At 43.9% G+C, this 144,179-nt stretch overlaps 3 protein-coding genes and 1 long non-coding RNA gene across 6 annotated transcripts in view; 3 read left to right on the forward strand and 1 right to left on the reverse strand.

Annotated features, from left to right (window-relative positions):
* Positions 1–6,741, forward strand: part of SLC9A2 (solute carrier family 9 member A2) — a 42,680-nt gene extending 35,939 nt beyond the window's left edge. The window contains exons 8-10 of the mRNA XM_045162413.1: positions 1,152–1,283; positions 3,074–3,164; positions 4,373–6,741. Coding sequence (XP_045018348.1) covers positions 1,152–1,283; positions 3,074–3,164; positions 4,373–4,743 — 594 coding nt within the window. The 3' untranslated portion in view covers positions 4,744–6,741. The remainder of the gene's footprint in view (positions 1–1,151; positions 1,284–3,073; positions 3,165–4,372) is intronic.
* A 3,637-nt stretch (positions 6,742–10,378) lies between these two features.
* On the reverse strand, positions 10,379–23,210 carry MFSD9 (major facilitator superfamily domain containing 9). The gene is made up of 6 exons (XM_006065908.4): positions 22,965–23,210; positions 21,849–21,936; positions 20,685–20,728; positions 16,905–17,034; positions 14,962–15,171; positions 10,379–13,382 (listed from the first exon to the last, which is right to left on the reverse strand). Exons 1-6 carry the CDS (start codon positions 23,136–23,138, stop codon positions 12,571–12,573), a joined length of 1,458 nt encoding a protein of 485 aa, XP_006065970.3. The 5' UTR covers positions 23,139–23,210; the 3' UTR covers positions 10,379–12,570.
* A 119-nt stretch (positions 23,211–23,329) lies between these two features.
* On the forward strand, positions 23,330–25,144 carry LOC123328401. The gene is made up of 2 exons (XR_006543200.2): positions 23,330–24,048; positions 24,940–25,144. It is a non-coding gene; the product is annotated as an uncharacterized LOC123328401 (long non-coding RNA).
* An 18,259-nt stretch (positions 25,145–43,403) lies between these two features.
* Positions 43,404–109,377, forward strand: TMEM182 (transmembrane protein 182). Of its 3 annotated transcripts, none has more exons than XM_044925722.2 (5): positions 43,404–43,776; positions 44,014–44,113; positions 45,721–45,819; positions 73,343–73,480; positions 108,999–109,377. In XM_044925722.2, exons 1-5 carry the CDS (start codon positions 43,645–43,647, stop codon positions 109,142–109,144), a joined length of 615 nt encoding a protein of 204 aa, XP_044781657.2. In that variant the 5' UTR covers positions 43,404–43,644; the 3' UTR covers positions 109,145–109,377. The 3 variants fall into 3 exon arrangements, with proteins under 3 accessions (XP_044781657.2, XP_044781658.1, XP_025116562.1); XM_025260777.3 differs by lacking the exon at positions 108,999–109,377 and adding an exon at positions 89,886–92,789 and having other exon boundaries at positions 43,421–43,776; XM_044925723.2 differs by lacking the exons at positions 73,343–73,480; positions 108,999–109,377 and adding an exon at positions 89,886–92,789 and having other exon boundaries at positions 43,413–43,776.
* The last annotated feature ends 34,802 nt before the right edge of the window (positions 109,378–144,179 follow it).

Consider the following 144,179-nt stretch of genomic DNA (forward strand, 5'->3'; position numbering starts at 1 on the left):
ACTGGAAAAGACCCTGATGCTGAGAAAGATTGAAGGCAGGAGGAGAAGGGGACAACAGAGGATGAGATGGTTGGATGGCATCACCTACTCAGTGTACATGAGTTTGAGTAAACTCCGGGAGTTGCTGATGGACAGGGAGGCCTGGCGTGCTGCGGTCCATGGGGTCGCAAAGAGTCAGACACGACTGAGCGACTGAACTGACTGATAGCTTATAGAACTAAAAATGTATACCCTGGACAGCCCTACTTTATGTTGTGTGGCTTCAAATATTAGGATATGATTATTGCTGGTGGAGACAGCCACTTTTCTCAATTTGAAGAGAAACGCTCTTAAGTTAATTAGAGGGTCATAGCACCACCAAGTGGCCCAAAGTGGTTGGTTTTCCTACCAGTCTTTACTATCAGTAGAGAATGTATGAATTTTTTTTTTTTCCCCAGTTGCTACTGATGAGTAAATACGTATAAGATACTTCAAAGAAGTCAAGGATGCTTGTTGAATTCAATCATTTTCCGATTTATAAAGATCATACTTTTCAATGAAAAGTATGCGCTGACTTTTACTAAAACATGAGTTTTTTTCCCCCCATAAGTAGAGAATTTTATTTGGTTCAATCAAACACAGTTATTGAATATATGTGGGGCTTCCTAGGTGATGCAGTAGTAAAGAATCCACCTGCCAATGTAGGAGACATGAAAGACATGAGTTTGATCCCTGGGTTGGGAAGATCCCCTGGAGAAGGAAATGGCAACCAGCTCCAGTAGTCTTGCCTGGACAATCCCCATGGACAGAGGAGCCTGGTGGGCCTCAGTCCAGAGGGTCACAAACAGTTGGACAATGACTGAGCGAGTAACAACACATAACAACACAACCTGAAATTACTACCGTTGTTACCCAAATTTGTTACCAAATTTGAGATTTGATAGACCATGAATTCTTTCAAAATTCATGAATATTAATCACCTTTGAATGTTAACAAAATTTGAAAGAGTGTTAACTTCTATTCCACACCCCCCCTCCTCCCCGCCCACCCTCTGTACATTCATCGTTAAATATCTCTTCAAGGTGCAAAGCCAAAGAAATGTAGTGAAGCGCTGGAACTTCCGCGCAGTGATCAGCATTTTAGTAAAATGTCACTGGCGTCTTCATTTCAGACCTTGTCCTACAACCGACACAATCTGACGGCGGACACAAGTGAGAGGCAGGCCAAGGAGATCCTGATCCGCCGGCGGCACAGCCTCCGCGAGAGCATTCGGAAGGACAGCAGCTTGAACCGGGAGCACAGGGTAAGGGGCTTCACGCCCCTGGGACGCGGCTGGCTCCATCGGCAGAGCCCGCAGCCATCCCGGGGGAGCTGGTGACAGGACGGGGCTGTGCGGGGCTGGCCCGCAGGAATCCTGGGAGGGAGCCCATGGTAACTCCTTTCCAGATGTTTCTGAAACACCTGTCCTGTTTCAGACGTTGTCCGGGCACTTGGAATACGTTGGTGAACAAAACTACAAAGCTCCCTTCCCTGGTGGAATTCACGTTCTAGTGGGGAGAAGCCCACCAGGAACGGACCAAATAAGGAAATTGTTGGGTTAGAGGCGATACGTGCTGTGGACACAATAAGCCAGAAAGGGCTGAGGAGGGAGGTTTGGGAAGGCAGGGAAGGCTCAGGCAGTGTGCAGCGTTAAACTGACTGGAGGGGTCAGACTTCATTTGGCGAGTCACGGTTGTTCTATCCACGGAGAGGTTACAGCCTGAAGGTGAGCCAGTCAGTGTGAGTAGAAACTTCCAGAAGGCCCTGTGTCTGTGTCGGGAGAGTTTCAGATGCTGTGTGCTCAGCACTCCACTTGGTCCAGGGCCCTGTCCTAGATAAGGAAGCTACTTTCAAAGGCTATTCTGGGACTTCCCTGGTGGCACAATGGATAAGAATCCACCTACTGATGCAGGGGACACAGGTTCGATCCCTGGTCTGGGAAGATTCCACGTGCCACGGAGCAGCTAAGCCCATGAGCCACAGCTACTGAGCCTGAGTACTCTAGAGCCTGTACTCAGAACCAAGAGAAGCCCATGCACTGCAGCAGAGTAGTCCTTGCTCTCTGCAGCTAGAGAAACCCCACAAGCAGCAACGAAGACCCAGAATAGCCAAAAGTAAATGATTTTTTAAAAACTATATTGTAATTAATATAGCATGCACTGCATCTCATTGTTAATAATGATCTGTATTGCATTGTTAGAGATCAAAATGGTTATGTCTGAACAGTATTACATTTTATGTGTGAAATGTGGCAGCAAAAGTTAAAAGCTAAAGAAACTAGAGGGAAGGATATCTAAAGAAGAGGGGATGTATGTATACATATGACCTTGTTGTACACTTTGTTGTACAGAAGAAACCAACAACATTGTAAAGCAACTAAACTCCAATAGAAATTAATAGAAAACAAAAGAAAAAAATTTAAAGACACTAGAGACTGTGGAGAAGGAAATGTCAACCCACTCCAGTGTTCTTGCCTGGAGAATCCCAGGGATGGGGGAGCCTGCTGGGCTGCCGCCTATGGGGTCGCACAGAGTCGGACACGATTGAAGCGACTTAGCAGCAGCAGCAGCAGCAGAGGCTGTGGCATTGGAAATGCCAGCAAGTTAGCTATAGTGATATTTTTAATTCTGTCATTTTCAAGATTTATTAAAGTGAATACAACTTAAACATGCTACATTTTTCATATATCTTCCTCCCTATATATGTAGGTCCTAAGTCTTTTTTTAGTAATGCTCTTATAAGTGGATGTTTCTGTAGCTTTTCTTTAAGAAAAGCCAGAGGTTTTCATATCCTGTTCCAAGGGTCCCAGTTTATTTGTTTTCCTTAATAGTACTGATTTCTGTGATATTTTAAAAGAGGCTTTCCTCATTTTAAGTCAAATGATTATCACTTGGAACTTTATTCCCCATCCTTAGAGTTCCTCACCCAGTAGTTTTGGAATCAAGACCTAAGATTTTAATTTTTAACACCAAGATTTGCTGTAGAATTGTAAACTTCTAACATACAATAAATGGCGTGACACCTAAATAAGGTTTTCTATTATTTTTTTGACAGGCTTCCACTTCAACCTCCCGATATTTATCCTTACCCAAAAATACAAAGCTTCCAGAAAAGCTACAGAAGAAAAAGAATGTTTCTAATGCAGGTAATGAAGGAAGTTGGAGCAAAAAGACTTTAAACTTATTTATCGATGTTTATAAAATAGAAAACTTTTCCATGTTTTCTTCTTTATTAAAGACAATGAGTTCGGTCATTTGCAAACATAATGACATGGTGACCTTTATTAGTGTTGCATCCTTTTGGAATAGAGTTGGGTGCACGCTGTACATAATTTAGTTTTATCCCATAATGATTCTGTCTGACATAGCAAAAGGAAATATTGTCACCGTGTGATTGGTGAACAGTAAATAGAAAGTTGTCCATCTTCAAAGGTTTACATTGAATTCTGTAATTCTTACTATATTTCTAATTTAAATGTTCATAATTTTAATATATTTTCATAAAGGCAACCACATAATTGACTTCCAGCTCTCTTTATTAAAGCTTTGACATGAAGGCTAATATCTCTTTATTTGATGGTAATCTATATGTAGACTTCAAGCCATACTGGTGTTTTGACCATTTTATGAAAATATAAAGGAAATAAACCTGCGCATGAGATTGTAGATCAGGACAAGAATCTGCATCATAGCAGCTAATTATTGATCTGTCTACTGTGTGCCAGACACTGAGCTGAGCAGTCCAGGACAGTTTGGATGGGGCAAGTGGGCAGGCAACTGCTGCCAAATTGTCTGTTTGGCATTCAGCAGGAGGCTCAGTGGTAAAAAAAAAATCCACCTGCCAAAGTAGAAGACACGGGTTCGAACCCTGGGTTGGGAAGATCCCCTGGAGAAGGAAATGGCAACCCACTCCAGTATTCTTGCCTGGAGAATCCCATGGACAAAGGAGCCTGCTTGGCAGGCTACAGTCCATGGGGTCACAAAGAGTCGAACACGACTTAGTGCACACGCATGCTCATTCACCCCTTACTAACATCTCTTGAACCTTAGTTACTTCATCTGTAAAGCAGGTGATCGTGAGGATTCCATAGGTTAATGCATTTGAAAGTGCTCAGTACAGCGGCTGGTACATCAGAAGCTCTTTAGAACTAGTAAGTGTGCACAGTTGTGGACATAGATGTTCACAGAGCTTATGCACAGGCCAAGGACTCAGATGGAGTCAGGGCGAGTCCTCTGGCCTTCCTGCGTGACACCCAGAGCCCCACGGAGGGCCAAGAAAGTGCCAGACCAGTTGCTTGTACCGTCTTCTCCCTAAAATGCCTGCCTACGCTGTCTTTCTTTTGCTCCCTGGCAGGTGGCAACAGCAGCGACTCCGACCTGGAGGCGGGGACCACGGTGCTCAACCTGCAGCCTCGGGCCAGACGCTTCTTGCCAGAACAGTTCTCAAAGAAAGCCCCCCAGGCCTATAGAATGGAGTGGAAGAACGAGGTGGACATGGATTCCAGGCAGGATCAACCCCGCAGCTCCCCAGCTGCCCACAGTAAAGAGGGGTGCCCCCAGACCCAGGGTGTGCTCTGCCAGCCCCTCCTTTCCAAAGGCCACTTTGGCTCCGTGCGGGGTGACCGTGTCCATGAAGGCATCCGACCCAAGCCGCCCCCCAGGCTGGTCCGAAGGGCCTCGGAACCTGGAAACCGGAAGGGTCGATTTGGGAGCGAGAAGCCTTAATGGAAATGGCCAAAGCAGACCTGGGGGGACCGGCCCCGCCCAGCTGTGGCGTGTTACCTAGCAACCTGACACAGCAATGGAATCCACTTAAACCCTCTATGCATTTAAATACTGTCCTTGGGTAGAAATCATGCCAGTGGCCAGTGATCCATGGGGCAAATGGTCACCCCAGGAAGAAGAAAATCAAAGAAAACTCCCCTATGGTGTCTTTGATGACTTGCTGGCAGTTGTGTTCTTTGCAAGCCTAAAGAAAGAGAGAGGAAAAACAAAACAAAACAAAAAACACTTGTGCCTTTATTGAACTTGAAGGACAGAACTTGAAATTTTTAACACACCCTTGTTGGTGAAAGTTTTAATATATACATATATGCCTCAGATTTTATTTATGAAAACATATGTATATCTGTAATTAGTTTTTCAGTGAATGGCACTAAAAATACTCAGAACACCTTTCCACGGCATCCAGGCCAGCTTCCATAGGATAGGGGGTAGGTCATCAGCTCCGGATTGGTGGTGGGGGGGTGGGTGTTTCCTGATGATTCTGAGCTGATGGCTGTTGGTTAAGAAAGATCACAGCATGGAGCAGAGATTCCTGAGGACGCCAACAGCTAGAAGACCTGGGCGGACGAGGCCTGGCTGCCAGACTGTAGGTCCTCTGAAGTTGTGAGAGTCGGCTGGTTTTTAATGTGTTCCTCATTCTACTGTGTTTGTGGGCGATGTACAGATTCCATCTCCCCGTCGTGTTTAAATGGTACCAAGAGAAAGGTGGAAGGTGTGGGTGGACCAGCTTACGCTGTATGACAGACTCAGGGCCAGCGTGGGACAGAGCTTGGCCTCACGTGCTGGGTGAGGGGTGACAGGACAGTGCCTGCTTGCAGCTGGCTGGCAGGTTTTGTGCAATACTGGGGGGATGGTGCAGGAGATCCCCTGTCACGCCCATCTGCGACCACCTGCTTTAGGATTTTTCTGTAGAACATTCTAGAACTTTGAATCCAGGACAGAGGCTCCAAGCGGACAAGGATAAAGGTTGAGATAAATGATATTCTGACCCTTAACAAACTGGTGGGGATTCTGGTTTTGAATTTCATACAGGAAGCACTTTGGAGAATGTGGGAGTTCTATTTTTTTTTTTTTTTTTTTTGCACTAGTCTAATTTGTTACCTCTCCCCTGTCAAGAAAGTAGTAGCTCAAATTCTTCATATAAAAATGAGTTCTACTCATCTGAGTACTTTTTAAAAGTACAGCAGAAAGACCAGAAATGGAACATAACCATTAAAGATTAATATTGGAATCACTCAGACTGTAGATTTTATTGGCCTGTCATTTTTCCCTGAAAAACCTTTCTATAAAAATTGACAAGACTTGGAATTTCTGGGGTTTAGATATGAAATGAAGCCACTCTCGATGGACTCGCATTGGAGAGACAGTTGCTATGTCTCTCCCTTGGAGACATAGCAAAGGATACAAGTGACCACATATAATCGCTGGAAAAACAAGAATAAACTAAACAAAAATATCCGGTACTTAGAAATTCTCAGGCTTAGATCTCGTCCCTTTTTCTACCCTCACTGATGTGGAGAAGTAAATCTTCTACCCTTTTTTCTCATGTTCTAAAATCTTGAATGCTGCTGGATTGTCAAGCACTAGGTGGAGGGAAGGGTGAACACACAAGGTACACGTGTAAGAAGAGCACGATTCCTTCCCCAAACTCTCCCAGGTTGATCGGTGGAAAGCAAAGGAGACACAATTTGAAGACTACACGCTTAGGACTCTGTGCCAAAATTCTTAATTTTAAATGGAAATATATTTATATAAAAAGTATATATTTCATCTGCTGGAAATAAATTAAAGCTGAATTTTAATGTAGAATCTTTATTATAGGACTATGATTCATCAAGAGATGTGATGTATATTTTTGAGAATTTGAAGAGTAAGTTACAGTTAATGAAATCTGAAATGGAAAGTTGAAATGTAAAATAATAACCTTAAAATAAATGTCCTGATTTTTCCTGGTGTCCTAGATTAATCAATATCACAAGGAATCTAATGTTCTGGAACTGAAGGAGAAAACGTAAAAATGTTTATTAGATACTTCTTGTTAAGTACATAGACCAAATTCAGCTTTCACTAATTAAAAGATTAAAAAAAACTCGGGTATTGTGTCAATTTCTAAAAAAAATGAACACATGTCATTTTATCTATAATATCATTTTTCCTTATTTGTGGAATGGTAAAATTAATGAAAAATAAATTTGACTTTATTTAACTTTTCTCTATACTTTTTATGTAATTCTAGACATTATGGGAGCATATATGGAGTTGAAACCCTTTAAATATAACAATCTAAATTTCTGTGGTACAGAAACATCCCTACCCTTATGAATAATTCCCGTTTCAAATAGCACTTGATACAATCAAGTTCCAATGTGACCGTGGAATTTTGCTGTGTCTTTGGTGTTTGCTGTAACAAATTTGAACTATTTACAAATGCAAAGTCAGGGCTTATTTCTTTTTTTTTTTTTTTTTAGGTTTGGGAACATTTTTAACTTGATTTATTATTATAATATAAATATATAAAATATATACTATATTGTTTATATATAAAATAATATTATTTATATATTAACTTTAAACTAATTTAATTTATATTTTGACTGCACCACACAGCATGTGAGATCTTAGTTCCCTGATTAGGGATGGAACCCATGGCCCCTGCATTGGAAGCTCCAAGTCTTAACCACAGGAGCACCTAGCTGATTTCTTTGTATATTATGCTAAGGCTGGCTGTTGGGAGCTGGGAGCAGTTATGTCAGTTAGCAGACAGTTAGAAGTGGGTCCCACCGTTTGGCACTTCTTAAAAACATGTGTTTGCTGTATATGCCCCAAACATCTGGAATGAAATTCCCTTGGGCTCTTGCTAAGCTTTGGAGTGGGGGCATACCATTTTACCTGGGCGGGGGCGGGGGGGGGGGGACATGTTTGTTTATATAAAAAGAGAGAAGCACGGTTATTACATGTTCAGTATGTTTTGCATTTGGTACATCACAAAAATCATGTTTATGTTAAAACTGGCATTTCACAAGCAAGCATGAGAACTGTAGTGTTTTATTAGTTCCTTGTGCATACTTGACTTTACTCTTCCAAGAGTGATAGAAGGGTTTCTTTGTCCAGTTGAAGTAGCTGTGATATTATCTCTTGAGGTCTGAACACTCAATATTGATTTCTTTCATCAACCTGAACAGGTCAGGCTCATGAGCCTGACTGGTATTCTGGGGTTTTCCATTTTTGTTTTCCCCACTTTTAGAGCAAAATGTGTAGCTTGCTGGTACTTTATTTTTTAAATTATTTTTTCAAGTCATCTTTAAAGCAATTTTTTTTTAAATTTTTTAATTTTTGTGGCCATAACTGGCAGCGTGAGTCCCAACCTCTGAATATCCAGAATAAATATGGATAAATGGGCTTCCCAGGTGTCTCAGTGGTAAAGAATCTGCCTGAAAACGCATGAGACACAGGAGGAGACTTTGGTTCAACCTCTGGGTTGGGAAGATCCCCTGGAGGAGGGCGTGGCAACCCATTCCAGTATTCTTGCCTGGAGAATCCCATGGACAGAGAAGTGTGGTAGGCTACAGTCCACAGGGTCACACCGAGTTGGACACGACTAAGCGACTGAACAACAATCAAAATACAAATCTTTTTTCTAACAAGATCTTTACAGTCCACTTTTATACTGTTCATTACTAATAGTTAACAATCTCTAATGTTCATAATTATCTTTTCCCCTGGAAGAACACAAAACTATCTGAGAGTATCCACTGGCACACTTACAATGGATTGAATCAAGAACATAGTAGAAATTTTGTTAGTTTTCTTTTCAGTTATCTGTAAAATGGTGAGTTTAGATACTTGAGGAAAACAGATCTAAAGTAAAAATAATGTTTTTAATTAAGTTGGGCTTCCCTGATAGCTCACCTGGTAAAGAATCCACCTTCAATGCGGAAGACCTGAGTTTGATCCCTGGGTTGGGAAGATCCCATGGAGAAGGGAATGGCCACCCACTCCAGTATTGTGGCCTGGAGAATTCCATGGACTGTGCAGTCCATGGGATTGCAAAGAGTTGGACATGACTGAGCAACTTTCACTTTCAAGTAAGTTAGTATTTTTACATCAAATTAGAAATAAATTCTACTGTGATGACCTGAAAACAATCAACTCACCATCAGTATAGAATACATTTCAGATTATGTATATACTGGATATGATACAGTTGACAAGCCAAGGGCTTGTTGTTTTTACTATCAAGATGTATTTTAGAATGTTGTTGTTTAGTCATTAAGTCGTGTCTGTTTTGCAACTCCATGGTCTGTAGCCCGCCAGGCTCCTCTGCCTATGGGATTCTCCAGGCAAGAATACTGGAGTGGGTTGCCATTTCCTCCTCCAGGGGATCTTTCTGACCCAGGGATTGAACCTGGGTCTCCCTCAGCTCCTGCACTGCAGGCAGATTCTTTACCACTGCACCACCTGGGAAGTTCAGGTTGGCTTTTACTGTGGATTCTAAATGATAAGCTCTTCTCGTCCAGATGCCTAAAATTTCGCCAAGTGGGTTGCCTCTCACCCGGACAGATTGCTCCATATTTCACACATGTCCTCAGGAAAAGACGCCTTCTCAGTGTTCTGAATGTTCCATAAATGTTCCCTGCCAGGTAACACAGGAAGGGCACACTGTACTGGACACTTGGGAGGAGCCTCTCAAAGCTGGTAGAGCTCTGCCAGACCAGACACCTGGGTGGCACCACAGCTCCTCCCAGGTCTCCCTGAAGCCTCTGGGACTCTTCCCTCCCTCGGTCTCCCTCCAGCCTCATGCCCCCCTCTCCCCGGGATGCTTAGCCCAGACCACTCCTTCCCCTGCTTCCAGCTGGTCCTCCTCCCTGCAGCCAGAGGGGGAATATGAAGGCCCCTGGAACACCATTCAACATGAATGCTTAGGGCTCCCAGTTGTGTTAGCACACAAGGTTACCCTGAGCCTGGCGGGTAAGCCCTTGGTGATTTAGCCCTGCGCTGCTCAGCTCTGGGTGTGCGCTGAGCACCTGGGGCTGCCCTGAGGTGCAGGGCAGGCTCTGGGCATCAGGTGACTCGAACATGGAGCCAGGGCAAAGGAGCCCCCCCACTCCAGCCTCCTGCTTCCGTGCTCCAGGTATAACCCTCCACACCTCAGGATCCAGGAGGGCCACAGGTCCCTGGGTGTGGAGCCGGGTACATGTCTGCTAGCCAGGCACACTCCACTCCCTCCCTGCTCATCTCTCTGAACATGTGAACAGGTGGACATGCACACAGGCGCACCTTCCTCTTTGGAAAAGGCCAAGTCTTTTGGACGCCCAAGCCCCATCCTGTTTCACAGAATATACCAGCTCTGCTAACACAGTGCTGGACAGGGGGCCATTTCCTTTACAAACTTCTTGGGCACATTCAATGTCTCTGAAGTGAGATTTCATCATATCATCGTAACAGTTAATTTAAGTTGAACCAGATGTAAACTTCAGATATTTTTGACATATAAAAACTGCAATTTCATGTGGCTTGACCTAACGCATTACAAAAGATGACAGAAGATACTCAAAATTAAAAAAAACAAAACACAAACTTTGAGCAGATTTAATTTCCCTGAGGCCATATTATAAACAGAGTGTCCATCAGACTGGTGGTGGTTTTCAAACTTCACTGTGCAAACAAAGCAGCTGGGTGTCTTGTGCAAATGACTCCCGCAAGCGTGGGGTGGGCCAGCGTCTGCATGTCCGAAGAGCTCCCAGGACGGGAAGTGGCTGGTCCCCGGCCCACACTTCGAGTAGCAACATGTTAGACTATTTAATATAAACATCTGAAAAAATCATGGGAACAAAACACTATAATTTGTAGTAGTAGAGAACAACAAAAGTGTGTGTCTGCTCTCCATACTGAGATCAATTTTTAGGATTCTCAGTATTTCTGTCTCTAGTTCGTTATAAAACCTCATTAAGTGCACAGGCTTTAACTTCAAAAGTAAAGTGCTACAGTTTAAAAAAATAAACACATGGCTAGATTTAAGAGCTTCTCAGAAAATGAGAGCAAAGAAAAGACAATCTTTGGAGAAATTCTTTTGAAATTCTCCTTCATCACATAAACCCTTGATTATATATTGTTCCTTTGAGTCTAATCTCTGTGACAACTTGGTACACTTACTCAGAGCGGGGCCATTTTATATCATATTTTGGTTTCCTCAAAAGCACTTGTACGAAAGTTCGCACTTAATAAGAAGCTGACGTTTTTCTTATAGCTAAACAGGAACAAGGACAATCTTCAAACCTGCAGTTAATTCTTCATCATAAATATTTGAATTTACTCAATATACAATGTCTGCAGCTGCAGAACAATTTTTTTCTGCTCTTCAAGTATTAAAGTTGTAACAAATTAGTGTATTAAAGCATCATTTATAATTACACACATCAGGTGGAAGACTGGAATCCAACCCTAGCAGACTGATTAAAAGGACTGAAAGGAATGTGAGCTCTGGAGGTCTGTGTGGAGAGAGGAGGCCCCTAAACCGTTTGTACCAGTAACTGACGTCACCTTGGAGAGTCAGTGAGTGCTTGCAGCATCCCGGGCATCTGTGCTCAGCCTGCTCGAGGCCCCTGGAGGTGCCCAGAACGTTTCCCTGTAGGTCAACACAGCGCTTCTGTTCTCAGGGGTGATGTCAACATGAAAGTGAGGAAATGATTTTCAACAAAGACACTGTAGCACCCATGACAGGGCCTGAGGCCAGTCTCTCTCTTATCCTGAAGAAGACGTTCATCTGAAAAGCATTTAAGTGGTTTGGTTTCTCCACCAGGTTCTTTCCCCTTTCAGGAGCAGATAGATCATCATGCCCGGTCTCCGGGAGATGTAGCTGCAGGAGCAGATAGATCATCACGCCCGGTCTCCGGGAGATGTAGCTGTAGGCAGGTTCGGGCCTCTGCAGGGCAGGGGCCTCGGGGACCCTGGGCACAGGGGACGGGCCCCTAGGACTGGGTTCCCCTGGTATACAGTGTGACTGCCGAGAGCCGGGGGACGTGGAACCCATTGTATGTGATCACATGATTTTAACAGACAATCCAAACGCGTTAACTATTAATAACCACCGAGTCTCTTTTACTTTAATCCAAACCAGCAGGTCTCGGAATAAGCCTTTCTCTACCTTCAGGAGAAACTGGAAAGAGGATTCACTAAACACACCAGATTCCAGGGCCTCGCCTGGGTCCACGGGCTCAGATGGGCATCTCTGGTTTTGAGCCAGCTCCCCAGATGGAACGCTGTGAGGCCCTGAAGAAGGGACGACTGGTTTCAGTAGAGCAGCTTCTTCGATCTCTGGCATTTTGGTGGCAGAAAAGCCTCCTTGGAGCTTATGGAACTTCACCTGACATCCACATCCAGCTGACCAGCATTTCATTTATGTTTCCTTATTTTTGTTCAGCAGGGAAATCCCTGTGGTCTCTCCCCTCCTGGCACGTGTCCTGCTCTGTGAGCCCACCACCATTTCCCCTTGAAAACCCCGGGCTCACTGGCCAGATGAAGAGCAGACTCTTAGGGGAACGCTGATTACCTTCCCCTCCAGCCAAGCTCAGCTCCCGTCTTCATGTGTCTATGTACTGCTTTGATTCTACCTGTCCTGCAGGCCTGACGGGACACCCACGACCAGAGCTTCTTTTTGGAGAGAAGTCATTTCTATTCACCATCGATCCTTTCCATAGCACCCATCTTGGGGCCTCTGCCCACATCCACACACCTCTGGTATTGTTTCTTCCTGCTGTCTAAATCCACCTACTCGCTTTTTAATTGATCACCCCCTTGGCCACCGGAGTGAGGTCTGTTTCGTGACATGATGACAACAGCCACGAAGCCTAAGGCCGCCCCCAGGCCGGGAGGGCCGCAGGGGCTCACCTCCTGGGCCACCCCCGAGAGGATGGGGGCGAGGACCCGGCCCACGGCCGTCACCGACTGCCCCATGCCCAGGAGGCTGCCGCCGGCCCGCACCCCACCCACGGTCAGCTGGAGGTCGGTGATGCAGGTCCTGCCGATGGCGGTGGAGAAGGACAGGAGCACGGAGCAGGCGACCGCGACGTCCAGGCTGCGGGCCGAGGCGAAAAGCAGCAGCAGCATTGACGTGAGCATGCTGGAGTGCAGCAGGAGCCGGTAAGACTGGTGGCCGTACAGCCGCAGGAGGGGCCCCAGGGCGAAGCCGGCCAGGACGCCCAGGGCGCTGCCGCAGCTGGTGACATAGCCGGCCACCCTGGGCCCCATGCCGAAGCGCTCCTCCAGGGCCAGGACGAAGTTACTGTAGTACAGCATGACAGCCACGGCCATCAGCAGGCGCACCACGAACACGACCCACAGGGCGGAGAGCACCAGGCTCCTCAGGCCCCACAGGGTGGCCAGCACCTCCGCCCAGAGCAGTCTGGCTGGCCCCTTGTTCACTGGGGTCCCCTGGGGGCTGGCTGGGGTCCCATGGGCACTGGCTGCCCTCTGCACGGCAGAGTCTGTCTTTTCCCAAAGCGCCTGGTTCCTGCCCCGTGGCAAGTCATCCTCTGGACCGCTGAGTTTTACTTTACTCCATGGAAACAGCCAAACGAGACCTGTCAACACAGCACAAGATCTGTTAGAGCCTCAGAGAATCCATGCAGGGCCTCCTCGGGAGGAGCCACTACTCTGTTTTCCTGTATCAGTCCACTTACTAGGTGGATTTTTGAAACCTATTTTTAACCATTCCCACAGCTACTTAGGCTCCATTTTGATATCAGAATTCTGCTATTCACCTTAAGAAAGAAAATCAACTGTGAATATTCACTGGAAGGACTGATGCTGAAACTGAAGTTCCAATACTTTGGCCACCTGATGTGAAGAACTGACTCACTGGAAAAGACCCTGATGCTGGAAAAGACAGAAGGCAGGAGGAGAAGGGGACACAGGATGAGATGGTTGGAAGGCATCACCGACTCAATGGATTTGAGTTTGAGTAAGCTCTGGGAGTCGGTGATGGACAGGGAAGACTGGAGTGCTGCAGTCCACGGGGTCACAACGAGTTGGACACGACTGAGCAAATGACCCTTTCTTTCACACTCAAACCTGCCCTTCTTGGACATCTTTCTGAATTCATCCCCGTGGTTTTCAGCCCTTCATCACTTCAGCACCATGTGGACCGGTGCTGCTCAGACCTGCCTGGGGCTGTTCTCACCAACAACACTGATGCCCGTGGTTCCTCGAAACACAGTGTAAGTGGGCTGGGGGCTGAGGGACAACTGACTCATGCAGAAAACAGCCCCAGAGAACGTGGGCCTGTGAGGGCTTTTCATCTGTCCTCATCCTTGACAAAGGGGCCTTGGACGTTTCACAGAATCTTGATACAAGTGCAAAAGGACTCTTGTTGATGAACCAAGAGGAAGAGTATAATTTAAATGATGAGAAACGATCACAATCACAGCAACGAATCCTGACTGAATGCCCCTATCCTTGTGGATTTTATTTTCTAACTGTGTACGTACTGGGGGAACGGAACATAAGAAAATAAATTGCTGATTTCAGAAGTGCTACCAAAAAATTGAGTTATTTTAGACAAGGATCAGGGAGGGCCAGTCTAAGGAAGCAAACATCTGAAAATTGAATGATCAGCCAAGAAACAGTCAGTATAGATATGTGAAAAGAATACTGTAGGTGGAGGAAAGACTGGATTAGAGTCCTCCTGCGAGAAGAAGCCGACATTCGCGGGGGAGGCAGAGGGTGGCCGGCCCACACCAAGCGGGCGTGAGACAGACAGACCCACAGCCACACACATGACAGGAGCCACTGTGCGGCCCCCAGCAGGGCCGATGTGACCTGACTGTCCTCTGTGAGTAATGAGTCTGACTATCCTAAGAAAGGGCTTCCCTTATGGCTTACTAGGTAAAGAATCCTGCAATGCAGGAGACACAGGAGATGCAGGTTTGATTCCTGGGTCAGGAAGAGCCCCTGGAGAAGGAACGGCAACCTACTCAATATTCTTGCCTGGGAAATTCCATGGACAGAGGAGCCTGGTCCATGGAGTTGCAAAGAGTTAGATACAACTGAGCACGAACACAATACATTCTAAGGAAGTCACTGTAATGAGAGAAAGTGGGTAAGACTGGTTGGGATAATCACATCAAGCAAACCACCTCCTCATGATTGATGTCAACTTACCAGCATTGAGAACAAAGACAGAAGAGCAGACGAAGGCTGTGAGATAAAACCCACCATCCAGCTCAGCCAGATACCCGCCGACCACTGGGCCCAAGATGAAGCCCATGCTGGACGCCGTGTTGAACTGTCCCAGCACCACTGGCCGTTCCTCCTCTGTGACCAGATCAGCGAGTAGGGCCCTTGAGATGGAGAGTGTGTGCTTAAAGATACCTGCAAGGCGACAAGAAACACGTCTGTGCATTTTCCAACCAAAAGCATCTCACTTGGGATCCTGAGTTTCATCTCATCCCTGATGCAGTTCTGCTCTCAGTTTTTCGTGACCCTCTAAGGTATTGGTCTCCACCCTCCATGATCTAATGCCTAATGGTCTAAGGTGCAGTTGATGTAATAACAATAGAAATAAAGTGCATTAGAAATGTGATGTGTTTAAATCACCCCGAAATCATCTTGTACCCCTAATGGAAAAGCTATCTTCCTGTCCCTGATGTCAGAAAGGCTGGGGACCTCTGTTGTAAGGCCTGTAGGTCCCATCCCACTGTGGCTGGACTCCTGGCCTGGCCCCAGACCCGAGTGGGCCACCTGCATCTGAACCAAGCCCCTGGAGCCCTCAGCTTGTCCACCTCCCACTAGGACATTCCAGGGTCTCCAGCCATGTCTGCGGTCCAAGTGCAGTTCATGGTGGTTTCTATGCAGAGACTGACCACTCTTTATTTGCTCCGTAAATGAACAATTCCCACATGCCTTCTGAAAGCCTAGCACTCACCGTGACCCTGAGGATAACGGAAAGAACAGAGGGCAAGAAACCAAAATAAAACACACTCATCCTTGTCCTCACAGAGGCTACATATCATTTTACACACACACACACACACACACACAGACACGGGAGGGTGTTAAGTGCTATAAAGAGAAACAGAGCAGGGGTATGAAAGACTGAGAGCGACTAAAAGTATAAAAACACTACGATATGGTCATCTAACCAATGCCAACTTTCTACCACAAGCAGCTTGGGAGTTTGTTGCCAAACTGAAAGCTGTGACCTGCCTTATTGAGAGATGACAATGTATGTAACAACTTTACATCCCTCAAGCTTGTGTTGATGTAACAGATGTGTGTGTGTCTCCATCTGCTGAACACCCACACACACTCACACGTGGATGGATGCTAAAGCCACAGGCTGTCCACTGTCCTGACCAACATATGGGGTCCTGACTGCTGCTGCTGTCTCAATTTGAGGTCAGGAAGCCCAATTTCAAAACTATAAGCCCGTCGAGGGAGAGAACTGCAACTGTGCTGCTGGCCGAAGACATGTAGGGAATTCCTACTGAGCAGATGCAGAGAGAGGTGGACCGCAGCAGTCAGGTCCTATGACTGAGGCATGTGTGTTCATGCGGAGGGGCGAGGAGGGCTCCAAGCTCTGTGAGTGCAAGGTCTGTAATCCCGGAGCAGTCAGAAGAGCCTGGCGGTGCCGAGTGCTTGATCGACAGCAGCTGCCGGTGTTACAGTCCTAACTGCTATCATCCTGATAGGCTCTGCACATAAAGCCTAACCAGGGACTTCCCTGATGGTCCAGCGGTTAAGAATCCGCCTTGCAGTACAGGAGAGATGGGTTCGATCACTGGTCTGGGAAGACCCCACATGCTGTAGAGCAATTAAGTCCTAGAGCCACAACTACTGAAGCCCACGCACTCTCGAGTCCATGCTCTGCCACAAGAGAAGCCACTGAGATCAGAAACCTGCACACCCCAGCCAGAGAAGAGCCCCCACTCTCTGCAACTAGAGAGAGCCCGTGCAGAGAAAAAAGACGCTGTGCAGCTAAAAATAAATAAATATTAAAAAATAAAGTCTGATCAAAGAGGCGCTGCTAGGCAGGAACAGGCTCTCTCAATGCAGATGCATAAACTGTTTCTGGACGGACACCCAGCCACAGGGTGAGAACTCACCCGCAGGGACTCTAGCCAGGGTGAACAGGAACACGTTGGTAGATGCTCCGAGCAGAAGGTAACCCAGGGCGCTGCACAGGATGCACACCAGTAAGGAAGACCGTCTTCCAACGACGTCGCTCCAGCAGCCCTGAGGAACGGGGGACAGGGGAAAGCCTCTGACTCCTCGTAAAACAACCTGGCCACCCCGGAAACGCCCCAACATGTGACCCCGTGGAAATCACGGGGGAACCGGGTTTAAGATCCATAGATCAATTCTGTTACGCCCCTTGCCACGTAAGTTATGTTCTCCGGCCTTTCCCATGTGGAATGGGAAAATACAATACAGTTTTGTTTTTTCAACAGCCTAAGATACCAAAGGAAGCATCTATGATGACCTAATGACAAAGAATGGCTGTGGAGATGGTGAAGGATAATTTCTAAAGCCTCGTTTTGTCTTCATTCTCAATACTTTATGCAACTTAACTTCTTAGCAACTATATTCATGGTTTAGAAATTTAGAAAACACTGAAAAACAAAATGAATATAAAACCTCGTAAACCTGAATCTACATTTTTTTTTAACAGTCCCTTGAGACCTGATCATTTCTTCCCTTTATACTTTTTAAAAAACATTTATACATATACTTTTGGCTGGGCCGGGTCTTTGTTGCCGCATGGACTTTTCTCCAGGTGCAGAGAGCAGGGGCTGCTCTCCAGTTGTGGCGTACGGGTTTCATACTGTGGTATCATCTCTTGTTGCAGAGCACGGGCCTGAGGGTATGGGCTTCAGTAGCTGCAGTACAAGGCCCACGATCTGTGGCTCACAGGTCCCAAGTACAGGCTCCACAGTTGCGGTGCACGGGCTTAGCTGCTCTGCGGCATGTGGGATCTTCCCAGAACAGGGCTTGAACCTGTGTCTCCGGCATTGGCTGGTGGATTCTTCACCACTGAGCCACCAGAGAAGCCCCCTATGTTTTTAACAAAACGACCATCCAATGCATTCCATTTTGGAACATGCTTTTCCACTTAACAGTACATCTTGAACATCATTTCATATTGTGAAAAAGTTGCTTTTATTGTTCCTCACTTTTCATTTCAATGGATTTTTAGAAATTCTCTCCTCTTTCAACGTGGGAGAGGTCACTGGCCTCCCGTGTTCATAAAGCATGATGTAATCTGGCAGTTAACACCGTGGGCGAGGCTGTCCGGGTTCAGATCCCAACTCTCGTCATTCCACATACGGCCCAAGCATCAGTCAATGTAATTACACACACAGGCGTATCTCTGAGGTCGGTTTCTCCACCATAAAGTTGGAGTAATCATATCTGCCTCAGCCACTCCTCTTCCCCATTGACACCTGCTACATGCTCTGAGTTAAAATGAATCATTAAAAACCCACAACTCCCAGACTGGTGGTTGAGACTCGTTATTATGAAGATTAAATGTAATAACATGCTGAGGGTAGAGCCTGATGTATCACAGATAATAAATGCTGGTCATTTTTATTAAAATACACATATGAAAAAAACATTAAACCTCACATGATTTAGCAAACCTTTTCTTCAAAAATATTTATTTTTAAAATTAAAATGTTTTTATAAAACTTTTAATTAAAATATGTACTTACAAAAGTAGTGGTTAAAGAGGACACTTTAAGTAGGTATTGCTGTAACTGAAGGATGTCTAAGGAAGCTAAGCTAAGTCACTTCAGTCATGTCCGACTCTGTGCGACCCCATAGACGGCAGCCCACCAGGCTTTGCCGTCCCTGGGATTCTCCAGGCAGAACACTGGAGTGGGTTGCCATTTCCTTCTCCAATGTATGAAAGTGAAAAGTGAAAGTGAAGTCGCCTCAGTCGTGTCCAACTCTTAGCGACCCCATGGACTGCAGCCTACCAGGCTCCTCCGTCCATGGGATTTTCCAGGCAAGAGTACTGGAGTGGGGTGCCATTGCCTTCTCCAGTCTAAGGAAGGGTCTCATTAAATGACAGCTGAGATCTATGAAATGTGCTTTGTAAGCACTACTAATCATAAAGCAAAGGATCAATCTGAGAAACAGGATTGGGCTGTGCCTGGCAATAAAAACTCATAAAGCGCTGCTGCGTTCCAGGTTCTCTGATAAAGGCTGCTGATAAACACATGTGAACAAATCAAGCCTGGTCTGTATTCTCAAGGAGGTCAGAGTCCAGTAGGAGAAAGGCATTTAACTGGTCTAGTATATACATGCATGTGAATGCTCAGTTGTGTACGACTCTTTGCCACCCCATGGACTGTAGCCCGCCAGGCTCCTCTGTCCATGGGATTCTCCAGGCAAGAATACTGGAGTGGGTTGCCATGTCCTCCTCCAAAGGATCTTCCTGACCTAGGGATCAAAACTGCGTATCCTACATTGGCAGGCGGATTCTTTACCACTGAACCACCTGGGAAGCCAATATACACACACATATAAAATATTTTGGTATGGAGTTCCCAAAGACAACAGAAAAGATATTTACTAAGATGTAGCCCAGACTGTTCTCTCATGAGAAAGAATATGAAATATGACATGCTGCCCTACAAGTAAATGCACTGGTTTCCTATACAGTTTGATACTTGTTATCTATTTACTTTTTTAGATCATTAAGACAGTGGCAGATGGCATGGAGAGAAAAAGCACTGAAGAGTTTAGATGTTGAGATTAGATAACCTTGTCAAATGACTTAAACTTTTTAAGTTTTAATTTCCTCCTCAATAAAAGGTAGACTACTACTTTCCTGGGTCATTTTAATGATTAAATGAGAATATGACTATTACTGCTATGCCAATTTAAAGCATGAAACACTGTAACTAAGATAAATCAGGGAGTAGCTGTTTAGTTATCTGAGATTCATAATGGAATCTCACAGGATTGTTCTTTGATGTTAAAATAGATTTCGCACATGAGCCACTCTTGGGAAGCACAGTGCTGTACACCTGGTGCTCACTCGAGGTGAGACCAGTTATTTAGACCAAGGTCACAGCTGATCAGTCCCTGACTTCTCTGTTTGAACTGCATGAACCTCTGGAGGCCGAGGCCCCAGGACCAGTGTTATGTAGAGGGCAGACAGAATCAGTGAAGGATTCTGAATTTCAAGCCACTGCACGGTCAGAAGCGGGTGTGGTGGGGACTGCCGTGGAGGCCCAGTGGTTAAGACTCCGAGCTTCCAACACAGGGGGCACCAGTTTGATCTCTGGTCGGGAAACTAGGACCCCACACGCCCAAACAGCATGGCCAATAATAAAAGAAGAAGTGGGTGGGGTCGGCGAGATCAGCTCTGGGTCTTTCTACTTTCTGTGGTCAATGTCCAACCCATCACTGCCAGTGGCTCCTCTGTCTATACACTTAAGTTTTATAACTGATAAGCCATGTTATTCAAAAGGCACAACTTCACATAGAATCCTAGGATCTGAATGGATTTGATGACTGTCAGTTACTTGAAACAAACAAGACTGGTCATAACATCTGTTTGCATCCTCTTCTCCTAGTGAAAAAGGAGTCCTGGGAAGAACATGTTATGATTTAAGAAGCAGGCGCTCACTCTGACTCAACCAGGTCCTTTCAGATCCAGCCATCCAACCCCTTCAGGCCTATGTCTTCTCAGAGGTTGACTAAGGGAGAGAGATGACCAACACGTTTTTCTTGATCTAAGGACACTTAGGTCCTCGCCATCCACACACTTTCTTTTGGGTAAACCTCAATCCATGATTTTTCTACAGCATGATGGATGGCCCTCAGAGGCATGGGGGCTTTTGGGATGTGCTGCCAGATGGAAGAGAACTTACCACTAACGTGCTGGAAAAGAGTTGCAAAATGCCATATGACGAGCCTGCAAAAAACAAGTGACATCTGTAAAATAAGCTAGATTTGCCAAGAAGGTGGGTAAAATTAATAGAAAACATTAGAAGAAAAAGACCATTTTAAAAAGGAAATGACCCCATACTTTTTTCAGATGGAAGAGTCAGGTCATACAATGTTTAGCACAGGTCTTCAAAGTAAAATTGAGGGAAAGCAGAAAAGAGACTGAAGGCCGAAGTCACCCTTAGGGATCTTGAGACAGTGCTTCTTACCCTGCAGGAGGCATGTACACAGGAATAGAAATCTGAATCCCACAAAGTTTCGACCAAGTCTTAAAATGTTAACATTACTTCCTATGTCTCTAGCATTTCAGTTTTATAAAATGCTTGCTTTGTAAAGAACTTACAAAGTTTTATGGAGCACTTTCAGCTCCATCCTATCACAGAATACATTCCTTCTGCTCTTCAAAGACCCCTTCCCTCTGCTGGGTGGGCCAGTATAACTCAACATAAACTTTTCCAGGGAAATGCAAGCCATAGCATGGCTCAGGAGTTTCCAAATATTACGTACAAAACTCCCCCAACACATCTGCTCTTCTCATTTGTGAATGATCAAAGGCTATGAGTTTTTATCAATTTCTCACTAATTAGCAGAATCCTACCCCCACTATTCCCTGGCTAAACCAACAACTTCTGAATGAAGATTCCATGCTGCACAGAGAGAGAAGCTCTCTAAGGTGTTCTGGTGGTGGTGAAGGAAGCCTGTAAGCAATCTGTTCCTTGTGGTGTGATGTCTCTCTGGTCTCCCATTAGGTTACACGTCCCTGTAGGCAGGTGGCAATACCTAACACTTATTAACAGGCATGACGAGAACCCCTGGAGAGACTCAGTAAGTTACCTGTGACGGCACTGGTGGAGCAGGGCATGGGGGTGAACTGTACTGGGAAACCTCTCTGAATATATGTAGTTCAGGAAAAGATGAATCACATTTGCTCCAGGGTCAGACTTTGAAATATTCTGAAAATTCATCTTATACCCTTTTCATTTTACCTTTGGACATTACTTAGCTAAAAGACTGATTTGTTTCCAGGTACTCAGTTCAGGGGGCTCAAAATTCAGTGCTCTGAAAAGGTGCAGGATTAACCTACTCACCTACTATCCCAGCAACCGTTGGACTTGCTCCAAGAGACTTGACGTGAACGCTCAGTAAAGGGACGACCATGCTCACACCAAACAAATCCTAAACAACAAATTGCTGCTTAATGCAAATTGGAAACAGAGGCCTGGGTATTTTTAAAGTGGAATCCTGATTATAAACTGATTTTTTTTTAAGGACAATATCTAAATTTTTGAGCAAACAAGAACTCATAATTGCATTCTACAGTAAGATACACTCATCTGGTTAAAGGTATGGAGAAATCCATATACAGTGTGTTACAACCATTGCCATGACTCTCCAGTCTGGTGCCTGACTAAGGTTAGGGTGCTGAGCTCTCTTGAGCCAGGAGAGAAACAGGAAGACATTCTCCTCCCCCAACCTCAATGCAAGGTGTTCAACAGTCTGTAAAGTTTAATGCATGCTTCTTAGCACAGTTGTATCTGACTCTTTGCGACCCCATGAAGCATAACCCTACAACGTCCTTTGTCCATGGAATTTTTCAGGCAAAAACGCTGGAATGGGCTGCCATTTCCTTCTCCAAGGGATCTTCCCCACCCAGGGATCAAACTCTAGCCTTTCAGGAATCCAAGGCGCATCTCCTGCATAGGCAGGCGGATTGTTTACCACTAGCGCCACCTGGAAAGCTCTAAAATGTACCTAATTCTGCCCAAGCGGGGTTATCAACAGCGACTTTCCTACATGGCCTAGTAAAAAGGGCCTGTGTGCTCCTACCACACCTGTAGCCACCGCATTGCTGGGCGACGCACCTGTCACAGCATCAACCACCCGGGGTCACCCTTGTGAGTGGCTCGATCACCGAGTCACACCTGAGCCTGGTGCTGGAGAGTCTTAAATCGCGGGGCTGGGGTGAGGGTGGGGGCGAACTGGACCCCGCGTGGGCGAGAGGGGCAAGCCTCATCTGTGGCCAGGTGCAGCGTGAAGGGGGAGTGTGAGGCAAGAAGGGACCTCAGAGGTAGGGAGGTATCACCAGGCGTATCGCACGTTTCCAGTCCTCGAAGAGCCTGGCGACCACCCCGGATGTGCAAGGAAAAGCACCTTGGTCGGGTTCCAGGTCGCCGACGCAGCCAGCTAGCCCCGCAGTTACTCACCAGGAAGCCTACCAGGTAGAGGCAGAGCAGGAAGCGGCGGGCTCGAACAGCCCCGGGGCCAGGAGCCCCTTCCTGGGTCCCTGTCCCGGGCTCCTGCCGCGGTCTCCGTGTTGCTGATACCAAGCCTCGGTCCGGGGCCATGCCGCTGGTCTGGTCCCCCGGCTCCATGCGCATGCGCGCGGGGGGCTGCGCGCGGGGGGCCCGCCCTCGGCACGCCAGCCTCGCCCCCGGCGGAAGCGAGCGGCTGCGCCTGCGCAGAGCCGCGCGCCCTGCTCACCTTCTTTCAGGGGGTGGTGTTTCCGACGCAGGCGCAGTGAGGTGGGCTCCGTGTGGCCCCGCGGGTTCGCGCCCCACCCAGAGAGTGGGTGTGCGTGCTGGACGCGCCAGTTTTGTGATGGTGATGATGATGCTCTGCGCACCCTGGAGATAAAGAGCCCGCTTCCCCCTCCCATTGCCTGGCTGGAGGGGATTGCGAGGATGAGCTTTTTAGCTCAGAAGTGACGGGGTGTCCGACGAGATCGTTCTTTGGTGGGAAGAAACTCAGACTGGGCGTGTCTAGTAGTCAGTGACTGACCTGGAGAAAGACCCTTGGCCCCTCCCAGCTTCGTTATTCCCACTTGAAACACAGGAGGACCCAGTGTGGACCAGCCTCCTGGAGGGTGAGGCGTCTATATATTAATACAAACACCGCCCCAGCGCTTTTTCTGGGACCTGAGAGGGCGGCTCACTTGTAGAACATTCACTGCCGTCTGTTTTGGCAACTTGGACCCTCCTTGTTTGGAGGTTTTTTATCCCAGGAGGGCTGACCTTCCACGAGGGGTGGAGCAGAAGTTCTGCTATGTTGGGCCGTGAGACCATCACCTGGATAGTTGGGCTTCCCGAAGCCACCAAACCGTCAGGAAGCCTAAAGGGACCTTCTCCCGGCTGAAGTGATGGAGCCGGAGTACCGAGGGCAAGTTGGGTGATCGTTGTCCAGTGGAGTGAGGAAGGACTGTGTGGAACGTTCCAAAAACAAGGAAACGAAGATAGAACTGTGGAAGAATCAATTCCTGGACTCCTGAAGAAAAACTCATCCTTGCGTGAGGTAAAGACCCCCTGATCAGCTGATGTTTAGGCTGAGGGCAAGGGAAAGAAGAAATAGGCAGAAAAAAGCAAAAAAAAATCTCATTTATGAAATCAGTGTCTCTTGTTATTCCTGTAATAGGTGTTTTCAGCAATAAGATGATTAAAGGACGCTTAGTTGCAGACTTCTTTTAAAGACATGAAGAGTTTATATGTTAATTCTCATGCTGTCCTCAGTTTGAATTAGGTCATTAATGTTACTACTATTTCTGAAATAAATCTCTAGAAAAGTTTCCTCTTTTAGATAAAGAACCTTAGCCTTAAAAAGAAAAAAGAAAGAAGTAGGTAGTAAAATAAAGACAAGCCACAGATCCCAGCTGTGACTTTGGGGCTACTTCCAGGGTGAGAACTGTTGAAGTTTTGCGTATTTTCTGTTGTACATGTGGGTGTTGGCACTTGCTCACTATTTTCTTCTGTCTTCTTCCAAGTATAACTTTACAAGTCCTTAAAGTTTAATTTTAGTAAGGTTAGCTTAATTTAGTCTTTAGGTAACAGGAAATTCAGTAAGACTGAATTTGAGGAGTAATGTATAGAGCCAGAATGGGTACAGTGACTGTCGCGACGCTTTCCCTTCATGGAGCTGCTTTATGAAAATTGAAATGTGAACAGAAGGATGCACTTGGAAGCCAAGTAGCCAAAGAACGGACTGTGCCGGTGATCAGTTTATTGGTATCAGCTCCAAATACATGCATCGTTGCTCTGTTGTGTGATCCTGGTGCTGGATTCTGTAGACACATCTCCTTTGCTAGCTGGCACAATGTGAAACTCTGTCTGTAGATGATGCTGAGGGACACTGTATGGGGAAGGAGCTTCTCTAACACTAAAGTGCTTTTCTCTCTTCTTGTTCCTGCAGTGTGTGGCTGACTTGTTAGACATCTAGTGGTCCCTAGCCCCTAGCAAGGTTCAGTGATATGCAGCACATTCCCTGGGCATCCCAGCTGGTTTCCAGGAGAACCTCCCAGGTGCCCCAGCTAGTAATTTCCTGGCCATTTCCACAGGCACTGCTCCGGTAGCCTCCCAGTGATTTTCATCAGTTTCCCAGCTGAATGCAGTAGGTAAGCACAAGATATAAGAGACATCTGTATTTGGTAGAAAGATATAAAACTGTATTCATAAACCACATGGTCATCTATGTAGAAAATACTAAGGAAGCTACAAAAAATTTTACTAGAACTCATAAAGTAAGGTTAATGAGGTTGCAGAATACAAGATCAATATACAGATTATAATTTTGTTCCCATATGCCACAAAGGAGAATGAAATGGCAAGCCACTCCAGTATTCTTGTCTGGGAATTGCCAGGGACAGAGGTGCCTGGTGGGTGCAGAGTCGGACATGACTTAGAGACTAAACAATAGCAACAAATGCTACAAAAAGGAATTAGAAACTGGAGTTTAAAAATCCTTTTGAAAACATGACATGTGAAATGGGGATACATTTGACCAACAAATGTGCAAAGAGACATTCCTCGTTCTTTGGACCAATTGATGCCTGTCCTTCTTAGGGGTATGCCAAGAAACCTGTAACCGTTTCTATTTATGCCATAGCTTTGAAAGATGTTCATATCCCCACTGGTTAAAGATAAAGCTTACTTACAGATTATAAAATGATAGGTACTCTAAGCCCAGTGTTCTCACTTGAAATGAAAATCCACTAGATGTGCAGCTGGACATCACTCTCATGGGATGTGGAGGCAAGAGAAGCAGACACAAACATGCTAATGTTTATGCTGCTCACTGTATTATGAGTAATAAAGTCTTTTGTTTCTGATGCAGGCGTCTCGTGTCTTCTGCTGGCACCTATGAAACTGTAGTAAGCTAACTTAATTTTTAAATGGGATAAGATTAAAGAACAAAAACCTGTACACTGAAACTGCAAAACATTGCTGAGAGATATGAAAAAGTACATAACTAAATGGAGAGATGTATACCATGATCATGAACTGGAAGACTGAATATTATTAAGATTAGCATTCTCATTTATAGTATGCTGCATTGGGATACAACTGTTTGTTATTTGAATATCTACAGATGAAAAGAATATACCAAGATTTGGTGGCATATGGAACAATAATGGGAATGTGTGATGCCACAACCAATTTGGAAAAGAGATTGAAAATATCTTAAAAAGTTAAATATACACCTACCAGATGACCCAGCATATGAGATATTTACCGAAGAGATAAAGGAGCATATAGCCAAACAAGATTTTGTACACAACTATTGATACAAGCTTTATTTGCAATAGCCCTAGACTGAACACAACCCAAATATCTGTCAAGTGAATTAGTGAACAAGTTGTGGTATTAATACTTAGCAATAAAAATGAACTATGAATTCATGCTACATATGGAAGAATCTCAAAATAGTTATGCTGACTAAGGAAGCCAAATGAAGAGGATATGCTATATAATTCCATTCATATAAAGATTTTAGAGAACTCTGGTTTCAGTTCCATTGTGTAAAGAGCTTGGCAGTTGCAGCTCCCACACTTAAAATGAAAAAAAAAAAAGATGACAGAGTGAAAACCAGTAACTTTTTAAGTCCAGAGTAGTGTGTGCTCAGTCATGTCTGACTCTGCGACCCCATGGACTGTGGCCCTCCAGGCTCCTCTGTCCATGGGATTCTCCAGGCAGGAATACTGGGGTGGGTTGCCATGCCCTCCTCCAGGGATCAAATCTGGGTCTCCTGCATTGCAGGCCGAGCTTTTACTGTCTGAGCCACCAGGCACCTGGGAAAAGGATAATTAGATCACTCAAGCACCTTGCCTGTCTTTTGGTCTCACGTAGTGGGAAGCAGGGAGAAAGCTAAGAAATGCTTCTGGAAGTCACCATCCAAGGACTCAAGCTCACTGAAACACAGAGATTTAATCATAAGGTTATAAAAGTCCCCCCACCTTAGGAAACTATAAACAGGGCTTTGCTATAGTAACAGTAAACTACAGCTGAGAAAGATGTAAGACAGAGACCCTATTTTAGAACAAGTTTCTAGGGAAGTTCAAAGGCAACAGGGAAGGGGGAAAAAAAGGGAACAAGAGGAAACTGAAGTCTCTGGCACCTACAGTTATGAAAATATTAAACACCTAGCTCCAATGCATGTTCACATAAAGCCTTATGCTAAAAGCCCAAGCACCTGAGTTTTTAGTACCTAATACATACGTTCAACTTTCAGGAAAACAATTACAATTTCATTAGAAGAAAAATAGTTTTAAGAGACAAAGCAGGCATCAGAACCAGACTCAGGTATGACAAAAATCTTGTAATTATCAAACAGGGAATTCAAAATAACTATGATTACTGTTAAGAACTCTCATGGAAAGTAGATAAGATATGAGGACAGGTGGGTAATATAAGCAGATACAAAATATCTGAGAATGAGTCAGAAGGAAATGATAGAAAGCAAGACCATTGTGATGGAAGTTAAGATTGCTTTTGATGGGCTCATCAGTGGACTGGACTCAGACAAGGAAAAAATCATGGAGATTGAGATAAGTCAATAGAAGATTCCCATACTGCAAAGCAAAGACAAAAAAAAAGAAAAAATTAATCAGAATGTTGAAGAACTGTCAGTCAATTTCAAAACATATGTACAAAATTGGAATACTAAGGCAGGAGGCAGATGGACGCCCCCACCAACCCAGGGTAAAACAACTTGAGATTCATTCTCTATTGACCAAAACTCCAAGACAGGAATAGCAGGGCAATTAAGGGAGGAGGCTGAACCCTGCACAGATGGCATATTTCTTGTTCCCAAAGTCAGGAGACCTTCCCAGCCATACACACACAGAAAAGGCTTCTTGGAGGCCAAAGGGGAGTCATGTCAAGTGATGTTTTACCCATAGGCCTTTTCAGTAGGATCCATCTTGGCTGAGAGATGTGTGTGCACACATGGAAGGATTCTGCTGCTGCTGCTGCTGCTGCTGCTGCGTCACTTCAGTCGTGTCCGACTCTGTGCAACCCCATAGACAGCAGCCCACCAGGCTCCCCCGTCCCTGGGATTCTCCAGGCAAGAACACTGGAGTGGGTTGCCATTTCCTTCTCTAGTGCATGAAAGTGAAAAGTGAAAGTGAAGCCGCTCAGTCGTGCCCTACTCTTAGCACCCCATGGACTGCAGCCTACCAGGCTCCTCCACCCATGGGATATTCCAGGCAAGAGTACTGGAGCGGGGTGCCATTGCCTTCTCCATGGAAGGATTCTAAGATATATCAAATATGGACTGTGATGGTGGTTTAGTCACTCAGTCTTGTCCGACTCTTGGTGACGCCATGGACTGTAACCTGCCACGCTTCTCTGTCCATGGGATTTTCTAGGCAAGAACACTGGAGTGGGTTGCCATTTCCTTCTCCAGGGGATCTTCCACACCCAGGGATCAAACCTGGGTCTCCTACATTGTAGACAGATTCTTTCCAACTGAGCTACCGGGGAAGCACAATATGAACTGTGAACCAGGCAAATCAGAATGATTGGCCAAAGGAAACTGGAAGAAATGCCCCATAAAATTAATTCAAACTACCATGAGGGCACAGCTCAGGAACTCTCCCTCTGAGTGTGCCCGTGTGTCTGTCCACATGAACTGTTCTCCTTTTCCTCCTAATCAATACTTTACTCACTTCACTACTTTCCGTCTTTATGGAGATTCTTTTCTGCAAAGCTGAAGCGCCAGAGACCTTGGCACCGACTGCTGGTCTAGTGGCTAGAATCTGATGCTTTCACTGCCCCGACACAACCTCAATCTCTGGCTGAGAACCCAGGCCCCACTCCAAGCTATTGTAGGTCTAGGCCACCTGAGATCATATCCAGGAGAAGGGAGAGAAAACAATTATTTAAAGTAAAAATAGCCTCACATTTTCCAAGGGTAATGACAGGCAACTGTACACACAGGCACATCAAACTCAGAACAGCAAGCAGGATAAATACCACCCCCCGCCAACATAAGATACATCATATTCACAAAGGCAGAAAACCAAAGAACAGCGTCAGCATTCCACTGGATCTAGAATTCAGCTAGATCAGCAGGATACCGTTCATATCAAGATCACACTGACCGCAGTCTGGGCCATAAAATAGGCATTAACGATCTCAAAAAAAGAATATAAAGTATGCTCTATACCCCCAATGGAATTAAACTAAAACTTGATAACGGAAAGTAGCTGGAACACTCAGGAATATCTTGAGATGAACAGCACAGTTCTAAATAACACATGGTCACAGTTGAAGTCTCAAGATAAAGAAGCATTTTCAACTAAATGAAAATGAAAATACAACTTGTCCAAGTTGTCAGATGCAACAAACATGCACTTAGAGGGAAATTTACAGCTTTGAGTGCACGCATCAGAAACAAGAAAGATCTAAATTAGTAATAAGTGCTTCCACTGTAGGAAACCAGAGTTAGAGCAATTTTATTTTCTTTGTTTAGAACCAACTCCCTGATCTGTATAACATTCCTTCTTCCTGAAGCCTTTAACATTTCTTATCTTCTGTGCTGGCAATGAATTCTCCCTGTTTTTATAGTATGGCTAGGCTTGATTTTCCCCTCACTTTTAAAGGATGTAGAATCTGAGATGAAATGTGGCTTTTTACTTCATTCAGTCCTTAAAAGATGTCACTCTGTTGTCTTCATATTTGTATATTACCTGATGATGTGTCTGCTGTGTTCTGTGTCTTTTTCTTCTCTAGGCTGTGCTTAGTTGCTCAGTCATGTCCGACTCTTTGCAACCCCATAGACTAGGCTGCCAGTCTCCTCTGTCCATGGCATTCTCCAGGCCAGAATACTGGAGTGGGTTGCCATTCCCTCCTCCAGGGGATCTTCCCAACCCAGGATTGAACCCAGGTCTCTCTCATTGCAGGTGTGTTCTTTACCAGCTGAATCACCAGGGAAGCCCAAGAATACTGGAATGGGTAGCCTATCCCTTCTCCAGGGGAACTTCCTGATCCAGGAATTGAACCGGGGTCTCCTGCATAGCAGTGGATCCTTTACTAGCTGAGCTAGCAGGGAAGCCCACTTCTTCTTCTCTGGCAGCCTCTAAAGATTTTATCTTTTTCTTTGATACCCAGCAGTTTGAATATGATCGGCCTACTTGTATGTTTTTTCTTTCTTGGTTTTAATCCTGCTTTATTTGCACTGAGTTTCTTTGATCTGTTCTTAGATGTGTCTCTAGTTTAGGAACACTTTCAGCCATTATTTCTTCAAATATTTCTTCTGCCCCATTTTCTGTCTTGTACTTCCGGGATTTCAGTGATACGATAACATGATCTAATGCTATTGCCCATTAGACCTTGAATGATGTGTTCTGTTTATTTTTTTCTTTCACCTTTTTTCTTTTTTGCATTTTAGCTAGGATGATTTCTGTTGATTTGTCTTCAAGTTCACTGGTTTGTCCCTTGGCTGTCTTTAGCCTGCTGGTGAAATTGTCAAAGACATTCTCCACCTCTGTTACTATGTTTTGATGTCTAGAATTTGCATTTGATATTTTACTTATAGTTTACATCTCTGCTAAAGATGCCTATCTTATCTTACACATTGTCTATCTTTTCCAGTATAATTTTTAACATATTTATCAAAATTATTTTAATTCCATTGTGGTATAGTTTCAGCATCTCTGTTAAATCTGGGTTTAATTGTGATGATTGCTTTGTCTCTCCAGCCTGCATTTTTTCTTTTTTTCCAAAACAATATCGTTGTTTAGTGGCTTAGTCGTGTCTGGACTGTAGCCCACCAGGCTCCTTCTGTCCATGGGATTTATTATTAAGATATAATTTGCATGCTACCAAATTGGTAGTTTTGATGGACATTTGGGTTGTTCCCAGTATTTGGATATTATGACTTATTCTGCTATGGACATTTGTGTACAGGTTTTGTATAAATACATGTTTTCTTTTCAAAGTGGGGCTTCTGGATCATTTGGTAACTCTATGTTTAAACACTAGAGGAACTGTCAAACTATTTTCTAGAGTGCCTGCACCATTTTATATTCCTGCTGGCAGTATATGCTGCTGCCGCTGCTAAGTCGCTTCAGTCGTGTCCAACTCTGTGCGACCCCATAGACAAAAGCCCACCAGGCTCCCCCGTCCCTCGGAGTATATGCTGCTGCTGCTGTTGCTAAGTCGCTTCAGTTGTGTCCGACTCTGTGCGACCCCATAGACGGCAGCCCACCAGGCTCCCCCGTCCCTCGGATTCTCCAGGCAAGAACACTGGAGTGGGTTGCCATTTCCTTCTCCAATGCATGAAAGTGAAAAGTGAAAGTGAAGTCGCTTAGTCGTGTCTGACTCCTAGCGACCCCATGGACTGCAGCCCACCAGGCCCCTCTGTCCATGGGATTTTCCAGGCAAGAGTACTGGAGTGGGTTGCCCACATCTTCTTCAACACTTATTTTCCAATGATGGTGGATTTACATTTCCTTGACAGGAAGAGTGTAGGATTTTGTGTGGCATTTTGTGATCATCTTTTCATGTGCTTATGGGTTATTTGCATATCTTCTCTGAAGAAATGTCTGTTCAGACACTTTGCCCATTTCTAAACTGGTTGTTTATCTTTTTATTATTGAGTTGTTAGAGTGCTTTGTATAGTCTAGATACAAGTGCTTTATCAGATATATACAGGTGGCTTGTCAAGGTTTCCTGGTTAGGGAAGCTTGTGTCGGTGTTCTGGTGGGTGGAGCTGTATTTCTTCTCTCTGGAGTGCAATGAAGTGTCCAGTAATGAGTTATGAGATGTCTATGGTTTTGGGGTGACTTTGGGCAGCCTGTATCTTGAAGCTCAGGGCTATGTTCCTTTGTTGCTGGAGAATTGCTTGGTATGTCTTGCCCTGGAACTTGTTGGCCCTTGTGTGGTGCTTGGTTTCAGTGTCAGTATGGAGGCGTTTGATGAGCTCCTGTCAATTAATGTTCCTTGGAGTCAGGAGTTCCCTGGAGTCAGGGTTTGGACTTAAGCCTCCTGCTTCCAGTTATTGGTCTTATTTTTACAGTAGTTTCAAAACTTCTCCTTCTATACAGCACCATTGATAAAACATCTACATTAAAGATGAAAAGTTTCTCTACTGTGAGGGTCACTCAGAGAGGTTCACAGCGTTACATGGAGAAGAGAAGAGGGAGGAGGGAGTTAGAGGTGACCCAAATGAGATGAGGTGGAATCAATAGTGGAGAGAGTGGGCTAGCCAGTAATCACTTCCTTATGTGCACTCCACAACTGGACCGCTCAGAGATGTTCACGGAGTTATACAGAGAAGAGAAGGAGGAGGAAGGAGACAGAGGTGGCCAGAAGGATAAAAGGGGGGAATGAAAAGGAGGGAGACAGATCCAGCCAGTAATCAGTTCCCTAAGTGTTCTCCACCGTCTGGAACACACAGAAATTCACAGAGTTGGGTAGAGTAGAGAGGGGTTAGGGAGGAGATACAGGCGACCTGGTGGAGAAAATGGAGAGTCCAAAGGGAGAGAGAGCAGTCAAGCCAGTAATCTCCCTCCCTAGTGAAAAATGGGTACTGAAGATTGGGTTCTTAAAGGTACAAAATTGGTAACAAATACATAAAAGCAAAAATTAAAAATCTAGAGTAGAGTTTGGAATTTCAAAAATACAATGTTAAAGAAAAGAAGAAGGAAAAGAAAGAGAAAAAACGAACAAACAAAAACAAACAAGGTCGCGAAAATTATAAAGAAAATATAGGTACAAAATTGATAACTAATACCAAAAAGCAAAAGTTAAAAATCTAGAGTAGAGTTTGGAATTTCAAAAATACAATGTTAAAAAAAGAAGAAGAAAAATAGAGAAAACAAACAAACAAAAACAAACAATGTCGCAAAAATTATAAAGAAAATACAGGTACAAAATTGATATCAAATACCAAAAAGCATAAATTAAAAATCTAGAGTAGAGTTTGGAATTTCAGATATACAATGTTATATAAAAGAAGAAGAGAAAGAAACAGAGAAGAAAAAAAAAAGTCACAGAAATTATAAAAAAAACTATAGGTACAAAATTGATAACATATACCAAAAAGCTAAAATTAAAAATCCAGAGTTAGAGTTTGGAATTTCAAAAATACAATGTTAAAGAAAAGAAGAAAAAAAAAAACAAGGTCAAAAAATTATAAAAAATATATATATGAAGTTTGCTGAAGAAGAAAAAAATAGGGTCTTTTTTTTTTTTTGCAAAGTAATAGGTTATAAAAGTGAAAATTAAAGGAACAATAGAGTACTTAAAATTTTTCTAAAAAATTTTAAAAAAGGAAAAAAAAAAAGAATGATCGTAAAAATAGTAAAAATATATCTAGGTCTTTCTCTGGTTTTGTTGTGAGTATTGTGGGTTCAGTTCATTTTTGGCTGGTTCCTTGGTCCGACTTATATTTCTCAAGATCTATAGGCCCCTTCCTATGTAGTCCGTAGTAACCACAGGGTTTTAATCTATGGCCTGTAGCTTCCAAGGTGTTTCGCTCTGTTATAGCTTCTTCTGTTTGCTGGTCTCTTCAGTGTCTGGTTTCCGCCCTGACACAAAGGGGACGGTGGAGGACACTTTTTTTTTTTTTTTTTAGGCTCACTTGTTCAGCCGCGCTGTGGGGAGGGAGGGAGGGATGCTGCAAACAGATAACACTGGCGTGCGCTCGCAGTGCCTCAGCCACACTGGGTCTGCCCCCGCTCACGGCGCGTGTAGCCTCCCTGCCCACACTGCTCGGGATCTAGGTTGTTCCGCCGGGAACCATTCGAGGCTGGCCCTGGGCTGCATGCACCTCCCAGGTCCAAGCCGCTCAGGTTCAGGCACTCGGGTAGTCCTCAGAGGCGCAGACTCGGTTAGGCCTGCGTTTTGTGCTCTTCCCAGGTCCGAGCAGCTCAGGTGATGAGGTGTTTGGCGGGCACCAATGCTGCGACTTATCGCCTCCCCGCCACTCGGTTATCTGGGTGTAAAACCGGCGCACCTTCTCAGGCAGCTGTTGACCGTCCAGACCCCCAAGAAGTTTTAGTTAGCAAAGAAGCCTGCTTACAGTTTTATAGATAATGTCTCTCTGGGGCTGCGATTGCCCCCTTCTGGCTTTGGCTGCCTGTCACCGGAGGGGGAAGGTCTGCAGCCGGCTATCTCTGTTCAGTCCTTTGTTCCGTGCGCAGGCCTGGCGGTATCTTAGGTTAGGGCTGGCTTTTCGCGTGGTAGATATCCCACAGTCTGGTTTGCTAGCCCAAATTATTTCGCTCAGATAGCGCTCAGGGTATTCAGGCCAGGTTCTTACTCTAAGCGATGCAGCCCACGCCGCGCCTCCCTGCCCAGCCCCCGCTTGCTAATGGCGTGTGCAGGCGTCTGCGCTGCTTCTCCACTGGGGGAGTTACCGTAGGGCTCGCAATCTGCGAGTTTTAATTGTTTATTTATTTTTTCTCCCTGTTATGTTGCCCTCTGTGCTTCCAAAGCTCGGCACAGATTCGGCAGTGAGAAGGTTTCCTGGTGTTTGGAGACTTCTCTCTTTTTAAGACTCCCTTCCCTGGACGGAACTCTGTCCCTCCCTCTTTTGTCTCTTTTTTTGTCTTTTACATTTTTTCCTACCTCCTTTCGAAGAGTTGGGTTGCTTTTCTGGGTGCCTGATGTCCTCTGCCGGCATTCAGAAGTTGTTTTGTGGAGTTTACTCGACGTTTAAATGCTCTTTTGATGAATTTGTGGGGGAGAAAGTGTTCTCCCCGTCCTACTCCTCCGCCATCTTGGCTCCTCCCTCTCCTTTATCAGATATATAATTTGCAAATATTTCTCCCACCCTGCAGGTTACCTTTTCACTTACTTGGTAGTTTCCACTGATGAACAAAAGTTCATTTCATTATTGTCCAGTTTATCTAATTTTTGTATTGCTTGTGCTTTTCCTGGGTTATATAAAAAAATCATTGCCTAAATCATGGTCGTGAATATTTATACCCATGTTTACTTCTAAGCGTTACATGGTTTTAATTCTTACATTTAGGCCAGTAGTCTGTTGTGAATTATTATTTTTCTGTATTTTGTGAAATAAGGAGAGAGTGGGTCATGGCTAAAGTGTCAAGGACACTTGGTGTGCTTATAAAAATCTAAGTAGTCTTTTTTTTGATTAATGTTCTATTTGCCTTTAAGACAATTTCCTTAGACTTTAAATGTTCAGATGTTTGAAATAGATTTCACGAGTTACACAAGTTTCACTGGGGAATGGATCCGTGGAGCTGCCCAAGCTACCCTTCTGGAAATAGAGCTCAAGCTGGTTTTTCTTGCTTTTACATGTCCCGTGATATTTTGTTGAAAGTTTGGCATGCTGTATAGGATAGTAGGTAGTGAAGTTATGCTATTAATACTACGCACACCCACACACTTTTCCTTCGGCTAGTCATTCAATGTGAGGTTATGTGTTAACCGGGTCCAGGGTAGTGTGAGGGTGGTTTGTTGTTGCCATGGTTACCCCACTGCACCATAGGACCGACGTTTCTCTAGCTCAGTGCTTCTCACCTGAGGGTGACTTTGCCTCCGAGGGATATTTGGCACTGCCTGGGGCATGTTGGAATTCGGGGTGTGCTACTGACATCTAGTGATTGGAGACTACAGGTGCTGCTGAATATCCTGCGACTCACAGGGCAGCAACCCAACTTCCACAACAGAGTCACCCCGTGTCTGACGTCCGTGGTGCTGCAGGTGGGAAGCACTGCCCTAGTGCTACCTTATGCTTAAGGTGCGGGCCAGTTTGCTTCACCTTTTACTTGCAGGAAAGGTGGCAGAATGCTCTTTCCAGCTTTCTAAATTTCAAGATGGAAATGGAAGTCTTACTGATTTTGTCACATTATGTTATTTATTTGTCAACTGATACTGAGCTGAGATATGCCCAGAGCATCTCACTCCTGACTTTGTTTCCCTGTTCTGGGGTGATACATTAGGACCCCTTCCTTATGACTTCATTTAACCTTAATTACCTCTTCCACAAGTCCTAAGTCCGTGGAGGTGAATGGATCAATAAGCCCAAGGCTCCTAGAATAGTGCCTAGGACACAGTGAGTGCTCTGTGTGTGCCCGGGGTGTTACTGTTTTGTTGCTGTTGTCATTGTTGTTATTTAGCTTTTGTGCTATTTGAGTATCCTGGTGGGTTCTAACTTTATCCCTTTTGCGTGCATGCCAGTTGCTCAGTCATGTCTAACTCAGTCTATGGTGACCCCATGGACTGTAATCTGCCAGGCTCCTCTGTCCATGGGATTCTCCAGGCAAGAATACTGGAGTGGGTTGTTGTTTCCTCTTCCAGGGGATCTTCCTGACCCAAGGATCGAACCTGGTGTCTCCTGCATTGATAGGCAGATAGATACTTTTACCACTGGGCCACATGGGAAGCCAGCTTTATCCCTTAGCACATGTATGGTGAAATTAAACAGGGACTTGGCTGAGCAGGACATGAAGAGAAGGCTGAAGTACCTGCAGCAGTTCTGACTGTGTTCACATCAATGCAACACCAGCTGTTTCCCCAACAGAGACCTGGGGACACTAAGGTTACAGGGATGTGTTTCCCTGCCCTCCCACCCTTTCCTGAACTGGATTGTCTTTCCTCTGCGGGTCGACTTGAACTGGCTCACAGAGCCTGGATTCATCTGAGCCTATTATAAGTCCCTTCTTGGAAAAGTCTTTGGAATGGAAATTTTAAAAGTCCATGTTCATTTTGATAGGTAAAGAATGACCCAGTGACAAAGGTTTTTAAGGGGAAGGCAACATACCCCAGAGGCAAGGATAAATAAAAATGTCTTTCTCTAAGTTAAGACTCAAATTGTGTATGCAAGATTCATGCAAAGCGCTTTCACAGCCTACGGTCCAGAGAGGAGAATCTTCTCATTCACAAGGCTTCTGGTATAGGGAGTATAATGTATTCCTTCAGAAAGAAATACAAGGAAACAAAGGGATGAGTAAGTTAAAATCAAAATTGCCATCATTAAATCTGTATTTGTTTATATAATACATGCATTCCTATAAGTTACATTTTTTTTCATTTCTGCTTTCATATATCAAAAAATTTCTCCTTTAGTCCCCAGTTTAGTTTCTGAAGTGGTGTGTGTGTGTGTTGATTTTAGTCAAAAGCAGGTTTAAAAAAAAATAAGTTCCAAGTTTTTTTCCCCTTTCAAGAGTTAATGCGCTTCAGCACACTAATGGAGTTCTTTGGGGAACTGAACTTGGAGCTGGGCATCAGACCCCTTTTCAATGTGGAAGATAGTTGTGTAATATAACTCCCTTTGTGTGAGTTCCTTGTGTAAGAAGCTCTCAATTCAGTGGAGTGTAAACTGCCCACATGAATGAGTGAATGAGCCTGTGGATGGATCCTGATTCGCTTACATTCAACGTAAGCCATTTATCAGAGCCTTAGTACTTGGATGACACCGTCTTAGTTAAGGCTGTCAGCATCAAACTCTAAAAACAGCAAATCCTTGCACTGCAGTATTTGTGTGATAAAAATCCCAATGGACCTTGTGTATCGTGGAATGCAAACTTTACCTGTGGCCAGCAGATGGCACTGTTCAACCCAATTTAATTCAACTCAATCAGATGAATATTTGGTCAGCCAAGTTTTTACTGGGAAAGTGAAAGTTGCTCAGTCCTGTCCGACTCTTTGGGATCCCATAGACTATATATACAGTCCATGGAATTCTCCAGGCCAGAATACTGGAGTGGGTAGCCATTCCCTTCTCCAGAGGATCTTCCCAACCCAGGGATTGAACCCAAGTATCCCGCATTGCGGTCGGATTCTTTACCAGCTGAGCTACCAGGGAAGCCCAAGAATACTGGAGTGGGTAGCCTATCCCTTCTCCAACGAATCTTCCTGACCCAGGAATCGAACCAGGGTCTGCTGCATTGCAGGCAGATTCTTTACCAGCTGAGCTACCTACCGAGAACCTACGTAAAGCATTGTGCTAGGGTTAGGGATGTAGTAGTAAACAAAGACAGAACCTCTATCACCCCCGCAGAGTGTATTTGTTGTTCCTATACTATGTTCAGGATGAGAAGGCTTGTAAAAATAATCTCATGAAATTACAGACCGTGGTCCTGTTGCCATAGTGTTGGATGGGGGACGGAGCAGGGAGGACGACATACAAGACCCAAGAACCACAACACAAAACAGACTTAAAGAGGCCATTAGAGCCACAGAGACCTGCAGTGACGGTTCATGGGCAGTAAAAATCTGTCTCAGTAGTGATCAAAGGGGAACAATTGATTTTAGGGTCATCACTCAGTCTATTGTCTGTGTCTAGGACTTGGGACCACAAACCGTTATATATAACCTTTAGGGCCAGGTGTGTTTAGAACTCAGAATTTGGGGGATTTTGGAAAAGTAGCAATATGTGTGTACTGTACATTACCTGACACCCCCACCACCACACCCCCGTGGAGCCTGGTGAGCACTGGAACCAAACGCGCTTGTGCTTGTGCACTCAAATGTATAAGAATTCACAATATAGTTTATTTGCATCCTCTTGCCAATCAGGGTTGGTTTGCTAAAAGCTTTTGGTTTTCAGAAATTTTGAATGTTGGAATGGCAGATAAAGATTGTCGATCTATAACATAGTATTCCAAGACAAAAATGAATTTTCCCTCAAATCTCCGCAGAACCACTTTGGTTTCTGAAAGTTTGATTTCTTTCTTTATTTACACATTTGTTCAGCACTTTTGGATGTTGAGCATTGTCATTCCTGTATTTTTTAAGAATAAAGTAAACCAGAATTAATTTTTTTTTTGTAGAATGTTTAGATAGCTTCAGTAGATATGTTGAAACAATTAAGACTATTGCAATATCAAGATTGGAAATTATGACCTTAGAAAAAATGTTTTGCTCCTTATCACTCACAAACTAAACATGACTTGGGATTTCTGCTAACTTATAGTGTGTTTACTGGTTTTAAAAAAAAACACAGTTAAGTAAATAAAAAGACACTGAATAAAAACAGGCAAAGTCTTCCATTGTTTATGGCCATCTATCCTTTGGTTGTCAAGTTTTATTTAATTTGTAAAAAACAAGGGAGGAATTTACCACACTACCTTGGAATGCTCATGATATTTGTATCCTCAAGATTTTAAAAGATGGATTAAAAAACCATTTTAGATTGAGAAATTAATTTAAAAATAGTTTTTGCCGTAATTTCTCTCAGAGACAGGAGACTCTCAGTGGGATATTATTTCCAGGAAGTCAGGAGGACCCCATGCAAAGCTTCCCTTGCTTACCTCTGGCCTTCTGTATTGCCACCAGGAAGGTCTTTAACTCCCACCCAGAAGATCTTTAGATGCTGAGATTCCTGCCCAGGAAACGGATTATTTCGTATTCTACCAACGGGAGGCTTATTTGTACTCAAGGCATCTAATATGCTTAGGATGGTGTCTGCCACAGAGCAGATGCTCATTAATGTCAGTTACTATTCACTTCCGTTTACATCTCTGACAGTCAAGGTCTCCCAAGGGATTGAACCTGAAACGCCGTGCTTGTGCCTTTGCAGGTTCACTGTGATCACCGTGTCAATGTGAAATAGGTTCAGTGTTCACCAAAGGCACAGCACACCGTGGTGATGGCGCTGTCCCACTATAGGACTGCTGTGAGCTGAGGTCAACGCTGAGGTCTGTCTGTCTCCCCGCATCTCCCGGTCTTTCACCAGAAAAGAGATGCAAAGGGAGAAGATCCAGTGTCTGCATTTGTGAAGACATCACGGGAACACAGCAGCTGTTTAACAGTTACGTGGGCGCTTAGACAACGTTTTAAGCTGCTGAGAGACCTCAAGGAAGATAACTGAATGATCGTTGGGAATATTTTAGGAATGATGGTAAATTAGGTGTTTCAAATGAAAGGCAAATAGTCTAATTTTCTAAAATGGAAACTTTTTGACCCCTGGATGGTAAATTATTATTTTATTTCTAAAGAAGAATCGACGGTGGATTTTTTTAAAAGATGGTTTGTGATTATCTGCAGAGGAAACACAGACCCTGCTAAAATCCTTCTCTACAGGTTTCACAAAGAACAGGCAAGATGAGTGCTATTTCTTCCTGATGCATCACCAGTTAAATAGCTCAGGCTGTGTACTTACATCACAGCCAAGAGTCATAATACAAGTGATTTTTATTTTACTTTAGTGCTCCATGTATGTCAAGCACCATGATAAACACTGAGGATAACGATAAGTGAGCTAAAGGAGTTTTATGAAATCAGAACTAGTCTCTAGTATTTTTCTCAAATAGTTGCCCATGAATGAATGATTGAAAACAATTAGATTGGTTAATTAGAAGCTGCTTTGATATACATGTACACACACAAACGTGTGTGTGTGTGTCTGTGTGTGTGTGTGTGTGTATATATATATATATATATATATACACATTTTTATAATGATGCTTATTCACTTTTGGATAAACCAAAAATGGTGAAAAAAAAATATTAGTTGATGAACCTCTTCCAGAAAGGTGATATGTTGTGTGTGACAGAGATCAAAATTGAGGTGAATTGTAGCAATAACAAAACCCTACACTCTTTTCTACTTATTTGAAAAATCTGTTGCTGCTGCTGCTGCTAAGTCGCATCAGTCGTGTCCGACTCTGTGCGACCCCATAGACGGCAGCCCACCAGGCTCCGCCGTCCCTGGGGTTCTCCAGGCAAGAACACTGGAGTGGGTTGCCATTTCCTTCTCCAGTGCATGAAAGTGAAAAGTGAAAGGGAAGTCGCTCCAGTCGTGTTCGACTCTTAGCGACCCCATGGACTGCAGCCTACCAGGCTCCTCCGTCCGTGGGATTTTTCGGGCAAGAGTATTGGAGTGGGGTGCCAATCTAGTTGTTTGTATATATGTGTGTGTTTGTGAATGCATATGCTAAAGATTTGGTATTAATGCATAGGTTTTTATCATAAGCCATTACGATACAAATAAAGTAAAATTTTCCTATAAAGATTCCTTTTCCTTTCCAAATAAGAACATTGTCACCTACAATAAAACTGCATGACCACAACTACTGTTATCTTGGGAGGGGGTTAGGGGTGACCAGAAGCTTATTACTACAGCCTCTATATACCTCATTCCAATGAATCATTTTTTCCCCACTAGCTCATGAACTCCTCATGGTCAGGGCCTGTGTATCTAATAAAATGCCTGGAGAGTCGCAAGCTCCCAATAAGCACTTCTTGAAGATGCATTCTTCCCACCCATCCCCCAAGAAAAACCCCTTAATTTGATCTTATATTGCATTAACTATAGAACAGCATCTTTAATAGTTTGCTACTGCTGCCATAAAAACGTAGCAATACAAAGTTAGTGGCTTAAAACAATACAGATTTCCTTTTCTGCAGTTGCAGAGGTCAGAAATCCCCAAAGTCAAGGTGTTGGTAGGCAGCATTCCTTCCTGAAGGCTCTTGGGGAGAATCTGGCTTTTTTTTTTGGTTTGTTTTTTGTTTTTACCTCTTCCATGCTCTACAGGCTGCCCACATTCCTTGGCTTGTAGCCCCTCTCCTCTGTCTTTAAACTGGCAAGTCTCTGACTGTTTCTGGAGTCACATTTCTTTCTCTGACCACTGTCAGGAAGGATTCTCTATTTTTCTTTTAAGGGTTCATGTGTGTAGATTGGGCCAACCTGTATAATCTAGGGCATTGCTATGTAAAGTAACGTATTCATAGATTATGTGGTCATGTTTAGTATTAGGGTGTGGACATCTTTGGGAACCCATTATTCTGCCTATCCGGGGCTTCCAAGGTGGCTCAGTGGTAAAGAATCCACCTGCCAATGTAGGAGACACAGGAGACGCAGGTTTGATCCCTGGGCCAGGAAGATGACTAGAGGAGGAAATGGCTACCTGTTCCAATATTCATGCCTGAAAAATTCCATGGACAAAGGAGCCTGGTGGGCTATAGTCCATGGAATCGCAAAGAGTCAGACACAACTGAGTGACTGAACGTGCACATGAACACACACACATGCAGACACACACTCACACAATTTCGTTTCTAAGGATCCATCCCAGGTCAAACAGAAGTGGTGAAGGAAGCTGATAGAGGTCAGATGCCTCTTAAAGAAGATGCAGAGACCCATGTTACCACTGAATACAAAAGACAGTAATCATTAGAGACAGTGAAAGTTTTCAAATATTGCACAAATACTTAAAAAATTCTCTCTGGCATATTTAGACATGGAGTGAAAACAAAGAAATGAGCTAGAGATGCTAGACATGAAGAATGTGTAGGTAAATTGCTATTTGGTGACTTGTATGGGTGTCAAGTAAGACTCCCTATTTTAAGGAGGTTGAATACTTGAAAGAAAAGAAAACGTGGGCTGTATTCTCATTTTAATCTAGAAAATAATTACATTTGAGACTTTTTTCATGAGTCTACTTTGGGGATGATCATTTGGAATACCTTGTACAGCATCTGGGAACTGCAATTTATGTCATAGGATGTGCTACGTAAAAGTATTTTGTTCTACTTTAACGGTTTATGTTACCATATTCTTGATCTTTTAAATATACTTATGAATTTCTAGGTTATGAACCTGAACTGTACTTGGTGTTATGTTAGATCAGTTGACCCACTACTTTATATTCCAAGGATATCCAAAAAGAAACTGATTTCGCTCTTCAGAGGACCTCACCAGGCTCCTCTGTCCATGGGATTCTCCAGGCAAGAATACTGGAGTGGGTTGCCATTTCCTTCTCCAGATCTTCCAGAGCCAGGGATCGAACCTAGGTCCTGTGCTGCTGTCAGTCTCCTGCACTGCAGGTGGATTCTTTACTGATTGAACTGCTGCTGCTGCTGCTGCTGCTGCTAAGTCACTTTAGTTGTGTCCGACTCTGTGCGACCACATAGATGGCAGCCCACCAGGCTCCCCCGTCCCTGGGATTTTCCAGGCAAGAACACTGGAGTGGGTTGCCATTTCCTTCTCCAATGCATGAAAGTGAAAAGTGAAAGTGAAGTCACTCAGTCGTGTCCAACTGTTGGCAACCCCATGGACTGCAGCCTACCAGGCTCCTCCGTCCGTGGGATTCTCCAGGCAAGAGTACTGGAGTGGGGTGCCATTGCCTTCTCCACTGATTGAACTACTCACACCTTTCTTCCAGTTATATCCAAGAGAGTCTTTGTGGTTCTTTACACATGTGATTTATCTACCCTTGTAGAGGGTCTTCAGTGTCTTCAGGGTTGTCATGGTCATTCTGGATCAAGAGGAGCCTGTTCACTTAAGACTTTGGGCCAGTGTGGCAGTGAACTCACACCATTCTGTCATCTTCCCGCTTCTCTGGATTACCCCACAGCAATAAGGATGATTCTGGCCAGTTCCTGATACTACCCCCTCCACCGTCAGGGGAAGGTCAGCTATTTTTTGATCCCCTGGGGAGAGAGGCAACTCCTCAGTCAGTGTCCTAAAATAGCCTGCCATTCTCAGCTGCCGGACTGGAGGCCCTCCAGGGGAACTCAAAAGCAACACGAATCCACTGCCCGTGTGAGTGGGACTCCACTGAAACACCAACTAAGAGCCGCTTCTCAAGAAGATCCTGCCTGCTCAGAAGCCTTTCTTCTTTTTTTTTAAACTGAGGATCTGGGTGTCCGCTTTCATTTATTTTCTTATTTTATTTCAACAGAAACCAGTGAACTGAAAATGAGACTAAATATTGCCATCTTCTTTGGGGCTCTCTTTGGTGCTCTGGGGGTTTTACTCTTTCTGGTGGCTTTTGGATCAGATTACTGGCTTCTCGTGACTGAAGTGGCAAAGTGTTCAGGTGAACAAAATGTGCGTTTCTTCTTCAAAATACTGTCCTACTTGGTGGTAATGAGGATAGCCTTATGTATCTTCTGAGAATCCAAAAATAGCAGTGGAATGTCTGTTTCTTCTCAGAAGAGACATGTAGAAAGCTAATGATCATCATTATTTGGGAAACAATATGTTGCTTAAAAAATTTCCCAGATGTAATTATTCAGATTGTGTTCTTTGTGTTGATACCAAGTATTTTATTTGTGTTCTGTGCAGATAGAAAACGTCACTTTCCACCATGAAGGATTCTTCTGGAGATGTTGGTTTAATGGGATTGTGGGAGAGAATGATTCCAATATCTGGCAGTTCTGGTACAGTAAGTACAATTCAGCTTTGTTTTCCCCCCACCCCAACCCCTGGCTTGTCAATAAAAAAGAACAGTTTCTTATTTTGGTACACGTCACTTACAAAACAGGATTGGATTCTTAGCTGTGGAATCTCAATGGGGTATCTTTGAAAGGTTCCTGATTCCTTTTCAGTAAACAGAATTGGCTATAGAAATAACTATTTCATTTTCTAACATAAAATTGGAGTCAGTATTTATGGCAGAATTGGACAATCCACTGTTTCCTTGCTCACATTTAAAATACATCATCCTTAACAAACAACAAATATTATCTATAGTGTGTTTTTGAAGTGTCTATTATTGCTATGTTGCAAATAAATGTTTTTATTTGGGGGGCTATAAATCCTTGAAATCACAAATTTAAAAATTCAGAATTAGAGATGTTTTATTTTATAGTAACAGCTTCAAATTTTTAAAAAAATATCTTTGTTTATAACGAAACAATTATGAGCAGTGACAGATGAAAGCTTGCTCTATTAAGGCTTAAACCAAGTTTGTGGGCAATATCAAGAAATGCTTTGCTTTTGATGTTTCCATTCTCTCACGGAAACTTTTAAGTTGTTTTTTGAAATAGAATAAAATAGAGTTGCATTCTTTCATGTATTTGCTATATTTTTGTTAATCTTTGAAAATCAATTCACTGAAAATAGCTAGCCTTTATCTTATTTCATCCAACAATGAAAGAACTGTTTATTACCTTCTGACTTACTGTGGGTTGAAGTTATTAGTCTTCTTATCAAAACTACTCCTGTGATAAATCAAAGTATGGCACTTAAACAAGTCAAGATTATGGAGTGTATCATAAAAATTTGAGATCACAGAAGACAGGCCACTAGTAAATTGGTATATGTTAAAGGAACAAAGTTATGATGAAATGGCATTTTGAGAGAAATATTTCATAGAGTTTCTGATTGTCATTTGTGGGAGGAGAATAAGCATGCAATCTGCCGATGAAAATGATCTAGGCTTTGGTAAAGTAAAGTAAGTCAGACTTTGCAAGAGGAAGAGTTTGCCAAGACTTAGAGAAGGAAAAAATATTTTACTCCTTAAAGGGTATATGATGAAATCATCAAGATTTCAAACAACATTAAAGTTCTTTCTTGTGGTTTCTTCAAATGCTAAAAATAAACTTTAATTATTAACTTGTATGGTCTATCATCTACATCTTTCCCCTGTTAGAACCAATCATAGTTAGATCTAAATTTATTAAATTTTTAAACAACAACTTTTTTGTGTGTGTGCCGGGCATTATGTTAGGAACTGGAGAATACTGTTGTGAAAATTAATGAAATCTGGTGATTTCAATTGTAGGTGGTATTAAGGGCATCTCTCCACTGGTTTGGGATGGAGACATGAACCTGATGATTTGGATGAATCCACTTTCCAGGTCTCCAGTGCTATTATTCCATATGAGACTTTTAAGGAAGTTCCTCCCTATTCAGTAATTCTCTGAGTTTGTTGATCTGTAGTTTTATTTTGCTTGTGTACCCCCCACAGCCTGTATTTCTCTTCTACTGGGAACAAGTCTTCAGGCAGCCTCTCAATAACAAATACCTCTGTCTTGCCTTCCTTCCCAGCGAATCAGCCCCTGTGGAAGAACTGCACCCACGCTTACCTGTCGCCATACCCCTTCCTGAGAGGCGAGCACAACTCCACCTCCTACGACTCTGCAGTCAGTAAGTACTCAGTCCTCAGGGCGCCTCCAGAAGGGTGGTCTTTCTGAAACACTGCCCCCACAGCAGCTTTGTGGGCAGTCAAAAGATAATTTATAATTTCAGTGTGTGTTTTTTTTATATCAGTCATGTATAAAATAATAAATAAGATGTCATTTTTATTTATTTATTTATCTTTGATGTGGACTTTTGTTTGTTTGTTTTACAAGCTTTATTGAATTTGTTGCATTAGTGCTTCTGTTGTATGTTTGTTTGGCCATGGGGGCGTGTGTGATCTTAGTTCCCCGACCAGGGATTGAACCCACACCCCCTGCATTGAAAGGTGAAGTATTCTCCACTGCCAGGGAATTCCCAAGACGTCATTTTTAAAATACCATTTATAATCTTAATAACATGCAACTGTGGTCCAAAATCAAAGCCCATTTGCTTGTTGCTTATCATGATAATTTTTTACAAGTGTGTTTGTTTTCTGATATGAAAATAATGGTTTTCATCAGGAGGATGGGCTTCCCGGGTAGCTCAAATGGTAAAGAATCTGCCTGCAATGCAGGAGACCCAGGTTCAATCCCTGGGTTGGGGAGAACCCCTGGAGAAGGGCATGGCAATCCACTTCAGTATTCTTGCCTGCAGGCTACAATCCATGGGGTCGCAAAGAGTCGGACACAATTGAGACACATGCATCAGGAAGAACTGCTCCGTAAGAGAGTTTAACTGAAATAAAACTAGTCCTACAATGGAAACCACTGTAATATACACCCTGATTTTAAAACATTTTTGCCATTGTCATACATAAGAATATGATTGCATGCTAAGTCATTTCAGTCATGTCCGACTTTGTGACCCTATAGACTGTGGCCCGCCAGGCTCCTCTGTCCATGGGGATTCTCCAGGCAAGAACACTGGAGTGGGTTGCCATGCCCTGCTCCAGGGGCTCTTCTGACCCAGGGATTGAACCCACGTCGCTTATGTCTCCTGCACTGGCAGGCGGGGTCTTGACCACTAGTGCTGCTGTTATGTTACTGTCTTTCTACCAAATGATGAAACTGTGTGATATTCCGCACAAGAAGGAGAGTCCTGTGCTGTTAACTGGGAATCATGATTGCCCAGCTTCTTTCATGTTTTCATACTACTTTTTCTATAGAAAGTATATAAACTTAATTTCTGTAGAAAGTACACAATATTTAGCACATAAATCTAATTTTTAAAAGTACATAACCTCAGTATGTCAACTTTATTCTCAGCTGGTTTCATGAAGTTTTTCATAAGAGAGTGCTTATCCTAAGCTTAAAACTAAGGGTTGGTACAGAATTTAGTGGTATCATTAACAGGGCCAAAAAAAAAAAATCTGTTTTTCAAAGAGAATACTTAACATTTAAAATTCTGGATAAATGTGTAGTAGTCAGGATTCTCCAGAGAATCAATAGGAATTGTGTGTGTGTGTGTGTGTGTGTGTGTGTGTGTGTGTATATATACAGAGAGAGAGACTGAGGTTAATTGATTGATTGAGGGAGAGATTTTAAGGAATTGGCTCATGCTGTTGTTTGAAAGGCTGTTAAGTTTGAAATCTGTGGGGCAAGGCTGCAGCTGGAGATTCAGATAACAGCTGATGTTGAGGTCTTGACTCTGCGTGCTGGAGACTTGGGTAGAATTTCTATGGTGCAGTCCAGGGGAGGGTGCTTTCTTCTTCAGGAAACCCTTTTTTTGTTCTTTAAGTCCTTCAGCTGATTGCACGAGGCCCACCCCCTCATACCGTGGGATCATCTACCTTACTCATAGTCTGCTGATTGTAAACACTGACACATCAAAATGCCTCTATAGCTGTTTTTAGGCTACTGTTTGATCAAGCAGCTGGGCACCATCGTCTAACTAAGCTGACACATAAAATTAACAATCACAGAACTCAATAAACTTTTACATCCGTCATCCATTTTTTCATCTTTATGTAAAATATGAATTTCCATACATTTTAATTTTGTTTTGAGATTGTCAGAGGGTATAGCATCTGCTTATATCACACTATTAACATGACGTGTTATGGAGCAGGTGTGGATCGGGTAGGAAAAGGGTTCACCTTTTCACACCTGCTGCTGTGCTTGTCCAGCAGACTTGCCTGTGCTTAGAGGGACTGTGGCTGGTGGTCTTGATAATGAGTGTGGTGCAGATGATCTTTCCCGTAAAAAGCTGCTTGGCTGCAACCCAAACTAGATAAGTACAGTTCCCCCATCTTTTCATAATTGTTTTAAAAAACAGTCATCTCAGTCACACTTGCCAAACCTTCTCTTACATCATTTACGATGTGGACCTTCTCACTGACGACAGAGGGCATGGCGTGGGAAAAAGGCAGATACACTGCTTTATGTTATAAAAAGTTACATTACAGAGAGTTACGGAAACGCTATCCCTTGCTTGTCGTTCTTTCTAGGACATTAGCTATTTGCATAAATATTTGCATATTGCTGTTGCTGATACTCGTGTGTTGAGGTCCTGTGATAAGACGGGTGCAGTAGGCTCCATATACTTAAAACTGAATCTTCATATTTGAAAAATTTGCACCTCGAAGAGATAGTGTGTGTGTGCTAAGTCGCTTCAGTTGTGTTGGACTCGATGCGAGCCCATGGACTGTAGCCCGCCAGGCTCCTCTGTCCATGGGATTTCCCAGGCAAGAATACTGCAGTGGGTTGCCATTTCCTCCTCCAGGGGATCTTCCCAACCCAGGGATCGAACCCAGGTCTCTTAGTCTTCTGCATTGACAGGTGGATTCTTTACCATTAGTGCCCTAATGGTAAAGCCTACCTTGGGAAGCCCTAAGGAGATGGTGGCGAACTTGCAGAACAAGGTAACGCTGTCCGTGCATAATGATGATGGGGAGGGTGGTGAGTGCATGTCAGCGAAAGTGCACTGCAGTCATGTTTAGAATTGTGCTGCGTTACGTATAATTACTATGTCACTTTTTGGATCAAGTGACAAAACTGTGTTTCATTTTTTTAAGTTGTTACACTCCTCTTTGGCATACATATTGCAACTCCTTACTTCACTTTAAGCAAAAACACTAAGGAAAAATGACTGAGGTGAGAAGAGGTATGTCCTACAACAGAAATAGTATATGCAAGTTCCATTTATCTTCCTACTACTGGTACAATGATACCTGACATTATATCTGGGTGATTATTTTATTGTTTCTTTTATCCAAGAGAAAGATACAGACTTCATCAAAAAGATTCAACCTGGTTGAAAGTGTGTGTTTCCTAGTTGATAAAGCCACGAGATTTCACTAGACTCCAGAACTACTTGTCAACTTCATAGCTTCATAATTATCAGGCATTATACATTTGGTGGGCTTTCCTGCTGGCTCAGATGCTAAAGAAGCCACCTGCCGATGCAGGAGTCACAGGTTTGATACCTGGGTTGAGAAGATCCCCTGGAGAAGGAAATAGCTCTTCCCTGGGACACCCCATGGACAGAGGAGCCTGGTGGGCTACAGTCCATGGGGTTGCCAAGAGTGGGACATGACTTAGAAACTAAACAACAACAACAGTACATTTGTCAACTTACCCTGGGACAATTCAAAGTATTGTTTGTGAAATCTGATGTATTGTGGCCAGGCAAATTATTGGCAAAATTGCCATTAGCTAGCTACAGTTAGCTAATACTGAAATCAGTGAAAATGATACAGTGGTGGATAGTTTTCTGGAAAGACTCTTTTAGAATTATTGGACATTACTGATGAAATTATTGTATTTAATGATAAGGGGGCTGAGACTCAGAGAAACCGTGTGATTTCTGTCTTCACACAGTTGATCACTGGCAGAACTAACCTAAGGTCCAAGCCTCTGGGTTTTGTTTATTGATGATCTTATCAACTACAGTGGATGAAAAGGCTGATTTTAGTTCTTACTATTAAATTTTTTAAAGTAAAGTCTTTTAGTTGGATCTCAATAAAAGAACAAAGTAAACTTATGTTGGCTTTTTTTACCTTTCTGTTTGATCCTGACTTGTATGTACAGTCTGGTCTAATTCACTGTTTCCTTTATTTTTGTTTTAATCCCAAACGCATATTCTAAAATCCAGTTATGTTCAAATCTTGTTATTTGGATGGTTGCCCAAGCTTAGAGGGGTTGATCTAATTCTCAGGATTGTTTTCTGAAGTAGGACTGTGTACTTCGAAGTCCATTAAACAATTTCATTACCTCTCGATATCTGTCAGAATTCAGATTTTCTGGTTTGTTTCATGCTTAAATTTAGTCATAGTCCATTAATTTGCTAACATCGGGTGATGATGTACTGAACGTAGATTAATTTTCAAGGTAACCCAACCCTTGAGTGAGTCAGTCATTTCTCTATGGCGTCCCCTTGGCCTTTAACCACACCCACCAAGGTGCTCCTTGTACCTAACTGCAACTGTTCATAATACTCGGTTTCTTCATTGTTTATTGCAGTTCCCCAAAGGCACAGACTGTGACCTACTCATATTGGTATCACCAGCCCTTAGCATAGTGCCGGATACTTAGAAGATCCTTCAGTGTTTGTATGACATGACAATGCCAAATTGCAGTTTGTATTTTCAGCGATAAACTATTTTAACTTTATTACTTCCAAGTGGAAAAGGCTTCCTTATGAAGTAGAGTATATTGAACATAATTTCTGTTTTCTTCCTGGTGAGTTGGAACAAACATGCGGCCAATGGCCTTCTTTGAGTTGCTCAGAAGTAGCACTTGTGCTCTCACTGCAGGCCCAAGGGTGTCCACCCTTCTCCCTAGGTGCTCCTCGCTCCTCCCACGCCCTCCTCCCCGTTTCCTTGATGAAACAGCATCACCCACCGAGCCAGTTCAGACTTCAGTTCCTACGGAAGACTTCCTTGCTGCCCTTGTCCCCTCTAACATGGAGGCTAGACCAGGCTCTCCTTTATAAAACTCATGCTTTCATTTGATAATTTTTAGCACAGATTTTAAATATTTACTGCAGAATTATTTTGTTCATATACCCCTTCCCAATTTAACTCTAGGCTCCACAACTGTAATGTGTTTTATGTTTGACTCACCGTTGTTTCCACTCTTGACTGAATATTTTTGTAGAATTAGTATTTCTTGAGAGTCTGCACTAACTAGACTGGACTGTGGTCCTGACACTGAGGCCTTGAATAACCACTGATGTGTGTAGGAATTTTTAAATCTTTACTCAGTGGACCTCGTTTACTCTTAAAATGGTTTTTTAATACTTCTGGTTAATTTTTTTAGGTCTACCACATTGTTTTCATGTGTCAGCTCTCTTTCACCTTTATTGCCAATATTTATTTACTATTCTTTTCTGGTCTGCTCATTCTTCAGTCTTATTAAAAAAGGTAGGGTGATGTGAATGATATAAGACTAGAAGCAGGAAGGCAACTAAGCAAGGTGTTAGTCAGCAGCTCATGAAGCTGGAAGTAGCCAAAAACAAGTAGCAACTGGAGAATGAGGGTTCCTTTTGTCCCACAGTAAGACGTTCAGAAGCAGCCGCTGCCATGATGCTGTCAGGGACCCTGGCCTTTCAAAGCCTTTTCTTCCACATCCTGGGCAGGTGGACAGGCCCTGTCATCTTCTCCCATCTTCAGGACAACAGGCGTGTCCCTGGAATTCTCCAGTAGATTTCTGCCAGTGCTTCCCTTGTCACAACCATGTGACATGGCCTTGCTGGGCTAAGGCTTGGAGTTGCTTGCTTTTCAGGCTCTGTGGCAGGAGACGAGAGGAAGGGGTGGGGGGGAGGGGGAAGAAGAGTTCCAAGGGTTGATGGACCAACCTACAGGATCCTCCTCAAGGACCAGCATCTTGGTCCTCCCTGGATTTTATCAGGGCAGGACAAGGGACGGGGCAACAAAGGACAGAGGGACTGGTGGGCATAAAGAATATTAAAGAGTTAACATGTAAATTAAAGAGTTAACATGTAAATTTCAGAGCCAAACAGAAGAAATCTAGGGGCATATAAGCTGATAAAGAAACTGCTCTCTGAATAAGATGTAATTCAGTTTATATAACATCAGTTCAGTTCAGTCCCTCAGTCATGTTTGACTCTTTGTGACGTCATGGACTGCAGCACACCAGGCCTCCCTGTCCATCACCAACTCCCAGAGTTTACTCAAACTCATGCCCATTGAGTTGGTGATGCCATCCAACCATCTCATCCTCTGTCATCCCCTTCTCCTCCCACCTTCAATCTTTCCCAGCATCAGGGTCTTTTCCAATGAGTCAGTTCTTCCCATCAGGTGGCTAAAGTATTGGAGTTTCAGTTTCAGCATCTGTCCTTCCAAAGAATATTCAGGGCTAATTGCCTTTAGGATGGACTGGTTGGATCTCCTTGCAGTTCAAGGGACTCTCAAGAGTCTTCTCCAACACCACAGTTCAAAAGCATCAGTTCTGTGCTCAGCTTTCTTTATAGTCCAACTCTCACATCCATACATGACTACTGGGAAAACCATAGCTTTGACTAGACGGACCTTTGTTGGCAAAGTGATGTCTCTGCTTTTTAATATGCTGTTTAGGTTGGTCATAACTTTTCTTCCAATGAGCAAGTGTCTTTTAATTTCATGGCTGCAGTCACCATCTGCAGTGATTTTGGAGTCCAAGAAAATAAAATCTGTCACTGTTTCCACTGTTTCCTCATCTATTTGCATGAAGTGATGGGACCAGATGCCATGATGTTAGTTTTCTGAATGTTAAGTTTTAAGCCAACTTTTTCAACCTCCTCTTTCACTTTTACTAAGAGGCTCTTCAGTTCCTCTTCACTTTCTGCCATAAGGGTGGTGTCATCTGCATATCTGAGATTATTGACATTTCTCCCAGCAATCTTGATTCCAGCCTGTGCTTCATCCAGTCCAGCATTTCTCATGATGTACCCTGCATATAAGTTAAATAAGCAGGGTGACAATATACAGCCTTGATGTACTCCTTTCCCGATTTGGAACCAGTCTATTGTTCCATGTCTGGTTCTATCTGTTGCTTCTTGACCTGCATACAGATTTCTCAGGAAGCAGGTCAGGTGGTCTGGTATTCCTATTTCTTGAAGAATTTTCCATAGTTTGTTGTGATCCATACAGTCAAAGGCTTTGGCATAGTCAATAAAGCAGAAATAGATGTTTTTCTGGAACTCTCTTGCTTTTTCAATGATTCAGCAGATGTTGGCAATTGATCTCTGGCTCCAGTGCCTTTTCTAAATCCTGTTTGAATATCTGGAAGTTCGCGGTTCACGTACTGTTGAAGCCTAGCTTGGAGAATTTTGAGAATTACTTTGCGAGCATGTGAGATGAGTGCAATTGTGTGGTAGTTTGAGCATTTTTTTGGCATTGCCTTTCTTTGGGATTTTTGGGATGAAAATTGACCTTTTCCAGTTCTGTGGCCACTGCTGAGTTTTCCAAATTTGCTGGCATATTGAGTGTAGCACTTTCACAACATCATCTTTTAGGATTTGACATAGGTTAGCTGGAATTCCATCACATCCACTAGCTTTGTTCATAAAGATGCTTCCTAAGGCCCATTTGACTTTGCATTCCAGGATGTCTGGCTCTAGGTGAGTGATCACACTATCATGATTATCTGGGTTATAAAGATCTTTTTTTGTGCAGTTCTTCTGTGTATTCTTGCCACCTCTTCTTAATATCTTCTGCTTCTGTTAGGTCCACACCATTTCCGTCCTTTATTGAGCCCATCTTTGCATGAAATGTTCCCTTGGTATCTCTAATTTTCTTGAAGAGATCTCTAGTCTTTCCCATTCTATTGTTTTCCTCTATTTCTTTGCATTGATCATGAGAAGGCTTTCTTATCTCTCCTTTCTCTTCTTTGGAACTCTGCATTCAAATGGATATATCTTTCCTTTTCTCCTTCGCCTTTTGCTTTTCTTCCTTTCATAGCTATTTGTAAGACCTCCTCAGACAACCATTTTGCCTTTTTTCATTTTTTTTCCCCTTGGAGATGGTCTTGATCACTGCCTCCTCTACAGTGTCACAAACCTCTGTCCATAGTTCTTCAGGCACTCAGTCTATCAGATCTAATCCATTGAATCTATTTCTCACTTCCACTGTATAATCATAAGGGATTTGATTTAGGTCATACCTGAATGGTCTAGTGGTTTTCCCCACTTTATTCAATTTCAATCTGAATTTGGCGACAAGGAATTCATTATCTGAGCCACAGTAAGCTCCCAGTCTTGATTTTGCTGATTGTATAGAATTTCTCCATCTTTGGCTGCAAAGAATATAACCAGTCTGATTTCGATGTTGACCATCTGGTGATGTCCATGTATAGAGTCCTCTCTTGTGTTGTTGGAAGAGGGTGTTTGCTATGACCAGTGCGTTCTCTTGGCAAAACTCTGTTAGCCTTTGCCCTATTTCATTTTGTACTCCCAAGTCCAAGTTTGCTTGTTACTCCAGGTATTTCCTGACTTCCTACTTTTGAATTCCAGTCCCCTATAATGAAAAGGACATCTTTTTTGGGTGTCAGTTCTAGAAAGTCTTGTAGGTCTTCATAGAGCCATTCAAGTTCAGCTTCTTCAGCATTACTTCTTGAGGAATAGACTTGGATTACTCTGATATTGAATGGTTTGCTTTGGAAACAAACAGAGATCATTCTGTCATTTTTGAGATTCCCTCCAAGTACTGCATTTAGGACTCTTTTGTTGACTATGATGGCTACTCCATTTCTTCTAAGGGATTCTTGCCCACAGTAGTAGATATAATTACTAAATAACATACAGTCAAGGTAAAATGGTCACTTTCCTCCAGACAATAAATATTATTTTAGTGTATTTCTTTCCATCCCTTTTTACATGCATATTGTACACTGTTTTGATCATTATAAACACAAACATATATCTCACTTTTTAATTTTTAAGTTAGCTAATATTTCTCCATGTTTGTGCCTAATAGTTTCTCAGATTTTAAATGTTAGTTGCCACCTCCACATTAAAAATAATTTTATGTGTGTAACATTTGTTATAATTTGTGTTATTTCTTTGGATTATATTTACATAAATGTGAATCAAAAGATAGGAATAAAATTGCATTTTTATTATTTTACCAAGGTGCCAAATTGCTTGCCAACCAGTACTGTACTGTGAAATGTTTCAACTAAGAAAATGTGGTAGGAAGACTGAAATATGAGAATCAGGAGGAGAGGGCCTGTTTTGAAGTGAAGACTGGGGATTTAGTTTGGATTTAGACACATTTAAGTTTGGGTTGATAGTGGAATACCAGTTTGAAATAATTCAGCAACTAGCTTGATGTGCAGGACTGATTTAAAAGACTTCAATTAGCATGACAGATACCAAGAATTGCAGAGATGGTTTTTGATACAATATGATCTTTAAGAGAGGTCATAGTAAAGAAGGTGGTAAAATATCAGTTATACTTAGGAGAAGGAAAGAAGCAAAGACAGTCCAGGAAGGAGAAAGAGAGAGAAGCAGGGAGAGTCGAGGCAATGGCTGGCTGGTGTGCTGTCAGAGGGGTCTGCACAGGCACCAGTCTTGGGAAGGACGAGGCTGACCTCAGTGCAGGCGTGGAGTGGATGAGGATGAGAAGAGCAAGAGGGTTGGCAATACCCCAATGGTGCAGAGGTTCTGCTGAGCCCTGGTAGCTCCCTCGCCACCAAGGGGAGGCCCGTGAAGCCAGCTTCTTTGAAATCTAGACCCGCAGGTGCTTCTGGCTTGGCCTGAGACCCCAGCCCTTCTGCTCTGTGTCCCCCTTTCTGTGCACGGGCCATTTCCTGGGGCTGAGCCCAGGGCCCAGCTCTCTCTCCCTGGCAGTGCTTTTTCTCCGTCATTTTCCTGCACATTCTGACATCGGATCCTCCTGGGAGCCAAGCCCTGCCCCAGGCTTCTCCTCCTCTTCTCCCGAGAGAGGTCAGAAGGCAGTGATCCCCCTCAAGGGGCAGGGCAGCAGAAGGACAGCACGTGAAACCTCACACCGGGTGTCCAGGGAGCTGGGCAGCGAGGAAGTGGAGACCTTTGCCGTTAGCCAGCCCTGGGCCTTGGGAGAGCAACTCAAAGAGCACAGCCTTTTAGAAAGCTGCAGGTCCCCACAAAACAGCCCCACGCTTTACTCTGCAGGGCAAACTAAACCATAAAAATGCATGCCCTTGTACTGGACAGCATGAAGCAGTGAACAACTGAATTAAGATTTGAGTCTAGGGTTAATATAAATGCTTAAACAGTTGAGGAGGACAGACCAACATGTCATAGGAAATTAATCTCATTGGAATGTCTCCGCCCACACCCCCGCATTCTACTTGCAATTCCAGTGTGCTAGTATAGCGTATCTTATTTGCCAATTCTTTTGTTTGTATACTATGATTCTGGACATTGTCATAAATTTACAAGATAGTTTTAAATACTTCTGCTCTGTGTTAGTTGTGTAGGGAAAAATAAAGCATGCTCTGCAAAGTTTAATAGAAAATACAATTCAGTCTTTCTTTTTTTTCTTTTCTGGTCACAAATGTCAAGTACCTAGTTATTTGGAAATACCTTCTGTGCTCAGTTGCTCAGTTGTGTCTGACTCTCTGCAACCCCATGGACTGTAGCCTGCCAGGCTCCTCTGTCCACGGGATTCTCCAGGCAAGAATACTGGAGTGGGTTGCCATGCCCTCCTCCAGGGGATCTTCCCACCCCAGGGATCAAACCCAGGAATAGAATCCGCATCTCCTGCATCAGCAGGTGCGTTCTTCACCACTGTGCCATGTGGGAAGCCCCTATAAACAGGACTGTTTGGTCATTTACATCAGTGTACCTTGGCTTCCCTTCCCAGAGGACAGGCTGCATGCAACCTGGACAGAGGGTGTCGGTAATATCTGTGACGCTGTCAGCTACACACGCAAGTAGAAACCCCCTCTAATGAAAGGACACCTCCTGGCACCGTCGACCAGGGTTTCTCAGCCTTGGCACGTGGACACTGGGGCCAGATGACTGTGGTGGGAGGACGGTCCTGTGCGTTGTAGGACATTTAGCAGCATCTCTGGTCTGTACCCACTAGATGTCAGAGGTACCTCTTGGTGTGACCATCAAAAACATCTCCAACCATTGCCAAATGTTCTGGGGTATCTAGATGGGCACAGAACCCCCTCAGTGAGAACTTCTGGGACACTCTAGACATTCATCCCCAAGACTTCTGACCCAGGTCCCAAGCTCCTCTTCAGAATTATACCTATATTATCCAAATTCTGTGTCCAATTCCAAGTTTGGACCTCAAATAATGCTTAGTTTCCTCTGTCTTCTTTTACACTGGATATTTAAACCAGAAAGGAGCAAGAAGACCATCTTGGCCTCGATTTTATCTTTAACTAGCATCGCTTCTGCCTCAGGCTTCAGACCTTTTTTGAGAAAACAGTATTAACTAGATTTGATGAAAAAAAAAATTGTTGAGTGTTTGCTGTATGTTGGGCACTGTTCTGGGTGCTCTAGAACCAGCCCTAAGTTCTTGCCCTCATGGGGCTTTCATTGCAGTGGGAGGCAAAAAATAAACCAGTCACATACTTGGAGAGAAATAAAAGGAGAAAGAGTGTGTGTGGAGGGGACCTCAGCATTAACTGCGGTGAGATGGAGTCTGCACAGAAAAGGTGATGTCTGTTTCGAGTTGACAGCTCTGAGTTGAATGGGGCTGCCACCAGCTAAACTGTCACAGTTTCCTGACCCCTCTTTTGGGAACTAGGTAAATGCTGTTCAGAGTCCTCAGCACAGGGACTGGCTCTTGGTACAGGTTCTGTGGGCATTACAAGCTGGGCTTTCGGTCAGCATTGTCTGCGTCCACTGTCTGGAGCTGTGACTTCCTGTCTCTGGTCTCCCCCAGATTCACCTCACTTGTCTGTGAAAGGAAGATAAGCTTAATATCAACCTCATACAGTGGTTAAAATAGAAAGAGAGAATAGTACAAATGCTTAACATAGTGGTTGCCATGTCTTTGGTATTCAATAAATGTCAGTCATTCTTAATATGCTGTACTAACTTACAACACCCTAAAGAAGTCATCCCCAAGGCATGTCACTTCATCCTAGCTTCTCCCTAGTGGAATGCTCTCTGCTCTCTGAGTGTGTTTGTGTGTCTGTGTGTGTATGACCACATCAAGCATTTGGTACAGTTTCTGGTCAAGAATAAGGACTTCATAAATAAAGCTCATTATTAATGTCATGATCCCCATCATCCTAGTACATGAGAGTTAATATTACCACATGTACTGGCCAAGATTGGCTACTATTTATGTGACAATGTTGATGAAAATGGACTCAACAAACACTGTGTGTATTCAGTGTTCTAAGTTCTGGGAAACAACAGTGAACAAAAGAGTTGGAAATCCCTGCTCATGGGGTTGCCGTTCTAGTGAGGGGAAGCAGAAAAAGTGACATAAAGGGAACCAATTTTATAGTACGTTGGAAGAGGACAGGTATCCAGAGAAACGTAAGATAGGGAAAGGATCTGGAGACTAAGGGGCCTGGGGGTGCGGAGGTGGAGGAGATATGAGCTTTGTTATGTGAGGTGTCTATCAAGGTCTTTGGACCATTTTTTTTAAGGTGTTTGTTTTCTTATTGTTGAGTTTTAACAGTCCATTATGTACTTCAGATCAGTGTTTTTATCAGTTGTCTTGTGCAAATATTTTATTCCAAGCTGTAGCTTGTCTTTTCATTCTCTTGCCATTGTCTTTTACAGAGCAGATGCTTTTAATTCTAGTGAAGTCCAGCTTATCAATTATTTTTTTCATGGATTGTTTCTTTGGTGTTGAATCTAAAAAGTCACCACTATACCCAAGGACATCTAAAAAGTCATCACCATACCCAAGGTTTTCCCTGTAATAGCTTTTAAAGATTTTATAGTTTTACATTTTACTTTTAGGTCTATGATCCAGTTTTAGTTAATTATTGTGAAGAGTGTAAAGTCTGATTCTAGATTCCTTTTTTCCTGCATGTAGATGTCCACTTGTTTCAGCAGCATTTTCTCTGCTCCATTTTATTATCTTTGCTCCTTTGTCGGATGTCAGTTGATTATACTTCTGGGGGTCTATTCCTAGGTTCTCTGTTCTGTGTCATTGATCTGGGTATGTCTGTTCCTTTGCCAGTACCACGCTATCTTGATTACTCTAGCTTCATGGTAAATCTTGAAGCCGGGTAGTGTCAGTCCTCCCACGGTGATTTTCTTCTTCAGTGTTTTATTATTCTAGGTCTTTTGCTTCTCCGTATAAATTTTAGAATCAATTGTCTGTATCTACAAAATAACCTGCTGGAATTTTGATTGGAGTTGTACTGAATGTCTGCTGCTGCTGCTAAGTTGCTTCAGTCGTGTCCGACTCTGTGCGACCCCATAGACAGCAGCCCACCAGGCTCCCCCGTCCCTGGGATTCTCCAGGCAAGAACACTGGAGTGGGTTGCCATTTCCTTCTCAGTGAAGTCGCTCAGTCGTGTCCGACTCTTAGCGACCTCATGGACTGCAGCCTACCAGGCCCCTCCGTCCATGGGATTTTCCAGGCAAGAGTACTGGAGTGGGGTGCCTGAATGTCTAGATCAAGTTAAAAAGAACTGACAGCCTGATAATGTTATCTTACTCCTCTAGACATGGAACATCTCTCCATTTATTTAATTCTTTTCTTTTGTTCATCAGATTTATAGTTTTGTTCATATAAATCTGATATATATTTTGTTAGATTTAAACCTAAATATTTATTTTGGAGGGCTCTAATTTAAATTATAAGTTTTTGATTTCAAGTTCCACTTGTGTATTGCTGGAATGAAAAAAAATTTTTTTTGTATGTTAACCTTGTATCCTGCAACCTTGTTATAATCACTCCAGCAATTTTTTTTTATGGATTCTTTCAGATTTTCTTCATAGACAATCATATCATCTACAAAGACAGCTTTATTTTTTCCTTCTCCATATGTTTACCTTTTGTTTCCTTTTCTTATCTAATAGCATAATTAGGATTTCCAGGGCAGTTGAAATGAGTGGTGAGAGGAGACATCCTTGTCTTATTTCTGAAGTTAGTGGAAAACTTTCCAGTTTCTCACCATTAAGAATGATATTAGCTGTCTGTGTGTGCTTATAGGGTTTCCTAAATATATATTATAAACTTGAGGAATTTCCCCCTCGTTCCTAGTTTACTTAGAGTTTTTATCATGAACTGGTGTTGGATTTTGTCAAATATTTTTTCTACATCTACTGATACAATCATGTGATTCTTCTTTTTTAGCCTTGTTGATGTGGTGATGTGATGGGTTATATTAACTAATTTCTGTATGTTGAAGGTGCCTTGAATACCTGGGATAAAGTCTACCTGATCATCATGTATAATTACGCATTGTTGGATTCAGTTAGCTAATATTTTGTTGATGATTTCTGCATCTATGTTCATGAGAGATACTGAGTGTAGTTTTCTTTCCCTATAAATGTCTGGTTTTGATATTAGGATAACACTGGCCTCATAGAATGAGTTAGAAAGTATGACATCTGCTTCTTTCCCTCTGGGATATTGTAGAGAGAGAACTGGTATAATTTCTTCTTTAAATATTTGGTAGAATTTAACAGTAAAGCCATATGGATTGAATCCATGGATGTGGACCTGATGGATTAGGAGGGACAACTGCATATTTATTGAAAAATTCCACATATCAGTGGACCCATGCAGTTCCAACCCATGTTGTTCCAGGGTTTCAACTGTGTAGCCAGTTGATTGATGACCTTGTTGAGCCTGGCTGTGTCCTTTCTGATTTTCTGCCAGATGGATCTGTCCATTCTGATAGAGAGGTGTTTAAGTCTCCCAACTTAACAGTGTATCCTCCTTATCCTCTTCTCTTTAAAGTTCTATCAGTTTTTGCCCCACATAGTTTAATACTCTGTTGCTATGTACATACACATTAAGGCAAAGTCTACACTTACAGTGTATGGGGCTTCCTTGGTGGCTCAGATGGTAAAGAATCTGCCTGCAACTTAGGAGACCTGGGTTTGATCCCTGGATCGGAAAGTTCCACTAGAGAAGGGAATGGCAACCCACTCCAGTATCCTTGCTTGGGGAATTCTATGAACAGAGGAGCCTGGCAGGCTAGTCCATGGGGCTGCAAGAGTTAGAATGACTGAGCGACTAACACTTCTACTGTTTTTCATACTATTTATACTTAACGTTCTTACTGATCTTAACCCTGCTGTTTTAATTTTCATTTTCTGTTTGTTCTCTCTGTTTTTCTTTTTTTTCCTCTGTTTTTCATTTCTCTTTTCTTTACTTTGCCTTTCTAAGGGTTACTTGGATTTTTAAAAATTTCATTCCATTAGAATTATCTGAAGTTTTTTAGAGTATAGCTCTTCTCTGTGCCATTTGACTGTCTGGATCATCCACTGCATTTTTATTTGGGGCTACTATATTTTTCATTTCTAAATTTTCCTTTTGGTTCTTTTTTATATCTTTCATTTATTTGCCAGGAACTTTTGTTTTCTCTTCAATTTGGGTCAAGCATGTACATGTTTACTCTTTGAGACACTTTTATCATGACTCGCTCAAAGTCCTTCTTAGATAATTCTAACATCTCTGTCTTCATTGCCATCTACTGAGTGATCTTTTCCATTGAAGTTGAGATTTTTCTGGTTCTTGGTAGGACCTCATTTAAAAGTGAAGCCAGATCTTTGACTTAGCCATTGAAAACCTCAATAAAGTTAGAATACTGAAAAAACACAGAGGGTGATTGCAGAGAAGAAAGCATTCAAATGAGAGATTAACATCAAAGATACTTAAAAAAAAATCCCATGTATTTGGAAATTAAATGTCTGTTGCACCTGGTCTTAAGTCTCTGGATATATTCCAGTGTCTCCTAGTTTAAAGTCTATGGGAACTTGAATAGAATTTGTATCCTACTGTTGTGTGAAAATTGTATAAATCTTAATTATGTCAAATTGGTTCATAATGCTCTTCAGGTATACTATATTCTTCTACTTCTCTGTACATTCATTCAGTTAACTTCTGAGAGTTTGATATTGAAACTCCAACTAAGAAATCTTAATTTATCTACTTAAAACAATTGTAATATATAGTGAAACTCTATGTAACTTTGTTCTGTATTTTCCAAATCTCCTGTAAATGTGTCATTGTATTTTCACAATTTAAAAAATAAAAAAGAATGGTGAAAAAAAAATGAAGCCAGGGATTTGGACATATTATGTTAGTAAACTCGAGATCGTCTGGTTTTTTTGGCTTTTTTTGACACTGCTCCTGCAGGGGAGGGGTGGGCATTGCCTCAATAAAATCGGATGGGATGGAATTCCAGGTTCCCCATTTAGACTGTGTTGACATAAGGAGGAGCCCTCCTTGGTACTTCTGGGGCATAGTGAAAGTTCTGGCTTCCCACTATGCTTCCGTTGATGCCATCCTGACCAGGAGGGGCAGGACTGAATCATTACAACTTTAACCATGATTTCCACTTACATGATAGGTTTGCAAAGGAGGCCTCATTACTATGGTTGGTGGGGAAAGTCCTAAATCTCCACTGGCCTCTCTCATATCGCCCCAGGGGGAGGGATATCTAATTTCCACATTGCAGGGGTCCCCACATGGTCTCCACTTTGACTGTGAATGGTGGCCCCGTTTACTCTACGGAAATCAAAGTCTTGACCCCACATTCAGCTTTGTCTTCTACATCCTTGCATGTGAGTGGAGGGGGGAGGGCACCTTACTACAGCTTCTTGGGAGTCAAAAACTAGGCTCCCCTCTGGGTTTTGCTGATCAGAGTAGGGTTGGGGCCAACATTTTATTCTGTGTTTTTTTTAAAAGAAATTATTTTATTTTTGACTGCACTGGATCTTCATTGCTGCGCTTGGGCTTTCTCTAGTTGCCTCAAGCGGACTGCTATTTTCTAGTTGTGATGTGTAGGCTTCTCACTGTGGTGGCTTCTCTTATTGCAGAGCACGGGCTTTAGGGCATGTGGGCTTTAATAGTTGTAGCACATGGGGTCAGTACTTGTGGCTTGTGGGTTCTGGGGTGCAGACTCAGTAGTTGTGGTAAACGGGCGCCATGTGGAATCTTCCTGGACCAGGGATTGAACCCATGTCCCCTGCATTGGCAGGAGGATTCTTAACCACTGAACCATCAGAGAAGTCCTCTGTGGTGTTTGACTTGTGTCAAGTGGTTATTTTCCAAAAGTTTCTTGCTTTGATAGGCAGTCCCTTACCTGGTTCTTTGGTGGTGGTGGTGGTTTAGTTGCTTAGCGTGTCCCACTCTTTTGTGACCCCATGGATTGTAGCCCACCAGGCTCCTCTGTCCATGGGATTTCCCAGGCAAGAATACTGGAGTGGATTGCCATTTCCTTCTTCAGGGGATCTTCCTGACCCAGGGATCAAAGCAAACTATTTTTGTTGGAAAGTTTTTTGACTGTGATTGTTGGCATTTCTGGGTTGCTTGCTTTTCCACATGCGGTGAATGTTTCTGCCTGGTGGTGATAAAAGCCTCGCCTCCCTTCCTTCTTTGCCACGACCCCAGCAGAGGGCTGGTCTGCTGCTGTGGCCCTTGCTGTTTCCCAGTTGCTGGCTCCCTGTGCTCTAAGTACTGGATGAATGAGCAAAAAGAAAACCTGAACTCACCATCACATCATTCCTTGGACTCCAGGTTTCCCTGTCAGCCTTCTTCTTCTCTCCTGTCTTTCTGCCTCTTCTGTTTGTTTCATAGATGATCACCAGGGATTTTCGTTGTGACTAAAAGAAGCAATAGGGGAAGGTATGTGTGCTTCATCTTCCTGGAAGCAGAAGTTCACTTTATCTAGTTACATTCCGAAGGCACAGCTGACCGGATTCACTGATGGCCTGGTGTGAGGTGTGAGGTTTGAGGGAAAGAGCAGAGTGAATGAGGACACTTTCTTAGCAACTGGAGGGATGAAGCTGTTATTTTTAGTGATGGGGAAGGCTGAGATAGATTGCTAAGAGGAAGCTTGGGTAGTTTTCGGACATGTTGAATTCAGGACACCTAGTGGAGATATTATGTAGGCTTTGGGTTTCCAGAGTTTGGAGTTAAAAGTGGCCCTTTGGGCAGAAAGTGTGCATTTGGGAGACATTGCTTGGGGGTGTATTTAAACCGTGAAGAAAAATAAGACCATTTGGAGAGTGAGATAGAGAGAAAGGAGGTTGGTCCAAAGTCAGAGCCCTAAGATGAGCTGTTGTTCAGAAGTCAGGAAGAAGAGGAGAGACCCACAGAGGAGACTGGGGATGGGCAGCAAGGGAAGAGGGAAGAAAACCAGGAGAGCGTGGTGTTCTGCAAACCAGAAAGGGAGCTTTCTAAGAGAAGGGAGTGATACGCTTGGCCAAGTGCTGCCTGGAAGTAGAGTGAGGTGTGGATGGAGGTCTGACCCTTGAATTGAGCAGGCTGTCCACAACAACTTGACCTCGTGTTTTGCAATCTAGATTTATTTCTTCTCAGGCTCACGACCCCTATATCCCCTTTAACACATACATCACATTTTGTGTAATCTCTCTTTTCTTTCTTTTACCTTTAAATGAAAGTATATGAATGATACATGTAAGTCTTGCTTGATAAATTTCAGTGCTGACATGAGGGATTAATTAGATCCAGTGAGTTTATCAATTATTGCAGCTGTTAATTGCTCAAAGACACCATTATCATTGCTTCAAAGTTGTTCGCTGATATCCATATTTCTTGTTTCTGCGTATTAAAACCTACTAATCTACTGACAAATGTATAAGAAGAAAAATATTATAAAAATCTTTAATATCACAACAAAATGACTTGTTCCATTTCCTGTGACAAGCTCCTATTATGTTCAGTCATTGAACAAACCCACCTACTTTATTTTACAAATACTGCCTTCCTGGATCTTGAGACCATATTGTCAAGTAGAATTCATTGCTGCCTTTTCAAAGCCAAGGAAACCTAGAGCATTTGGGTTTCTCAACTCAGAGTTCAGCTCTGCAGTGAGCTGCCTCCATTTCCATAGTCGCCTTCTTGATAACATTGTAAGGGAAATTATGCCTTATTTTTCTAACAAGCAATATATAGTTTAAAACAAAATCTATTTGTTATTTAGGAGAGAATTGGTGAGTTCTTCTATATTTAGTTTTGGTATGGTGACTCAATGTGAGTTTCTTTTCTTTTCTTTTTTACTCTTTATTGCTCTTTACAAACAAGTTTGGGGTTATAGAAATAAAACAAGTGATTTTTTAAATGTAGTTATTTTAAAGCATGACTGATTTTTATAAAGTGCTTTGTCTAGGACTCGGATTCATTGCTCCAAGACTGCATGTGGCCATGATAGAGCATTGGTGTGGTGCTGTTAAGGGAAGTGACACGTCTTGTGGAAAGCAAAGTGTTCACTTGTTCCCGAAGCAACAGCTGTTGCGACACAATGTGAACGGCATTTGCTCTCATCGCTTGCTGCCTTGAGCTCCGAAGATGTATCTTATCACTGAAAATAAATAAGTAAAACCATATCCCCCACTACACCATGTACAAAGTAGCTATGGGAATGCTGTGTTTGATCTTTTCAATGGTTTTCTGCCTAAAATGTGCAGTTTCGGAAGGCTGGTCTTCTCTAGTGGAGAGTTGGAAGTTCAGTCTATGCAGTTCATTATCAAAGGGAAATATTGACTATTCACTTGTTGAAACTTTAACCAGGGAAGTTGGAAGTGACTCCTGAGACTGCTGGTCGTCCTTTTTTTATCATCAGGAAACAAACAGAAAACCAGGGAGGCTGGATAGTGATCACTTCTCAGAGCACGTAGCAAATAGGATGATAAGTCGGAGAAGACTCAGGGGAGCCAATAGGCATCTCTGCCCCGTTCCTTCAGACTGAGCCCTAGAAGAGGCCTAGTCAGTGAGAGATGGGGAGAGGGGTTTAGATCCTTAGTGAATGCTGACTTTGAAAGCAAAGACCAGTGGAGAAATTGTGACTCTCAGTCTGTTGGTGAATAAGCAAAGTGTGAGAGTTTGTTTTGGAGTGAATGAGGCAGGCTTGCCCTGCCAGGGACACAAGCCATCTTGTCTGTCCCCAGGAGACAGTCATTTCACACCCGCGAGCTAGCACTCCTCCCTTGCGGGTTCACATCCCAAACCATGCAGGTCTGGGTTCCAAGCTGGCCAGCTACTCTTCCAAGGTGTTCACTGACAGACCGGCCTCTGCTTGCCTGCAGGGCCCTCCCACCGCAGTAGCCAACGGGCAGCTCTCAACTCTATTCCTTTATTTTCTTCCTAGAAACTTTTAAACTCCCTTTTGTTATTACAAGTGCTTGATAAGGGCTCTCGCCATTACATTTTACTCATAAGACAGGCTAGTTTCCATGAAGTATTGTTAGATCTTTTGGGGGGCCTTAATCTCTAAGTATTTTACCCTTTTAAAAAAATCAAGAAAATGTAAATGTATAAAATAAAGAGAAGGGAGTTTGTGTTTTACTGCCTTTGTTTTTCTTTCTCTCTGAACAACGCTCCCCCCTCCCAAAACCAGACCGCAAACCTTTTGCCAATGGTGTGATTATTGATAGATTAAAGCTCTATGTGGATAAAACACCTGTTTTAATTTAAGTTTGTCAATGATTTGTTGTATTGTTTGTAGGGAAAGTTTCATGTAATGTGGGCGGAAGTATTCTCCTGGTGAACAACTGTGTTCTACAAGGACCCTTGTGACCTCCCTCCTGCCTTTTCTCTCTCTCACCACTTCCCCAGCACCTTCCCTCTCTATGCTCTCACACTAAGCTCCCTGCACACAGCCCTTTCTTCCTTGATTTTTGCTCATGCTTTCTGCTCTCTGCCTCCATTTCTTGTATTCCTGCTCTCCCGTTTAAGAGGCACTTCCTCCAAGGAACCTTCTGTCATATGCCGAGACTGGGTCACGTGCCCTTGTTTACTCCTGGGCGGTGTACCACGGGATCCTGCCTTGCACTTGGCACAGCTGCGGTCATCTGACTGTGGCTTTCACTCCCAGGAGACTGCTTGGTAGCACATGTTGGACATTTTTCATGGCACACCACCAGTATGTACTTATCTAGCACAGTGCCTGGTACACAGTAGATTTCTTAGTCCGTGTTTGAGCGTGGGTGAAGGAAAAAGTGGAACTTAATTCAATTGTTAATCGCTTCTTTTGTTGGTATTTTATGATAAAAATAGAGGAGAAATATCAAATCATTTTAGTGCTGTGCAATTCCTAAACTAACTTTTCTGAGAAAGAAGTAGAGAAACTACTTTTGAGTCAACTCCCTTAGAGAAAGATTCCTGGATGTAAAGTTGTGACAAAAGCCCATAAAATTCCTCAGAGAAATGTGTGTCTAGGGTATTACAGATTTTTGGAGGCAAATCATCTGAAAGATATGGGCTCAGGGGTCCTAAGAAACTTACAACAGAATATTCACCATCAAGTAAGCAAGGATTTGCTATACTTATTTTCAATTGTCTGCCCAAAGCTTCGGGTAAACAGGTTCATATTTAATGTTTTAAAAGTATTGTGAATAAAGGGATCCTAAGATTGTTCCTTTTCTGGCTCAATATGAAGGACGGCAGGTCTTCTCAGGAGTAGACCTGACTTTTTAAGAGGGAATCCATTAATGAGGAAATCTGTCTCTCTGCTGGCAGTGTTAGAGTTCGGCAGGGTCACCTACAGAAGTTCCCAGTGTTCTTGATCATTTCTGTGCCCTGGGTGTTGGGGAGTGTAGGAAGGACAGTGACACAGTCCTTGGTGCTCCTAGCATCTAGGTGTTCACATCTCCCCACTTGATTGCTCAGCTCTTCTCTTCCTGTGCCTGCTTCTCCCTAGCAGTGATTCCAGTGATAATGGCCCCCTCCAGTCATCGTGATCAGAGGCCAAGACCATCGAGTGGTTGCCATTGTGAATGCGTGTGCTTCATTCTTTCCCATGGTCATTAAATATCTCGCCAACCTTGACTGTATATATTGAGATTTCAATGGGGCCTGAGTGATAAGTTAGCAATCATCCACCTATTCGCATTTTGTTGAGCATCCATTGCATGTCAGGTATAAAGCTTTCCCTAGAGTAGGAAAGATGGGCCAGACTGAGTCTTTGCCCTGCAGGAGGGCCCTGGTCAGCAGTGGATGTGGGACTGTAAAGAAGGACAGTGCAGAGTGCTGTCCAGTGATGGGCAGGCTTCGGGAACTCTGACAGAGTGTGAGGCCAGGCTCCTCTCCACGCTGACCTGCATTAGCTCTTTCAGTCTTCTTAAGGGCGTGGTGGGATGGCTGTCAGTGTTATCGCATTATAGAGACAGAAAAGACAGATTGACAGAGGAAAGCTTGACGATTATGTGTGCTCACCGAGGCCTTCATAGAAAGGCGAGACCTGAAGAAGCTGATAGGCCTGGGAACTTACATATCTTTTTAGCAGAGTGATGAACGTGGAGATGTGACAAGACAAAGGAAAAAGTAATTTGAGCCTGGGTTGTAAACTGTGGGAAAGTGACCAGGAGAAATATATGAGAGAAACTAACAGAAGAGATGGGTTGTTTTGGTAGGTTTGTCTGAAGACCCATCGTTATGCTGACTTGCATGTCTTCTTCATGGCCGTAAAATGCCTCCTCTGGAGGTCCTCATTTCTCTGAAGTTTCTCCTTCCTTCGGTCAGAGAAGGAAAATTCCTGCAAGTGTGTGTTGATTCTGTGTGCATTGGCTCCCACTTGACCCCAGCTCACAGTAACCCTGGTACCAGCCTGGCATGTGTGGGGGTGGCTTGTTCTAATGTCCTTCACCTGGCTTTTGAGAACCTTGGCTTCCTCCCTACCACCACCTTGAGGATGCCAGAAGGGCACCCCAGACAGTGACTAGCGACTGTGGGTGTGCCCCAGCTCTCCTGGTGAGAGAAGCCACGCTCCTCGCGTAGGTGTCGGGGCCTTTCCCAAGGTCACAGCCGCCGCAGGCGGGGTGGCAGGGGCCCCGCCCCCCGAGGCACCTTCTGCCTCTCAGCTATTCCTTCGCAGCCAGGTTTACAAGAGGAAAGGAAATAAACTGTCGGGCCTCTCAGTGTTCTCTTTGTCCTGAAAGTCCACGGCCTGGGCAGAGCACGTGACTTGGCACATCCTCCGCTGTGGCGCTCAGACGGCCGCGCCGGGCAGCCTGTTTTTCCGCTCCGGTGCCGGCGTCTCTGTATTTTTAGACCCGCCCGACGTCGCCAAGGCAAGTGGTGTGTGGAGATGCAGGGCCGGCTTGCTGGCCTGAGCAGCAGAAGCGGCTTGCCCGAAGCTACCGCAGCATATGCCGCGGGCCCTCATTTGCCGACGAGGATGGGGAGGGGGTGGCAGTGCTTTTTTTTGGCTTCATTTTAGAACGGCTTACAGCACTTCACACTGTCTGTGCTCCAGGATGTGTCGAAACACAGGACTGGCTTTCTGAACTAGCTTCGTGAGGTGTCTGAGGCAAGACCGCAAGCTTTGGAAAATGAACACCACTGAAGTTTATCTTGAAACTGCAAAGACAATATTTACGTTTTTATAGACACAACAGAATAATTAATCAAAACACTACAGATTTGGAATCCTGATCATTTGGATTGACTTTCCCCTCTCTGCGCTGTGTATGAAAGAGGGTTTGTTGTGTAAATTAAAATATTACAAAACCCAGTCGAGGTGTCTTGGTACCTTAACCGAACAGTCTGTGTGGAGTACAGACCACAGCCCTGAAGACAGCCTTTGTCCTGCTGGACTCTCACCACCCCAACAGCAGAATCACTAAAGCTCAGGGTACCTCTGCCGCCCTCCCCTCTCCCCACCCAGCCGCAGCCCCCACCTGGAGGCTGTAGTAACTGCTTCACTTGTTTGCCTTGGTCTGTCCTTTCTCCTGCCAGTTCATTCTCTGTCCATCTACAGGAATGATGTGAGTGTGTTAAGTTGCTCAGTCGTGTCCGACTCTCTGCGGCACAATGGACAGTAGCCCGCCAGGCTCCTCTGTCCCTGGGATTCTCCAGGCAAGAATACTGTAGTGGGTTGCCATTTCCTTCTCCAGGGGATCTTCCCGACCCAGGGATTAAACCTGAGTCTCCTGCACTAGCAAGTGGATTCTTTACCATCTGAACCGCCAGGGAAGCCCGTGAAAGTAATACTGTAAGGGTGAAAGTTTAATTGATTTAGGAAAATAAACTGAGTACTTCAGGAGAACCATTTCTATAACCTCTGTTGTTAGTTATTTAACGACAATGTCTGTTGTTAATTATTCATCCTTCTCCTCATTACAACACCCAACCAAGGACCACTTTGTTAGGTTAGTTCACCAATTCATTTAGAATTAACAGAACTTCATTTCTTTGAAAACAGTAGTTAATTCTGGCCTCTCACAAATTGATTCGGATGAAGCTTTCCTTTAATTAATCCCAATTGTGATGATGTAGATTACATGTAAATCTATGCATATTGTGTATCTTGCTTCATGTTCTAAGGAATTAATAGAAATTCAATATCATTTAAGTTTAGCTTTGAATTGTATTTAATAGTAGAAATGGATTTTTAGAGGTGTTTTCACTTGGCACAGTTCAGAGCTTTCAGAGACAGAACTTGCAGTTTTTAGGGGCTCATATTAAGAACAAGGAAACAGATTGAGTATTCTCAGAGATACATTCAAGATCTAGGAGTCTTAAACCAGAGAAGGCAATGGCACCCCACTCCAGTACTCTTGCCTGGAAAATCCCATGGATGGAGGAGCGTGGTGGGCTGCAGTCCATGGGGTCGCGAAGAGTCAGACACGACTAAAGCGACTTAGCAGCAGCAGCAGGAGTCTTAAACAGTATATAAATCACTAACCAAACAAGAACATTCTTTAAACTTTTTAGTGTCTATGTACTAGAACAGAAAGCTTGCCCTATCCTAGATCCATGAGGTTAATAGATATCTTTTAAATACTAACTACATTGTTGACAAGAGCATTTTATTACAAAGCATGTAAAAATAATAGTAGGAACAAATATTTTTGATTCTTTACTGCATGTAACTACTTTTCATGTATGTTTTCAATCCTTCCTGTAAACTTATTTGAAGGATAGTGCTTTCTGGTTTAGAAAACTGTGTTCTATCAGAGTCACACAGCTAGTAATCGCTCAAAACACATGCAGCGTAATTCACTTCATGTTGAAAATTCTCAGATCGCCTCAGTTTTACTTCAGACAGTGAAGGAACTACCTAATTCTGAGACGATTCTTCATTACAACCAAACATTTCCATTCTGGAATCGCAGTGTGCCACATATGCAAACTAGGTAATATAATTAGCTAAGAAACAGGAAGTTCCAAGAAATTTTGAAATAGGCTGAGAGTTGCGCACTTTGGAACACTGAAGCACGGGCAGAAATAAAGGCTGTGGTGATTGCCGTAAGGAAGTTCACTTGGAAGCTGTGTCTGTATGGTCACAACTCTCCAGGCAGCCACGACCCCCTCCAAGAAGTACCAGTCTGTTGCTCCTGCGTTTTCCCAGGGACTGAGAATCCAAAGTCAGACGGTTGGTTGTGCTAGAGCAAACCAGGGCAGGAAGTAGCAGGTATCAGGGTGAGCAGTTCTTGGGGGCGTTTGCCCCCCATTTCCCTCTGGCTCTCTTTTGCTCTCACCCTCACCAGATGCTTTCTCTCTCTTGCAGTTCCTCTGATATCGTTAGGAGTCATTTTAGGGGCTCCAAAGAGCTCCAGTACCCAGAGCTCTCAGTCTCAGTGCAGAAAAGAGTTCAGCAAGAGGCAAAGTGACAGATAAGAAGTGATTTCTTAGAACAGGTTAGTTGTGAGCTTTATAAGCAGACAAGTGAGAAATGCAGTACCCTGGAACTTACTGGGCTACAGTTTCATAATCAAAGGAGAAGTGGGGAGGGGGAGAAGAGCTTCTTTGTTTTTCTTGAATAGATGTCATGCTTCCATCAGCAGTTCCTCGTCAAGGTTGAGCAGGCGAGTATTCTTGTCTCTGCATGGTAAAGCTAGGTCCACAAATTATTGTTTTTGTGTGTGTACAGAACGTGTCCTATGGGTCACTAACTTCCTGAACTCACTGGACAGAATGTGGGGTGACTAACACCTAAGTTTAAGTAACTGTCAGTGGTGAATACTCGGGTCACTCTGATTCCAAAAGCTGTGTTTCTCTACTGTACTATGCTTTATAATTTGCCATGCTCCACTTTCCCCGGACCACCGCTTATTGACATTTATACCCCGCTTGCCACCGAACCACCTCCTAATAGTGCAGTAAAGGAGGTGCATGAAGGTGTAAGCTGTGAGGCTCCTCTGTTACCTAGTAACTCTGGTCGGACAGGGAAGGCAAAGGTTTGTCTCAAAGCCTTCCGTCTTACTTCCCACAGTCAAGTCGACCAGTACTTTCCTGCTCTGTGCCCCGAGGAGCTGGAGTACAACCACAGAGTGCCTCCTTACACAGTCAACCCAGCAGCGTGCCTCACAAGGCACGTCGGCGTGTGAGGTGAAAGCCTGCCCTTGTGTTCTTGCCTTCAAAACCCAGTTACTCACACAAAATGTAAACTTCCTTTTCCTGTTTAACTGCAGTGGCTCCTCTCCTCAATATTCCATCTTCCCATCCTCTTTCCTCTTAAAGATTCCAGTTGATTTATATATATATATATATATATATATATTTTTTTTTTTTTTTTTGGCCAGGTGGGCTTGTTGAGAAAAATCATTCTTTACTTTCTTATGAAGTTTCTGTATTTTCATAAAAAAAGTATAATTTCCCCAGTATGTGGTGCTATGCTTTCCCTCATTTACACATGTAGGAATTTGTTTTTGTGTTTTAGCCTTTGGGAAATGATGAATTTGTTTAGTGGATCAGTAATGATCCCACTCAAAAATGATCATTAGAATTCCTCTTTATTCGATTACTATATGTCACCAAATCTACTATTTATTTATCACCAGCTGCATCTATTAATTCAGACTTACTGACCCTTGACTAAGAGACCACTCTAACTTTTCATTTTAAATCTTTCTAAGAATAAATATTAATAGAAAGTAGTAAGTCTTAAAAATATCTTATTTTAAATCTCAGTCTATACAAACCTTTTTTTTTTTTTTTGGCTTTACTTGTCATTTTTATTACCTTAAGACTATTTTCCACTAGAGTCACGATCTAAACAAGAGCCCACTTTTTTGTTAGGAAACTGGGGGGACTGTTACCAGCTTCTCAGGGATCACTGCAGTACAAGCATCATCTTGGCAGGAAGTAAGAGGCAGTGTTTGTGGATGTGAATGCCTTTTTATGTCTTTGTCCATTTGGTGTAAACTCCTGTGTGTGACCCATCTGGGAACTTGCTCAAGAGGAGTCTTTCTAGAACTCTGCGTGTTCCCATTTCTAAATGGATAAGCTGGTCAGAAAAAGAGCTCCCAGAGTATATTAAGCTTGTGCGTGGTGTAAATACCAAGCTTGTGTTGATAGAAGTTCGGCATCATTGAATCCAAAGTCATCTGGTGAGGCTTCGTTTCAAAGATAACTCAGGACCACAGCCTGGGAGGCTGCCCAGCAGTGCTGGGGCTGAAACTAGAAACACAGAGAAGAGAGAAACTTACTGTGCGACAGTCTGCCGTGTTCACGATCTAAGCGTGCCTGACTCTTCTCCTTTTCTCCTGGGACCTGCAGTTTACCGCGGCTTCTGGGCAGTCCTGATGCTTCTGGGGGTGGTCGCCGTGGTGACTGCAAGCTTTCTGATCATCTGCGCAGCACCCTTCACCAGCCACCTTCTCTACAAAGCCGGGGGAGGCGCCTACATCGCTGCAGGTACGTCCAGCGTGAAGGCTGTGATTTCTAGCCGTGGAATACATCTTTGTATTCTCCAGTTCTGGTTTCACAGGTGAGACTTCTAGGAGTTAGTAATATGCTAATATACACATACAGTATTTCCTGAGTGCTGCCTGGGCGGCACACACTTTTCCAGGGACTTTGTGTTTTCCATTTGCTCATTGTATCCAGGTTCTGTGAATGAAGACAATAGGCAGGGAAGCTCTGCTGTAAGAGCCTTTTAATCTCCCTTGTCCTGTTAAAGTTCCACCTGTAAAATGGGAGTCACAACACATCTGTCTATAACATCTGAATGTTTGTGAAGCCTCTTGTGTGTGCCTAAGAAGATAGCCTGTTAGGATATTACAAACCCTCATGATTTGTTTATCTCAGCTGAAAATCCATTTTTTCTACAACATCATCATTCCATTTTCATAACTGTGGTTCATATGTGTTATCTAAGCACCTTCTCTGTAAAACCTGCATTTAAAATAAAATAGTTATTTTAAACTAAAATAGTCAGCTTTCCAACTAGTCCTTCTAAGTGAAGTCGCTCAGTCGTGTCCGACTCTTTGCAACCCCATGGACTGTAGCCTACCAGGTTCCTCTGTCCATGGGATTTTCCAGGCAAGAGTACTGGAATGGGTTGCCATTTCCTTCTCCAAAGCATCTTCCTGACGCAGGGATAAAACCCAGGTCTCCTGCATTGTAGGCAGACACTTTACCATCTGAGCCACCAGGAAAGTCCACCAGTCCTTCTAAGTCCCACTGAAATGATCATAGTACAAATAGAAAAATAACTCTATACTTCATAATTCCATTAGAGCGAATCCCTTATTCAAATCCTAAAAGTTGATGCTGTGAAAGTGCTGCACTCAATATGCCAGCAAATTTGGAAAACTCAGCAGTGGCCACAGGACTGGAAAAGGTCAGTTTTCATTCCAATCCCAAAGAAAGGCAATGCCAAAGAATGCTCAAACTACCACACAATTGCACTCATCTCACATACTGGCAAAGTAATGCTCAAAATTCTCCAAGCCAGGCTTCAACAGTACATGAACCATGAAATTCCAGATGTTCAAGCTGTATTTAGAAAAGATAGAAGAATCAGGGGTCAAATTGCCAACATCCATTGAATCATAGAAAAAGCAAGAGAATTCCAGAAAAAAATCTACTTCTGCTTTACTGATTACGCCAAAGCCTTTGACTGTGTGAATCACAACAGACTGTGGAAAATTCTTTAAGAGATGGGAATACCAGACCACCTGACCTGAGAAATCTGTATGCAGAGTTTAGTTCAGTTCAGTCGCTCAGTTGTGTCCGACTCTTTGTGACCCCATGAACTGCAGCACGCCAGGCTTCCCTGTCCATCACCAACTCCCAGAGTTCACCCAAACTCACGTCCATCGAGTCGGTGATGCCATCCAACCATCTCATCCTCTGTCGTCCCCTTCTCCTCCTGCCCCCAATCCCTCCCAGCATCAGAGTCTTTTCCAATGAGTCAACTCTTCGCATGAGGTGACCAAAGTATTGGAGTTTCAGCTTTAGCATCATTCCTTCCAAAGAACACCCAGGACTGCTGTCCTTTAGAATAGACCGGTTGGATCTCCTTGCAGTCCAAGGGACTCTCAAGAGTCTTCTCCAACATCACAGTTCAAAAGCATCAATTCTTCGGCACTCAACTTTCTTCATAGTCCAACTCTCACATCCATACATGACTACTGGAAAAACCATAGCCTTGACTAGATGGACCTTTGTTGGCAAAGTAATGTATTTGCTTTGAATATGCTATCTAGGTTGGTCATAACTTTCCTTCCAAGTAGTATGCAGAGTACATCATGTGAAATGCCAGGGTGGGTGAAGCACAAGCTGGAATCAAGATTGCTGGGAGAAATATCAATAACCTCAGATATGCAGATGACACTACCCTTATGGCAGAAAGTGAAGAGGAACTAAAGAGCCTCTTGATGAAAGTGAAAGGAAAGTGAAAAAGTTGGCTTAAAACTCAACGTTCAAAAAACTTAAGATCATGGCATCTGGTCCCATCACTTCATAGGGATGCAAATAGATGGGGAAACAATGGAAACAGTGAGAGACTTTATTTTCTTGGCTCCAGAATCACTGCAGATGGTGACTGCAGCCATGAAATTAAAAGATGCTTGCTCCTTGGAAGAAAAGCTATGACCAACATATTAAAAAGCAGAGACATTTCTTTGCTGACAAAGGTCTGTCTAGTCAAAGCTATGGGTTTTCCAGTAGTCATGTATGGATGTGAGAGTTGGACTATAAAGAAAGTTGAGTGCTGAAGAATTGATGCCTTTGAACTGGAGAAGACTCTTGAGAGTCCCTTGGACTGCAAGAAGATCCAACCAGTTCAGGATCCAACCAGCATCCTAAAGGAAATCAGTCCTGAATATTCATTGGAAGGACTAATGCTGAAGCTGAAACTCCAATACTTTGGCCATCTGATGGGAAGAACTGACTCATTGGAAAAGACTCTGATGCTGGGAAAGATTGAAGGCAGGAAGAGAAGGGGACAACAGAGGATGAGGTGGTTGGATGGCATCACTGATTCAATATACATGAATTTGAGCAGTGTCAGGGAGTTGGTGATGGACAGGGAAGCCTGGCATGCTGAAGCCTATGGGATCGCAAAGAGTCGGACATGACTGAGTGACTGAACTCAACTGGAATCCCTTATATGCCTTAAAGCGGAGCATATTCTTCACCAAATATATTTTCTCACCCAAATCACACTCTACTGTCATTTCATTCAAAGGTCTAGTTATGGTGTATATTTTCCCATGATCTTCCCAGAAATAATCTCCCTCTACTAAAATGTGTAAACCTTTCTTTCTTCTTCTTTGCTTTTCCATCTTTTTAAACCTTTCTTCATAAAGGGAATATGTACTAGCATATTCCTTAGGGAATATGTCCAGTACTTACATTATGGGCAACATGATTGTTTTAAACTCAGAGATACTGTGATCCTGGGTTTTGTCTTATTAGAGAATTGTGTTTTTGTGTGTTTGATGGTCATTTTTTTTTTATTTTATAATTTGTTTGAGAAAATTGTGTATCTAAAGAATTAGTTTGGTTGAGGACTCTGAAGAAAGATGAAGCATCTGATTCATATTTGACCAGTAGGTTTTCTCACTGGCTGCATTGGGTATGGGGCTGAGGTCCTCTTGGCTCAGGACTTTATGTGAAAGGGAGGAGTCAATGTGTTCCAGGAACCTAGTCCTGAAAGCCACTCAACCAGACAGTTACAAGAAAGCTTCAAATCTGACTTTTAATTTCCTTCACAGACCAATTATTTACTGTTTGTGCATGGCCATTTATTTCCTAAGAACATAAGGAGGTATTCCATTGAATGAGATTTTTTAAATTACAATTTTTTTTTTATCAGTTGGACAGTAAAAGTGACGTTCTCAGGAATACCTGAAACTTACTGTCTAGTAGCAATTTCCACCATGAGACACATCTTTTAAAGCAATTATGGGGCTTTAATAAATCATCCATAAGCCTGAGTGTTATTGAGAGACAAACTTTAAAAATCTTTCAGTTGTCTACTATTTGCACCCTCAGATATTGTAATAGGCAATTAATACTGTCAGAGTTGGAAAGGGAAACTCACAGACTATTCTATAGGGACATTAGGAAAATGTGCTCTGATCACTAGGTTTTGGGGGCAGCCAGGATTTTCCTGTACTGTATTAAACATGGAACCATGCATGTAGTCATTTACTGAGTTAAACTGGATCGAATTTATCTAGCTTTCTGTGGTTAGAGATCACGTTTTCAAAACGAAGAGTTCTCATCCCAGGGGGCAAGTATTCCAAAACCTCTCCTTTTCAGGGCTTGCTGATCACTCCAGACCTCCCTGTTTCCCCATGCCAACTCTCCATGCTGGGCCTGGCAGTCGGGAACAGGTGTGGCCCGGGCCCGCAGTTGCCGGAGCTACTTTATACACACCACAAACAAGACACTCTCTCTTTATTTGGACAGACGGACTTGAGAGGGTGGAACCGCATTCCGACGGGCCTTGCTGGTGTGTGCACGCAGAAGGCCTCTGGTGTCAGCACGCAGGCTGCTTGGGCACATCCCACGCACGGCCGTGGCGTGCTGACGTCACAGCTGTCGGTGTGAGCAGGGGCGGGGTCCGCGGCCTTCCTCGCGCTCTGGCCGCGGCTCAGGCAGAGTCTGAAGGCCCGGTGTCATCACTCCCCGCTCTGGGCCAGATGCCTCCTCCGGCCGGGCCATGTGTTCCCCACGGAAGTTCAGTTTCGGACCAAGTGCGAGGTGATCGTCAGGACGTGACAGCCCCCGAGTCTGTTTAAGTGAGTCTCTGCCACACCACTCCAAGGCCTGAAGAGTTGCTGAGCTCTCTTCCAATGTGAACTCCGTGGGGCAGCTATGGAGGGCTGACTCACGGCTTCTCCACACCCTGTGATACCCGATATGATAGGAAAGATGTCGGAAGGCGTGGCATTAAAAAACATTTGAATTATGTGGAGAAAATAATTGTGTGGCTGAGTGTCCTAACGCCGGCCAAAGCGACATCAATGCAGGAATTGCTGTGGATGAGTAAGATCCCTGAGTGTACAGGAAATGATGAGGACAGGGTTTGGGATGTTCTGGGACACTGATATTGGGTGATAATCCATCACAGCTAAAAATAGTATTTTATCAGTTTATCAGGGTGTAAAGAAGGCTGAGTGCCAAAGAATTGATTGTTTTTAATTGTGGAGAGTCCCTTGGACCTCAAGGAGATCAAACCAGTCAATCCTAAAATCAACCCTGAATATTCATTAGAAGGACTGATGCTGAAGCTGAAGCTCCAATACCTTGGCCACCTGATGCGAAGAGCCACCTATTTAGATAAGACCCCGATGCTGGGAAAGACTGAGGGCAGGAGGAGAAGAGGGCAGCAGAGGATGAAATGGTTGGATGGCATAGTCGATTCAATGGACATGAGTTTAAGCAAACTCCAGGAGACGATGAAGGACAGGGAAGCCTGTTGTTTGCAGTCCATGGGGTCACAAAGAGTCGGACACGACTCAGGACTGAACAACAGGGTAGAGAAATTTCTCTTCCATAGTTAAAATCACCTTTTCCTGAATGACAACCTGGGATTATATTTTTTTCTGCTGGATGTAGAGCGCCACAGAGTCTCACCTGGGTCGAGAGGGCTGGGAAACTTCTGAATCTTGGCTAAATGCCTTGTTAGCATCTCATGTTGGTGAGACTGCACACTCGTAAGTCAGAGGAACATCGAAGCCCACACTCCAGGCCCAGGGTATGCTAGCCAAAGGAAAGGACACCTTGGCAGTGCAGTGAGTCCTTTGGAAGGTGATGGCGGCCAAGTTGTGGCCTGACTCCTGCCCCATTCAGTGACCGCAGGGCACATCCTTTCCTTGTCCATTCAGCTGTTTCACACGCTGCCCTGGCTCACCAGGGACGTGAGTGGAGTGAGTGGGGTGAGCTGTACAAACCCCCTGCCACCTGTGGCAGACACCCTGAGCATGTCCTTCCAGTCTGGAGGACAGTGCTTTCTAAGAGGGTAGGGATGGGAGCCCCTTAAAACGGGTCAGGGGGGTAAGTGGATGTGAAGGGAACATGACATTCTTCTTCAAGAGGGTAAAACTGACTCAGAAGCACATCGGATTTGTGAAGTGTTTTCTTATTTCCTTTAAAAGATCAGTGGAATTTGTAGTAGTTCATGGTGAACCACACTCATTTCTAGAGAAAACACAGATGTGATGGATGCATACTGCAGGAGACATTTTTTACTGTAATGCCAGAAAAAGTAGCTCCTAGAATCCCAGGGACGTATGTTGGATATTCACTCTCCTTTGGCTGAGATCAAACATGTGGCTCTCAGGAGGCTCAGGGATCATGCCCGGCTCCTCCCATCTTCCTCCAGATAAAGCCAAATAGTCAGAGCGGAGGAGAGTGTGGAGAAAACAGACCAAGAGCAGGAGGGATCAGGGAAGAACTGCTGATGGCCTGGAGGCAGGCGTTCTCCACTTACAGGCACACACACCTCTCTGAGTGCCCCTGCCCTCTCCAGTCCCTGTAGTGAGACCCAGACTATAAATAGCCGCTGCCCCGGGGGAGCTGAGGGGACCTCCCCGTGAGGGAAACTGGCCTGGAGGGCCTGCAAGGGCTTGCCCGTGGCTTTGCTAAAGTTTCTATCTTCTTAGCAGGCAAGAAGTGGGCTTTCAGAGGAAATCAGAAGCATAACTTCTCAGTATGGAACCAAATATACACCAAAGTACAGGACTTGAGCATTTTATTCAGGGTTCTGGTCTGTTGGAGGTGGGCGGTGGAGGGAAATAGTGATGAATAATAACTAGGCATTGCTGATCTGTCAGGCAGATGTACTGTTGAAGGAGAATTAGTGTCTCGGATTTTCCGGAAATGCAGAATGGCTGCTCAGCTTTTCCTTGTGCTCAGTCCAGAGTCTCAGGTGTGCAGGTCTGCCTTCTAAGTAGGGACAGAGGAACCAGTGACTCTTATGTTTCTAAAAGTACCTGTTTTTGTACACTTGCTTTGCATCTTCAGTTGTCACATTTGGGGATTTGTCTAGGAAAATCATCGTGTCGGATTCTGATACTATTCTCATGGGGAATTTTAATGTCCTCAATCTGACATTTTTTTTTTTTTTAATAAATACCAAGTACCAGAGTAAGTCAACCTTGGCTGGTATTAAATAGGGAAGAGCTTAGAAGAGTTGTTATTTACAAAAGTACTTTAAAGTCAGAATACTTTTCTTTCTCAGAAGCATCTTTGAAAGTTTCCTTTATCTCCACGTTGCTTCTCAGCTGAGATTTGTGGCACAGACTGTTAGAATCAGACTTGCCCTGTCTTGGTTTTGAATGGGAGTCAATGTGGTAGACTCAGGCACACCTCGAAGAGATGATGGGTTTGCTTCCAGACCCTTCTCTGCTGTAATCCATTAGTGTGCAATACCGTTATGTCTAAAACATGGTTGAAATAGTGTGAGGATGGCCATGATGTGACGCAAAGTGAGCAAAAGGTGTGTGGAAAAACGGTGCTGACAGACTCACTCGGTGCAGGTTGCCACAGACCTTCACTTCACTACAAAATGCAGTACCTGAGACGCACAGTCAAGTGAAGGGCAGTAAAACAAGGTCTGCGTGTATGTGACACTAAAGCGAAGGGACAAGTCCCCGGAGGAGGAATTCAAAAAGGACGCATCACAGTCAGTTTAACCTCTGAGCCAGATGATGGCTGCAGAGGGGAGGCGGGTGTGAGGGGGAGAGAGGGGTCACCCCTGCCCCCACCACCCCAGCCTTGGCGGGTTGCACCATCCTCGCTGGGGACCATCTGGACTCTGGTCAACTCCTGCCCAGGTGAATCGAGGATGTGAGAAGCCTGCTCAGTAATAGCTTTGGTGGAACGTTTTTGAAAAAAAGCTTCAATTTGAAACTTGGATAAGTACATGCTCCCCACCCCCTTTTAAAAGATGTATCTGAGCTGAGAGCTAGAGTAACAGGCCTGCAAATGAATGCACTGAATAATTAACCTCCAGCCTGAGGAGTCTTAAACACGTCAGGTAACAAGACTGTCTGGCCTATAAATAGGATCTCTGGTTTGGAGTGAATTCCGCCAAGGTGGACGGGCAGAGTGTGTTTCCATCTGCCTCATTTTCCTCTTCCAAAGTACGTGCATCATTAACGGCTACTGTTTACTCGGTACTGTGAGGGGTTTAATTTGTTTCCGAATATTCGGTTTCATTCCACACCCTTTCCCCACACTGTCATTTGCTGGAAGATAACTAGTAGTGAGTGGACAAGGCATATTGCTTTCTTCACTAGATTATGTTATGTTTTCTGAGGCCTTTTTTCCCTTCACATACACTTTCTTTGTAGAAGAGAAGCACATGAGGTATAGATGTGTCTGAATGATCAGATCGACAGGGGCTGGATTTTCCTAGGAAGAATCTCTGCTTCCTATGACCAAGGGGCTGCTGTGGAGGGGAGGGAGGCTTGCTTGACTGGACAGTGGAAACAGAAAACGTCCTTAATACGACTAAGCTCCAGTCTGGATTCACCTGATGCGCTTTCTGAAATATCCCCTAGACGGGGGCTGTGATGTGACGGGCGCCACCTGGTGGAGGATTCCAGCAAGGCCCGGGCAGACACGTGAAACCACCTTTTCCCTCTCTGCTTCCATGAAGTCTCAGAAAGGAGAATCTACGGCAAGCTGCTTCTCGTGCCTCTTGGCCCGTCCTGAAATAGTCCTGTCACATGAGAAGCTCTGACCCTTCAGAAGGTTTCGGAGGATGATATTTCTAGCCACAGCAAGAGCGTACGCCAAAGCTCAGTGTTGGCTATGTGCTCGTCCTTTCTGGGGCATCTTGCTCCTGGAGTGCTTTCCTCTGTTCATTTCTCTTATTGCTCTCTTCGGTGGGCACCTTGCGTCATCTGTATTTTACCAGTGATGAATCGGAGACACAGAGACGTTAGAAACATGCTCAGTGTTACTCAGCTACTAAAGTTTAAACTTTCTAAACAGTGAACCTGAACCAGGGTAGACAGATTGCAGCCCTGTGCTCTTCAACCACCAAATACTTCCTGAAACTCAGTTACCATCAGCAGACCCTTCCTCGGCCTTAAATGAAACTGCTTCTCAGATCAAACCCCTCACTACTTATGAGTAGATATGGATATACGTGCACAGTCATTCTCTATCTATCAATCATTGTTTCACAAGAGAGTACAGAGTATTGAGACTTCCCTGGTGGTCTAGTGGTTAAGACTGTGCTTCCAATGCAGGAGATGTGGGTTCAATCCCTAGTCAGGGAGCTAAGATCCTGCATGCCATGGGGAATGGCCAAAAAGTTTAAAAAAAAAAAAAAGAGAGAGAGAGAGTACAGAGTATTGAATATAAAGGATGTTTAGTGTCGGAAGTTATCATGCCAATCTAAAAAAGTAGTAAGTATTTGAAAAATCTGATAGATAATACCCAATGCATAGGTTTCATTGACTAAAGACATTAGACCAGAAAATGACCTTTGTACAAAAAAATGCTCTCCTCACCACACGGCCAATAAGAAATCCGCCTTGTTCTTGATATGCCATAATTATTTGTCCATTTATTTGTTTTATTATGATCACAAAGCTTCATGGGCTTTGGGACCAAAATTTGATTATGCCTCCAGTAAGCTATTTTAACCTAACAGAAGCAGAGGATATCAAGAAGAGGTGGCAAGAATACATAGGAGAACTGTACAAAAAAGATCTTCACGTCCCAGATAATCACAATGGTGTGATCACTGACCTAGAGCCAGACATCCTGGAATGTGAAGTCAAGTGGGCCTTAGAAAGCATCACTACGAACAAAGCTAGTGGAGGTGGTGGAATTCCAGTTGAGCTATTTCAAATCCTGAAAGATGATGCTGTGAAAGTGCTGCACGCAATATGCCAGCAAATTTGGAAAACTCAGCGGTGGCCACAGGACTGGAAAAGGTCAGTTTTTATTCCGATCCCAAAGAAAGGCAATGCCAAAGAATGCTCAAACTACCGCACAATTGGACTCATCTCACATGCTAGTAAAGTAATGCTCAAAATTCTCCAAGCCAGGCTTCAGCAATACATGAACCGTGAACTTCCTGATGTTCAAGCTGGTTTTAGAAAAGGCAGAGGAACCAGAGATCAAATTGCCAACATCCGTTGGATCATGGAAAAAGCAAGAGAGTTCCAGAAAAACATCTATTTCTGCTTTATTGACTATGCCAAAGCCTTTGACTATGTGGATCACAATAAACTGTGGGAAATTCTGAAAGAGATGGGAATACCAGACCACCTGACCTGCCTCTTGAGAAATCTGTATGCAGGTCAGGAAGCAACAGTTAGAACTGGACATGGAACAACAGACTGGTTCCCAATAGGAAAAGGAGTACATCAAGGCTGTATATTGTCACCCTGCTTATTTAACTTATGTGCAGAGTACATCATGAGAAACACTGGACTGGAAGAAACACAAGCTGGAATCAAGACTGCTGGAAGAAATATCAATAACCTCAGATATGCAGATGACACCACCCTTATGGCAGAAAGTGAAGAGGAACTAAGAAGCCTCTTGATGAAAGTGAAAGTGGAGAGTGAAAAAGTTGGCTTAAAGCTCAACATTCAGAAAATGAAGATCATGGCATCCAGTCCCATCACTGCATGGGAAATAGATGGGGAAACAGTGGAAACAGTATCAGACTTTATTTTTTGGGGCTCCAAAATCACTGCATATGGTGATTGCAGCCATGAAATTAAAAGACGCTTACTCCTTGGAAGGAAAGTTATGTCCAACCTAGATAGCATATTCAAAAGCAGAGACATTATTTTGCCAACAAAGATCCGTCTAGTCAAGGCTATGGTTTTTCCTGTGGTCATGTATGGATGTGAGAGTTGGACTGTGAAGAAGGCTGAGCGCTGAAAAATTGATGCTTTTGAACTGTGGTGTTGGAAAAGACGCTTGAGAGTTCCTTGGACTGCAAGGAGATCCAACCAGTCCATTCTAAAGGAGATCAGCCCTGGGATTTCTTTGGAAGGAAAGATGCTAAAGCTGAAACTCCAGTACTTTGGCCACCTCATGCGAAGAGTTGACTCATTAGAAAAGACTCTGATGCTGGGAGGGATTGGGGGCAGGAGGAGAAGGGGACGACAGAGGATGAGATGGCTGGATGGCATCACTGACTCAATGGACGTGAGTGTGAGTGAACTCCGGGAGTTGGTGATGGACAGGGAGGCCTGGCGTGCTGTGATTCATGGGGTCGCAAAGAGTCGGACACGACTGAGTGACTGGACTGAACTGAACTGAAGCTATTTTATGAATTTTTGTTAGACTTCAAAAAATAGAAATATAAAATTCAATTGGAGAAAAGTTATGCTTTCAAAATGTATGACCTAATTTAAATATAACTTCATTTAAAACAATTATTACCTGAAAATTGGCAATACTTTCTATGCCTGCTAAAATCACTGTGGCAAGTGGGTTTGAAATATAATACACTTATCTCTCAAGACAGCTATTGCTTATGTTTTTATGAATTTCTTTTTGTAGTTAAGATTTTTCCATAGTATTAGTGCTTCACTTGGTGGGTGGACCAAATCAATAATTGTTGTTGTTCAGTCCCTAAATCGTGTCTGACTCTTTGTGACCCTATGGACTGCAGCACGCCAGGCTTCCCTGTCTTTTCACTATGTCCCGGAATTTACTAAAACTCATGTCCATTGAGTAGGTGATGCCATCCAACTATCTCATTCTCTGTTGCCCCCTTCTCCTGCTGCCTCCAGTCGTTTCCAACATCAGGGTCTTTCCCAAGTGTTGGCTCTTTGCATCAGGTGGCCAGAGTATTGGAGCTTCAGCTTCTGCAGCAGTCCTTCCAATGAGTATTCTGGGTTGATTTCCTTTAGGATTGACTGGTTTGATCTCCTTTAAGTCCAAGGGACTCTCAAGAATCTTCTCCAGCACCAGTTTGAAAGCATCAATTCTTCATTGCTCAGCCTTCTTTATGGTCCACCTCTCACATCCATACATTATTGATCCATATATCAATAATATTGCTGATATCCCATCAATAGGAGATGCATCTCTCTGGGTGTGAACACACGTCCTCTCCTCCCACCCCACCCCCACTACATTCACTTTCCAGCACACGTAGCCACACACTTCCACCACACTTTTTTTTCTTCTTTTTTCATACATTTTGTTTCTTGTTTTGATATATTTTCAAACTTACAGAGAAATGGTAAGCCCCTTCACCCAGAGACTGCCTTCAGATTTTTCTGATTTTCCCAACAATATCTATTAAAGAAAGCAAAAGAATCGAGTCCTGGAACATGCCCTGTGTTCAGATGTGTCATCTGAGTATCCATCAGACCAGAGTAAATCCTTCTTTGACCTTCATGAGCTGGGCTCTTTCGAGGAGTACAGGCCTGTGGTTTTCTGGAACGTTCCTGAGTTGGTCTGCCTGATGCTTCCTCAGTACTGGAGGTTCTTCCCTTTCCGCTGCAGCAGCACAGCCGTTACATTGTGTTCTCACTGAATCTCTTGAAGTGGTAAGTGACACCAGTCTGTCATGTCCCTGGTTTTACCAACTTTGATCCCTTGAGTAAAGTGGGATTTGCCAGGTTTCTTCATTGTAAAGTTGCTGTTTTTCTTTACGACTAATATGCGTTTTTGTGGGAAGAGACTCTGAGCCAGTGTAAACATTTATTTCCCATCTGAATTTCATCCACTAGTTTTAGTATCCATTTTTGTTTCTTGCCTGAATTAATTCTGACTTAAATGATCGCCTAGCGGTGATTTCTGATCCAGCTCTTCCTTCTGTATTTATGTCAGCATTCTGAATAAAAGGCATTCCCATCTCCCTACTTAAATTTATTCACTTGCTTATTTTTATCTCTGTGGGCTCTTGGATCCCTCTTTTGTTTGATGAGATGTAATAGGCTGCTATCATTATTTGTTTAATAGTCAAATATTCTTAGAACTGGCTAGGAGAAGCCCCAAAATGTGTTTTCTGAACGCCCACACTGTTCTCTGAGCATACCTGTACTTTTTTGGTATAACATGATGTTCCAGATTTGTCTTGTACTTTCTGTCCCAGCCTGGACTCAGCTGTTTCTCAGAGATGCCCCGAACCCTGTGTTTAGAAGCCGAGATCTGGATGCCCGGTGTGCTCTGTGGAACTGGGGTGGTGTTGCTGCTAGACTTTCACAGGGAACAGCCGGGAAGTATAGCTAGGCACACACATGCACAAAGGTGTGTGCACACATTTGCCTCTGTATCCATTCATTTATCCATCTATCTAAAACCACAAATTCTCACCAACACATTCAATTCTAAAAAAACACCATAGAGTTCATTCTAGCTTTCCCCCCTTTTCAAATTTGTGACTCCCTTTTCAGGAGTGAAGAACCTGACTCCAGTTCACCTCAATATATGTATGTGAATGATCAGTCCCGCTGTAAGCAATGGTCTCCTGACTCTTCTTTTGGCTACTTACTTCAGCAGCCCCCGTCATAAATTTTTGCTGCCATATTAGCTAATCTGTTGGCTTTTGGTGTAAATACTGATAGTTTCCCCAGGTTTGTTTGTTCATTTTACTTCTGTTTGTCTGTCTGCACACACACACACACACACACGACACTGGCGATGTAATGGGTTATGAAGAGTAGGGAAGCACTGTTTTACCCCAGGGGTATAATCATAAGCTGATCTGTTATGAAGTAAATGGACTATGTCTCCAACCAGTGAACAAGACTGTATTGATAGAAACCACTATTATTCGTTGCTTTCAGGGTATAATTGCTCTTTAAAGAACAGCAGTGATTAAATGTAACTGAATTCTTCCTTATTATGGATCGTCTGCATGATGTCCTACAATACTTTTTAATAATTTTATTTATTTATTTATTATTCTTGGCTGTGCTGGGTCTTCACTGCCACCTAGACTTTTTCTCTAGTTGCGGCAAGCGGGAGCTACTCTCTAGTAACGTGAGAGAGCTTCTCATTGCTCGTGTCCTCTCTGGTTGCAGAGCATGGGCTCTGGAGCACATGGGCTTCTATAGTTGCAGGTCCCAGGCTCTAAAGCACAGGCTCAGTAGCTGTGGCGCACGGGCTGCGCTGCTTCACAGCGTGTGGAGACCACCTGGCCCAGGGGTCGAACCCATGTCTCCTGCATTGGCAGGCAGGTTCTTTACCACTGAGCCACCTGGGAGGCCCTACAATACTTTAAAAAATATAGTCTAAATTCAGTAAGTTTACAATTCTTGAAGAAAAGATGTATAGAGCTACTAGTTTTTCATGAAGGAAACTTTTTAAAATTAAAATACCTGAAAGCAAAAGAGATTCACGTGATGCAAGGAAGATTATATATATACACACACACACACACATATATATATATATACACACACACACATATATATATACACACACACAAATATATATATAAACAAATAATAAAAAGTGGTTTGCAATGTGTTTGCCTAAGGCAAAGGGTATGCAGATGACCAAGCCACACCTTTACATTAGCAGAGCACATGTCTGTGTATTTGCTGAAAAAAAAAATGCATTGAGGGGCTCAGAGTTGCTAGACAACACATGGCCTCACCATATTGTTGTCACAGTCTGGGGCATGGCTCTGCGAGGAGCTTGCTGGCCGGATCCGGCTTCACCGTGTCTTTGCGATCCGGTTGTTGTGCAGTGATCAGACTGCTCTGTTCTGTGCTGCAATGATTACATTCACGTGCAGAAGGCAGAGCGAAGGATGGTTCTTATTAGTGAAGCCGTTGTGTTGACTCTTCACAACTCTGTGGCTTGTATCATGATCAGGGTGAAGTTTCAGCTCTGATGATGACATACTTTGACATAACGTGTGGGCCCTTCCTCTCAAGATTCTTTATGAAATTGCTGATCCAGGAGGGTGAGGACACCTAAATACTTCAGGAACATGGTTAACTCCACAGGAGCGATGGATGGCTAGGCTTGTAACCCATGTTAAATCTTCTCTCCATGTTTCCCAGCCTCTGCTCCTGATCACAGGGTGGTGCTTACCTTTCAGACAGACTAGCAATTAGAATGTGGAGCTTTTATACCCGATAGTTCAGTTCATTCATTCAAAGAGTACAGTAGATCCCTAACAAGTTTGGATTGAACTTTTGGACAAATAACAAGTGACCTCAGGTATATTTTTGTTGTTGTTCAGTTACTAAGTTGTGTCTGACTCTTTGCAACCCTGTGAACTGCAGCATGTCAAGATTCCCTGTCCTTCACTATCTCCCAGAGTTTGCTCAAACTCATGTCCTTTGAGTCAGTGATGCCATCCAGCCATCTCATCCTCTGCCACCACCTTCTCCTCTTGCCCTTAATCTTTCCCAGCATGAGGGTCTTTTACAATGAGCCGGTTTTTCGCATCAGGTGGGCAAAGGATTGGAGCTTCAGCATCCAGCCCTTCCAGTGAATCTTCAGGATTGATTTCCTTTAGGATTGACTGGTTTGATCTCCTTGCTGTCCAAGGGACTCTCGAGAGTCTTTTCCAGCACATGATTCGAAAGCATCAATTCTTAGCACTCAGCCTTCTTTATGGTCCAGCTCTCAATATCCACACATGACTGCTGGAAGTATATTTTGCTTTGGGACAAATTCGTGTGTGGGGACCTGTCCCTCATTCAATAGTGAATCAGCTCAGCAGCTCTCGAGACTGCAGCTCAGTGCAGCAGTTGCACCTCCTTCTAATGTCATGGTAACAGTCACATGGAAAAGCATGTGCTTAGTAGTAGTCTCAGATTTCCGCATCATAAAGCTCTTCTGTCTTGTTATTTGATAAAGTCAAGGGTCCAACACTATGCTACTTCTCTGCCCTTATAATCCCAACAGTATTTTTGAATAGGTGGATTGCAGTTTTATATTGAAATGGTTCATAAATTATATTGAAGGTTTAGTAATTTCCCTCCCTCCTTTCTTTCTTTCTTCCTTTCTTTTATTTAATAAGGCTCTTGATCGCAAATCCACAGAAAGTTTGTTAAAGAGTCACATATGTTCTTTTATATTAGTTCAGTGCTCCCATCTCTGTTTTTTTTCTGGTACTTACTTACTTGGCTTCTGTTTTCACTGTCACATTTACAGCACCAGTTAGCTGTAATTATAAATGTTACATTGTTATAACAATAGTCAGAAAGACTTTGAACTAAAAATCAGCTAGGAAAGCTACCAGCTGAGTTTGCATAAACTTGAAACTGGGGGTTCAGAGTACCTGTTTCATGAGTATGTTGTACATGTTGAAAGAAATAACGTATAACAATGCTCATCACAAATGAGACATACAATAAAGACGAATAAATGTTGGAAAGTAAATTCTGCTAGGCAGGGCTTCCCTGGTGGCTCAGACGGTAAAGAATCTGCCAGCATTTGAGGAGACCTGGGTTCAATCCCTGAAGATCTCCTGGAGAAGGGAATGGCAACCCACTCCAGTTTTTTTGCCTGGAGAATCCCATGGGCAGAGGGATTCTTGCCTGGCGGGCTACAGTCTACGGGTCCCACAGAGTTGGAGATGACTAAGTGGCTTCCATAATAGCACAAGGGATCTTTGACTCTTAGGTTCGCAAGCACCTGATGTGGCCCCTGGCACACGGTGAGCGCTCAGTCAGCACAGGTCAGCCACTGTCCTTGTTCTTCTGCAGCTCTCACCCTCAGTGCCCTGAACACTGAAGATAAGTGATGTGCCTAGGAAGCGTGCAGTAGTAGGTCTGACATCAAGTAGGCAATTTAGCTAGAGTTGCGTTCTCACAGTTTTATCATCGGGCATGTGACTGGTCTGCTAGCACACTCGGGCAGACGTCTTCAGAAAGGCTAAAGGTGTCTTGTTCTGTCCCCTCAGGCGTCCTGTTTGCCCTGGTGGTGATGCTGTACGTCATCTGGGTGCAGGCAGTGGCCGACTTGGAAAGCTACAGACACAGGAAAATGAGAGACTGCTTGGATTTCAGCCCCTCTGTGCTCTACGGCTGGTCGTTCTTCCTGGCCCCGGCGGGGATTTTTTTCTCCCTGCTAGCTGGATTACTGTTTCTGATTGTTGGACGGCACATTCAGATACATCACTAGTCAGACTGCTGCCTCCAGTGTCTCCCTGAATGATTTAAAACAGAGGTTTTTTTTTTTTTTTTCCATTTTGTCTCCATGATCCTGGCATAGAATGAGTTGATGTAACTTGTTAGTTGCTATTTGAATTAGCCATTGTGATTTTCTCTCATAAGAGGGTCCTAGAACTTTCCAGGTGCTTCGGTCTTGTCTAAGTGCCCTCAGGAACCTAGTTTGCAGGTAACATGGGCCTTATACCTTTCACCATACTTGGAGTTGCAGGTAACAAGGGCCTGAAAGTGCAAAATACCATCACCAGGGTCAAATCATGATTTGATTTAAGCCTCCTTCGCATTCACTTCTGCTGCTGTTAAGAATAAATCTTGGGAGAGTAATTATGAACAACAAACAAATGTTGTCAGAAAATTAACTCTGCTTCTTTTATCTGTACATAAATACCCACGTACACAGGTAGCAGCGCCTGTGAGCAGATTATTCACCACTTAAAAATAGATCAAAGTTGCTCCCTTAGCAGGAGCCACACAAACTCATCAGTTAGAATGGGCCCCCACAAAACCAACCTGTATTTATTCTTCTTTCTTAACCAAAATTAAGTTTGGTTATGTTAAGTTATTCATTTAATTGTGCATGCTTATATAAATCTTAGGCTATATTTAAAAGAAGCAAATCTCTATACCAAATCACAGATAATGCAGATTGGATTTTTCATGAACTGAAAGGGGCTTAATTGTATATGGAATATGGTTGAAACTATGTAAAAACCAAGTGCCTGTGCTTTGTACATAATTCTATTTGATATTTTAAAATTCCCAGCTAAAAATTATATTGCTAATCTGTCCAGCATGTGAAGATTTACTGATGAAATGTGTTTTTAATATGCACTCACTATAAACGCCCAAAATGCTTCCAGATGAGGGTGATAATAGTCTTGCTTTATTAAAGACTATGAAATGTTAACTTTCCCCAAGATCTTATGGGTTGTAGCTCTTCCCACCATTTGATGCCCTTCCCTGTTGTCCCTCCCTGACTTCAGCTTGACAGCAAGTACATTAGCATTTACGGATCTGCTATTTGCTTTAACCTCCTGGAGGAAAACCTGGGGGGGTGGCCATGTAGGAATGATTATATTCACTAGAGTAGACATTTTGCATATCAAAGATGTTTGTTTGGCACTAGTTTTGATGGAAATCGCATCCATCTGAGAAGCCTAGGTCTAATTTGCATTTTGGAAGCCCCCTGGCAGAGGACTCGCCTAGTGAAGGCACAGAGGCCCTGAGTGGTGTACGGACTGACGTGTTCCAGACACAACACTTTACTCTGCAGCTGCTGCAGACACCAAGGGCTTGAGTCGGAGGCGGCCGGAAGGGTGACCCCTTAGAAGCCGAGCCTAGGGTGGGACAGAGGCGCTGGTCCCCCGGTGCCTCACCCCCTAGTCCCCAGATTGTCTCTTCTCTGCACACCTTGTACTTTCCTTTAGACCTGGTTTACTGGGAGGGTGCTCTGGGGGGGAAAAATGAAGGTCTGAGGTGTATGTGGATCACGGGGCATTTTAGGGGTTACGTACCGACCGGGCTTTCCTGTTAAAAAAAAAGAAAGAAAAGACTTCAGGTCCTTAACTGGTTTCTCAGGAGGTTTCAATTTTATCATACACGTTTTCCTGGTACTTTCCTTTGTGTTCTTCTGTTTCATTTTTATATTGCTTCATTTATTTCTTTGCTTTTGGCCTGATTATTACAAAAAATAATTATGGGTTCTGTTATGCACGTTGACTGTGATATTACGTTGTGGCATGCTATTAAGTTTTCCAGACGATGCTAGATGTATTTGATTAACTCATGGCATCTGTAAAAACAATTCCTTTTGGTAGAACTTTGGAATGGAGCCTTTTTCTAGTGTATTATACGTCATTAGAATTTCATGTGCAAGCTGTTTTTTTGTGTGTTTTTTTTTTTTTTTTTTAGTAAAGGTTTGAATATTTGTAGTTTTCAGATGGTTAGTCTTACTTTCTAATATTTGTGTGACTACCATACATTTATCTTAGGGTAACTGGCTGAATATCTGATGTACATGAGACTTTTACTCAGATCCACACTTTGGAAGTAATAGTTGTAATGCACTGATCACATTAATTCAAGTATATTGCCTGATCTATTTCAGCAACAATCCATGGAGGAAAGGTGAGTTGTATTTACTATGTCAATGAGTAAAATACACTTATATATTCTTGTAACGGTCTTATATCTGATGTGGGATAGTATGCTTCGTTTTATTTCTCTATTTAGTGTATTGATTTATTTCCAAATCTTTCAAAGTTTTAAAAATCTTTTTTAAGAGAATTGAATTTGCATCTTGAAGTTACAGTTCAATGAATAAGACAGCTTCTTGGTGACACCTGCAGAAAGAGTGAGGTAAGAGGAAAGTGAGGTGTGACCTTGGACTCTGGTGGAGACTGTTCTCTCCTTCTCCTCTTTGCCCAAGCAGTTTAGTTCAGTCCTGTGACAGGGAACACAGGAAACTACTGGGAAAACCCTACAAAGATGCTGAATGAAGATTTTAATTTGGGATTGAAGGTATGCTGTTAGCTAATACTGTTAAGTGTACTGTTACTGGACACTGACTGCTTTTATGACTAATCTATGAAATGTATTTACTGAATTTGAAGATTAAATCCACTTATAAGAGTATATTTATGTGATGGAAGAGGTGTCAGTGCTTGGTAATTATCGATTATCAACGTGTGTGTGTGTGTTTGTGTTACGTCTGTAAGTTTGTTTTTGTGGGTTTTTTTCCTACTGCTCTCTCTCCACTTGACCTGACTGACTATTGTGTTACGTCTGTAAGTTTGTTTTTGTGGGTTTCTTTTTTCCTACTGCTTTCTCTCCACTTGACCTGACTGACTGCTAGCACAATCGGCAGACCATCTCAAGGCTGCTGGGAATAGGGGCCGCATCATATGCTTGTAGATACTTAGTTTTTGATCGATTGATCAATACAGCATCATCAGTACAGTTTATGATGTCTAATACTTTTGCCTGTCCACATGATAGCATGACGTTTCTAATTAATGCAGTTGCTTCATAATGTTGCTGTCTTAATCATAAGATGGTGAACCCTAAAGCCTACCATTTTACCACTTACCCAGCTTCCAGAAAAATATGATTTCCAAGGTCTGTTACTTCCTATTCACAGACACAATAAGACAGAAAAAAAAGGCATTAAAATTTGTTTACTTCTCCAAATTGTTTTTCTTTGCAAAAGTTATGCATGTTCATTAAACCATTCAGAAAGTATAAATGAGTAGAAAGAAAGAAATTTCATCCGTAACTCCACCAGTAGAGTCAAGCAGTACATAAATAGTTCTAGTAGGTCACTTAAAGTTCTCAGTCGCTCAGTCGTGTCCAGCTCTTTGTGACCCCATGGACTATAAACCCACCAGGCTCCTCTGTCCAGGGGATTCTCCGGGCAAGAATACGGGAGTGAGTTGCCATGCCCTCCTCCAGGGCATCTTCCCCACCCAGGGATCAAACCCACCCACCTCTCTTCTGTCTGCTCCATTTGCAGGTGGGTTCTTTACCACTAGGGCCACCTGGGGACATTAGATAACTTAAAGGGTCATACAGAAAAGTGCTTTGTAAACTTAGATTTTTACTTAATATGACAGCTTGAACAATTTTGTGTCATTAGATATTTCAGAGATTATCTACACTCGCAATAGCAGCCAAGCCCACACATCTCAGACATGGGCCCGCCTGGTCTGTGTTAGAGTCTCTGATTCTGGAGATCCTGCTGTTTCTGAGTCGCTTTGCTGTTCTTCATGTGGACATATTTTAAAATGGAGAAATAACAAGGAATGTCCACCCTAGGTTATGGGCTTCCCAGGTGGCTCAGTGGTAAAGAATCCGCCTGTCAATGTAGGAGATGCAAGAGGTGGGTTTGATTCCTGAGTCAGGAAGATGCCCTGGAGGAGGAAATGACAACTCACTCCAGTATTCTTGCAGGGGAAATCCTGTGGACAGAGGACCCTGGTGGGCTACAGTCCATGGGGTTGCAGAGAGTTGGACACAGCTGAGCGACTGAGCACATACCCTAGGTTATTGAGTTAAATAATTGTGGACAATTGCAAATTGTATTGGTACTTTCTAGACTTCCACTGGTTGACAGTCAGACAAGACTAAGAACAGACAAGACTAAGAACAGGCTGACTCCGATTCTTGAGCACTTCCTGGGGGCCACTACCCATTCCTGCGCCATTTGGTGGTGTCACTCCCTTGGGGAGCTGAGGGACTGAAATTGAGAAGGTGTGGAAGTCGCCCAAGGCCACACGGTGAGGAAGGATTGGAGATGGTTCTCTAGGTGTTTGAACTCCATGCTCTTTCTATGACACCTCTTGGCTGCTCCCTAATAGGGGAAGGAAAATATTTGGGGCATATTTGAATGAAAACAGATTTCTGTGAATGATTAGGGTTGCATGTTGGTTGGTTGCATGAATGAAGAAGCTTGAAGTGAGCTACTTCCAAATCCTCCACTGAGAAGCCCCTCTGCTGCAGGCTTTGGGCTCCAGGCATTAAACGGAGTGGTTCAGAGGTCAAGGATCCCAGGGCATACGCAGTGACATCAGTGACCTAAAATATGTGTGAGGCTGTAGGAGTCTGAAGCCACTTGAATGGCTTATACCACCCTGAGTGCAAACTAGAAAGCCCAGTATCAGAAAGCAGATGCCACCTTGCAGAAGTGTCCTTCTGGCCTTATCTTTAGTGGCCATTGCTCATGGTGGGGCATCCCCGGTGGCTCAGCTGGTAAAGAATCAGCCTGCCACTGCAGGAGACACAAGAGATACAGGTTTGATCCCTGGATCAGAAAGGTCCCCTGGAGTAGAAAGTGGCAACCCACTCCAGTATTCTTACCTGGAGAATCCCATGGACAGAAGAGCCTGGCGGGCTACTGTCTATGGGGTTGCAAAAGATTCGGACATGGCTTAGTGACTAAACAACAGCAACAGAGAAAATAGGACTGCCAAAGAAGAGAAGTTACCTCAGAAGTTCCTGGGGTGGATTTCCGTATCTGGTTGGCTAACCAAAGGAGAAAAAAATACACACACACACACACACACACACAAACACATATATATACAAATTGAATTAGTGCCCTTATATATATATAATATATTATTTATGTATTATATATATAATATTTATATATAAATATTATGTATAATATATATTTATTATATATTATGAATATATATTTATAAATGTAAATATATATATAAAGGAAAGCACAGAATGATAATGAAAAATGGCTCCCCTGCACATCAGCCCTACTTGCCCCTTTGTTATGTGACTTCACTTTTGAATCAGATCCGTCTCCTCGCAACCCTAGCCTGCTGCCAGCCCCCACATGGCTATTTGGCAGCTATTTAAAGCATAGCTCATGTTACTGCACTGCAGGTCTGGGCACCCATGTTCCAACTGGGGCACAACTGATCTAAACAGACATCAACTTCAGGTCTTCTTCTCTGAAATTAAATGTGAAGGTGTGATCTCTATGATCCCCTTTTTCCTTTCTTTTGCATTATTTCTTTTTCAAACCATGTCTTACTTGCACCACAGGGGAACTTCTGTTTGATTGTCAGTCTGATAAACTATCTTCAGAAAGGTTAGCTTTCCTCCCTTCTCCATTTGCTTAAGAGCTTTGGAACTCAAAGATAAAAAGTGCTAAATGGGATGAAGTGACCTGTCAAGGGTAGATCCAGCATCTGTGAATGATTTCAGAGAATCCCCCAGCTTCAAGACTTTCCAGCCTGAGCTCTTTTTATTTGGCTTTCCTCTTCTCCTCTTTTCAAACTGAAGTGCTTTGTGTATCATGGGATCTTGGAAGCTTGTTTCTTGAAAAGAAACCATTTTCCCCCAGCCTGAGAAGCCTCATGCAAGACTTGGAAGTATGTGGTGGAGTGCTGAGCATTAGAGGAGCAGTGTAAAGCCTCACCTTCATTATCATACAGTGTATTTCACAGAATGGTCAAGAAAGACAAGCAACTTCCAAACGATTTGGCTGATACATACACAGGGTAGCAGTGACCTGTGGTTTTAGGATGAGACAAATAAAAATATTTTGGAATGTGACTTGGTTAGGAGACACCACTCTGCACAGCTGTTAATCAGAAAGGAGAAATCCAGTCCCGGCCCAAAGGTGATCAAAGGGTGTCAGCCTCTCAGGTCACTCATGATAAAAGCTACCCCTAGTGGAAAGAAATGGTAAAACTGCTAGTGAAATGGGCAGGGCATAACCTTTAAAAGGGTGACACAGCCCGAGGACATGACATAAATTGATTCTAACCAAATATGTCCAATATGGCAGACAAGTCAACTTCCACTAGACCTTGAGCCTTAGTTTAGCTCATTGCAACACATCAGCAAGCTAAACGACATGCCCATAGACTCCATGACACTTCCAAGTTGGTTGGTTAGTAGTCACTCAGTCGTGTCTGACTCTTTGCAACCCCAGGGACTGTACCCCACCAGGCTCCTCTGTCCATGGGATTTCCAAGGCAAGCATACTTGAATGGGTTGCCATTTCCTTCTCCATGGAATCTTCCTGACCCAGGGATTGAACCCAGGTTTCCTGTATTGCAGGTGGATTTTTTACCATCTGAGCCACTGGGGAAGCTCTAAAAAAAGAGTGGTGAAGAATTTCAAACACAGAACTATGGTTCTTTGGATATGCTTCGTTTTTTTTCTTTAAGACTTAAAAAATAATTAATTTTGTCTGTGCTGGGTCTTCACTGCTGCGCTTGGGCTTTCTCTAGTTGTGCTGAGTGGGGGCTACTCTCTACTTGCAGTGCCCGAACTTCTCATTGCAGTGGCTTCTCCTGTTGCAGGGCACAGGCTCTAGCTGTGCAGGCTTCAGCAGTTGCAGAGCAGGGGCCCAGCTTAGTTGCCCTGCAGCATGTGGAATCTCCCCAGACCAGGGATGGAACCTGTGTCCCCTGAATTGGCAGGCAGATTCTTATCCACTGGAGCACCAGGGAAGTCCCTTGGGATAGGACTCTTATGTAAGTTTCCGCCGTGACTTATGACAGACATGATGTGCCCAACTCATACGGTACTGGTAACGCAAGGCCAGGCATGGTTTTTGCTGTGGGTATTTTTTTCCCATAGGCTACACACCTACATTTTCTTATGTATTGTATGTATAAAGGTGAATGTATGTGGCAAGTAGAGAACACTCAAGAAAAATGTAAAATGTGGACGTATGTAGTGTTTGTGTGCTCCTGTTTCCCTGTGCCCGGCATGGAAGAGTGATCGGGATAGACACAGCGGTCACAGTTTTCAGCGGACTTCACCCGCCTTCGTCGTTTACGCCGCCAGGTTTCCACTTTGTACGTAATCAAGACATCTTCCAAGGATCTGTTTCTGAATTAACTCTTCTGTTTAACCGTTCTCCTCAATCTTCCTCCAAGTTCTATCCCCTGTAAATACTTCCTGTTTTCATTGACATCATAGTTGTTGTTGCCCTTTTCTGCTGGATTTATATGCCTGTGACTACATTTCACAATTTTCACTGGAAAAGGCCCCACTCATCTTGATAACATACAGTCACTTGAGCAAGTGGTGGCCCTTGTCGGGTTTTGTTGTAGCATTCATTCCTAGGCAATGTTGACGCTGTTGCTAAGGTGTCTGAGCCAATGGCAGCCTCATACACAACTGTGTTCAAGTCCAGCACTTCGGTATAAGCCAGAAGAAGTTGGAACTAGGACAGACGCATTTATAATATCGTTTGAGGGGCAGCTGGGGGTCAGTGCTAGATTTTAATTTATCTGATGCAGAGGCAACTCTTGCATAACAATAAGCCCTGGCTATCACACTGAATGGAAAATAACCACATTTTCACCTTGGAAAATATACTCCAAAGAGAACAGCATTTGTTTTCAGGGACCTATTCATGCCTTACTCCCCCTTCCCCCAGCCCCTTCCCTCTAGAATCATCCAGGAAGAAGGTAAACTTTTTAATCATCATTTGTACATGCTGGTAATTTCTTGACTAGTTTAGAATTTTTACAGCCTGGGGTAGGATCTGCCAAATCCTGTACAGCCCTTGGGCAGTGGCAGGGAGATGGGCTTGGATGACCTGCTGGGTCCTCCTTGAGTCTTTGAAATGCATCCCAGAGCTTAATTATGACAGCAGTCGTCATTATTCTGAGCCCCTCGTGGCATCCTTCACGAGAAAGATATAAGGAGAGTACAGTCAACATGAGAATCGGAACAGATGATGATCTCACGGAGGATTTTCTCTTTTCTAGGCAGGTGGGAGGTGGGAAGAGGGGTGGTGTGTTAGTAAATAAGAGGGCTGCTGGCAGGAGCTTATCAAATAAACCCTCAGTTATTTGTTCACAGTCTGGCATAAACTGGTTATGAATATACTCTTTGTATTAACTGAGATAACAGCCATGTTCATTTTGACCCTTTGCATCAAGCTAAGCCGGGTAGCTATCTTTCCCTTCTCCCACCACAGGCAATCCAGGCTCCAGAACCTCCTAGGAGTTGTCATGCACAGGGCCTGGGATACCGAGCACTGGAATATTTTCAGAACTTTTTATTTGTAAATAAATTTGAACTTACAGAGCAGTTTTAACTGTAGACAGAGAAAGCACAGGGCCACTCTTGAGAAATTAGCTGTGCTATAAAAAGCAGAGATACCACGTTGCCAACAAAGGTCTTTATAGTCAAAGCTATGGTTTTTCCAGTAGTCATGTACAGATGTGAGAGTTGGACCATAAAGAAGGCTGAGTGCTAAAGAATTGATGCTTTTGAACTGTGGTGTTGGAAAAGACTCTTGAGAGTCCCTTGGACAGCAAGGAGATCAAACAAATTAATCCTAAAGAAAACCAACCCTGAATATTCATTGCAAGGACTGATGCTGAAGCTGAAACTCCAAAACTTTGGCCACCTGAGGCAAAGACCCAATTCACTGGAAAAGACCCTGATGCCAAAAAAAATTGAGGGCGGGAGGAGAAGGGGACAACAGAGGATGTGATGGTTGGATGGCATCACCGACTTGATGGACATGAGTTTGAACAAACTCTGGGAGATAGTAAAGGACAGGGAAGCCTGGTGTGCTGCAGTCCAAGGGGGTGCAAAGAGTCAGACATGACTGAGTGACTGAACAATAGCAGCAACAACGAGACCTCCAAGACTGCACGCCCTTTCGGATTCACCAGCCTTTCCTCCGGTGTCTGTGTCCCAGGATCCGGGGCAGCAGCCCACACTGCATTTAGTTGCAGGGTCTCCTGGGCCTCCTCCCATCTGTGACCTTTCCTCAGTCTTTCCCTGTCGGTCGCGACCTTGACAGTTTTGAAGTGTACCTACCAGTTACCTTTTCAGGTGTCTGTTATTTTGATTTTGTCTGATATCTTGATGAATTGGAGCCAGGGCTTTGGGGAAAGAATGTCACAGGGATGATGGAATCTTCTCGGTACCTTGTATCCTGAGGTGTAGGACATTAATGTCCCATTAGGTGATGTAACAATCAGAGTGGGATCTGCTAAGTCAGCAGCACATAACCTATTCCACTTCTGTGATGGGGTCCTGAGTTAGCAAAGGCGCTCAGCTAACCTTGTGTACACTGCGTGTGTGTGCTGTGAGAAGTGTTCAGTGCCTTGAATCATTGGCTGGGCCTCTGTTTTACATGTCAGGGCTCTGTGACTTGTGGCCAGCATGATGGATAGACGTCTAAACACATCTCTGATGAGGCTATGGCTCTTTGCGGCCACTGGCGAGCCAAGCCCTGACCCCACTTTGCTGTGGTCTTAACTCTGGGGCCGAAGGGTCATCCGTTGATGAGCTTTAGGCACAACAGCCTGCTTGAGGGAAGAAGCACTGCCCCAGTTACACCTCAGGAGTTGTCTCTCTTATCTGCATGTGTTAACATTTGTCTTTTTTCTTCTCAACCCACTGAGGTGTAAAAATCAGTCTTATCATCACTCCACAAATTAAAAAAAAAAAAAACCAAAACACTGATGAACTGATGCTGAGGAAATTCCAGGTACTTGCAGGGTTATAGCGCCGTGGCGGTGCCGCATCACTGATGGGACCCAGGTTCTCTGGTGCTTAGTCCACGGACCTGCCTGGACACTCCAGCCGAAGAGCCTGGGGCTGCCGCCAGTCCAAAACAGTCCAGCCCGTAAGCAGGTGGCTTCTACTCCGAATTTGTTACCAAGTAATTGTGAAAGCCAAGTAAGGTTAGTTAATCACACTGGCTTTTCCGCTTGGTCGTTGTTATTTCAGGAATAAAATATTCCTGGGGTTTACTTCTAATTTAATGCCAAGATGCAAATTGTGCCCCACCTGTTTCACCTGAGGTGTTATTTATGCCCAAATAACACCTCCTAGATGAGGACCTATTGCGCATGTTTCCTCCTTCGGAAATTAAAGATAATAATAGTCATCAGCGGCACACAAAGAAATTGTAGGGGGTGGGAAAGGCGCAAAAAATTATAACAGTTCAGGAAAAACCAACATCAGGGCAAAGTGCTGTGGAAATGCTCACTGCAGAAGTCAAAAATTCTGACATCTCTGCAAATTCACCACCAGAGGCCAGGATAACACAAGTACTCCATACACATGAACTTCTTCCTACAAATACATACTGGCTACATAGAAGGCCAGAATCTAAAGCTAGAGGCAATTTTATATAACAATAACCATAGCTAAAAATTTTTTTAGTAGATTAATTTGTTAAGAACAGTTTTAGGTTCATAGCAATACTGAACAACAGGTGCCGAAATTTCCCATAGAACCTCTGCTTGCACCCCGATCCCCACAGGGTCCCCCCCACTGAAAAGGTACACTTGGTATGATTAATGAAGCTGCACTGACATGTCATTATTGCCTGTGATTACATTCCAGTTCACACTTCATGCTGTGCATTCTGTGAGTCTGGATGCACGTATAATGATGTGTACCCACCATTACAGTACCATACAGAGTAGGGTCACTGCCCTGAATATCCTGTGTTCTGCCTACTCATCCCTGTCTCCCCTTAACTCCCGGCAGTCACCCATCTTCTTCCTGTCTCTTTAGTTTTACCTTTTCCAGAGTGTCATATTGTTGCATAGTTGCAATTATACAGTATGCAGACTTTTATGCTGAAGCTAAAGCTCCAATCCTTTAGCCACCTGATGCGAAGACCCTGATGCTGGCAAAGACTGAAGGCAGGAGGAGAAAGGGACGACAGAGGATGAGATGGTTGGATGGCATCACCGACTCAATGGACATGAATTTGAGCAAGCTCCGGGAGATGGTGAAGGACAGGGAAGCCTGCAGTCCACGGGGTTGCAGAGTCAGACATGACTGAGTGACTGAACGACAACAAGCCTTTTCAGATGGGCTTCTTTCACTTAGCAATACCATTTAAGTTTCTTCTACATCTTTTCTTGATAGCTAATTTCTTTTTAGCACTGAATAGTATTCTGTTGTGTGACTCTACCGCAGGTTTTTTATTTTTAAGTCTACTCACCTTGATTTGTTGTTGCTTAGTTGATTTGTTGTTGATCTGTTGTTGCTCAGTCATGTCTGACTCTAAGGAGCCCCACAGATTATAGCCCACCAGGCTCCTCTGTCCATGGCATTCTCCAGGCAAGAATACTGCAGTGGGTTGCCATGCCCTTCTCCAGGGGATCTTCCCGACCCAGGGATTGAACCTGGGTCTCCTGCACTGCAGGGAGATTCCTTATTGTCTGAGCCACCAGGGAGGCCCAGGTCCTCATTATTTACTATAAATTTTCAACTCCTTTGGGTAAATACCAAGGATTGCCATTGCTGGATGGTATGGTAAGAGAATGTTCACCTTTGAAGAAACAGCCATAGTATCATTCACAGTGTCTCCTACTTTGCATTGTTGTTGTTTAGTCACTAAGTTATGTATGACTCTTTTGTGACCCCATGGACTGTAGCCCCCCCAGGCTCCTCTCTCCATGGGAAGAATACTGGAGTGGATTGCCGTTTCCTTCTCCAAGGGATCTTCCCAACCCAGGCATTGAACCCACGGCTCCTGCATTCTCAGGCAGATTCTTTACCACTGAGCCGCTGGGGAAGCCTCTCTACCCTCTACTTTGCATACCTCCCCCAACAATAAAGAGGGTTCCCGTTGCTCTCATCCTCTCCAGCACCTGGTGGTGTCCGTGCTCTGGATTTTGGACTTTCAAACGTGTGCAGTGGTGTCTCAATCTGCTGGAAGCTTCCGAGGGCTGACTATGCGGCAGACACTGGACTAAGCACTGTAGATGAGGCTCTCATTTCATCCTTACAAAAATCCTATTAAGTAAGTGCTATGACTTCATCTTCCCACCTCACAGAGAGGGAAGCAGTGGCTCAGAGACGATAACATTGCTTGCCCACGGCTCCGTAAATGATGAGCGTGTTCCAAGGAGCTCCCTGGGAATGTGAAACAGTTCATCTTCTGGGTGCTGCTGTGTGCCTCCATGACCCCTTTTACAAGGACGTGGACTCCAGATCTCTGAAGGGCCCCCTGGAGGTCATGGCCATTTAGGGACAGTAAGAGAACTGGTCCTTACAGGCCTCACCCTCTAGACCACCCCCCAACTTCTCAGCCATCAGTCATGCTGGGACTGGCTTCCAAGATAATGTATGCAGTCCTTGACTTTATGCTTCCTTGGTGGCCCAGTGCTAAAAGAATTTGCTTGCCAATGCAGGAGATGCAGGTTTGATTCCTGGGCACAGAAGATCCCCTGGAGGAGGAAATGGCAGCCTGCTCCAGTATTCTTACCTGGGAAATCCCGTGGACAGAGGAGCCTGGCAGGGCTACAGTCCATGGGGTCACAAAGAGTTGGACACAACTGAGCATGCGTGCATACAGGCCTTGGTTTTATATAGAAGAATCCTGATATATGCAGGCTGTGCCAAGCTTCTCAAATCCAGTGCTTATTTTGAATGTACTTAACGCTGAGATTAGAGATGGAAGACCTCTCTTGAGCACAACACATGAACTTACTGTCGCCTTGCTGTCTGCTTGAAATATACTCCCTGCCCTGCGCGGGCACTCTAGGCCCAGATGAGCACCCTGTGTTATTACGGGACCTCCCTCCAAGGCTAATTGTCTTCTCAGGTGGTTTCCATCCCCAGCTCTACGCTACCCCGTGGTGTTTCTGATTTTTTCATATGTAATAGAGAATTCTTAGAACATTAGTTCCAACCCAATTCAATTTTAAAAAACAAATGTTAGACACAGAGTGACGTTTGTGGATTTATTTTCAATTTAGGTGGCTGTAATTCCCCAAATGTCAAGAATTATAAAGTTGCTCATTCAAATAAGAAAAATCATAAAGCACTGACTGACTTTTTTACAGATTTCTTGTGAATGCTTTGCTGTGGTTGACAGGATGGAGATGCTGTTCTTGCATATATGAGAGCATGTAAAACTGATGGCAGAGTTAGGGTGAAAGAGGCTAGTGTGGGCCTTGGGAGCATTATGTGCTGTGATGATGATGCTGGGAGCGGGCTCTGTGGGACCCCGGGGCCCTGGAGGCCAACTTGAGGGATCCCAGAACCCGCCTGAGTCATGGGGTTCCCGGAGCAGCAGGGGAGCTGAGCAGAAGGTGGGGATGTGCTGGTTCAGGGCTTGGGGGTGGGGGCCTGAGTCATCTCCACACTAGGACTTGCTTTAGCTGCAGTCTCCTGCTTGCTATTCATGGGCACAAATTCCTTCACAGTGAGATCAGTAGTACTGCTACTGCTAAGTCACTTCAGTCGTGTCCGACTCTGTGCAACCCCATAGACAGCAGCCCACCAGGCTCCCCTGTCCCTGGGATTCTCCAGGCAAGAACACTGGAGTGGGTTGCCATTTCCTTCTCCAATGCTTAAAAGTGAAAAGTGAAAGTTTAAGTCGCTCAGTCGTGTTCGACCCTCAGCGACCCCATGGACTGCAGCCTTCCATGGGATTTTCTAGGCAAGAGTACTGGAGTGGGGTGCCATTGCCTTCTCCGGAGATCAGTAGTAAGAAATGCTGATTCATATGCAGAGATGCTCAGTTGCTCTGTTGTGTCCAACTCTTTACAACCCCATGCACTGCAGCCCACCAGGCTCCACTGTCCGTGGGATTCTCCAGGCAAGAAGACTGGAGTGGCTTGACATTTCTTCCTCCAGGAGATCTTCCCGACCCAGGGATTGAATCCGTGTCTCTTGCGGCTCCTGCCCTGGCAGGCGGCCTCTTTACCGCTGAGCCATCAGGGAAGCCCTGGCAGCGACGTCTTAAGGTGTCAGAATCCTGAGTGCACTCTGGAAACTGGTGCAGAGGATGAGGAGGTCCCTGATGGGGTCTGCAGGGGAATCTTAGAATCAGGGATCTGTGGAGAATGGGGAGCCTGGGGCGAAATGACTGTGGGGACCTGAGCCCAGAAGAGTGTCTCAGCTGTTCAGGCAGACTCTGAGAGCACAGCCAAGCCACTGGCACACAAAGGGCAGCAGAGGATAGATTTAGATACATCGTGGGTGTGAGAAGTGAGGGGAGAGGAGTCCAGGATGGCTCATCCTCTCAAAAGTGCATGAACCAAGCCCTGGATTCCATCTGCGGGGGGAACAGAACTTACTGTTGGGAGAACTCCATAGAAACTCAAAGAACCTGAAGTGACGGTGCTTTTGTTTCATATCTCTGATGGGCTCAGCTTCTCAGTCGATTTCCACCTGTTTATCTTTCTCTCTTCTTTATCTGACCATGAGCACTTTGGTCACCAGGAGTTTTCTTTTTGCCTTTGTATTTAATGTTTGTTTCACATGGCATAAAACGTGGATGCTAAATACATGCCATTTTCTGGCTGATTAGGATCCCAAAAAAGACCCCATAGCTGTTTTAAGAGGCTGGATGGATCTACTTTGTTGACTTAAATGGTTTGGAGCGACCTGCAGCCCACCTGAGTCAGCACTGATATATGATTTCTTTGCTCCTGGCAAATTCACGTCATCCCCAGCATCCTGTCCTAAACAGTCAAAATGCTCCTTTTCAGTTTGTTTGGAGCGCTACAAAAGGAGAAGTGTTACATATGACCAGCATGGCAAACAGTGTGACTTTGCGGGTAAATACTGGAACACCTTGAAACTGAAATGCACGGTAGCTGTAGCTCATGGCCAAACTAGTCAAAGAAGGGCTTGCTAGTCCGGCTGCCTGTGTGGTATCGCTGTTCTCAGCACGCGGCTTGTGCAGTCAGAACACCAGCGACTCTCCAGCAGAGAAAAGCACGGGGACGGAGGACCCCAGACTGATGGGTGAGAGTGAGTTGCAGGGATTACAACGGACAAAAAGATCCTCAGGGATGCTGCACACTGGGGAAAGGAGAGTAGAATTGTTTGGGGAAAGGAAAGGAGTAAAAAGGAATGGAATTCCATCCGTTCACAGAGAGAACTAGCTCTGGGTGCTTCTTTAGAAGAAAGAAGAAATTGAACTCACCCCCTTGAAATCTTAAAATAGAGGCTGTAACTTGCAAAATGGCCACTAGAGGGCTCGCTTCATCTATAATGAAAATTTTCCCTCGGAAACCCGGTATCTTTCCAAAAGGGTGTTGAGCCTGTCTGGAAGGGTGGTGGGAACTGGGGTGGGGGCGGGGAGGACCAGGGCAGCCTGAGACAGCAGAGTTCTGTCCTTGTGTGTGTCTCAGCGTGAAGTCCCCGAGGCTTAAGAGGCTAGTGTTTCCTGATTGTTGTAGCCTCAGTACTCAAAGCACCAATTCCAGGGACGAACTGCTGCTGCTGCTGCTGCTGCTGCTAAGTCGCATCAGTCGTGTCCGACTCTGTGCGACCCCATAGACGGCAGCCCACAAGGCTCCCCTGTCCCTGGGATTCTCCAGGCAAGAACACTGGAGTGGGTTGCTATTTCCTTCTCCAATGCATGAAAGTGAAAAGTGAAAGTGAAGTCTCTCAGTCGGGTCCGACTCCTAGCGACCTCATGGACTGCAGCCTACCAGGCTCCTCCGTCCATGGGATTTTCCAGGGAAGAGTACTGGAGTGGGGTGCCATTGTCTTCTCCACAGGGACGAACTAAAGGCTGTTTATTCCAACATAACTCTTCTGTCTGTGTGTGTTGGCAGGGGGGAAGGGGGGCAGTCCAGACCTGTTGACTGCTCCTGTCCCCCTAAGATGGGGCAGGGACCAAGTTGGACACAAGCATCTTTCTCAATCTTTCTGAGTTGTATTTAGTTAGTCATGTACGACTCTTTGTGACCCGGTGGACTGTAGCCCGCCAGGCTCCTCTGTCCATGGGCTTTCCCAGGCAATAATACTGGAGTGGGTTGCCATTTCCTTCTCCAGGAGATCTTCCCAACCCAGGGATTGAACCCAGGTCTCCTGCATTACAGGTAGATTCTTGACCGTCTGAGCCACCTGGGAAGCCCACTTTCTGAGTTGGGAAGATGCTATTTGGGCACAAAGAATAGGGTTAGTGGCCGGGCCATCTCAGCATCACACAGAGGCTGACATAGAGACCTGAAGGATAAAAGCTAAGGTGGGAGAGAGGTGATTTAAAAAAAGAATGTTTGACAGACAAGGTAAAATTCCAATTTCTTTCACAGAAAGCAAACTATTCCCAGAAAGAAGTGAATTCCCGACAACAGGGGGAGTCAGAGTCCAAATAAGAGCTCCGGCTGTAGGCACACTCTGTGGGTAATCGCTCAGTCCTTCTAACATTTTCCAGATCTGCCACCACAGGAACTGCGTAACTGACAAATCTTCAACTCACATGAAATTTAAGTGGTTTCCCCCATCACCTCTCACAGTTAAAAATACATCACATAAATTACGATCCTGCCTGGTGAAATATGCAGCGACTCTGTTGTCTGCTGTGTATTTCTAAAACATTTTGGCACTTTCTGCGGAAGTCATCTTCTCAGTTACGCCGAGGGACTTCTTTTTTCCAATTTCACTTTGTTGTTAAGTACAGTATCCTGGGGACCCCAGGATGGTGTGACGGCTGGGGTGTGACGGAGGGGACTGGTGTCTGCACACAGGGGCCAGGGAGAGAGCTGTCCAAGGACACAGCTGTGTCCCCTCCAGTTGCCAGTCCTGGGGCGGGGGTGGGGCCGGTGGTGATCCTGCCGGTTTGGGACCTGGCTGGAACCCGCCCAGCTCAGAGGGCACCAGAATGTGGGTGTGAATCTTCGTCCTGAAGAACCTCACCCTCACCTGATGAGCAGCTGCCGTTGGAGGAGCGGGGAGACCCCCCCACCCCACTTTCCTGCCCCCACCAAGGCCCTGCAGGAGCTCTCATGGGAGGAGGGTGGGACTGAGCCATGATTTCTTCCCAGCAGGGGTCATTATTGAACTAGGGAGAGGAGAAGCAGCTGCACGTTAGCTGAGCTGCCAACCAAAGACCTTGAGCCATAACCGTACCCAGGCCACGGCAGTGACTCGGAGGAATTGGAAACACTGCCTTCGCTGACTCTGAGGCTGGGAATCTGCAGTGGCTGCTGTCTTTGATCTCTTTCGTTCACCTGGATTTTTAAGTTTTAAGAAACTTAGTCGCCCACAGGGACACTAACAAGGGAGATGGCCACATTTCCCAGTGTCTGTAACTGTGTTCCTCCTATTTGCTGATTGTCCATATACACATTTTGTTTGTTTCTTAATGGGAAGGAGTGATGATGTTATGGGCTTCCCAGGCGGCACTAGTGGTAAAGAACCTGCCTGCCGGTGCAGGAGGTGTAAGAGACTCGGGTTCAATCCCTGGGTCAGGAAGATCCCCTGGAAGAGGGCATAGCAACCCCTTCCAGTGTTCTTGCCTAGACAATCCCATGGACGGACGAGGCTGGTGAGCTGGAGTCCACAGGGTCCCAAAGAGGCAGACATGACTGAAACGACTTAGCAGGCACGCACAAAGATGTTACAGAGAGAACTCAGGAATTCAAACTCTGGGTTCAGATTCTTGCTTCTCCACCCGACATGTGTGTTACTTTGGACAATTTACATAATTTAGAGCTTTGAAGCGCAGTTCCATGACAGGGTAATTGTGAAGGTTAAATAAGATAATATTCATGAAGGCACCTCGTATGGTTAGTTACATCTGAATCCAGATGCATTGCTGAGATACTGTTTAGATTTCATTATTATCTTAATACTTTAATTTCATTTTGAATAGATTCTGTTCATACGTTATTACCCATGTATAAATTACAACCTCTAGGATGATAACATGCTTTGCTCATCTGGGTCCAAACGCCTCCTGACGGTCTGTGCTCTGAAGTCCTGCTCGACACCAATGCAAGCTCATTATCTCTATGGATCAGTGTCCTTTCTGCTCTCTTTGTTCCGTGTGATGGTGATGTCCCCTTTCCCTGACCTTGAACTGTGGGACTCACCTCGACTTCTTAGCCACGGTCGTCCATTTCCAAGCACATCCCTGAAGTGTCAGTGCCATTTCCAAAGCCTGCACTGTCTCTTTTGTCTGCTGCTTTTTTTTGCATTGCTTGTTGGCAGGGTGACTGGTCTGGCTTCCTGCCTCAGAGACTCCTGAGTTGCTGGGGAGCGCGCCCCAAACCCCAGTTCCAGCTCCCCGTGCCTGATCCATGCCCTCGGAGTTGTCGAGTATGGGGGTCCAGGACGACGTGACTGACATACACTCCGGATTTTGTTGGGGACCATTGTCACATACATCTCTGACCTCGAGTCTGTCCTACCTTTAAATCCAAAGGGTGCATCACTCATATCATGTTCTTCTTAAAGATGTATTTTTATCTTGCCCCTTCCCTGCTGTGCATCTGTGTGTTTCATAGAGAATGGACTTAACGTCATAGTCAGGTGACGTCATCATGTAGCGAAACACCTGGTACCTGGTCCTCACTTACTTACAATAGATACCTCTCCATGGTCCCCCGAGTCACAACCATTTCCTTTTCCAGGGACGATCCTGATGCACAGGAGGGCCACTGGCAATGCCCCTGGGCCGCAGCTGCTGATGCAGAGAGCAGGTTTCTGGTTCAGTGGGTGCAGAAAGATGCTACTGCCAAGAAGAGGAGATCTGAAACACAGAGACATTGCTGTCTGATGCCATGGCCTCTGAGTCCCATGAACAGCAGCCCATCCCTTAAGATGCTGAGGCTTCCAGACACAGCTGGGTTCTGTCCCCCTGAGCCTCAGTTGCTCAGGTCAGCCCCTTATGGGACACTCTGGCATCCCCCAATCATGCTTCGTCATGTCCGACTCTTTGCAACCCCATGAATTGTAGCCAACCAGGCTCCTAGGTCCATGGGATTCTCCAGGCAGGAATACTTGGAGTGGAGTGCCATTTCCTCCTCCAGGGGATCTTCCAACCCAGGGATGGAACCCTAGTCTCCTGTGGCCCCTGAACCGGCAGGCAGATTCTTTACTACTGAGCCACCTGGAAACTCCCCCAGTAACTAGTCTTTTTTCTCCTTCTTATTCAAGTCATTCAATCTCTCTTGTTAGCAAATTGACAGAGCATAATCTGATATGTTATTGGAGATTTAATCTGTTAATGATACAGTTCCAATCACACTATTTCTCACAAGCCCTTGAGAAATTTCTTCTCTAAAATTAAACAGTTCTCCTAATAAATTCCGCTCTTTATGTGGAATTTCCAGTTACTCGTCTCTCGAAGCCTTTCTGTCCCAATCCCTCCTGAATCTTCTTCAGTAGTCGATGGTAACCACTCTCCACTCTCTTCCACCATCGCTGGTATAAACCAGCACTGAACAAGCATTGCCTTGGGGTGTAATGGCCATTTATCACTTCATTGGTCAATAATACTCCTTCCCAATTAGTTGCAAGTCATTTGAAGTGTGTGTGCTAAGTGCTAAGTTGCTTCAGTCATGTCCAGCTCTTTGGGACCCTACAGACTGTAACCCTCCAGGCTGCTCTGTCCATGGGATTCTCCAGGCAAGAATATGGGAGTGGGTTGCCATTTCCTTCAGCAGAGAACAAATCTTGAATTTGTTTTAAACTGTTTTTCTCTTTAATGCCTAAATGCTTCCCTATCACTTTTATTCCTGATGCTTATTGTTCAACTGTTTCTCCCGTACCATATCATGTCTTATAAATGTTTCTTGAATGAATGGAGGAAATGCATACCTGCTTATACATATAATTAAAGGGAGCTGGGGATTATAGTATTTGTTTTTCCAAAAATGCTTCCAATTATCCACTCCCTCAACAGTTCACATGCAGCAGGGAAATGCAACGTTCCCTCTGCAGCATGTCCGCTTTGTAATTGCTCCTGTCAGGGTGATTAATGGATGGCGCTTTGTGACCAGAAACCTCCATGCTGACCCAGTGGTCAGCAGAGGCCACTGGTCTCAGATATTTCTATCCATACATGAGGTTGTTTTTTTTTTTTTTTTTTTTTCTTTAAAAAAAAAAGAAGAAAAGAAAAAGAAATGACAGCTTTAGAAAATAAGGAAGGTTGCATTACGGCACATTTGCATACCAATTCCCGGAGCCTGTCCCAAGCTAATTGTATCCAGGCGGGAGCCTTCAGACTGAAACCAGGCCACTGCTCCGGGCCAAAGGTGCTTTCTAACCAGGGCTGCCTTTTGCTGACATCTCAGGCTAAGGCTCTGCCCTGGTCCAGCCATGGCCAGGAATGGGAAGCTGCAGAGCGTGAGAGGAATAGGGGTCCCCCACTCCTCTGGCATTGACTTGGTGTCCAGTTGTCCAATGTGAGGGGCTTCAATGGTGGCTCAGCGGTAAACAATTTGCCTGCAATTTGGGAGACCTGGGTTCAATCCCTGGGTCAGGAAGATCCCTGGAGAAATGGCAACCCACTCCAGTGTTCTTGCCTGGAAAATCCCAAGGACAGAGGAGCCTGATGGCCTATAATCCATGGGGTCACAAAGAGTCGGACACGAGTGAAGTGAGTAAACAACACCCCCAACGTGAAAGGGCACTTCACCCAGACGTGTACACTCTTCATGCTGCTGCTGTGAGTGGCCTTGTTCCCCTTCTTCCCAAACCCCAAAGCTGTTCTTGCCTATAGCTGCCCCCTGGTCACTTGGTGGAGAGTGACATCTCTACCCCGAGGGGGTAAACAGAAGTGGCTGGAGCGAAGGGCCGAAGCTGCCTATGTCCCCGGAGCAGAGAACCTGTGGTTTTAGAGGGTGATACTCTGACACCATGCTCCCTGGGAAGGTCTGAGGCCTGTTATCACATGCTGTCCCATCTTCCTGCCAGTCAGGGTTCCTGGTCCCTGGGAGCTGCTCGTCCTAGTGAAGCCAGGGTATGCGCCTCAGTGATGGTGTGTGGGATTATGCATGTATAGTGGATGTTCCCACTTAACCCTCAGGACAACCATACAAGGGACTCTTATCAATCCCATTTTGCAGTCATGGAAACTCAGGCACAGAGAAGTTAAGTAATTTGTCCAAAGTTGCACAGCTTCTAGTCTTATAAGAATAACATCTTATAAGAATAATGAGTACTCCTGCAAGTACTCTTCCTAGTTAATTCTTTCCTTGTAATCATAGAGGGCTTCCCTGGAGGCTCAGTGGTAAAGAATCCACCTGCAATGCAGGATATGCAAGAGAGCCAGGTTTGATCCCTGGGTCGGGAAGAATCCCCTGGAGAAGGAAATGGGAACCCACTCCAGTACTCTTGCCTGGGAAATCCCATGGACAGAGGAGCCTGGTGGGCTACAGTCCACGGGGTCGCAAAGAGTCGGACACGACTGAGAGACTTAGCACGCGACTGGTACAACGTGCAAGCACATGGGAGGAGCGCTGAACAGACGGGCAAGACGTCTCAGTTGGAACTGAGCCTGGGAGGAGTGGCATTCATTTGTGAAATCACCAATAAATGTCGAAAACCCAAGAAACACTGGAGATGGTTGGGGGACTTCACCTTCTCAGAAGCAAAGGTCAACTAGAGGTATAGAAACACTTCCGTAGGCGCTGACGGTGCAGCTGAGACCCAAAGAAGACGCGCGAGCTGGCACAGTGAGCCGAGCAGGAAGTGGATGTTCAGGCAGAGGGGCGGGAAGGTGCAGAGCCTGGAATCAGGAGGACCCGGCGGTGGGGAGGGGAGGGTCAGGGCCCTGATGGGGCGGAGTGAGCACGTGGGCGGAGCCCTGGGCGAGGGGGTGGGTACTCAACCTTCTTCTTTCTCCCTGAGCACCGGGTGGTGTAGACTTGCCCGGATCCTCCCAGCAAAGGCACAATTTCTGCCCATTTTAAGACCGAGGAAACCAAGAGATGAAATCCATTGCTTTGCTCAGCATCTTGGTAATAGCCAGCCTGGCACCTGCCCTCTGGGTGCTCACAAGTCTATCCTGTTTTGTTTTGTTTTTTAATTTAATTTAATTTTATTTTTGGCTACGCTGGGTCTTCATTGCTGCGTGGGCTTTTCTGTAGATGCAGTGAGTGGGGACTACTCTCTAACTGTGGCTCCCGGGCTCAAGAGCACAAGCCCAATAGTTGTGGCACACGGGCTTAGTTGCTTCTCACCATATGGGATCTTCTCGGACCAGGGATTGAACCCGTGTCCCCTGCATTGGCAGGCCAGTTCTTTACCACTGATCCACCAGAGACGTTCCATCGGGCAAGTTTATGGTCAGAGGCAGAGACTTTTCTGAAAGCTGTGAAGCAAAACCTATCTTCTCTCTTAAATTGAGGGAAATCACCATTTAGGGGAAATTGAAATGTATCCAATGATTCTTGGCATCTTTTAATCACTGGAAGTGATATTGATTCAGAAACACAAAATACTTTATTAATAAGGAGAGTTACTATGACACTGGTTATATTTGGTATGTTTACTTGTGTTCCACCCACTGCCAACCTCAAGAAAAATAAAACAAAGCACCCACACTAAGAAATGTTTTTGGAGAAAAATATTTTTGTAGCTATTTTTTAAGTGAAATTTAAAAAGAAAGAAATCAGTGTAAAAAAATACCTTTGTTATCTTTCTACCTGTTTGGAAAATTTTCCTTCTCCTTCAAACCTCTTACCTTTTGTAAACCAATGGTTGCTCTGTGTTATAGTCCTTGTTCTTATGAAATTTAAACCAGAAAAAAATCAAAACTGACCTGACACCCAATGTAATTGAAATGCTCTGGTTTTTTGTAATTCCTGTAGGAGTAGATGAGGCCTTATTATGAGGGCGCAGCAATACAAAGGTTGAATGCAAAATGGAATTTGAGTACAAATTTGACTAATTTGACTTTGAGTTCAGAGACTATGTTGTAAGCCTTCCTAGGTGGCTCAAGTAGTAAAGAACCTGCCGGCCAATGCAGGAGACAGGGGTTCAGTCCCTGGGTTGGGAAGATCCCCTGGAGGAGGGCATGGCAACCCACTCTAGTATTCTTGCCTGGAGAATTCCATGGACAGAAGAGCCTGGCAGGCTGCAGTCCATGGGGTTGCAAAGGGTTGGACATGACTGAAGTGACTTAACACACATAACATATATGTATATAACTCAGTTATTGATATTTTTCCTGTAAATTAGCAGGTTTTTGAAATGAATTTTTATTGAAGTTACTTTCAAACCTATAAACATAAGGAACATAAGGGAATAACCCTGGATTCTAGGCACCAACATTCTCCCAATCTCCTTTCATCTACTCCCAACCCTGCTTTTTCTCTGAACTATTTTAAAACAAATCCTCCATACTATATTAAGTTACTGATGGATACTGCCTATCTATAAGTTAAAGCATCCCTCTTTTACAAATAAACCTCAATATTACTATCAGCAAAATGAGTCATGATTCTTTAATATCATCTGACAAACAGGCTGTAACCAGTTTTCCCCATTTGGCTCAGAAAATGTCTTGTTACAGTTGATCTGTTTGACTCAGGATTCGATGTGCCTATCCAGTCCCTTTCATAGGTGTGTGTGTGGGGGTGGGGGGGGGAGATCTTAGTTCCTTGACCGGGAATTGAACCTGTGCCCCCTGCAGTGGAAGCCTGGAGTCTTACCCACTGGACCGCCAGGGAAGTCCTCATCAGTATATCTCTTACCTGCCCTTTAAAGGAGCTCCCCTACTCCTCCTTGCTTCCATACAAACTCTCCATTTCATTCTTTTTTCCTTCCTCCCATTAACAAGTTGAACAGAGTGAGTTATTTGTCCTGAAGATCCAGGGTTCTGACTTTGGCTGGTCGAATCTTCCATTTGGCTGTAAACTTATGATAGATCTGAGACCTGGCTAGATTCTGATCGTTAGCAGGAAATCATCAGCTACTGTTGCTGCTGCTGCTAAGTTGCTTCAGTCGTGTCCGACTCTGTGACCTCAGAGACGGCAGCCCACCAGGCTCCCCCGTCCTTGGGATTCTCCAGGCAAGAACACTGGAGTGGGTTGCCATTTCCTTCTCCAATGCATGAAAGTGAAAAGTGAAAGTGAAATCGCTCAGTCATGTCCGACTCCTAGCGACCCCATGGACTGCAGCCTACCAGGCTGGGATTTTCCAGGCAAGGGAAATCATCAGAGGGTTTTAAATTTTTTTATTTAAGTAAGTCCCAGGAATGACCACCTGGTGGCAGTGTTGGGAACAACATCTCCTAGGGCGCTTCTCCACATTGTTAAAGTGACCTTGCCCTGCCCTGGTCTTGATTCTCTGCTTTTCCGGGTGCCCACCAGACACAGTACCACGTGCATGAGCAAAATGAATAGCTCTAGGCCAGCTGGCAGCTCCTTGTGCAAAACCCGTTTCCTTGGGGTCCACTCAGTGCCAGTGCCTATCGTAAGGGTGACCAACAAGATCTGACCAGCCTGGTTTGCCTGCCTTGTCATAGAAATCACCAGTGCTCCTCCTGATTAGTTCAAAGTGTAAGGAAGTTTTTTTGGTTGGAGGCTGAAGGTTTTTAATTTGAGTTAAAAGAAGGAATAAGACATTTGGGATGTTTTAGCTAATTTGATTGGAAATTAAGGCAGCCACTTCCCTGGTGGTTCAGACGGTAAAGAATCTGCCTGCTAATGCAGGAGACACAGGAGATGTGGGTTTGATCCCTGGGTTGGGAAGATCCCCCGGAGGAGGGCATGGCAATCCACTCCAGTACTCTTGCCTGGAGAATCCCTTGGACAGAATCCCCTGGCGGGCTACAGTCCATGTAGTCGCAAAGAATAAAGCATGACTGAAGCTCTAACACACACACACAAAGGCAGCCCAGGGTGTTCATTTCAGCCACCATCACCTTACCCAACTTCCCATTTTCCCAGAAAGAGAAAAATGAACTTTGTTGGTTTCACCTTCAGTTACCAGATGGCTTCAGGGAAGCAAGACGTGCTTAGTTTTTCATGCTAATGTTAGGTGCCTCCTGGATAGGCCAACATCTTTCCAAAACTGCTTCATCAGAGACCAGGAACAGAAACAGGCATAGCACAGGGAATGACAGTGTGCACCTGGAGGGGTTCTCCATTAAGGCTCCGGCATCAGATTACTGACATGTGCTTTGTTGTTGCTGTTCAGCTGCTAAGCGTGTCTGACTCTTTGTGACCCCGTGAACTGCAGCATGCCAGGCTTCCCTGTCCTTCACTATCTACTGGAGTTTGCTCAAACTCATGTCCGTTGAGTTGGTGACGCTATCCAACCATCTCATCCTCTGCTGTCCCCTTCTCCTCCTGCCCGTAGTCTTTCCCAGCATCAGGGTCTTTTCCAATGAGTCAGCTCTTCACATCAAGTGACCAAGTATTGGAGCTTCAGCTTCAGCATTAGTCCCTCCAATGAATATTCAGGGTTGGTTTCCTTTAGGATTGACTGGTTTGATCTTCTTGCAGTCCAAGGGACTCACAATAGTGTTCTCCAGCACCACAGGTGGAAAACATTAATACTTAACCTCAGTTTATTCACCAATAGAGTGTGATCCCGTATCTGTAAGTGACAGTTTCAGGATGAAAGGAGTAGTCAGTGTACCTGTTAATTTACAATAACATGCAAGCAAACAAACTCAATTCCACTGGGTCTTCAGAGTCGGAGTTTGGTGAATTGGAGGCCCTTTACAAACCTGAATGACCACATTGAATGAGCTGCCTGACGTTCAAATGGTAGCATGGGGCAGTATTGGAACTATTGCAAAATAAATAAATGAGGAGAAGGTAATTCACAAATAGTGATGGCACACGCTCAGCTTCTGGACCAGATATCTACAATTGATTTGTTAGTTACAACTGGCTAAGAGCTGTTTTACTTGGACTATTTCCTTCCTTGTAATTTAAAAGTAAACCTTCAGCCAAGGCAAGTAACTTAAATGTCAAAGGATTTTTGATTCCTGAGGTTCTGACTTCTCTCTGCGTCTTTCTGGCTGCATATTCACTGTGCTTTCGAGCATCTTTGCTGCCGAGGTCAGCTCGCTACAGCGATTTATTTTCTTAATGATTTTGAGTGTATTATTTAGAGCATTTAAACTGCTTTTAGGGAAATTACTGACAAGCATATATAAACTCAGACCCAGGTCACGGTGAAGAAGAGAAAGAGAAAGAAGAAAAGCACTCTCGTTGGACATCCAAAAACCATAATTATGGTCATAAATAATCATATGCTCCTCTAATAAATTGTTGGATGTGAAGCCAATATAACTTGTACGAGATCATTTAAAACATTTCCTGAAGTTAAAAAAAAAAGTAATCATATGGTTCTTTCTGTCACATCTTGGGTTTGAACTGATTTATTTGATGATACACCGATGATGAGAAGAAAACAGGAATATTTAAGGAATTAATGATAGAGTGCCATGAGAACTCTGCCAACCACATGCAAAACGAAGCCAAAATATTAGCTGTATAAAATATGTTTATATACGTTCAGAATTTTAATGAGATTCCTCTGATATGTTATAAATTAAATGCCAAATTGATCTGTGCTTAAGCACAGATCACACAGGTATTAAAAAGAATTTAGGTAATATGTGTAGGTGCAGATTTAAAAGTTCATATTTAGGGAATTTTAGAAAAAATGCCTTCCTCAGTTTGAACAGGTAAAAAATCCTTAGAGATTAATCTGTTTGTATCCACTGAAAAACAAAAGCTGAGAAATTTTATGGTTAGCTGAGAAAAGCTGTGGTAGTTTTTTCCATAGATCCCTTGGCCCCATTTAGAGTATTGCTGGATGACTCTCATTTCTACACTGTAATTTCCAGCTTATCCTAAATATAGACACTGGATTTGAGCCATCCTAATTAAACTGTGAAATTCTTTTGTCGTGAGGGCTGATGCTTCTGAAATCAATTTCAAGGCTTACACAAGCAGTGTATGTCACCTTCCTGGTTTTCTTTCACTTTATGAATTTATCTAGAAATAATAAACTGCAAATAATATTTTAGTGGCAAATTCTATGCCATCTTTTTGGTCCAGGCTGTATTTTTTTTAAAATATCGTTATCAACTTGCTTCTGTGTAATAGAGATTGAATTCCTTTTTTCCAGTTTCCCACACTAAAGTAACTCCCCTCTTTCTACACAAAGTTTAAGTCTTTATGTAATAAGCCAAGAAAGTGAGCTAAAATGGTTTTGCCTAAGGCTACCTAGAAAAACAAGTATGGTATCCTTCTGTTGTTACACAAAATCCATGTCTTTTCTTGACACACAGCTGTTAGAGATAATGGGATTTTCACTAAGGGAATAGAGGTGAGAATCAAACACAAAATTTCAGCTCAAATCAACTCATGGGATAAGGCAGCAGGCCTGGTATAGAATCTGGCTCAGGAGGGCCAGTGGTTTCCAAGCCTTCCTGGGAGCTGGCCCCCAGCCTAGAGCTGCACCCGGGAACTGTCTGGAGCTGTCCAGTTCACCTTCTGGGCTAGCGTGTAGACCCCTCCCTCAGAGAGGGCACCCTCAGCCATGCCCCAACTCCTTCTACCTTGACGAGCTCCAGGCTGCAGTCAGTGGGCTGGGATTGTTGGAGACCAGGTTTCCTCAGCTACAGCATGGAGCAAAGCTGGAAATACAAGAGGCAGTAACAGTTCTATAAGAAGATTGCACACCATTTGTTTTTATTTGCCTGCGCTGGTTCTTAGGGGCTTCTTGGGGGGCTCAGTGTCAAAGGTGCCAACCGAGAGTCCAATGCGACTGGGCACACGTGCATGCCAGGCCTTAGCTGTGGCCTGTGGGAAGCTAGTTCCCTGACCGCGGATTGCACCCAGGTCCTCTGCATTTCGAGTGTGGAGTCTTAGCCACTGGACCACCAGGGAAGCCCTGCAAATCATTTTAAATGTCTCTGGGGGTGCAGTCTGAGTGTAATTTTAAATGGACTCAGATTTGTTCTTGGACTTCAGCTTCCAGAATGTCATGTTACTAGAAGAAGTTTTCCTGATGGTTCTGAGGTATTGATAGTGTGTTTGTTGTTTAAATTGCCTTTGAAAGACAGAAATACTTGGAATCATTGCTTGTTCTAGGCTTCTGGGGTCAGAGAGCAAAAAACAAGCACTCTGTGAGCTGAAGGGGGCCTCACAGTGTTTCTCAACCCTAGAAACCACCTCAGGGCTTTTGAAATAGTCAGAACCTAGTCCCACCTCAGACCAACTGAGTCGTTTTCTTTGGGGAGGGAAGCAACGTATGCTGCTGCTGCTAAGTCGCTTTAGTCGTGTTCAACTTTTTGCCACCCCATGGACTGCAGCCTACCAGGCTCCTCCGTCCGTGGGATTTTCCAGACAAGAGTGCTGGAGGGGGTTGCCATTGCCTTCTCCAGCAATGTATGCTGCTGCTGCTGCTAAATCACGTCAGTCGTGTCCAACTCTGTGAACCCCATAGATGGCAGCCCAATGTATGAGTCTATTTTAAAAGCTCCCAGGGCACTCTAAGGGCTTCCCACGTGGTGCTAGTGGTAAAGAATCTGCCTCCTAAAGCAGGAGATGCAAGAGATGTGTGTTCATTCCCTGAAGAAGGAAATGGCAAGCCACTCCAGTATTCTTGCCTGGAGAATCCCATGGACACAGGAGCCTGGTGGGCTACAGTCCCTGGGATCACAAAGAGTCAGACACAACTGAGCGTGCACTCACACACACACACGGGACTCTAACTTGTCCCCAGGTACTGACCAGAGTGGGGATTCCAAATTCTGATGTTGTCAGCAGACCATGGAGGTGTCCTGGGGATTTCCTGGGGAGTTGCAAAAATTTAAATATTAGTGTTAATATGCTTTATTTAAAACAAAGTTATAATTCTAGATAGCTATCTTAGAAGGTAGAGGAAGCCAGAAGGATGCAATGAGAGGTCAAATAAATAAATTACACAACAGGATGGTCCCAAGTTTAGTTTTCTCTGTGTTGGTCTAAGTTATGAAGAACCAAAATAAAGGGAAATAGGGGTTAAGATATAGAAATCATGACAAATTTTGGTATGCGGCATTGTTTTCAATTGTAGTAGTAGTAGTTAATAAGTGTCAGTCACTCAGTTGTTTCCGACTCTTTTTGAGCCCGTGGACTGTAGCCCTCCAAGCTCCTCTGTCCATTGGATTCTCCAGGCAAGAATACTGGAGTGGCTTACCATTCCATTCTCCAGGGGATCTTCCCGGCCCAGGGATCGAACCCAGGTCTCCTGCACTGCAGGCAGATTCTTTACCATCTGAGCCACTAGGAAAGCCCATAAGAACACTGGAATGGGCTTCCATGCCCTCTTCTACTTCTGGGTCATGTCATTTTCTGGACCACTGGAGCAGCCAGCCTCCATGGACCTAAGCCTGCCAGAGGACAGATATGGCAGCTGGCACCACACACAGGCTCCTAGGTCCAAAGGCTCCCAGCATGAGGGACCCATTCCAAGGTCCAGTCCAAGGTTTAGCTGTTGCTAGGGTAACTTCCATCGGGGGAAGGCAGGGCCGCCAACCCAGAGCAGCACATGAGTGGACACTGCCAGTAATCAGTGCTTCTCAGATTATTTGCCGTGAATGACGTGTTTTAAAAATTTTCATTGACTCCTGGGCTCCTGTCTCAACAAGTCCTGCTGTGCCAGGCTGGCACGAGCCTGGTCACATGTAGCTCATGCCTGAGCTCAGCAACTCCAGATTTGGCTAAACCCCGTCCAGCTGAGGAGACCCTGACCACACAGCTGGAGCTCGTGGAGATGGCAGATTGCCCCACAGGTCTCCGGATGCTGGCTTTCAACTTTCTGTCCTTCTCTCCCTGTGAACTGGTGACAGATAGCAGACCAGGATGCCTGCAGACAACTCTGAGTAGCGTGAGTATAGCCTACTCTAGATCAGATCCTACTGTTATGGCTTCATACTTCCCTTTATTATGCATGTCATATATCACAAGAAGCAGAGATAGCAGTTTATCAGAGGCTTAGCAAAACCAGAATAGTATCTAACATTCAGTTCAGTTCAGTCGCTCAGTCGTGTCTGACTCTTTGTGACCCCATGAACCACAGCAGGCCAGGCCTCCCTATCCATCATCAACTCCCGAAGTTCACCCAAACTCATGTCCATTGAGTCGGTGATGCCTTCCAACCATCTCATCGTCTGTCGTCCACTTCTCTCCCACCTTCAATCTTTCCCAGCATCAGGGTCTTTGCAAATGAGTCAGCTCTTCACATCAGGTGGCCAAAGTATTGGCGTTTCAACTTCAGCATCAGTCCTGGGTGTTCATTGGAAGGAACTGTAATTCTAAGCAAATCATAACTATGAATCTTGTGTTTCTGTATCAATATGTAGAAATAGGGACAGAAGAATTACCACTTTTAAAGTGAGTCATAAATGCAATGTCATATAATAAACATGTGCATTTAGATGTGACTCACAAATGTTAGCCCTGGTCCCTTTGTCTCTGTACAATCCAGTGAGCTTCCTACTGATGTTTTAGTAATGACATCAGCATCTATTTTGTATTTTGAGATTAAAGGAAGGGCAGAGGTCCCAAAAAATTGGCATTGGCTTTTGGCCATCTTTTCTCCAAAGGATAACTAACGGTTCATAAAGCAGAAGCTGAAAACGGGAGAGACTGAACATTGCTTCTGCCAATATCTAGGACCTAAGACACCAAGATTGGCATCCAGTACCTGTTAAAAGAGGGCTTGCTCTGATGAACCACCTCAGCCTCGGGTTGGAGCTCCCGAGTGTTGCATTGCATGCATGCACTCTCAGTCGTGTCTGACTCTTTGCAATCCCGTGGACTGTAGCCCACCAGGCTCCTCTGTCCATGGGATTCTTCAGGCAAGAATACTGGAGTGGGTTGCCATGCTCTCCTCCAGGGGATTTTCCCAACCCAGGAATCGAACCTGAGTCTCTTGTGTCTCCTACATTGGCAAGTAGATTCTTTACCACTGAGCCATCTGTTCTACCCAGAAGTGGCACTAACTTGGAGGCATCTTGCCCTCTTCCCTCTGGCTCCCAGTGATTTCTGTCTCTTTAACCTATGAAACACATCGGCACTCTCCAAGGCCCACAACAGTTTCATCGCGTTCTAAACTCAGCTCAAAGTTCAGGATGCCATTATTTAACTCAGGTTCAGGTGTGGAGGAGGTGCCTCAGGAATAGTTCTTAAGTGCAACTCTGATGGGGAGCTCATTTCTATCTGTAAGTCTAAAGAGAGAAGTTATGTGTCCTCTACATGTACGTACAGTGGTGGGTCAGACACAGGAAAATCGCTATAAATATTCTTGTTTAAAAATGAGAAAAGTGCAGACCAAAACGTAAGTCACTGGTCCATAGCAGTTTTGAAATCTTGTTGGGAAAAAAATCTTGGAAGTTCTGGGATTAGATATGAAGGCCCGGAAAACAGTCTCCCTGACTCTTGACTCCATCCCCCAAGCCATCCTCCTTTTTCAAGAAATGTAGCACTTGTTTGCAGCTGAGTAGTCTTCTTGACCTGCCTCCTGCCAGTGGAGTTTCAGGAGTCCAAATGCCTCTTTTCATTTTGTACTTTCTTAATATTCATGCCAGCCCGATTATATTTCTCCTAACAAAATCCTCTCAAATTTTGTGGGCTGCCTTAGAATCTCTTTGTGGTTCATTCCATTAAACAAAAGCCATACCTCCAAACCCCTTTCTAATGAGACCTTAGCCTTTTCAGGGTCTGGTTGTTCAACAGAAAGGACCTGTCACATATACCCTTACTCTTTTAAAGGACCTCCTGTGTGACTAAATAGTACTCGGGGGCATTGACTCTGATTGTTCTGTAGATGTAACAGAAGACTTTATACTCCTACCTTCAGCTTCCTCTCTGGGCCATATTTTGCTGAGCGTGCCCTGGAATTGACTTTTACCTGGAAACTATGTTTAACTTTGAAAAAGAGAGTGAAAGTGCTAGTCACTTAGTCATGTCCAACTCTTTATGACCTCATGGACAGAGGAGGCTGGCGGGCTACAAGAATACTGCTGCAAGAAATACAAGAATTCTGGCAGGCTGCAAGAATACTGGTGTGGGTTGCCATTCCCTTCTCCAGGAGATCTCCCCAGCTCAGGGATTGAACCTGGGTCTCCTACATTGCAGGCAGATTCTTTACTGTCTGAGCCACCGGGAAGCCCTTTTAGCTTTAGCAATAGCTATTTGTTATCTTGAGGGTCTGAGAACTTTCAAATCCAGTAAGTCCTGGCTCCTTTGTGACGAACAGTCCTTCCCACAATTTATGTCTTTTCTCTCGCATGTACTATAAACAGCAAAAAGAAACCATTTGGTACCTTCAACAACTTGCTTGGAAACCTCCTTAGTTCATCTGACATATGTTCTACTTTCCACGTTTCTGCAGGTGATAATGTTGCAAACCTTTCCACCGCTATTTAACCAAAATCCCCTTCCTCCGGTTTCCAGAAATACATTTGTGATTTCCTTGTAAGTCCTAACTCAGAGTCCTCAAAACCTATGGTGCTACTAACAGTCTGTGCAAGGAAATGTATCCTTCTCTAACATTTCCCAAAAGTCCAGCTTCCACCAACCGTCTTATTCCAAAGCTACTCCCACATTTTAAGGTATTTTTTCATCATGACACCAGACAGTAAAGAATCTGCCTGCAAATGCAGGGGACCTGGGTTCACTCCCTGGGTCAGGAAGATCCCCTAAAGAAGGGAATGGCTACCCACTCCAGTACCCTTGCCTGGAGAAGTCTGGGGACAGAGGAGTCTGGCGGGCTATAGTCCTTGGGGTAGCAAAGAGTCAGTCATGACTGAGTAACTAACACTTTCACCCCATTTCCAGGTACCAAAGTATATGTTTTTTAGCTATTGCTACATCACTTAGTCAGGAAGATGCCATGGAGGGGGAAATGGCAAAGCACTCCAGTATTCTTGCCTGGAAAATCCCGTGGACAGCGGAGCCTGGTGAGTTACAGTCCATGGAGCATGCACCCATGCAAATTTCCACAAACTGTTACCTGAAAACTTAGTATCTTAGATCAAAAAAACATTTCTTATTTCATAGTTTCTGTGGGTCAAGGGTCTAGGAGTGGCCAGGCAGGAGGGTTCTTGCTCAGGGAATCTCATGAGGCTACAGTCAAAATATTTTCTGAGGCTGCAGTCATCTCAAGTGTCAACTGGGACTGCAGAATCCACTTCTTAGCTCACTTCCGTGCCTGCCTTAGAAGATCTGCTTCCAAGCTCACTTATGTAGTTGCTGGCAGGCCTCAGGTCCTTGCCATATGGGTCTCTGTATAGGCTGCCTGGGTGTTGTCATGATGTGGTGGGTGCTGATGAGAGAAAGAGAGAGAGAAAGAATCAGAGGCTAGGAGAAGGTGGCCACCACGGAAGCCACGGTTGTTTTGTAACCTAATCTCAGAAGTGATAGCCCATCACATTAGCTGCATTCTGTTCCAGGAAACGAGTCTGTAAATTCTCAGGGTGAAGGATTACATCAGGGCATGGATTCCAGGAGGCACAGGTCCTGGAGGGCTGTCCTTACATCCCACCACCCAAGATTGTGCTTCGGTCACAAATGACCCCAAATAGCACTAAGAATGCTCTGGTTCTTCCCCATGTCTTCATTATATGACCTGACGTAGCAGAATGATTGAAATTGTGAAAGACGGATAATGTGTCCCGGGAAAAGGAAGGAATATTAATACTTTTACATTGCTAACGATGACAAATCTTAGTAGAATCACTTTGGAAAATAGTTTATAATTATCTAATAAAATTGAAAATTATCTAATAAAATTATAAAAGTTTATAATTATCTAATAAAATTTCTGACTCAGAAATGACATACCTAAAAATATGCCCCTGAAATGAATGCATATGTGCACAAAGAAATATCTATATCTTTCTGTATCCATCTCTTTACCTACACATACAAGAATATTTTAACAGCTTTATGAATATTATCTCAAGCAGGAAAAAGAGTTACATGATCAATAAAATGGATAAATAAATTGTTTATCTACACAGTGGCATGATACACAGTACTGAAAATTAACAAATTTATGGCTGGACAAAAAAGCAGGTGACGCTCACAAACATAATGTTGAACAAATGTTCCCACACAGGTGAAACTAAGCCTTAGTGTTTAGGAAAATACATCTTCATACAAGACCCTGATGCTGGGAAACATCGAAGGCAAAAGAAGAAGAGGGCAACAGAGGATGAGATGTGCAAACTATGGGATATGGTGAAGGACAGGGAGACCTGGCGTGCTGCAGTCCATGGGGTTGCAAAGAGTCGGACACGACTGAGTGAACAACAACAATTATACAAGCACAAAGAAAAAAAAATGTGACTTCCATGTAAGTCAGGACAGTGGTCACTTTTGATGAGGGCAGGGAGGGGGCTTCCGAGGAGATGTAGCATCCTGTTTCGTCATCAGGCTGCAGTAAACATATTTAAATTTATTAAACTCTCATGTTTAGTTCATTGAACCCCAGAGTGTGGAGATGATGTCACAATTTCTCCTTCTAAACCTTTCACATCCCCCCTTAGAGAAAACAGAAACCAGAGGGAAAGAGGCTGATACAATATGGACGTTAAAATCTGGCTGTCGTTCGCCTGGAGGCCCTTCCTCTCTGAGTGCATCGGGGTCCCTGGAGCTTTCTTACAGCTGATGTTGCCACGCTCACTGTCATCTCCACCATGGTCATTGTCACCAATGGAGTTATTCTAATGCCCTGTGACCTAAAAGAGCTGATGCTTCCTAGTCTTTCATCACTAGCATAGAGCATAGTTGGAATTGTTGTTCAGTCGCTAAGTCGTTTCTGACTCTTTGTGACCCCATGGACTGCAGCACGCCAGGCTTCCCTGTCCTTCACTGTCTCCCACAGTTTGTTCCAACTCATATCTGTTGAGTCAGTGATGCCATCCAACCATTTTGACCTCTGTCGCCCCCTTCTCCTCCTGCCTCAATCTTTTCCAGCATCAGGGTCTTTTTATAAGAAAGTAAATATTTTATGTTCAGCTACCTAGTAATTGGAGAAGGAAATGGTAACCCACTCCAGTACTCTTGCCTGGAAAATACCATGGATGGAGGAGCATGGTAGGCTATAGCCCACGGGGTTGCAAAGAGTCAGACATGACTGAGCAGCTTCACTCACTCACTCATCTAGTAATAATACATGGCTATAACTGAAGTCTTAAACTTCCAGATGTATAACTTCACAACCCATTTTTAGATGTGAAGGCTTTAAACTTAAATTCTTAATTTAGGGTTTCCCTGGTGACTCAGCAGTAAAGAACCTGCTTGCCAATGTAGGGGACACGAGTTTGATCCCTGGGTCAGGAAAATCCCTTGGAGAAGGAAATGGCAGCCCACTCCAGTATTCTTGCCTGGGAAACCCCTTGGACAGAGGAGACTGACAGGCTGCAATCCATGGGGTCACAAAAGACTCAGACACAACCTGGTGAGTAAAGGATAAGAAACCACAATGTATACTTTCAGTCAGGATCGAGACTGGCACTCTGTGTAATAAAACCACGTGAGTTTTAAGGAATGCAACTAAAGAATTTGCCCTCACTGTATAATTCTTGTGCATTGACTGGTTCCCTCATCTGTTAAAAAGAAAAGTTTGCCCTCAATCTTCAGGCACTGAACACTGTGCTTTTGGCAGGAGGAAGCCATGGTGCTGGATGCTCAGGTGGAGAGGAACAGGGCAAGATGGTTCCTACTCGCTCAGGGAGCCTCCAGTTAAAGAAACAGGAGAAGCTCAAATGAGGCTGGATCAGAGCAAGGCTGTGATGGCCTTAAAACCCTGTTTGGAAATAATCAAAGTACTTGGATGTCCACCCGTGTGGTCAGAGAAGCTTAGCTAGCCTTCACGGGCACAGTGGCTGGCTTGCTCGGCACTAAGCCACGAGCTTAGGAATGCTGTAGCATCGTTCTTCATGGTCCCGATGCTCCTCTCCGTGTTAGAAATTCTGATTCCATAACTAGGCGAGGGGGCATTTTCTTTAATGACAGCCTGAGTGCGATGCCCTCATTTACACTGTGCAAATAAATGAACTTACTCTACAGGGACAAGTTGCCACCGCTAATGTCACATGACACCGGTTTAAACCAATATTTCAAATAAATATTTGCAACACTCTGACAGGTGCTGTCAGGCTCTAACGCCTCCTTTTTTGTCACAGTGCTCTAACAGACTAAAATGACGTCACATTCATGTGACGGTAGATGACAGGGGGCTAAGGAGGTGAGGCACTGGTCCCTCAATCCATGTGACAAAAGCTGGGTGCAGAGAGAAAGTGCCGCACAGACACTCAGCCTCCCAGGCGGCCCATCCCACTGGAGTGCAAGTGTGGGCGCAGAGTCCCATCACTGGTGTGCCTGCTGCGGCTGAGAAGGAAGAAGCACAGGGCCCACGGGGAAGCTGCAGATACAGACGGAATGGTCCCCCAGGGCGTATTTTTCCCAGGGTGACTCAAAAGGGATTGTCCTTGCTGCTGTTTAGTCACTCAGGGCAACTCTTTGCGACCCCACGGACTGTAGCCTGCCAGGCTCCTCTGTCCATGGGGATTCTCCAGGCAAGAATACTGGAGTGGGTTGCCATTTCCTTCTCCAGGGGATCTTCCTGATCCAGGGATCGAACCCATGTCTCCTGCATTGGCAGGTGGGGTTTTTTTTTTAGCCACTGAGCCAACAGGGAAGCCCAATTAATTATTTTGTTAAAGAAATCCTCATCACCACATGTTTAATTTTGGTATTAGAGTGTTTAGGTCATTTTCCATGTTCACATAAAGTGATTTTCTAATAGACATTTTCAGGAGTCACAAACTTAAGTTTTTCTTCTGTATTTTCAAAAGATACAGTGTCGGGAAGACAGAGGAGAAAACAGCAGAAAACAGAAGCTGTCTGAGCCTGTCTGAGTAAAGAAGAGCAGTGGGTATTGTCTCCCAATCTGATGTGTCTTCTAAACCCAATGGACTGGAGAGCTTTGAGAGCAGCCTTGGGCTAAAGCTGAGCAGCTCCCATTCCAGAATAAGCAGACTTTTTTTTACAAACCTGAGTTAGGATAGATTCAGAGGTTAATTTGTCTTCAAAATCATTGCATTAAGGTCCTGTCTATGGGGTGCTGAAAATACTGGAAGTGGGTAGATTTTATCAGTAAAATATGAAATGAGTGTTTGATGTCCTATAGACAGCCTACCTTGGGGACTCTCTGGTGGTGCCAATGGTAAAGAGTCCACCTGCCAAGGCAGGAGACACAAGAGACATGGGTTGGATCCCTGGGTCGAAAAGATTTCCAGGAGAAGGGAATGGCAATTCATTCCAGTTTTCTTGTTTGGAAAATCCTGTGGACAGAGGAACCTGGGGGGCTACAGTCCATAGCGGGGCTACAGTCCATAGGGTTGAAAAGCATTGGAGATGACTGAGGGGACTTGGCATAAGCACCCACATAGGATCTCGGTGACCAAGAAGAGCCCCAGCACTGTGTCACTGATCAGCTCCCAGCGTCCAGAGTTCAGCCCTGACTCCCTGTAACTGTGAGACCAGCCAAGTCCCTGGTGCTCTTGAGAGCTCACCTCTTTTTCCTCTAGAAAGATAGCAAATTAAGTCATTAGTAAGACCATTTCCTCACCTAAAATTCTGTGGTTCTTCTGTCAAATCACAAATTACAGTGAGTAAAGACTCAAGATATCATTTCTGGAAGGTTGCTGACCTCTAGTGTCAGCACAGATCCGGAAAGGAAATTCAGACCTCAGTGTTAATTTCCTATTCCCGGGTGGCTCAGAGGTAAAGAATCTGCCTGCCAATGCAGGGGACCTGTGTTTGATCCCTGGGTCAGGAAGATCCCCTGGAGAACGAAATGGCAACCCACTCCAGTAATCTTGCCTGGGAAATCCCATGGACCGAGGATCCTGGAGGGCTACAGTCCACGGGGTTGCAAAGAGTCAGACGCGACTTAGTGACGGAGCATGCTGCATGTGTTAATTTCACATTCCTATCAAGACTTCCCCACCCCTTTTCCAGTTTCCTTATGGAGGAGAAGAAAATGTAAAATACTTCAAATTAAAGTTCTATTAACTAAAGCTTCATTTACAGAATAAATATTTCTGCTGACATTTGACAGATTATATCAATTTTGAACCTCAAATTTTAATAAGGTATTACCAAGCCCAAGAATAAACAAGCTAATCAGGCCCACTTTCCTATTTCCTCCTTTGTATTAAATGATAAGTGAATTTAAAGCTATGCTTTGTCTTATTAATATCTGCTAAATATGGATGATATACTGAATATATATTTATTCTTAAACTCATTTGGAGGCAAATATTTACAAGGCTTTTCTGTTATAATCTGATTTTAATATCTCAACTGAAACTGATTTATGGCATGTGACTTCAAATGTGGTGTTAGTTAAAGAGGCCAAGAATTAATTAGCTGATTCTATCAAGGGTTTTTTGAAACTGATTTTTAAAGGGGGGGGGACAAACTTCTTTTTTTTGAGTCAAATTTAATTGTAGGAATTTTCATGGCAAATATCAGAGTTCCAAGTAAACAAATCTTTAATAATTTGCCTGTGCATATTTGGTTTTACATAACATTAACTGAGTGAGCACCTCACTTAAAGAGCCTCTGCATCCCGTGAACACCATTTCTAGCAAGCAAGCGGATGTTGTGTGTGCTGGAATTAGCTCCTGAGGAAGTTAGTCAGTTCTGTTTCTTGGAGTTCTTTAAAACTTGCTGGATATGAAACACGGGTGGGTGGAAGCTGGTGAAAGCCAGTCAAATGTCTCTCCTCTTCTGGCTATCAGCTAAGGAATGCTGTCCACCTGCCATATTGTATTTAGAGACCTCACATCTTGTCTTGTAGATGCATAGAGAGGATACAGACCTCTTCGTCTAAACAGATTAGTTACATGGTTTGTGTGTGTGTGCTCAGTCGCGTCCAACTCTTTGCGACCCCATGCTTTGTAGCCTGCCAGGCTCCTCTGTCCATGGGATTTCCCATGCAAGAATACTGGAGTGGGTGGCCATTTCCTTCTCCAGGGGATCTTCACGACCCAGGGATCGAACCCACATCTCCTGCATTGGCAGGCGGATGCTTTACCACTGCGTCACCTGGGAAACCATATCCTTGTAATGCGGGAAGATTAACTGGTAAACCTGAGCCCCTCAAAGTGTGCTTGCTGTGTGCAAGGCACTAAACAGATTGCAAGGCAATCTTAGTTTCTTCTTCCGAGAATTTTGTACTGGTCAATTATGAACTTAACACAGAAAGTGAGTTTATGAATTTAAAACAGAAGTGTTAAAGTTTGTAACAAAGTTAAAGAAGAGTTAATATATACATTAAAAATAAGATATAAGGATTCTTTATAGAACAGCACACCTATTTTAGAAGAGAAGTGTTTCAGATACTGGGCCCATTCATGCCGTAAAGCTCTCCACCACTGTATTAGTCATGGTCCTCCAGAAAAATAGAACCAATAGGATGTATGCACACACACACACACACACACACACACACACATCCTATCGGGCTTCCCTGGTGGCTCAGATGGTAAAGAATTTACCTGCAATGCAGGAGACCCAGGTTCAATCTCTGGTTTGGGAATATCCCCCAGAGAATGGGAATGGCAATCCACTCCAGTGTTCTTGCCTGGAGAATTCCATGACAGAGGAGCCTGGGGGGCTACACAGTCCATGCGGTCATGTAGAGTCTCACACGACTGACTGCCTAACATTAACACACACACACACACACACACATAGAGAGAATGAGTGAGAAAGAGAGGGAGAGAGACAGAGACAGAGACAGAAAGATTTGCAAAGATGGGCTTGTGTGAATATGGGAGCTGGTAAATTTGACTTATGTATGGCAGGTGGGCAGATTGGACATTTTAAGCAGAAGTCACAGTTTCGAGTCTAAAGGCAGTCTGGAGGCAGAATTTTCTCTTTCTCAAAGGACCTAAGACTTTTCTCTGAAGTCCTCCAACTTAATGAATGAGGCCCACCCACATTATGAAGAGTCACCTGCTTTACTTGGCGTCTACTGATGTAAGCGTTAGTCAGATCTAAAAATATCTTTGCAGCCTTATGTGGACTGGTGTTTGACCAAACAGTTGAGCACTAGAGCATAACTAAGTTTACACAACAATTAACCATCACACCCTGTAACACTACTATACATGGGCTTGATTTAATATTTTATTAAATGATCTTCTGCTTTTCTCATAGAGTTATTCACTTGACCCAATTTGAGAGAAGCTGAAATGATGAAATGATTTTACTATGTGAAGAATTCGTTCATCATGATTAGTCCCACCGTGGCTTTTTTCTCTTCTTCATGTCTGGGACTTGGAAGAGTCCATTTTTATCTGCAGATTTATTTCTTTTATCTTTTCCCTATAAATGATGCTGTGGCTCCTTGCTCAGATAGTCAGTCAACTGGGTCTTAAGTATCGAATCCATTTAGAAACCTTGAAGGTTGATTCTGTGTGTTAACTTAGCTAGGCCACTGGGGACAAATACTTAATCCCACGTACTGGGTGTTCCTGTGAAGGTGGGTTCTGGATGAGATTAACATCTAAATAAGGGCTTCCCTGGTAGCTGAGATGGTAAAGCATTCACCTCCAATGTGGGAGACCTGGGTTCTATTCCTGGGTTGGGAGGATCCCCTGGAGGAGGGCATGGCAACCCACTCCAGTATTCTTGCCTGGAGAATCCCCATGGACAGAGGAGCCTTGTAAGCTATAGTCCACAGGGTCGAAAAGAGTCAGACAGGACTGAGTGACTCAGCACAGCACAGACAGCAATGTCTAAATAGGGCTTCCCAGGGGGCGCTAGTGGTAAAGAATCTGCCTACCAATGCAGGAGAGGAAAGAGACAAGCAGATTCAATCCCTGGGTTGGGACGATCCCTTGGAGAAGGAAATGGCAACCCACTTCAGTATTCTTGCCTGGAGAATCCCATGGACAGAGGAGCCTGGAGGGCTACCGTCGGACTGTAAAGAGTCAGACTTGACTGAGCAACTGAGTACAAATCAAAAGCAAACAGACACAAGTCTAAATGAGTGGACTTTGAGTAAAGCAGATGGCTCTGTAATGAAGGTGGGATTCTAACAGTCAGTCGAAGGCCTGAGTAGGACAAAGACTGACCTCCACCCAGCAAGAAAGAATTCTGATAGCTGTGAGGCCCTTGGACTTCTCCCCATGTCCTCCTCCCCCCTGCCCTCCTCCATTGCAAGCCCTTGGAAATTCAGCATAACTACCGATTGATTTCCTGTTGCTTCCTTACCCTCCAGACCTGCTTTGCTTGAAGAAGTCTATATTCTTTTGTTCTTTGGTATGTCTGTTTCATCATTCATAGTCTTTATCACGTAAGCTTTTTGGGAATCTAAGGAGTTAAATTAACCAGTCCATGAAAGCTTGCTCCCCAGGAAAATGTCAATAACCTCCAGAGAGGGCTTCGAAGACATTTTCCCACCAAATCTTTTTTCTTTATGAATTAAAAAATATTAATAAAGATGCTTGCTCCTTGGAAGGAAAGCTATGATAAACCTAGAGAGTGTATTAAAAAGCAGAGACATCACTTTGCTGACAAAGGTCCACATAGTCAAAGCTGTGGTTTTTCCAGTAGTCATGTAAGGATGTGTGAGTTGGACCATAAAGAAGGCCAAGCACTGAAGAATTGATGCTTTCCAATTGTTGCTGGAGAAGATTCTTCTGAGTCCCTTGGACTGCAAGAAGATCAAACCTAATCCTAAAGGAAATCAATTCTGAATATTCATTGGAAGGACTGATGCTGAAGCTGAAGCTCCAATACTTTGGCCACCTGATGTGAAGAGCCTACTCACTGGAAAAGAACCTAATGCTGGGAAAGATTGAAGGCAGGAGGAGAAGGGGGCAGTGGAGGATGAGATGGTTAGATAGCATCACTGACACAGTGGACATGGATCTGAGCAAACCCCAGGAGATAGTGAAGGACAGTGAATCCTGGCGTGCTGCAGGCTGTGAGGTCTCAGAGTGGGACAGAACTGAGCGACTGAACAACAAAAATAACAATAGTTTTTATATGTTTATTTGGCTGCATATGTCTTACTGACCAGGGATCAAACCTGGACACCCTGTATTGGAAGCACAGAGTCTTAGCCACTGGGTCACCAGGAAAGTTCCTCCCTTCCACTTTTGTAACTTTAGTCTTTCTGGTCTCTGACAGTCTTCTCCAATATCTGCATCTATTTGAAATTTTTTGAAGAGCAAGTTTAGGAATTAAAGACAGCTCTTGTTGAGGCCATTGGAAAGGACCATGTGAATGACTAGATGATCCTGGAGACGTAATTGAGACCTTGGAGGCCTTGGTCTGTGAACACTCAGCCAGCAGGAGCTAGTGAGCTCCAGTACCAAGCTCAGAGATCATGCCTCCAGGCTCTGTGATGGACACAATCCAATTCTAATACCTTGTGTCAGGCATTCCAGCTGCCCTCTAACCATTCTTAATAATAAGACAAAAGTGATATTTTAGGGTAACAGTTAATAAATAATGTGACTTATCCAATCACACCTTTCACTAAAATATTATTATCTTTTGGCAGATTCATTACTGTAGAGACATCAGGACCTGATGAAACATCCTCTAATTCTACCACTAGTACATTTTCCAGAGTTGTCTTTCTTTTAATTTAATTCTTCCACTCTGAAAGCATGCTGTCCCTTGCAATTACCGACTGTGCATTTAATCTCACATAACTAAGGCATTTTAATTTTTTCTTATGGAGACATGATTAAAAGGTCCTAATATCGCTATGATATGGATACGTTTCATCCCAACCAAGTGAATCAAAGTTTCCTTTGTTCTCATAACTGTGAGTGAGGACAAATGAAATCTCCAGACACTTTGTTGCAGAGGTGAAGCCACCTCTCAAGGTGTGATAAATAACTATTTGTAGACAGTCTATTGAATAGAAGGTTTCCAGAGCTTCCTTGGGCAGAGGTGAGCCTAGAGGTGTAGAACAGTAAGAGAAATTTTCATAGTTGTTATTATAGCTTGATTTATAGTCTATTGTATTTTCCCAAAGCAATAAATCTCCGCACTTTTTAAAGGCTGTGTTGCACAAGAGAGCTATTGGATCACATTAAAACTTCAAGGGGATTATTTTGTTATACCATGAGGTCGCAAAGAGTCAGACACGACTGAGCGACTTTCACTTTCTTTCTTTCTCTTCCAATCCTAAAGGAAATCAACCCTGAATATTCACTGAAAGGACTGATGCTGAAGCTGAAGCTCCCATACTTTGGCCATCTGATGTGAAGAACCAACTCATTGGAAAAAGACCCTGATGCTGGGAAAGACTGAGGACAGGAAAAGAAGGGGCAGACAGGTTGAGACAGTTGGATGACATCATTAACTCAATGGACATGAGTTTGAGCCAACTCCGGGAGATAGTAAAGACAGGGAAGCCTGGTGGGCTGCAGTCCCTGGGGTGACAAAGAGTCGGTCAGGACTAAGTGATTGAACAACAACAACAATAGCGTGTTTACACTGATAGCTTCAATTTTTAGTTAACATGTCAGTACACTAGTATAGAATAAAAGAAAGCTAACAAATTGTTTAACTTCTTCAAAATCAGCACTTTTTTTTTTTTTGATTCTCACTGTCCTATATCCTCGGCACACAGCTGCTTCTGCTGCTGCTAAGTCGCTTCAGTCGTGTCCGACTCTGTGTGACCCCAGAGATGGCAGCCCACCAGGCTCCCCCGTCCCTGGGATTCTCCAGGCAAGAACACTGGAGTGGGTTGCCATTTCCTTCTCCAATGCATGAAAGTGGAAAGTGAAAGTGAAGTCGCTCAGTCGTGTCCGACTCTTAGCGACCCCATGGACTGCAGCCCACCAGGCTCCCCCGTCCCTGGGATTCTCCAGGCAAGAACACTGGAGTGGGTTGCCATTTCCTTCTCCAGTGCATGAAAGTGAAAAGTGAAAGTGAAGTCGCTCAGTCGTGTCCGACTCATAGCGACCGCATAGACTGCAGCCTACCAGGGTCCTCGGTCCATGGGATTTTCCAGGCAAGAGTACTGGAGTTGGATGCCATTGCCTTCTCCGCGGCACACAGCATGTCTTGTTAAAAAGATTTTATAGCCGGAATGTTTGCCATTCCAAACCTTAACCTATTATCAACTGTAGTGAAAACACATAAATATACATCTGCAATGTGTTCTTTATCTCAGAAAGTAATCTCCCCATGACTCTTTTGCATGGCCTTTAACCACTGACATGGGTATATTCATTATAATTGTACTGGTCACTGTTTCGTGAGGAAGGGCATCACACTGCATTATGTATTTCCATAATACCTTGTGCTTGGTTGAGGAATGTCATATCATTTTTATTCAACCTCTGTTTCTCAGCCACATCCATTCATGACCTAATTCTTCCTTTCAGAACTGTGGTGTATAAACAGGCTGCAGATGAACGTTTGCATTTGGGAAACAAAGCAACTCCAACTGGACTTTTATTGTGCATTTATTCCTCCAGGATTATTTCATATTTATTGAAAGTTGGTAAAACAACAATCCTTTCCAGACTGATAGTGATCTGATAATCAGTGTGAAGTATATTTGCAAAACAGGTCAGGAGTAACCTGTTTCTCTGTGAAAGAAACATTCAGATTGCTGAAACAGCCATTTTCATGGATACATTTGAGCTTTTAAAACATACTCTTTTTAAAAAATAAATTTAATCCCTCTTCTTTTATTGGGATTAGGACTCTTTTGTTTGTTTAATTTTTATTTATTTAATTATTAATTTTTGACTGTGCTGAGTCTTCGTTGCTGCACGCGGACTTTTCTCTAGTTTCGGCCAGCAGGGGAACTCGCTCAGGGGAACTTCAACTCTTTGTTGAAGTGTGAGGGCTTCTCCTTGCTTCTCTTGTGGTGGCTTGTGGGCTTCAGTAGTTGCGGCTCACGGGCTTAGTTGCTCCACGGTACAGGAAATCTTCCTGGATTCTTCTTTGAAAAAGAACACATTTTCTTTCCATCTTCTGTGTATGCTGCTTCCTTACATTTTCTCATGAAGCTTCTTTTAAGCTTACATGAAATGTTTATTAAATAAATTTGTAGATCATGAATAAATGGTATAGACAGGCATAAGAAACTATTCAAGGATGTTTCACTCTTGTTTTGGGTCAGTGTAGAACATTGACTGAATCCGAAGTTCATAGAACGAATATCTAAGAACTTTGAGCCATACATAAATTCATGAGGCTATAGAAACACTTTGTTTGCATATCGTTTCTTTGTTATCCAGGAACTGCTTTGATTATTTGGGCTGAGGTGTTGACAGCTTGGGGTCTATGCCTTGATTACATAGGTAAAGGAATATACATTAAGCTGAATAGAAAGCTGATGGCAGTGTAGGCTAAGTGCATTTAATTAGCTTCGTATTCAACTACCCTATTCATTATTTCTCCCTCGAAGGATGAGATGGGTGTGTGTTCATGTGTGTGCCCATGTGTGTGTGCGTGTGGGTGTGTTTATGGTGGGAGCAGAAAGTTGATGCTATTGGCACAACTTTTTGGATGGGCTCCGGGGGGTACAAAAGAAAGCTTTTATTTGTAAAATGTAAAGCTCCATTTACAAAAATGTAAACCCTTGAACATTTCCAAGGGGACCGAAAGGGTTGAACTGATAATGCAGCATTTCTGCACTGATAAATGTGAATTTTCTGGTTAACAATATTAATATTACACCAGGGTAAATAGACAGCTATTCTAATATCAACATGTCACTACTAAGCTCTCCTGGGTGAGAAGAGCTTTGCTTGGGTGAAATTGGGGAGTGGCCAATGTCTTCCTTAGTTATGCAGGATTCCCTGTAGGTGAAATAGAACTGGGAAAGAAACCATCATTTGAGATTTTTTGTATGGCCTTTTGAAATAAAACTTTTTATTAGACTCTTAGTAAAAGTGAAGAACTTGACAAGGCAGTAAATATCTAATACAGTGTTGTTTTTATTTTATTATGTATTTTTTTTTGGGCAGTTCCGCGTGGCTTGTGGGATCTTTGTTCCTTAATCTGGGATCAAACCTCAGCCGACCTCAGTGAGAGCTCAGCATCTTAACCACTGGACCACTAGGGAAGTCCCTAGTGTTGTTTTTAACTATTATCCTTTGACTGAACATGATAATAGGGAAGGAAATGCAAACCTCATTTTGTTATCTGAAGTAGTTCACCTCTGAAAAGCAATTCAATTGCAGAATTACTCAATAATTAAGATAAAGAGATTTGAAGTCAGGACAGACCTGAATTCACACCTCAGCCCTGTGTCTTACTAGTAACAGGACTTCTGCAAAGGGTTTGAAATTTTCTAACCTTCAGTATGTAAACAGAGAATGGGAATGAAATTTCTTCATATGGTTATTGTGAAAACTAAAACATATATAAAGTTCTTCGCAGGATACCAGGCCTATAATAATAATAATCCTAAACATATGCCTTTTAAAAAAATCTCAAGGTGAAAAACTAATGAAATATTTAAGAAAAACAACATCCCCCCCCAACCATTTACCATCTCTTCAAATTGGACTGTTAGAGCTTTCCCTAAAGTTATATACCTGTTTCACTCTCTCTCGCAAAAAAAAAAAAAAAAAAAAAATCCCCAAACATTTTAAGAATAAATGACCTGTTAAAAGTACAGAAAAATCATGCCTTGACCTTGAGGCAGAGTTTATGAATTCTGAAAGGGTGAAGAAAAACATAATAATTAACCGTACCTAGCCATGCAAACAGTTATTGTGGAAGTCCTGGTCCAAGTGTTTTTATCACAGCTGTGCAGGTTTCAACAGGCTCTGCTACATTTAGTCACAGGATAGCCTTCAGGGATAGGATGGCAGTGAGCAGGATGGAAGGCATTTTTCCTTCTCACTCAGGGACTCCAAGTCTTTTTTGGGGAAAGGAAGAGTCATTGAGCTGAACTGTCTGCTTCTTTCTGAATTAAAGTCCTAGATGCTCAAGTCCTAATGTCTGCAAGAAACACTTCCTTCAACCCTGTTCTTGGCTGCTGGCTTGGTTAGAATCCTTTTATGATTAAATGTATTCCGGATACCATATCATTATAAAGACTGAACCCAACACTACTTATGTTTGACTGAATTACTGACTTGCTCTGTATTTATGTCAGTGTCCAAGATGCAGAGATAATGGGACTTGCTTTGCCCAATACTATAATTTTGCTTGTGTTGTTGTTTTTTTTTCAGTCGTTAAGTCATGTTTGTGACTTCACAGACTGCAGCACGCCAGGCTTCCCTGTCCTTCACTATCTCCTGGAGTTTGTTCAAACTCACTGAACATTGAGTCAGTGATGCCATCGAACCATCTCATCCTCTGTCGCCCCTTCTCCTCCTGCCCTCAATCTTTCCCAGCATCAAGGTCTTTTCCAATATGTTGGCTATTCGCATCAGATGGCTAAAGTGTTGGAGCTTCACCATCAGTCCTTCCAATGAATATTTAAGGTTGATTTCCTTTAGGATTGAGGGGTTTGATCTCCTTGCTGTCCAAAGGACTCTCAAGAGTCTTCACCAGCACCACAGTTTGAAAGCATCAGTTCTTCAGCACTCAGCCTTCATTATGGTCCAACTGTCACATCTGTACATAACTACTAAAAAAAAATCATAGCTTTCTATACGGACCTTTGTCAGCAAAGTGATGTTTCTTGCTTGTGTAGACATTGTCAAATTAGAAAACATTTTATAGAAATTTCCTTCAGCTCTACCCTGGTTGAATAGGCAATGCCCATCATCCCCTTTGCATTTAGGATATCACAGTTCACCCTATACTCATAAAAATACCAGGGCCAGATTCTCCTTTGGCCAGATGCCCCATTACTGCTTGCTGAATTGCATTGGACTGATTTAACATAATGTTTCATAAACATATATGGGAAGCCCACCACTAGATTGGAAGGGAGCTAGGGATCTCCAGTACGTCAAGGTAGGGCAATTTGGTATGTGTGTGATTATGAATATAGTTTTCCTCTCTTCTCTCAGCTAAAGGAAGAAACTATGGTGATGTTTCTGCCATATGACTTTAGAAAGTTTACTGGTCCTTTGAGACAGCCTTAACATCCTTTTATTTTTTAAATTATAAACAAAATATGTGTCATTTCTATGTATCTAGACTTTTGTCTTTGACTTTAATATTTATTTTATTTATTTGGCTGTGTCAGATCCTCTTTGGTTCCCTGACCAGGGATGGTACCTGGGCCCCCTGCATTGGGAGCGTGAAATCTTAACCACTGGACCACCAGGAGAATCTCCTTTTGTCTTTGATTTTAAATGATTAGGAAGAGACCCTATTTCTTAAGTCATAATAGGGATATACTTGGGGCTTCCCTGTGGCTCTGGTAAAGAATCTGCCTGCAATGCAGGAGACCTGGGTTCCAGCCCTGGGTTGGGAAGATCCCCTGGAGAAGGGAGAGGCTACCCACTCCAGTATCCTGGCCTGGAGAATTCCATGGACTGTTTAGTCCATGGGGTCGCAAAGAGTCGGACATGACTGAGCGACTTTCACTTTCACTTTCAGGGATATGCTTATTGTTAACAATATCTGTTTAGAAGATCCTCATTTTCATTTGACACTTTTTTTTCTTATGGGCACTAATAAATGATAGAAAAATGATTTGGAAGAAGGGACAGTAACACGTAGAATAGATGAAGTCACTGACTCAGAAGATTCTTCTCTCTCCTCTTTCTCGTGCTTCTCTTTTACTCCCCTCCTTTCGGTCACACATACACACAAAACGAACAGGGTACTCAAAACTTCCCAATGAGTTAACACTGGCCAACTCTCTAATTAATTTGTGGTTTAAAAATAATCTCCATTATTTACACAACTTCTTAATACCAGACACCTGATCTAGAAGACAATAAATGTTGAGGCGAAATATAAAATTTTTATTGGCAAGGCAGAACAAAATTTTAATTCTATTTATTGTCATAAATTGACAAGTTAGTCTATACTCTTCAATTTTTTTGCAATATTGAAACACACAAGCGTGGGACTCTCTTGATGGATAGAATCGCTTGGTTTTGCAGAAGGAGATCAGTAGTGTTGTCTCTGGTCTCTGGGTTGAGCTGCGGTCTCTGGTTGGCCCGGCCCCGGCCATGTGGCTGGCAGAGTGGCACCTCTGACTCTGACCTCCTTGTGTCCTGTCTGCTTCATCTCCTCTGAGGCTTTCCTTCCTCACCAGCAGCCTCCCTGCTCTCTTGTCCTTCGCAGGGCGAATCCTGGGAGGAGGAGGAATTTGGTCCCTCGGCTCCTCGGCCTTCTATTTGTCTCCACTCTTTCCCTTACCCTCTCTATTCTCTTGGTCCTTAGAAAAAAAAAGAGAAGCCAAAATGTGATGAAAGTGACCTTCTCTGAGCTGCTGGTCTTTTTTCCCTTCTCTAAAAAGAATGACTTCTCTTGGGACATGTACAAAATATTTCACCAATAATTCTCTTTATGTTTAGTAGTGCTTTTTTGCGAACTCTGCAACCTGAGTCAATTATGCAAAGAACAGCAACTTCATGGATGTAGAAGACTCTACAATTCTGGGTAACATAGTCATGCCAGAAGTGAACTACAGGTCATTCCATGCCATCTTGGGAATCGCAGGTGGCTCAGTGGTAAAATTATCTGCCTACCAATGCAGGAGATGCAGGAAATGCTGGTTCGATCCCTGGGTTGGGAAGATCCCTGGGAGAAGGAAAGGGCAACTTACTCCAGTATTCTTGCTGGGAAAATCCCATGGACAGAGGAGCCTGGTGGGCTATGGTCCATGCGGTCTCAAAGAGTTGGACACGACTGAAGACTGAGCACACACACACACACACACACACACATCTGTTCTAAATACCTCTGAAAGAATGTAAGGGCCATTCTTTTGTTTTCTTTTTTGTTTTTCTTTTTATTGAAGTATAATCACTTTACAGTGTGTTAATTTCTGCTGTACATCAAAGTGAATCAGCCATGTGTATGCATACATCCCCTCCCTCTTGAGCATCCCTCCCATACTCCTCCCCGCTCCATCCCATCCCTCTAGGTCATCACAGAGCACGGAGCTGAGCTCCCTGTGCTGTACAGAAGGTTCCCTGAGCCACTGGCCTTTAAGGTGACCTGAAATTCAATCCACTTTTAAAGAGAAAAAAAAAAAAAAAAAAAAAGAGCGTTTCTTTGTACAAACACGATCTGGCCGGCTGTAGGTGTTCAGGAAAGAACAAGTACTCAGAATACTTGGAAAACTGCTTATAAAGGATTGAACAATGACCCTCAGGGTTCAGGAGATTTCCTGGGGGTTAATAAGTAGCCGGGGAGAATTGCTGGCCTTCAGCTGTACTCCGGGCAGTTAACCTCAGCCAGTCAGGCCTCGCTAAGAAATGCCCTGCACGGTGGTGGTGATTGCTATTGTGAGATGTAAACACAAGGAACACTTTTGGGTTGATTTTATTTCAATGTGCCCTTTGCTCTGAAAGACCGTGTTGTACTGCTTAAATAGAGCACGGTGGTAATAATAATACAGCTCTCCTTACCCGACCACACGCACCTCATGGCATTAACCAAGTGGATTGGAACAATGTTTAGAGGGGGAAAGAAATTAATATTTTATGAAAGTTAAAAAAAAAACCCTGGAGAAAAACTGTTCAACTGCTTAATACACAGACAAGATTGTACTGAATTTAGAGCAAACCAGTTATAATTGTATCCCACATACAGTTATAAGATTTTTCTTAAGAGAGAGGGTCTTTTCCTTTTTGCTGTGAGAGGATGACTTCAAAAACTTAAAACGGTTTCTGTCGTTTTCTGGCTAAACCTCCTGCTAGCAAAATAGTTCGTTAACTAAAAGATTCATGAGCCAAGTTCACTGGGTTTTAATTTCAAGGGGGAAATAGGGTAAATTTATTTTAACCCTGACGTACTCAGATAGATACTTAGATTTTCCTCTTGTCGCCACGATTCTCAGTTCACTTCATCTTTAGAACACCTAGCCCAAGAGATCAGAGCTTGACTTTGTCATTTCTGTTATTTGCATGTTCATTTACCAACTGTGAAGCTGGGGTTTGGCATCGTGTCAGACTGACCTCGTGGAGGACTCGAGCAGCTATCACGAACATCTCCGCCTTGGTGTCACTGTTCAGGATGCTAGGGAGTCAGCTTCAGGCCAGTTCCTGACACACCCACACTCTCTTCTTCACTTCCAGCCAGTGGCTTTGCCTCAGGAAGGAAACGGCTGGTCTGAGCAACAGCTGGGTGGGCAACCTTGAAGGTTTGTAGCACACCCTCCTGGTCGGAGTGAGAATTGCAGGGGGGAACACTTCTCTCATCCTGGTGATCTGCTCACAGAAGCTTTTGTTTGAAATTTGTTGTTGCTGGTTTGAAATTCATTGCTTATTTTTTTGGTCTCCTTCTTTGGACATTGTTTCTTTTACTTTTGATGCCATTATTTTTGTTCATAAATATATATTTTTTTAATTTACCCTTTCAAGACATTGCACATGGATGAACAGGCTAGAAAAGAATAGTGAGTTCAAATTAGCCATTTTCATGCAACAAGCTAAAGGAAAATTCTAGGGAACACAGACCTCCCTATTCTACTGAAAAGCTATAAACAGCAATGTTAGTGATAATTTAAAAATTATTATTAAAAATGTTTAGTTCCAATATTCTGAAGGAATGTCCCTTTCCTTTTATCTTTTAGCACAATAATAAACATCAGTGTTGTATTTATTATTTTTATGGCAGTATACCTTTTTTTCATAGTATTATTTCCTAATTTTATATACCATCACAGGACTTATGCAGTAAAAACCTGCTATTTCATGTTATTCCTTTTCTTTGTCTCTCCTTTCAATTTACAACTATGAATATGCTGCCAACAAATAAAACTAAAGAAATCTCTAAATAGATGGTACACTGCTTCCTCAGTAAAAGTTTAGCAGCTCTTTGTTGCAGAAAAGAGTTTGGGATTTTGGAGGCGAGGATTCAAATTCCTGCTCCCCAATTCAAGATTTTGTTGAGGGGACTTCCCTGGCGATCCAGTGGTTAAGACTTTGCCTTCCAATGCAGGGAGAGTGGATTCGATCCCTGGTTGGGGAACTAAGATCCCACAGACCTCACAGCCAAAAAAACCAAAACATGAAATAGAAGCCATATTGTAACAAATTCAATAAAGACTTTAAAAAAAATGTTAAAAAAGATTTGTGTTGACTTAGGCAGATTCCCTGGGCTTCCCTGGTGGCTTAGCAGCAAAGAATCTGCCTATGATGCAGGAGACATGGGTTCAATCCCTGAGTTGGGAAGATGCCCTGGAGGAGCAGACTAAAGATTGTTTATACAGCTTCTGTGGCTACATTCTGTGAGTGCCTTGTGGAAAGACTCTTACCGTATCTGCATTTTGAATAGCTTTTGACTGAACATAAGCATGACAAGGGCTTCCTAGGTGGCGCTGGTGGTGAAGAACCTGCTCGCCAACGCAGGAGACAGAAGAGACGTGGGCTTGATCCTTGGGTGGAAAGATCCCCTGGAGAAGGGAATGGCCACCCGCTCCAGTGCCTGGGAAATCCCATGGACAGAGGAGCCTGGTGGGCTACATTCCATGGGGCTGCAAAGTGTCGAACATGACTGGGCACACACATCTTGGCTTGGTTAAAAGTCTAGACTTTACAAATGTGTTCTTCTTCCCCTCCCACAAGGCAAGAAGCTGTTTGCTGGGATGGTCTTGCCAAGCTCTGTTGGAGACCCCCCCAGCTTGCCTGCCAGTGTGCCTGCATCCCGCCTCCCTTTAAAAGTCACTCTCTTTCAACCGGCAGGGGCCTTCCCAGAAGGCTACATAGAAAGACAAATAATCTCCCTTTTTGTAATGGTTTCAGCCCTGTTCATCTCGGAAACGGGAATCAAGGTGTCAGATTTACTCATGTTTTTGTTGTCAGTCTTCCCCACTGGAGTGTGAGCTCCACAAATGCCGGGGTGTTTGTTAGTTTCGTCTCCTGCCAGATCTGACGTGCCTAGAAGAGTGTCTGGCAGAAAACAGGCATTCAGTAAACACGTGCTCAGTGAATTAAAATACTGTTCATCCACAGGAAGATCCTCAGGAATGGATGCAAGGCTCACAGGTTACTGGCCAATATGACAGGCTTTAGGGAAAACTAGTCCTAGGCTTGAGTATCAATCCTCTCCCTTAGTAGTCATGTGCCCTTAGACATTCATTTAATCTATAAACATCAGTTTTTCCTTATAAAATGCAAATAATCCTAGTGGATTATTTGTGGGGGGAAGTATAGGAGATCTTATCTATAAAATATCCAATGTAGTGCCTGACACAGAGCAGGTACTCTGTAGGCTGTAGGTACTATTATTATTACTACTAAGTTGCAGGAGAAGGGGAAGCATGGCTCTTTAGGGCTGAGAGTGGGGGAGGGATACAAGGATAAACTGTGATGAATGGGGAAGTTCCTGTACCAGGGCAGGGAGAAGCAAGGGAGACCCAAGTACTTTTCCAGGTAGCTCTTGAGTTTATTTATTTATTTTTTTAATAAAGGATAAAGGTATGTGATCTCCATGCATGCTCAGTCACTTAGGTGTGTCTGACTCTTTGCGACTCTATGGACTGTAGCCCGCTAGGCTCCTCTGTCCATGGAATTTTCCAGGCAAGAATACTGGAGTGGGTTGCCATTTCCTCCTCCAGGGGATCTTCCCAACCCAGGATCTAACCCACATCTCCTGTCTCCTGCATTAACAGGTGGGTAAGAACTCGATGAACCATCAGGGAAGCCCTCTATAGGTACATTTAAAAATATACATATGTAGTTATATGTGAAAAGG

Source organism: Bubalus bubalis, chromosome 12 (assembly GCF_019923935.1).
Source record: "Bubalus bubalis isolate 160015118507 breed Murrah chromosome 12, NDDB_SH_1, whole genome shotgun sequence".
Classification (NCBI taxonomy): Eukaryota; Metazoa; Chordata; class Mammalia; order Artiodactyla; family Bovidae; genus Bubalus; species Bubalus bubalis.

Coding starts and splice junctions, on each gene's coding strand:
- MFSD9 (XM_006065908.4), bottom strand. CDS start 23,138: ATGCGCATGGAGCCGGGGGACCAGACCAGCGGCATGGCCCCGGACCGA. Junction 17,035..20,684: donor TCTTTTCCAGCACGTTAGTG/GTAAGTTCTCTT, acceptor CCCGTTCCTCAG/GGCTGCTGGAGCGACGTCGT. Junction 13,383..14,961: donor TGTCTTTGTTCTCAATGCTG/GTAAGTTGACAT, acceptor CTGTGTTGACAG/GTCTCGTTTGGCTGTTTCCA.
- TMEM182 (XM_025260777.3), top strand. CDS start 43,645: ATGAGACTAAATATTGCCATCTTCTTTGGGGCTCTCTTTGGTGCTCTG. Junction 44,114..45,720: donor TATCTGGCAGTTCTGGTACA/GTAAGTACAATT, acceptor CTTCCTTCCCAG/CGAATCAGCCCCTGTGGAAG. Junction 73,481..89,885: donor AGGCGCCTACATCGCTGCAG/GTACGTCCAGCG, acceptor CTGTCCCCTCAG/GCGTCCTGTTTGCCCTGGTG.